A 144,179-nucleotide genomic window follows, 5' to 3' on the forward strand; every position below is an offset into this window, starting at 1 on the left:
CAGAAGTGGATGAGACAGTTTAACAGGTAAGATATCCACAATATATATGCTAAAGACAGGAATACAAGCTGTCGCCTACTGTTTTCAATACACATATTGGTGAACTCGTCAACCACTGGGAAACCAAATACACTGAACGTATAAAGAAATATAAATCGCTCACATATGGTCTCAACTCTTTTAATCGCTGTTGAGCAGATTATTCTGCATGAGACTAAGAACAATCTTCAAAGAGAGTTTGATCATTTACTTTCACTATTTTATGAATACAATGACTTTCACAAGAAAAGCCCGAGTAAGGACCAAAATGATGATTGACAATTACCCACTGGAACAGGAGCAACATTTTTATTCTTTAAGAGATGATATCACATAAAATCACAGCAAAGATATAGACGATGAAATAAATTATGATCAACATGTGGCACATTACAAAAAATACCAAGACATAAAATCTCCAAAAAAACTAAATTCAAATTCTGTGTAACAGAGGCTCTACAATTATTGCTAGACTGAAACATACACACACGAATTATCATAAAGAAAGTAAAATATAAGCCTCTGAAATACAGCTTCTAAAGATCTTTTAGTTGATGTGCAATATCAGACCATATTAGAAACGAGGACATTCTCAATGAGTTAAATGTCAAGCAGTAAATTACGACAGACAAAAACGGTTCTTCCATCCCCAACGAATGAATGTCAGAAGAATCTAAAAATTCACAACACTGTATCAACCAAGACCACATTAAATAGATTCAAATTCTATAAAACCCGTAACTAGAAGTTAATGATACAACCCTACATAAGGCTAAATTACGGCCTCTATCAAATCTATTCCGCCAGTGTTGCTGTTCAGACATCACCCAATCCTCTCGTTGCAGCGATCAGAAACCTTAGGGAGGCCTGTATGGATAGCAAGCTATTTCTCGTGTTAAGCAGATCTGTGTTCGATTCCTCATCTGACGACTTATTAAGAAAATACTGGACCAGTAGTCAGTAAACAGTTCTATAAATGAAGCTTATACACAGGGTGGAGAAAAAAATGCTATACTTGAAGGTCGGCATGCGATTCCTCGTCCAGATTCAAGACAAAAAGGTTGTCTGGCAAAATCAGGTTGGGTGCTTTTTGGAAGTACATGAATGAAAACGATGAGCTGGAAACACTGTCGCATCAGCATGTACTGAGTAACGTGTATCGCCTGGTACTACTGTACCAGCTATTGGAGCTAACTGAGTAGATGGCTAGTATTTCATGCCCACGTCCACCATGGAGCCATGGTTTCAATACTCGTCAGGTTTCTTTTTTATCTTTTTTGGCGGCTGTTCCCTAATTCTCGTCGTTAATAAGCATCATTTTGCGACATGACATTAGCCTATCACAAGACAGTGGGGTCCATTAAACTGCATCCACATGTCCACTAACTGCATAGTGCACAATCACAAATGGTCGTGTCAAGTTCATGTAGAATGGCTTCCTGGTGGAGTACACAAATTATGAATAAGTCGGTATGCTTTTGGTGCTGGCTGCATCCAATACCTCGTGTGCATACTACTTTGCAATGATGGATGCCAGTGTATTGCGTAGGGTCCAGCAAAGTATGATCCAGCCAGTGGCTAAGTGTTTGCAAATGCAAGGTGGTCGATTTGAAAGTCTTTTCTAAATTGAAGATCGCTTCTACATGTCCATATCGGCTCTTGGAATAACCCTGGATATCAAACATACAGAATGAAAGTACTGTGCTTAGCAAAATGTGAATCTATTGTAGCATACCTATTGCGTTTTTGTACCTCTCTGAATACAGATTAGCTTACTGTAACCACAATTATTTTCTGTTGGCTTAATTTTTGCCATTGCAGATATAACGTGGTTGTTTACATCTGTAAGAAGTTCATGTTATATCTCAAACCCTTAATAAAGGTAACAGTAACAGAAAGAAATACACAAGATATCGCACTGTGGAGGTGTAAATGAAGTAGGATTCGGTATTTTAAGGGAAAGCAATGTTAGGTGCGAACGTGAGTAGAGCATCAACGATTCAGCATATTTGCCCACGACATTGCCTCGTCTCACTGAGCTGATGGAGCAGCACTGGCACATTGCTGAGTCATGATACAGCGTTGCCAGAGCATCGTCTGTACATCGCATTTCTGTTAAATCTATTTGAGGCACTACCTTTTGCTACACTATGTGATCCGGACACCTGGCTAAAAATGACTTACAACTTTGTGGCGCCCTCCATCGGTAATGCTGAAATTCAATATGGTGTTGGTCCACCCTTAGCCTTGATGACAACTTCCACCCTCGCAGGCATACGTTCAATCAGGTGCTGGAAGGCTTCTTGGGGAATGGCAGCCCATTCTTCATGGAATGCTGACTGAGGAGAGGTATCGATGTCAGTCCCCTAAGGCGTTCCAAAACATCCCAGAGATGTTCTATTGGTTTCAAGTCAGGACTCTGTGCAGGCCACTAGATTACAGGGATGTTATTGTCGTGTAACCACTCCGCCACAGGCAGTGCATTATGAATAGGAGATAGATCGTGTTGAAAGATGCAGTCACAATCCCCCACTTGCTCTTCAACAGTGGGAAGCAAGAAGGTGCTTAAACTATCAACGTAGACCTGTGGTGTGATAGTGGTACCCAAAACAACCAGCGATGCGAGCCCCCTCCATGAGAAACACTACCACACCATAACAACACCAACTCCGAATTTTACTGTTGGCGCTACACACGGTAGCGAATGACGTTCACTGGGCATTTTCCATACCTACACCCTGCCATCGGATCGCCACACTGTGTACCGTGATTCGTCACTCCACACAACGTTTTTCCAATGTTCAAATGTCCAATGTTTACGCTCCTTACACCAAATGAGGCATCGTTTGGTATTTAACGTCGTGATGTGTGGCTTCACCTGACCAGATGGTCACCTTTATTACCAGGTGAATACAGGGTTATAAATACAAAATCAAATAGGGGTAATGCAGGAGTAGGTTTAATAATGAATAAAAAATAGGAGTGCGGGTTAGCTACTACAAACAGCATAGTGAACGCATTATTGTGGCCAACATAGACACAAGGCCCATGCCTACTACAGTAGTACAAGTTTATATGCCAACTAGCTCTGCAGATGATGAAGAAATAGATGAAATGTATGACGAGATAAAAGAAATTATTCAGGTAGTTAAGGGAGACGAAAATTTAATAGTCATGGGTGACTGGAATTCGAGTGTAGGAAAAGGGAGAGAAGGAAACATAGTAGGTGAATATGGATTGGGGGGAAGAAATGAAAGAGGAAGCCGCCCTGTAGAATTTTGCGCAGAGCATAACTTAATCAGAGCTAACACTTGGTTCAGGAATCATAAAAGAAGGTTGTATACCTGGAAGAATCCTGGAGATACTAAAAGGTATCAGATAGATTATATAATGGTAAGACAGAGATTTAGGAACCAGGTTTTAAATTGTAAGACATTTCCAGGGGCAGATGTGGACTCTGACCACAATATATTGGTTATGAACTGCAGATTGAAACTGAAGAAATTGCAAAAAGGAGGGAATTTAAGGAGATGGGACCTGGATAAACTGAAAGAACCAGAGGTTGTAGAGAGTTTCAGGGAGAGCATAAGAGAACAATTGACAGGAATGGGGGAAAGAAATACAGTAGAAGAAGAATGGGTAGCTCTGAGGGATGAAGTAGTGAAGGCAGCAGACGATCAAGTAGGTAAAAAGACGAGGGCTAATAGAAATCCTTGGGTAACAAGAAATATTGAATTTAATTGTTGAAAGGAGAAAATATAAAAATGCAGTAAATGAAGCAGGCAAAAAGGAATACAAACGTCTCAAAAATGAGATTGACAGGAAGTGCAAAATGGCTAAGCAGGGATGGCTAGAGGACAAATGTAAGGATGTAGAGGCTTGTCTCACTAGGGGTAAGATAGATACTGCCTACAGGAAAATTAAAGAGAGCTTTGGAGAAAAGAGAACCACTTGTATGAATATCAAGAGCTCAGATGGAAACCCAGTTCTAAGCAAAGAAGGGAAGGCAGAAAGGTGGAAGGAGTATATAGAGGGTTTATACAAGGGTGATGTACTTGAGGACAATATTATGGAAAGGGAAGAGGATGTAGATGAAGACGAAATGGGAGATAAGATACTGCGTGAAGAGTTTGATAGAGCACTGAAAGACCTGAGTCGAAACAAGGCCCCGGGAGTAGACAACATTCCATTAGAACTACTGATGGCCTTGGGAGAGCCAGTCATGACAAAACTCTACCATCTGGTGAGCAAGATGTATGAGACAGGCGAAATACCCTCAGACTTCTAGAAGAATATAATAATTCCAATCCCAAAGAAAGCGGGTGTTGACAGATGTGAAAATTACCGAACTATCAGTTTAATAAGTCATGGCTGCAAAATACTAACGCGAATTCTTTACAGACGAATGGAAAAACTGGTAGAAGCGGACCTCGGGGAAGATCAGTTTGGATTCCGTACAAATGTTGGAACACGTGAGGCAATACTAACCTTACGACTTATCTTAGAAGAAAGATTAAGAAAAGGCAAACCTACGTTTCTAGCATTTGTAGACGTAGAGAAAGCTTTTGACAATGTTAACTGGAATACTCTCTTTCAAATTCTGAAGGTGGCAGGGGTAAAATACAGGGAGCGAAAGGCTATTTACAATTTGTACAGAAACCAGGTGGCAGTTATAAGAGTCGAGGGGCATGAAAGGGAAGCAGTGGTTGGGAAAGGAGTGAGACAGGGTTGTAGCCTCTCCCCGATATTCAATCTGTATATTGAGCAAGCAGTAAAGGAAACAAAAGAAAAATTTGGAGTAGGTATTAAAATTCATGGAGAAGAAGTAAAAACTTTGAGGTTCGCCGATGACATTGTAATTCTGTCAGAGACAGCAAAGGACTTGGAAGAGCAGTTGAACGGAATGGACAGTGTCTTGAAACGAGGATATAAGATGAACATCAACAAAAGCGAAACGAGGATAATGGAATGTAGTCAAATGAAATCGGGTGATGCTGAGGAAATTAAATTAGGAAATGAGACACTTAAAGTAGTAAAGGAGTTTTGCTATTTAGGGAGTAAAATAACTGATGATGGTCAAAGTAGAGAGGATATAAAATGTAGACTGGCAATGGCAAGGAAATCGTTTCTGAAGAAGAGAAATTTGTTAACGTCGAGTATAGATTTAAGTGTCAGGAAGTCGTTTCTGAAAGTATTTGTATGGAGTGTAGCCATGTATGGAAGTGAAACATGGACGATAACTAGTTTGGACAAGAAGAGAATAGAAGCTTTCGAAATGTGGTGCTACAGAAGAATGCTGAAGATAAGGTGGGTAGATCACGTAACTAATGAGGAGGTATTGAATAGGATTGGGGAGAAGAGAAGTTTGTGGCACAACTTGACTAGAAGAAGGGATCGGTTGGTAGGACATGTTTTGAGGCATCAAGGGATCACAAATTTAGCATTGGAGGGCAGCGTGGAGGGTAAAAATCGTAGAGGGGGACCAAGAGATGAATACACTAAGCAGATTCAGAAGGATGTAGGTTGCAGTAGGTACTAGGAGATGAAGAAGCTTGCACAGGATAGAGTAGCATGGAGAGCTGCATCAAACCAGTCTCAGGACTGAAGACCACAACAACAACAACAATGTGTGGCTTATGAGCAATCGCTCGACCATGAAGTCCAAGTTTTCTCACCTCCCGCCTAACTGTCTTAGTACTTGCAGCGGATGTTGATGCAGTTTGGAAACCCTGTGTGAAGGTTTGGATAGATGTCTGCCTATTACACATTACGACCCTCTTCAACAGTCGGCGGTCTCTGTCAGTCAACAGATGAGGTCGGCCCATACGCTTTTATGCTGTACATGTTACTTCGCGTTTCCACTTCACTACCACGCCAGAAACAGTGGACCTCGGGATGTTTAGGAGTGTGGAAATTTCGCTTACATACGTATAACACAAGTGACACCTAATTGCCTGACCACTTTCGAAGTTCGGGAGTTCTGTGGAGCTCCCCATTCTGCTCTGTCACGATGTCTAATGACTAATGAAGTCGCTGATATGGAATACCTGGCAGTAGATGGCAGCACAATGCACCTAATATGAAAAACGTATGTTTTTGGGGACTCCAGATACTTTTGATCACATTGTGTACACGCATTTTTGTCTTGAAAGTGCAGTTTTTTTTCTTCACCTTGTACACACATAAAAAAAAGTTTTGCATCACCTCGGTTCCGAGACTTCCGGAACCTGTACAGAAAATTGGAATAGAGATCAACATAAACATCATTTCCACCCTTTTTATTGCTCTTGAAAACCACATATTGCATGTTGTACCACCATACTGTGAGACTTTCAGAGGTGGTGGTCCAGATTGCTGTACACACCAGTACCTCTAATACCCATTAGCACGTTCTCTTGCATTGATGCATCCCTGTATTTGTAGTGGCATACTATCCACAAGTTAATCAAGGCACTGTTGGTCCAGATTGTCCCACTCCTAAACGGCGATTCGATGTAGATCCCTCAGAATGGTTCGCGGGTCACGTCGTCCATAAACAGCCCTTTTCAATCTATTCCAGGCATGTTAGATAGGTTTCATGTCTGGAGAATATGCTGGCCTCTCTAGTAGAGTGATGACGTTGTCCTGAAGGAAATCATTCACAAGATGTGAACGATACGATCGCGAATTGTCGTCCATGAAGACGAATGCCTCGCCAATATGCTGACGATATTGTTGCCCTATCGGTCGGATAATGGTATTCACGTATCGCACAGCCGTTTCGGCGCCTTCCATGACCACCAGCGGCGTACGTCGGCCCACACAATGTCACCCGAAAACAGCAGGGAACCTCCATCTCGCTGCATTCGCTGGACAGTGTGTCTAAGGCGTTCAGCATTACCGTGTTGCCTCCAAACACGCCTCCGACGATTGTCTGGTTGAAGGCATGTGCGACACTCACCGGTGAAGAGAACATGCTGCATGGTGTCATGGTAGCAAAGATGGATCTCGCCATGGACGTCGGGAGTGAAGTTGCGCAGCATGCAGCCTCTTGCGCACAGTCTGAGTCGTAACACGACGTTCTGTGGCTGCACGAAAAGCATTATTCAACATGGTGGCGTTGCTGTCAGGTTTCCTCCGAGGCATAATCCATAGGTAGCGGTCGTCCACTGCAGTAGTAGCCCTTGGGCGGCCTGAGCGAGGTATGTCATCGACAGTTCTTGTCTCTCTGTATCTCCCCCATGTCCGAATAACATCACTTTGATTCACTCCCATACTCCTGGTCATTTCCCTTGTTGAAAGCCCTTTCTTGCACAAAGTGACAATTCGGACGCGATCGAACCGTGGTATTGACCGTCTAGGCATGGCTGAACTATAGACAAAACGAGCCGTGTACCTGCTTCATGGTGGAATGACTGGAACTGATCAGCTGTCGGACCCCCTCCGTCTAATAAGCGCTGCTCATGCTGGGTTGTGTACATCTTTTGGGGAGTTTAGTGACATCTCTAAACAGTCAAAGGCACTGTGCCTGTGATACAATTTCCACAGTCAACGTCTATCTTCGGGAGTTCTGGGAACCAGGGTGATGCAAAACTTGTTTTGATGTGTGCATTTGCAGAGTTTTGACTGTGTGTGTGTGTGTCAAACGAAAAATATGTAAATAGCGTAACGAATGAATTTGAACATGAACAACTCTACGATATGCTTTCATATAACCTTGTTACTTTCGTGTGTAATTTTTACCTAGCTGCTGATCATCTGTGCGCAAGCATCCCTAAAGTGGCATCATTGTATAGCAGGCAAATAACTGTCGCCCTCCCACTTTCCTTCTCAAATCGGCTACAATGTTCTTCCTGCCTTCTCCGCACCTCGGTCTTCACTGATGTCGAAGCCTAACTTATCACCAACGAGTTATATCGTCTTGTATAAATATCTTCTGTTTGCCTAATAAAAACCGCGGTGATGTGCTCTTTTTGAATTTGTCTGTCTTCTGGAGTGATACGAAATGCAGTCTGTGGAATATTTCATCATTTCATTCTATGCAATTTCTCACTTTTCAGATCAAATATTAAAAATACGTAGTCTATAAAATCAACTTACTTCGACTACTTTCATTCTTTTACTTAAACTCACAGTATTTATGATTATTTTAGCCCTGTATCCAGAATGAGATTTTCACTCTGCAGCGGAGTGTGCGCTGATATGAAACTTCCTGGCAGATTAAAACTGTGTGCCCGACCGAACTCGAACTCGGGAACTTTGCCTTTCGCGGGCAAGTGCTCTACCATCTGAGCTACCGAAGCACGACTCAGGCCCGGTCCTCACAGCTTTACTTCTGCCAGTATCTCGGCAGGTAGGAGACGAGATACTGGCAGAAGTAAAGCTGTGAGGACCGGGTCTGAGTCGTGCTTCGGTAGCTCAGATGGTAGAGCACTTGCCCGCGAAAGGCAAAGTTTCCGAGTTCGAGTCTCGGTCGGGCACACAGTTTTAATCTGCCAGGAAGTATCTTAGCCCTGTATGTCACAACGTTTTAACAATGCACATTTCACACGTTTATTGCCTCTTTTTTGGAACTACTATGGAAATTGCAGCTATAATAAAACCTTCAGAAGCATTAATTACATAAGTCTTTCAAAGTAAAGTAGAAAAACTGGAGTCAACAAAATAACCTTACAGAACATGATGAAGATATATCAGAAAAACAGCACGCTAATGCTTTGTTCAGTTCTTGTTCTCCATCTGATATAGTCAGTTCGTAAAAAATCGCGTTTGTTCATTCGTTGACAGCAGATTTGAAATATTAAGCAATATATTGCGTCCAGAAGAAACATATGCACCTCCAGTTCCAAAAAATTATAAAGAAAAGGGACAAAATCTTATATTTCAACATAGATGGTAGTCCAAATGGAATTAGCTAGTGCTGCTGATGATGATGCTTACTGCAAATTTAAAGTCTCACTTTCAAAAACATGTGCGTGAATGAATTTCACTGTGTACAAAGAAATACAACAAATGAAAGAAAGCAGTGTAATTATTTGACATGGACACAACTGTCATAAAACCTAAATTCTTGATGTAGATGCATTTCATCTACAAAAAGAAACCTGGGATAACTGTTGGCAACTTACTTAATAGTCATAAACTAAGAAAATGTGTAAGAAATAGAAAGAATTTAACACCCAAATTCGAAACTATTTTTTCATGTGGTAGGCAAGATCTTGCTTTAACCCTTTCAGACTCTTTGTCGAAAATGATGTTCATTAACTTTTACTGCGTCTTACTTGAAAACAGGGTATTTTTTCCCAATGGAAACTTGATATACGCGATTATGAATGATCAATCTTTTCATCATTAGGAAGTGCTGCCACCTTTTGGGAGTGACTATGAAAATATCAGGAAGTCAATGTAGTATCGTTATTAATATTTTGCATGGTAATTACTGAATGGTCATTTTACTATTTAATACAATAGAGAATATTTCTTAATTAGCTATTTCAGACCATAAAATGAAGCCAAGTGAAAGAACTATGTCTTAAAAACGGGTGCATATTTTTATATAAATTGTGCATCTAAAATCACTAAAAAATCACCTAAGTGCATTGCCACATAAATGAAAATTTTCTTTCCTCCAGAAAAAATTCAGGTCTGAAAGCATTAAGCGAAAGGAAGGGTTATGGAAAAATACATTCTGAGGAACTACCTGACCATAATAAAGGATACTTTCAGATTACGTTAAGGTATCATGTCAGTGCAGATATTGAGTTGGAATCAATTTCAGAAAGTAGTGGAAAAAGCAAAAGTACACAAACCCTGCCACACAAAATGAAATTATTGAATCATGTAATGTAATAATCATTGAGAAACCTGATGAAAAAGTAAATAAGAGCAAGTGTTTTTCTCAATTATTTCATGAGATTGAGGAATAGAACAGGTTTATTTGTGTGCTTGGTATGTGTGTCGACGAGGAATCACAACTGCTAAGGGAAGGGTTCCTACAATTTATTCTTTAAGTTGGTTTACCTGGAAAAGGTTCACATTTACACAGTTAGAAAAACTGAAAGAAATTGGAATTGATACTCGATATCTAAGAGGACAATATTATGATGGAGCTACATCAACATCATGGAAATTGCAAGGAGTGCAAGCTGCAGTCAGAGCAACACATAATACTATACTCTACATCCACGATTCACCTCACTGTTTTAATTTAGCAGTAGCTCTCTGTATCTCCCCCATGTCCGAATAACATCACTTTGATTCACTCCCATACTCCTGGTCATTTCCCTTGTTGAAAGCCCTTTCTTGCACAAAGTGACAATTCGGACGCGATCGAACCGTGGTATTGACCGTCTAGGCATGGCTGAACTATAGACAAAACGAGCCGTGTACCTGCTTCATGGTGGAATGACTGGAACTGATCAGCTGTCGGACCCCCTCCGTCTAATAAGCGCTGCTCATGCTGGGTTGTGTACATCTTTTGGGGAGTTTAGTGACATCTCTAAACAGTCAAAGGCACTGTGCCTGTGATACAATTTCCACAGTCAACGTCTATCTTCGGGAGTTCTGGGAACCAGGGTGATGCAAAACTTGTTTTGATGTGTGCATTTGCAGAGTTTTGACTGTGTGTGTGTGTGTGTCAAACGAAAAATATGTAAATAGCGTAACGAATGAATTTGAACATGAACAACTCTACGATATGCTTTCATATAACCTTGTTACTTTCGTGTGTAATTTTTACCTAGCTGCTGGTCATCTGTGCGCAAGCATCCCTAAAGTGGCATCATTGTATAGCAGGCAAATAACTGTCGCCCTCTCACTTTCCTTCTCATATCGGCTACAATGTTCTTCCTGCCTTCTCCGCACCTCGGTCTTCACTGATGTCGAAGCCTAACTTATCACCAACGAGTTATATCGTCTTGTATAAATATCTTCTGTTTGCCTAATAAAAACCGCGGTGATGTGCTCTTTTTGAATTTGTCTGTCTTCTGGAGTGATACGAAATGCAGTCTGTGGAATATTTCATCATTTCATTCTATGCAATTTCTCACTTTTCAGATCAAATATTAAAAATACGTAGTCTATAAAATCAACTTACTTCGACTACTTTCATTCTTTTACTTAAACTCACAGTATTTATGATTATTTTAGCCCTGTATCCAGAATGAGATTTTCACTCTGCAGCGGAGTGTGCGCTGATATGAAACTTCCTGGCAGATTAAAACTGTGTGCCCGACCGAACTCGAACTCGGGAACTTTGCCTTTCGCGGGCAAGTGCTCTACCATCTGAGCTACCGAAGCACGACTCAGGCCCGGTCCTCACAGCTTTACTTCTGCCAGTATCTCGGCAGGTAGGAGACGAGATACTGGCAGAAGTAAAGCTGTGAGGACCGGGTCTGAGTCGTGCTTCGGTAGCTCAGATGGTAGAGCACTTGCCCGCGAAAGGCAAAGTTTCCGAGTTCGAGTCTCGGTCGGGCACACAGTTTTAATCTGCCAGGAAGTATCTTAGCCCTGTATGTCACAACGTTTTAACAATGCACATTTCACACGTTTATTGCCTCTTTTTTGGAACTACTATGGAAATTGCAGCTATAATAAAACCTTCAGAAGCATTAATTACATAAGTCTTTCAAAGTAAAGTAGAAAAACTGGAGTCAACAAAATAACCTTACAGAACATGATGAAGATATATCAGAAAAACAGCACGCTAATGCTTTGTTCAGTTCTTGTTCTCCATCTGATATAGTCAGTTCGTAAAAAATCGCGTTTGTTCATTCGTTGACAGCAGATTTGAAATATTAAGCAATATATTGCGTCCAGAAGAAACATATGCACCTCCAGTTCCAAAAAATTATAAAGAAAAGGGACAAAATCTTATATTTCAACATAGATGGTAGTCCAAATGGAATTAGCTAGTGCTGCTGATGATGATGCTTACTGCAAATTTAAAGTCTCACTTTCAAAAACATGTGCGTGAATGAATTTCACTGTGTACAAAGAAATACAACAAATGAAAGAAAGCAGTGTAATTATTTGACATGGACACAACTGTCATAAAACCTAAATTCTTGATGTAGATGCATTTCATCTACAAAAAGAAACCTGGGATAACTGTTGGCAACTTACTTAATAGTCATAAACTAAGAAAATGTGTAAGAAATAGAAAGAATTTAACACCCAAATTCGAAACTATTTTTTCATGTGGTAGGCAAGATCTTGCTTTAACCCTTTCAGACTCTTTGTCGAAAATGATGTTCATTAACTTTTACTGCGTCTTACTTGAAAACAGGGTATTTTTTCCCAATGGAAACTTGATATACGCGATTATGAATGATCAATCTTTTCATCATTAGGAAGTGCTGCCACCTTTTGGGAGTGACTATGAAAATATCAGGAAGTCAATGTAGTATCGTTATTATTATTTTGCATGGTAATTACTGAATGGTCATTTTACTATTTAATACAATAGAGAATATTTCTTAATTAGCTATTTCAGACCATAAAATGAAGCCAAGTGAAAGAACTATGTCTTAAAAACGGGTGCATATTTTTATATAAATTGTGCATCTAAAATCACTAAAAAATCACCTAAGTGCATTGCCACATAAATGAAAATTTTCTTTCCTCCAGAAAAAATTCAGGTCTGAAAGCATTAAGAGAAAGGAAGGGTTATGGAAAAATACATTCTGAGGAACTACCTGACCATAATAAAGGATACTTTCAGATTACGTTAAGGTATCATGTCAGTGCAGATATTGAGTTGGAATCAATTTCAGAAAGTAGTGGAAAAAGCAAAAGTACACAAGCCCTGCCACACAAAATGAAATTATTGAATCATGTAATGTAATAATCATTGAGAAACCTGATGAAAAAGTAAATAAGAGCAAGTGTTTTTCTCAATTATTTCATGAGATTGAGGAATAGAACAGGTTTATTTGTGTGCTTGGTATGTGTGTCGACGAGGAATCACAACTGCTAAGGGAAGGGTTCCTACAATTTATTCTTTAAGTTGGTTTATCTGGAAAAGGTTCACATTTACACAGTTAGAAAAACTGAAAGAAATTGGAATTGATACTCGATATCTAAGAGGACAATATTATGATGGAGCTACATCAACATCATGGAAATTGCAAGGAGTGCAAGCTGCAGTCAGAGCAACACATAATACTATACTCTACATCCACGATTCACCTCACTGTTTTAATTTAGCAGTAGCTGCAGATGCTGTAGTGACAGCAGTCAGGAACTCCTTGTGGACTATTGTGATGGATCACCTATTGCAAAAACTCTGAAAATGATTTTTGCAACTTAGTGAATAGAAAGATTTCATACTGTCACAGATTTCCTGGAGCTGCTGGAGCCAATGATTGAAGCATGCCAGTTATATTGGGTTGGCCAAATCATTCTCAAACACTGCTACACAGTCAAATTCGTTAATGGGTTTTATTCTGAAGTGTGAATTTGTCACCCCTCGCTTAGTGATAGTGAAAGTGTTTGCATCTGGTCGTATATTAAGCAAACTTCTTCAAAAACCAACACTGTGTCTGAGAGAAGCAGCGAAAGTACCCAAAGACACGAGAGCTTGATGCTAAAAGAACTTTCAGAACTGTTTTTGAGGGAGTAACTGAAACTTGGCAACTCCTGGACATCTCAACCTTGGTTCCCAGAATGGTTATGATGCAAAAGAACAGACCAAACTAGTAGTTGTATGATCCTCAAGAATATTGCCATACAGCAGTCTTTATCCCATTTTCAGACTGTCTTATAATGAAGGTAAGGTTTACAGAACATGAGAAGGTGCTGTTCGTATTTTTTACACTGTTACCAGTTTCAACCTGTGATGCACTCGTAAATAGTGAATAATGTGAAGAGTTTGATGTAATTCTACACTGAAAATATGGATTGCATAGTTGAAGATGTCCTTGCTGAATTACATTTATGGAGAATAAAATCTGTGAAAGAAGATTCCACATCTTCATCTGCTGTAGAACCACCGCAATCATGCAGTAAAGACATGTAACTGAATATCACCATGCTTCTGAAGATATTGGCCAGACGTCCTGTAACTACAACCACAGCAGAGACAGCATCCAAACATACCTGTGAAATTCAACAGTCCAGGAAAGTTTTGAAGTTTATTGTCTCACATTAAGTCATATAACAGTCATTAAATCACGATTTACGTACTAATATAGACAAATTCCAAAAATAAACAATTTATGCTGTTGTATCAGTTAAGTTACGTTGATAAACGTATTTCATCCTTTCATAAATGACTAAATGGATTAACCCTCGTGTCTATTTACTGTTCAGTAACTATTACATCATTGAAAGTGATGTAAAACCCTGCCAAGAAAAAAAAAAAATAAACTGGAAATGTCATTATAGGGAAGATGCTTATTATTTGGTGGTATCTTTGTTTTACTTTTAATTATTTTAAACCCTGGTTTACTTATTTATTCATGTGTAGGAAAATACACTTGTTATGGACATCTTCAATACTTTATACAATTATTCTTGTATTTAGTAGGTAAAGCTGAGATAGTATGGAATACCAACTACTTTTGTAGTTGTATCTCCAAATTGAACCCATTTTTACACCTCAAACCCACTTTATCGTTTTGGCGATTACTCTTTGTATTCCCCTTAATAAAATAAAGAAACTTTGCAACAACAAAAAAGTTTTAAAACGAAGTTGTATTTGGAGGTTAAAATGGAATTGTAGGGAAAGATGAGATATGGTGGTAAAAATGCAGGTAATCATGTAACAGTGGAGAAAACATGTTTCATGTACACAATTCTGATACTGTTGTTAATTTAAACTCTTAGAAGAATTACTTGTCAGTGCCATAAGAAATAATTTTGTCCAATATCATATCTGTTACGTTTATTAACTTCAAAACAACATTATGAAACAAGTACTTGTTTATATAGTAGAAACGATTCGTTTTACATTCATCTATTTGCAGAAGTCACAAATGTAATTTTCGTTCTCAGCATCAGCTCAGTCAAGGTGGTCCCACATTTCATATTGCCTGACACGTCGTTTTGAACTTCTATATCATTACTCTCTCTCTCCTCCTTTTTGATATAAAGTGCTTCGTCTTTTTAATATAAGATTTGGTCAGGATTGTTGGAAAAAAAAGGTAAAGGATATTTAATATACTGTTGGCGTTGCTTATATTCTGAAAGCTCGTAAATGTGGCTTACATAAACGCTGACGATAATCAAGGATGCTAAGCAGACACAAATATTAGTAAAAGTGGGTACAGTTTTGCTTGTAATGGTTTAAATTACGTTATCTGAACTCTCAGCTAGCTCAAAGATAATCAGGAGTAGCATGAAACACTTTTTTTTAGTTAAATTAATTGTTGCGAAGAGAGATACGATATAGACGCTTATGTAGCGTAAGAATTTTCACTCACGATACATAATTTTCATTGAGAGCGAGTTGGCTTCATTTTGAGTTAAGCATTTCCTTGACAGAAACAAATTTAACTCGAAACACAAAGATACCATAAGGTAAACCTAAGCCTTGTTGCCTAGTGCAGTTAAATATATTTATGCAGTTCCACAAAAATTCTGATAAAACGAACTTGCAAATATTAAACTTGAAAATTACTATGAGTATTTAAAGAAGTCATAAAGTTAACTTGATGGTGAAGCCCAATATTTAGTATTTAATTAAATATTGCGTAATGGCTGCCTGAGCACCATTACGACAAAAGAAAGTGAGATGGACACTCTTCTACACAACCCACTTTAAATAACTATATTTCACTTAAGTATTTCCACAGGAAGGGAGAGGTTTTGAGTAAGAATGGGAGAAATTCACTTTTTACCGTATATTATAAAATGTAATAGTGTACCAAATACTTAGCACGTCAGAACAGCTAAGTGATTTAATTCTTCAACAGCAGAGACTAAAGTAGTTCTTTGAACCAAGTCTTTTTCAACCTTAATGACATAAGATGTCCATGGTTACAAAGAATGTCTTAACATTGTACAGTTACTCTCTGATACTAAACTGCATATTTTATTTACATATTTAACACAAAAACATCATACTGACGAGTTGTAGGTTTTACAGCTATCTGTCGTACTGGCTGTAGTAGAAATATACTTAGATTTGTACCTGTCTTAGACTTCACGTTTACACATTTGGTATAGGTTTAGTTTAACTTTATTGGGCTTTCCAGGAGACGTCACACTTCACAAAATAAAAACAGAGCCAAATGTATCCATACCTAAAACTCGAGCAGTGCATAACGACTTAACACTCTTTTACGTAATAAATTGCATAATTTCGACCATTATTGTAAATTTTCGATTGTTATAATATTTTTTTGAAAACTTACCTGAACAAATTTTCTCAGACTACGAAAAAAATTATTCTGCTCCATAACTCACAAGATGTCTGGAGACGAAATGGACTCGCTACAGAGCATCATGGAAATACTCTGAACTAGTTTATGCGTCTACTGCTTGTTAGTACCACTCGACAGGTGAGAAATCACGGTGTTCCATTTTGTCCCATTCTTCCATAATACCCGATGATCATCTACTAAAACACATCTAGGATAAAGGCTTTTCAGAAACGCAAATGCCCAAGTGCACTAACGATGTGTTTGTTTATTAAGATCAACCACGTTGAAAAAGACAGCATCAGAAGAAGTGGACTACCGCACAACATGCAGTTTATGGACGATAGATACTCGCGAATTCTGTCAGAGACACCAAAGGACTTAGAAGAGCAGTTGAACGGGATGAACAGTGTCTTGAAAGGAGGATATAAGATGAACATCAACAGAAGCAAAACGAGGATAATGGAATGTAGTCGAATTAAATCAGGTAATGCTGAGGGAATTAGATTAGGAAATGAGACGCTTAAAGTAGTAAAGGAGTTTTGCTATTTAGGGAGCAAAAAACTGATGGTGGTCGGAGTAGAGAGGATATAAAATGTAAACTGGCAATGGCAAGGAAAGCGTTTCTGAATTAAAGAAATTTGTTAACATCGAGTATAGATTTAAGTGTCAGGAAGTCGTTTCTGAAAGTATTTGTATGGAGTGTAGCCATGTATGGAAGTGAAACATGGATTATAACTAGTTTCGACAAGAAGAGAATAGAAGCTTTCGAAATGTGGTGCTACAGAAGAATGCTGAAGATTAGATGGGTAGATCATATAACTAATGAGGAGGTATGGAATAGGATTGGGGAGACTTTTGTGGCACAACTTGACTAGAAGAAGGGATCGGTTGGTAGGACATGTTTCGAGGCATCAAGGGATCACCAATTTAGTATTGGAGGGCAGCGTGGAGGGTAAAAATCGTAGAGGAATACCAAGAGATGAATACACTAAACAGATACAGAAGGATGTAGATTGCAGTAGGTACTGGGAGATGAAGAAGCTTGCACAGGATAGAGTAGCATGGAGAGCTGCATCAAACCAGCCTCAGGACTGAAGACCACAACAACAACAGATACTCGCGATTTACGGAGCGACTTATGTTAACATCAATATGCGTCACAATCTTTTCTACTACAGTGCTTACATTTCCATTTGTATCAGAATTTTCAGCAGATTAATCGGCGTTCCAGTTCTCAACGTTTAAGCAGTTTATGATAGTTCGGTTGCTGGTATTTTGGGATACTGGTCTGAATGAATTTCTTGTACTTCAGCAGAACTGAACCATTAACCCCAAGAGAACAAATACAACATGTATTAGGTGCGGTAACGCATGGTAACACGTCTCTGCGCTAAACAATGAGTTTTTGAAGAAGGCCAGAGCTTCAATTGTTGTTCTGTGGCTGAGTCTACACATGTGGCTGAGTCTACTACATTAAAAACGGCCCTATTCATTTTTTCACTGGGAGCAGTAGTTTCCGCGTTGCAGTGTACAGAAAAGCCACAAATTATTGAAAATAATCATGAAATGTATTCGCAAACTGCGACTATGGTACCACGACAGCTATACAATTTATTGGAAACAAATGATAATTTGCGTTGGATTTGGACTCAAACCCACATTTCCCACTTTATGCCAGAGTGGCCTTAACTACTTGGGTTTCTGTAGCAGTTAGTGTAAGAGCTGCACCTTTTTTGGATGGAATTCAGATGATAGGTATACCTGCTTAAAGGAAGTCCTTCTAACTAAGGAATGACTTTCAGAGGACATCATGTTTCCAAGTAGAGAAGGAACTAGGATATTCCATCAAAATATAGGAGATACTAGAGATAACGTTAGTAATCTGCTTAAAGTTGTTGACTGAAATTATTGGTATATCGGAGCACCAAATAAATACACTCCTGGAAATTGAAATAAGAACACCGTGAATTCATTGTCCCAGGAAGGGGAAACTTTATTGACACATTCCTGGGGTCAGATACGTCACATGATCACACTGACAGAACCACAGGCACATAGACACAGGCAACAGAGCATGCACAATGTCGGCACTAGTACAGTGTATATCCACCTTTCGCAGCAATGCAGGCGGCTATTCTCCCATGGAGACGATCGTAGAGATGCTGGATGTAGTCCTGTGGAACGGCTTGCCATGCCATTTCCACCTGGCGCCTCAGTTGGACCAGCGTTCGTGCTGGACGTGCAGACCGCGTGAGACGACGCTTCATCCAGTCCCAAACATGCTCAATGGGGGACAGATCCGGAGATCTTGCTGGCCAGGGTAGTTGACTTACACCTTCTAGAGCACGTTGGGTGGCACGGGATACATGCCGACGTGCATTGTCCTGTTGGAACAGCAAGTTCCCTTGCCGGTCTAGGAATGGTAGAACGATGGGTTCGATGACGGTTTGGATGTACCGTGCACTATTCAGTGTCCCCTGGACGATCACCAGTGGTGTACGGCCAGTGTAGGAGATCGCTCCCCACACCATGATGCCGGGTGTTGGCCCTGTGTGCCTCGGTCGTATGCAGTCCTGATTGTGGCGCTCACATGCACGGCGCCAAACACGCATACGACCATCATTGGCACCAAGGCAGAAGCGACTCTCATCGCTGAAGACGACACGTCTCCATTCGTCCCTCCATTCACGCCTGTCGCGACACCACTGGAGGCGGGCTGCACGATGTTGGGGCGTGAACGGAAGACGGCCTAACGGTGTGCGGGACCGTAGCCCAGCTTCATGGAGACGGTTGCGAATGGTCCTCGCCGATACCCCAGGAGCAACAGTGTCCCTAATTTGCTGGGAAGTGGCGGTGCGGTCCCCTACGGCACTGCGTAGGATCCTACGGTCTTGGCGTGCATCCGTGCGTCGCTGCGGTCCGGTCCCAGGTCGATGGGCACGTGCACCTTCCGCCGACCACTGGCGACAACATCGATGTACTGTGGAGACCTCACGCCCCACGTGTTGAGCAATTCGGCGGTACGTCCACCCGGCCTCCCGCATGCCCACTATACGCCCTCGCTCAAAGTCCGTCAACTGCACATACGGTTCACGTCCACGCTGTCGCGGCATGCTACCAGTGTTAAAGACTGCGATGGAGCTCCGTATGCCACGGCAAACTGGCTGACACTGACGGCGGCGGTGCACAAATGCTGCGCAGCTAGCGCCATTCGACGGCCAACACCGCGGTTCCTGGTGTGTCCGCTGTGCCGTGCGTGTGATCATTGCTTGTACAGCCCTCTCGCAGTGTCCGGAGCAAGTATGGTGGGTCTGACACACCGGTGTCAATGTGTTCTTTTTTCCATTTCCAGGAGTGTAATTTGACAATTCAGTGGCTTCCTTTACTGGGATTCAGATTAGCTGGCTGTTTTTCAAAGAGTTCCTTGCAGGGTGGCGGAGTGGCCATGTATGTAAAAAACAATACTGAACAGATATTTCAATGTTGTGCAGTGACAGTTAAATTTAATGAAACTAAACTTCTAATTTCTTCTGTTTGTAAACTATGTGATTAAAACTATCTGGACACGACTAAAACATACGTTTTTCATATTAGGTGCACTGTGCTGCCACCTACTGCCAGCTACTCCATATCAGCGAGCTCAGTAGTCGTTAAACATCGTGAGAGAGCAGCTGGTGCTCCGTAAAACACACGGACGTCGAACGTGGTCAGGTAATTGGGTGTCACTTGTTTTATACGTATGTACGCGAGATTTCCACACTCCTAAACATCCCTAGGTCCACTGTTTCAATTTAATGGTGAAGTGGAAACGTGAAAAGACAAGTACAGCACAAAAGCGTATGGGCTGACCTCGTCTGCTGACTTACAGAGCCCGCCAACAATTGAAGAGGGTCGTAATGTGTTATTGACAGACATCTACTCAGACCATCATAAAGGATCCATTGCAAGTACTATGACAGTTAGGCTGGAGGTGAGAAAACTTGGATTTCATGGTCAAAAGGCTGCTCATAAACCACACATCACTGCCGTAAATGTCAAACAACGCCTCGCTTGATGTAAGGAGCGTAAACATTGGACTATTGAATCACGGACCACGGTACACAGGCCGCCCGGAGTGGCCGAGCGGTTCTAGGCGCTACAGTCTGGAGCCGCGCGACCGCTACGGTCACAGGTTCGAATCCTGCCTCAGGCATGGATGTGTGTGATGTCCTTAGGTTAGTTAGGTTTAAGTAGTTCTAAGTTCTAGGGGACTGATGACCTCAGAAGTTAAGTCCCATAGTGCTCAGAGCCATCACGGTACACAGTTTGTTGATCCGATGGCAGGGCGTGGGTATGGCAAATGCCTGGTGAACGTCATCTGCCTGCGTGTGTAGTGACAACAACAAAATTCGGAGGTGGAGGTGTTATGGTGTGGTCGCGTTTTTCGTGGAGGGGGCTTGCACTCCGTGTTGTTCTGCGTAGCGCTATCACAGCACACGCCTACACTGATGATTTAAGCACCTTCTTGCTTCCCTCTGTTGAAGAGCAATTCGGGGATGGCGTTTGCATCTTTCAACACGATCGATCACCTGTTCATAATGCACGGCCTATGGCAGAGTGATTACACATCAATAACATCCCTGCAGTGGACTGGCCTGCACAGAGTCCTGGCCTGAATCCTATAGTACACCTTTGGGATGTTTTGAAGCGCAGACTCATTGCCATGCCTCGCTGACCGACATCGATACCTCCCCTCAGTGCAGCACTCCATGAAGAATGAGCTGCCATTCCCCAAGAAACCTTCCAGCAACTAACTGAACGTATGCTTGCGAGAGTGGAAGCTGTTATCAAGGCTAGGGGTGTGCCAACACCATATTGAATTCCAGCATTACCGATGGAGGGCGCGACGAACTTGTAAGTAATTTTCAGCCAAGTGTCTGGATACTTTTGCTCACGTAATGTAGGTCCTCTAACTCTGACTTCAGAGGATTTCTGCTTAAGCTAGAGAGGGTCCTTGATTCACTTTATAGGAAGTACCAGAAATTCGTTATATGCGGAGACTTCAGTGTTAATTTTGTATATGATTGTGCGAGAAAAAGGATGTTGGTAGATCTCCTAAATCCACATGATCTGATGCAGACTGTTTTTTCCAGCTAGGGTGCAGGGGAACAGTAGCACAGCCAAAGACAATATTTTTATTTATTCTTCATTACTAGATACGCATTTTGTTAGTAAAAGGGTGTATGGTGTTAGAGACATGATGCACAAATTTTAACACTAAAACGATTTTGTATGGAAATAAATGTCACATATAATTACAGACTATGTAGGAAAGTTAATCCAACGGCAATGGATACTTTTTTTAAATTTGTCAAGGAACATGAGTGGCAGGATGTTTATAGTGCCGATATCATAGATGACAAATATAATGCATTTATCATATTGCAAATCGATTTCGACTGATACGAGCCATCATCGGTACACCGATAACAAGATAAATATAATGCTTTCCTTAATACATTTCTCATGCTTTTTGAGAGTTGCTTTCCATTAGAATGCTCTAAACGGGGTACTAGCAGTAAAAGGCAGATTGGGTGGCTAACTAGTGGGATAAGGATATCATGTAAAAAAAGTGGGAATTATATCAAAATGTTAGAAGTAGTCACAATCAAGCTGCAGTTGCCCACTGCAGACAGTGTTCTAAGGTACTTAAAAATGTTATCAGAAAGGCAAGGAGTACGTGGTGTGGAAATAGAATAGCTAATCCACAGGAAAAAATTGAATCCATATGGTCTATTGTGAAGGAAGTGCCTTTTCAGCAGCACAAGGTCGACGATATAAAGTCAGTTTGTAGTAAAACTATGTCTGGTTACTGATACAGTGTGCTCCCTGCTGTGCTTGCCAGCAGCAAGTCGTATACTCTTAGCTCACTTATTTGTTACATAGTTTAATTCTTAATTTCTTTGCATGGTTTTGGGTACTTGCATTGTTTAATTCATAAATTTCGGGCGTATTATAGTATTTGAGAGTTGTAACATCGAGTTTTAGTACCTGAATAGTGTAAAATCACGTAGTCTCCTTCTGCCGCCGAGCAGTGTGTCAGCAGTGCGCAAGTAGCAGCATTACTGCATTTACTAGGCAATCTTGTATTTTAATAACCGTTTAAATTTGTGTCGAATTGTTTGTGATCTCTGTAGATTAGTTCAGACGTTCTTTGCACAACAGTATTTAGCATGGATACGGACTGCGACTGCTGTGTTCAGATGCGGGCTGAGCTGGCAACCCTTCGCTCCCAGCTTCAGGCAGTGTTGGCTTCGGTCACACAGCTTGAGGCTGTTGCCAATGGGCATCACTGTGGGGGTCTGGATGGGGGTTTGTCGGGGATGGCCAGCTAGTCCCACGCATCCCCCAATCGGACTACGGCTGTGGCTGCCCAGGATGCTGGCCACATTGAGGCTGACCTCTCACCCATGGTAGAGTGGGAGGTCGTCTCAAGGTGTGGCAGAGGGCGAAAGACATTCCGGAGGGCTGAGCAGAAGGTCTCTCCAGTTTGTCTGACGAATCGGTTTCAGGCTCTGTCTCCGGTTGATACTGATCTTCGGCCAGACATGGCTGCTTGTCCTGTTTCAGAGGTTGCCCCTCAGTCTGCAAGATCCGGGCGGTCGCAGAGGGTGGGCTTACTGGTAGTTGGGAGCTCCAACGTCAGGCGCGTAATGGGGCCCCTTAGGGATATGGCAGCAAGACAGGGGAAGAAAACCAAAGTGCACTCCGTGTGCATACCGCGGGGAGTCATTTCAGATGTGGAAAGAGTCCTTCCGGATGCCATGAAGGGTACAGGGTGCACCCATCTGCAGTTTGTCGCTCATGTCAGCACCAATGACGTGTGTCGCTATGGATCGGATGAAATCCTCTCTGGCTTCCGGCGGCTTTCTGATTTGGTGAAGACTGCCAGTCTCGCTAGTGGGATGATAGCAGAGCTCACCATCTGCAGCATCGTCGACAGGACTGATTGTGGACTTTTGGTACAGAGCCGAGTGGAGGGTCTGAATCAGAGGCTGAGACGATTCTGCGACCATGTGGGCTGCAGATTCCTCGACTTGCGCCATATGGTGTTGGGGTTTCGGGTTCTGCTGGATAGGTCAGGAGTCCACTACACACAGCAGGCGGCTAAAAGGGTAGCAGGGCTTGTGTGGCGTGGACTGGGCGTTTTTTTTTTTTTTTTTTTGGTTAGATGGCCTCGGGCAAGTACAGAAAGGGCAACAGCCTCAAAGGGTGCGGGGCAAAGTCAGGACATGCGGGGTCCAAGCAGCAATCGGTATTGTAATTGTAAACTGTCGAAGCTGCGTTGGTAAAGTACCGTAACTTCAAGTGCTGATAGAAAGCACCGAAACTGAAATCGTTATAGGTACGGAAAGTTGGCTGAAGCCAGAGATAAATTCTCCCGAAATTTTTACAAAGGCAGAGACGGTGTTTAGAAAGGATAGATTACATGCAACGGGTGGTGTTAGTTGTAGTTTATCCTGTAGTGAAGTAGAAGTGGATAGTTCCTGTGAATTATTATGGACGGACGTTACACTCAACAACCGAGCTAGTTTAATAATTGGCTCCTTTTGCCGACCTCCCGACTCAGCAGCATTAGTGGCAGAACAAGTGAGAGAAAATCTGGAATACATTTCACATAAATTTTCTAAGCATGTTATAGACTTAGGTGGAGATTTCAATTTACCAGATATAGACTGGGACACTCAGATGTTTAGGACGGTTGGTAGGGACAGAGCATCGAGTGACATTATACTGAGTGCACTATCCGAAAATTACCTCGAGCAATTAAACAGAGAACCGACTCGTGGTGATAACATCTTCGACCTACTGATAACAAACAGACCCGAACTTTTGACTCTGTAAGCACAGAACAGGGAATCAGTGATCATAAGGCCGTTGCAGCATCCCTGAATATGGAAGTAAATAGGAATATAAAAAAAGGAGGAAGGCTAAATGGTTCAAATGGCTCTGAGCACTATGGGACTTAATATCTGTGGTCATCAGTACCCTAGAACTTAGAACTACTTAAACCCAACTAACCTAAGGACATCACACACATCCATGCCCGAGGCAGGATTCGAACCTGCGACCGTAGCAGTGAAAATCTCATTCTGGTATCTGAAGTAAGTTATCGTTCGACACGAGAATTAGTCTACTTTGCTTATTTTCATTCGCTTATGTCGTGTGGTATTATATTTTCGGGTAACTCTCCCCATTCCAAAATGATATTTTTGGTTCAGAAACGGGCGATTCGGGCAATAAGTGATGTAAGTTCGCAAACCTCTTGTCGACCCCTGTTGACTACTCTGGGTATATATTTACTTTACTGTCATTTCTTGTTAACAATATGAGCTTATTCCCAAGAATAAGCAGCTTTCACTCAGTTAATACTCGGCAGAAATCCAACCTGCATTTGGATCGGACTTCCTTAACTCTTGTGCACAAAGGTGTGCAGTACATTGCTGCATCTATTTTCAATAAGCTACCACAAGAATTCTAAAATCTTAGCAGTAATCTACGCGCTTTCAAATCGAAACTGAAGAGTTTCCTTATGGCTCACTCTTTCTATTTTTTCTAGGAGTTCCTTGAAAAATTAAGCTAGTTCCTATGTTATATTTTGTGTTTTCTTAAACTTATGGCTTGTCTTTTTTTGAGTTGATAAACATTTTATCTGTTATTACTGTTATGTTGTAATTTCATGTACTGACACATTCCATGACCTTCGACATTTGCTCCTCAATTTGGTCCTACGGAACTAGACGTGTAAAATAAAAGAAAAAACAGATCGTCAGCAGTGTCAGTTCCTACAGACACGCATGCATATCCGAAGAAACAACTCATCGAACTTTACAGAGGCTTTCAAATACAGTCCCTGCGCTAATGTTTTAAAAATAGTGTCTTAATGGTACAAAATTAATACGTATTGTTAAATGAAGTGCGTTAAGAACAAATATTTGTACACCACGCCTAAATGCAGTAGAGCCGTATTAAGGGATAAATTATGTTCTTGGGGTGTAAAAGGGTGGAATGGGCGGTGTAGGAGGTTAGAAGCACGAGGGAAGAAGGGAAGATATGTCGCTGGGTTGTGGTCATACACTTCCCTCCTTAACAGATCTGCAATCTGAAGAGCGAGCAACTGCTTCTCCACTCTATCCATCCATCTACGTTATGAGAAACAACTACAGGATGTTCGACAAACTTACACCGACCCTACACACCACACATTAAAATCACTGGCAACGCAGTATGCGGACATGCCTGGGGAATCTTTATTTGCCATAAAGTGCGTTAACACTGCATGGAATACAGATATGAATTACTTAGAATACTAACGCTTATGGACAAAAAATACGTAAATCTGTGCATACTGTTCTACAGCATAAAAGTGGTAGCAGAAATTACAAATAAATAAGAACTGTTTTGCACTGCCAGAGGGGAATATTGATCCCTGTTGACGCCGTAGGATTGGCGCGACTTTTTTTTTTTTTTTTTTTTTTTTTGGAAAAAGCAACTTCTAGCACTGCCCGTTTTTCATTTTGCAGACAAACTACACCTGCACAGCATTTCCTGTCTTGTTCTCTTTAAGTGGGTCGACGAAATGACTTCACTGAATTGCTTCACTTTCTTCTTATGCGTTGCAGTTATTTCTATTTTATTAAATGAGTACTTATTTGAACACTTTAAAAGAGCTGCTATGTTCAAAATGTTCAATAGTTGGAGATTTTACTGCCTGCCACACTGAAGAGCCTGTCCAAAATGTAAAATTCTGTCATTATACGATTGACAACGTTGATTTCATTGTCTCCGCTATCACTGGCTGTAATACTTTTCACAGAATATGGGGTACAAAATGTATCTGAAGAGGCCTATTGTCTCCCTCTGTAACCTATGTAAGTCTCGTAGGTGTTATGGAACTTCAATTATTTAAACATAAGTCAATCAGTGCCTTACTGCAGATTACTGTTCTACACCTGAATATGATATATCCCATTCTTCAGACATCTTGACTTCTTAAGAAATAGAAACCAGTACGTTGTCCTCGATGGTGAGCGTTCATCTGAGGTGAGGTTATCATCTGGAGTGCCCCAGGGAAGTGTGGTAGGTCCGCTGTTGTTTTCTATCTACATAAATGATCTTTTGGATAGGGTGGATAGCAATGTGCGGCTGTTTGCTGATGATGCTGTGGTGAACGGGAAGGTGTCGTCGTTGAGTGACTGTAGGAGGATACAAGATGACTTGGACAGGATTTGTGATTGGTGTAAAGAATGGCAGCTAACTCTAAATATAGATAATGTAAATTAATGCAGATGAATAGGAAAAAGAATCGCGTAATGTTTGAATACTCCACTAGTAGTGCAGCACTTGACGCAGTCACGTCGATTAAATATTTGGGCGTAACATTGCAGAGCGATATGAAGTGGGACAAGCATGTAATGGCAGTTGTGGGGAAGGCGGATAGTCGTCTTCGGTTCATTGGTAGAATTTTGGGAAGATGTGGTTCATCTGTAAAGGAGACCGCTTATAAAACACTAATACGACCTATTCTTGAGTATTCCTCGCGAGTTTGGGATCCCTGTCAGGTCGGATTGAGGGAGGACATAGAAGCAATTCAGAGGCGGGCTGCTAGATTTGTTACTGGTAGGTTTGATCATCACACGAGTGTTACGGAAATGCTTCAGGAACACGGGTGGGAGTCTCTAGAGGAAAGGAGGCGTTCTTTTCGTGAATCGCTACTGAGGAAATTCAGAGAACCTGCATTTGAGGCTGACTGCAGCACAATTTTACTGCCGCCAACTTACATTTCGCGGAAAGATCACAAAGATAAGATAAGAGAGATTAGGGCTCGTACAGAGGCATATAGGCAGTCATTTTTCCCTCGTTCTGTTTGGGAGTGGAACAGGGAGAGAAGATGCTAGTTGTGGTACGAAGTACCCTCCACCACGCACTGTATGGTGGATTGCGGATTATGTATGTAGATGCAGATGTATTCACATCCATCTTGGAAGATGTGCAGTGGATGTGTGGTAAGTGGCTTCCCTCAGTGCAACCCACTCTATAAGTGCTAGCAATTTCCGAATGGAAGAATCTACACAGCCTACCAGTAGCACAATCAATAGTGAGAGAAGTTCATCCACTTTCAGGTCTGTCATTAATTTACTACCGAGAAACAAACCCACAATAGCACGGCATTACAATACGGCACCAACATTAGGCAGCAGCAAGGTGCCACATTTGGCAATTTAATCCCATCCCCCAACACAGGGAATGCTGGGTAGGTATGGCCTGCCTGTAAAATCAAAATCGAGGTGCACTAGTGATAGAGAAATTTGTCTTTCCTGAAAAAACGCTTCAGCTGCCGCATAGGATGATTAAGAAACAATTTCGCCTCCTGCAGTGTAGTACTGTGTGCGCAGTTTTACTTATTTTCTGTCCATATGCATATCTTGCATTAGTATTATTAGGAATAACTCATATCTGTATGTCATGAAGCGTTAATACACTTTCTAGAAAGCTGACAGCCCCCAGGCAGGATCGGTATTACTTTGTGAAACACCCTGTGACGTAGTTTTGTAGACGGAGTAGGAATGATCCTGCTCGCTCTTCAGTTGGTAGATCCATCAGGGAGGGAAGTGTGTGAAACTTCCTGGCAGATTAAAACTGTGTGCCGGACCGAGACTCGAACTCGGGACCTTTGCCTTTTGCTGGCATGTGCTCTACCAACTGAGCTACCCAAGCACGACTCACGCCCCGTCCTCACAGCTTTACTTCTGCCAGCACCTCGTCTCCTACCTTCCAAACTCCACAGAAGCTCTTCTGCGAACCATGCAGAAATAGCACTCCTGAAAGAAAGGATATTGCGTAGACATGGCTTAGCCACAGCCTGGGGGATGTTTCCAGAATGAGATTTTCACTCTGGAGCGGAGTTTGCGCTGATATGAAACTTTCTGGCAGATTAAAAATGTGTGCCAGACCGAGACTCGAACTCGGGACCTTTGCCTTTCACGGGCAAGTGCTCTACCAACTAAGCTACCCAAGCACGACTCATGCCCCGTCCTCACAGCTTTACTTCATCCAGTACCTCGTCTCCTACCTTTGGTAGGAGTAAAGCTGCGAGGACGGCGCGCGAGTCGTGCTTGGGCAGCTCAGTTGGTAGAGCACTTGCCCGCTAAAGCCAAAGGTCCCGTGTTCGAGTCTCGGTCCAGCACACTGTTTTAATCTGCCAGAAAGTTTCATATCAGCGCACACTCCGCTGCAGAGTGAAAATCTCATTCTGGAGTTAAGTGTGTGATCACAACCCAGCGACCTACCTTCTCTTGCGCTTATGTACTCTACGCGCTCCCCCACCATCCTCTCGCAGTTCCAGAACACAATATTCCTTAATACGGCCCAACTGCGCTAAGATGTGTTACATACATTTAATATTTGTTCTTAACCCACTTCATTGAACAGAAAGCAGCGATTTTATACCATTAAAACACTGCTTTTAATGTAAATTGGAGGAGGAGAGGGGATGTCTGCTGCTTTGGGACTTTATGTGGTATCAGCGGCGACGTGTGAAAATATGTGCGGGACTGGGATTCGAACCCGCGATCTTCTGCTTGGTAGACAGCTGCATTAACCTATGCGCCACCCGAACACAGTGTTTATCGCAATTGCGTGGACTCTCCCGGGACGCATTTATCTTCCGTCCCCCTCTGAAACTGAAATTAAATTATTATAACTGAATAATATGTAGTTACTTGAATGAAACTTTTTAGGCGTGAGAAGTTGCTTCCCCAATATTTTTTACACAACCATCTCCCACTTTTCGAGGTAGAAATTTTGTTTCTATTTTGAATGCTTAAGACTATAAAACAAAATTATTAGAAGTTACAGTTCATAGTTATACTCTGTATGACTCTTGTCGTCGAAGTTAGAACTTGAAATAATTTCTGTGTGGCTCTGCAGATTTCCTGCGATTATCGGCTCTGAAAATTCACGAAATAATCAGAGGCACAATCATACTCCATGGGAAAGCCGTCTTGCGTGCTATGACGTACTCAGTCTGTAGCATTGGAATCAGTGTTGAAGTTGTGTATCAGTTTCAATAAAGTCCAGAATTTAATCTCTTGAAATAGAGGATAAACGACCATGGTGCAAGCTTCCAGGGATGGCCAGCACGGAAATAACGATTGCTTACATCACTATAATATGAAGAATCAGTGCTCTTGATCCCTTCAAAATGGAACACTGAGACATCTGCTACCCCATCACTGTGGAAGATGAGATTAAAACGCTCCACAACGCAGCAAACTCTTCCGTTTTCCATATGTTGCGATATCTTCCACATTTTTGTCATTAAGAATCTCCTTAAATGATTCTTAAACCAAGTGTTAGCTATGATTAAATTATGCTCTGTGGAAAATTCTACGAGATGCTTTGCTCTTTCACTCCTTTTCCCCTGTCCACATTCACCTACTATTTTTGCTTCTCTTCCATTCCTACTGTCGAATCCCAGTCCCCCATGACCATTAAATTTTCATTTCCCTTTAACTATTCGAATAATTTCTTTTACCTCATCATTCATTTCTTCAATTTCTTCATCATTTGTGGTGCTAGTTGGCATTTAAATTTGTACTACTGCAGTGGGTGTGGGCTTTGTGTCTATCTTGGCTGCAATAATGCATTCACTGTGCTATTCATAGTAGCTTATCTATATTCCTATTTTTTAAATTCATTATTAAACCTACTCCTGCATAACACCTATTTGAGCTTGTATTTATAACCCTGTATTCACCTGACCTGAAGTCTTGCTCCTCCTGCAATAAACTTCACTAATTCCCACTATATCCAACTTTAACCTATCCATTTCCCTTTCAAAATTTTCTAACCTACCTGTCTGATTAAGGAATCTGACATGCCACACTCTGATCCTTAGAACGGCAGTTCAGGGTACAGATTGAATAACATTGGGGATAGGCTACAGTCCTGTCTCACTCCCTTCTCAACAACTACTTACCTTTCCTGTCCATTGGCTCTTGCAGCTGTCTTCCGGTTTCTGTACAAGCTGCTAATTGTCTTTCGATACCTGTATTTTTACTGCTGCTACCTTCAGAATTTCAGAGAATTCAAGCCAATATTGTCAAAAGCTTTCTCTAAGTCTGCAAATGCTGTAAACATAGGTTTGTCTTCCCTTAACCTATGTTCTAAGAGAAGTCGTAGGCTCAGTATTGCCTCCTGTGTTCCTGCATACATCCGCAATCCAAACTGATCTTCCCTGAGGTCTCCTTCTACCAATTTTTCCATTTTTCTGTAAGGAACTCGTGTTAGTATTTGGCAACCATGACTCATTTATCTGATAATTTGGTAATATTCACACCTGTCAGCGTTTGCTTTCTTTGGAATTGGAATTATTACATTCGTTTTGAAGTCTGGTGGTATTTCGCGCGCCTTATACATCTTGTACATCAGATGGAAGAGTCTCGAGGCTGTAAGTAGTCGTCTACTGTTGGGTACTTTTTTCGACCGTGAGTCGAATTTAATTGAACCCGGAAGAGTCTATCTGTGATATAATAACTTTGAACGAAGAGGGAAATTTAACATCTTTGCTTTGCACGAAGTAATGTTTGGAAAATATCTTTGGTTGTACTTATAACATTGCAGAATGCAGTATCATGTAGATGTGTAATATTCGATCATGGCAACGAGAAGGCGCCCGTTGCACCAAAATGCAGGGTCGAGACTTAACTTCAGGCCTCAGGAAAGTTATTCCTTCGAAGCGAGGGGAAGGAAGCCTCTACCAGAGCCGTCGTCGATATGCAACGTCCTACTGATGATGGTGCTTCATGTTTGCAGGAAGACTTTGTTTGTTGATACAAGCATTAAGGTGGCTGTGTATGGTGGTTGTTTATTTCTCCTTTCACTCATAGCAGATATATTACCTTTTCCACGCTCATACTTTTCGAGTTCTGCGAATGTGTTTAATGTTTATTTCGTGAAACTCGGTTGGGGATGGACGCTCCTCGTAGCATTTCCATTTCTCATTTTGACAAGTTACACTTATTGCTGTGGTAAGCGAGAGCTTGTCCTGAAACACTTAATGAGACTTGGTATATCCACGTGCTGTTGGTTTTTCTGGGTTAATACTTTCAGTTACATAGAATCAAATTATGGAAGGTGCAATCCAAAGAAACACAGCTCGAAATCAGTATGCCTGGGAGCTGGTGGAAGTTGGTATGGGTTTGATTTATCAGGGCATGCATTTATATTGATTTATAGCAATCTCGTGTTGATTGAAGAAGCGAGAGCTATAATCGGATGGGAAGGAATACGCGACTTGATTCGGAATGAAGAACATGCAAGAAGCAACAGTGATGCGTCTGTCAGCAATAGCCCATTAAGATTGTTGACAGAAGTTGAGTTCCTGCGTTTGAAAGAGTCATACCAAAAATTTACGCCCTATATACGTTCCTTATTTATTGGAATGACTACCTTAAGTGTCTTGTGGGATGTTATGTTAGTGAGCACAATTCTTTATTATCATATAATGATTGAAAAGTTCATCAGCGGTGCTATAGCAATTCTTATGTGGTTTGTGACCTATAGGTATTTATATACTTTAATGCGCAACTTACCTGGTGAAGGACTGTTTAAATACAGAGATTTAAATGTAAACAGAAGTGTTCCATTAAACAAAAGATCATCAACAACAAATGTGAAAAATGATATACCCCGGTTTATGGGGATGCCTTTATATGCAGCAAGAAATGTAGAGGAAGAAAGTCAACAAAATGAAGATCAGTCTTCATCTGTGAAAACTCAGCTCTGACATATGTAGGTGTCCACTCCTGAATGACCTGCTGAACAGTTAGTTACCTGCACAACTTTTCTAACTTACTTGTTAGCATCGGAGGGAGAGCTCTGGAGAAGTAAAAATTTGATGATCATTGATTATTTCAATGAAGCAGGCATTAAATTTAGGACATTTGTAAAAAACTGAAATGCACACTTGTTTCAGAGTGACTAATTTTCAATGTGATACCTCATTTTCAATGCAATTACTGCTTCACTGTTCTGTTAGAAGTCCTGTATGAAATAGATATTCAGATACGTTTATGAGGCTGCTAATTAAGATTCAAGATGACCTGTGGTAAATATTTGTTTATACAGTATTTATAAGCAATATTCATTAATAATTTTTTTTATTGGTAGAGTGTATAACCTATCAGTGGTAATTCTCAGCATAAGATGCCATACATTTCATTTAAGAAGTGGTATTTCCTTGTTAAAGTATCTGTCCTTCAAATTTTTAATATCCTTCTGTTACCTGTATGTAATGTTTCTGTTTGGTATACAACAGAAGCAACCAGTGAGTGACATGTTACTCTATATCTCTGTGTTTTGGAAGCCTTTTTCTCAGAGCTCTCTGTTTTCACTGAAGTTTTTGGAAATGTAGTCTAATAGTAATGTGTAACTGAATTTTATAATGTGACAGTCACTGAGGAGCAATCAGTTCAGTTTTGATACTGAATGGTACTCATGTACAAAACTTGTACCGTGTTAGTTTATTTACCAGGATGATCATGTGTGTTTTGTAAAATCTATGACATTTTTTCCAGAATTTTACTGTAGAAGCTGTAACCAGAAGGGAAATAACATAAATACTTCTTTTGAGATTACTATTCTTATGGTCTGTCTTTAAGGCACCTAATTTTTTATGCAGGAAACCAATTTTTGGAATGGAATGTTATTTATAATTGTTGAAATGTGAGATGGCTTTTTAAAGATGTTTCCCACTGAAAGTAAGAATTACTTTGTCATGATTGTTTTGTTTTATTTATTTGCAAGTAAGAGCGCAAATATCTCTTTTTCAGTTGTTGACTGTTTGACACAAAGAATTTGTGTTGTCATTGGTGTATTCATTTCTTACCTTAGGAGTTCTGTTGCAATGGTGTTCTTTGATAGGTGATGAAACAGCAGCAAATTGCTCCCATTTCTTTATATATTGAAATTGCACTGCCTCTCAAACAATCTGACTTTCTGGTTAAATTTTACATATGGTAAGATGAGTTCTGTGATTGTCTGGTGTAGAACACTTCAGTCTAAACAGCCTCTCACAGGCACCAGTTTCCTTCCTTTGTAGAATATTCACAGTATGTCTGTTGCAATTCTCCTTGAGTCCAAAAGGTTCATTAGATTTGTCCTGATTTTAAAGAAGACTGGCAGCATTGTTGTATTCTAATTAAAATTATTTTGTGTTCGACATTCCAGCGAGTCAAGTAGTAGTGGCCATCTGCCATCCAATAGTAGTTGAGTGCCTAGTGCTTGCTGTGTTGCCTGTAATGCAGTTTTCATATATTGCCTTGTGAAGCACGATTGGCTGCGCACAACCAACACTGCTCTCCACAACTGCAATCCGTCAGTCCCAAAATTTAAGTTTAATTGGAATATAGCCACTGACACAAATTTTGCATTATGACAGCATAATAATCTCTAACTGGAAATGGGGTCAATTCTGTGGGGACCACATATGCCAGTAGCATGAATAGACAGCAGTTTGTATTTGATGGATATGTGCCTCAGAGTTAACTTTTAATGACAAATCCTTTTTATAAAAATTTTGGTAATGTGTGCTTTTAAGATTTGTGTTATCTGATACCTACTCGTGTACAGTCCTTCAGGGAAAACGAGATAATTTTAAGCTGTCTGAACTGTATTTTCAAGTGTTCAAAGTCATATTTGCATTGACGTAAATGACCCTCGCATTTGGTATCTTTGAAATGCTGAAGTTGCCTGATATGATCTGTCCGTGTTGATCCATATCATCATCAAAATCCAATGTGTAGAATACTCAGTATAAGATGAATTGTAGTCTATCTCATAGGACCCCGTTTGTTGGCTTTTCAACTTCCACTTAAGTTTTACAATTTAACTGAGATGTAAGGGCAGTGTGAGAGAAGCCATGACACCAGAACCTACATTCCAAAAGGTAATATTGAAAGAAAAAAGGTCACTGTAGTGTTTTATTTCTGTCTGCACATATGTCATGCACCACGTCATTATGCTACAGGTCACAGTTTGCATCCAGTACTGATAGGCCTTACGTGGTATGTGGGAACTGTAGCCACACTTCATTTTTCTCATAGCTATCCTTATCGTAATCTGAATTGTGTACTTTCCATAAATGTTTTCTCTAATGATTCATAAATTCTGTGTTTGCATATGTATGTTGACAGACCTTACTTTTGAAAATTATTTTGGCTTGTTATAACTTAGAAAGAATATTAGATAGTTGGCCAAATACTTCAGCCTGAGTGTAGTTTCCCCTTTGTATGTACACTCTTCAGTTTTCGTAACATTCAAATCTGTCTTCATTGTTTTCTACATAATGTTTACTTAATGGGAGGGGGATGAATAAATTAACTCAGTTGTATGCAAAGACTTAGGTTTACTGCAAGATTGGTGTTACTATTATCTTATTGTTATGAAATACCCATTTATTCCTTTAAACGATGCAATATTGGAGTTTTTGCCATTTACATGTAATATTTTAACAGTAATTCAGATTACAGTATCAGTGGGAATTTGAAAATGTCTGAGAGTGAGAGCCAGAGAAACTTTTTGTGCTCTTATGTATTTTGTTTTTGAGGGATGTTCAAATCCTTTTCCAGCCAATATGCTGTTGAAAAATTGTATTAGGCTAAATGTCTCTCAGAATTGCAGGTGAACTTTGGCCAATGTCTTCAATTTATTTTTTTATTTATTTATTTCTATTGAACGTATTTCTGTTTATTTTACCTGTGAATCTGACTTTGGTTTTCCATTTTTAATGTATGTTTGAAAAATGCTGTGGTGGTAAGATGAAGTTAGAGAATTCAGATGAAATGTGTGTTTTTGCCAGGCAGCTGAACTAAAAGTTTTAAATTTTCTCACAGTATATTTATGAAATAAAGCAAAATTTTGTGTACTGTAGGCTCTCTATCTCAATTTGAAATTTGTTTTATTCCATTATGTGAAGGCTGTGAACATTTTATTAAGGCAGTACAAATTATTAAACTTCGTACCAGTGGTAATGTTGCCCAGATAGAAGCCCGGAAACAAATAGCAAAATGTGAAATACATAAAATGTATATCTGTGATGTGTTTTTCTTAACAAATATGTATTTTAAGGATTGTTAAAATATATACTTTTCTATATTAACTGTGTACATTACATCTATAATTTGTGTCCATTTGTTTATATTTGCCTAAACTGAATATGAACACTGCTCTTCTCCCACAGAGCACACACATCTGAACTCACACTACATTTTCAAAGCTTTGTATCCAAACAAACAGAATTGGTTTTGAGATAGAAAGAAACTATTATGTTTCCCTTTGAGACTTCAAAAAAGAATGTGTGGACTAGTGCTGCAAACATACATCTGTATGTGTGAAGAATGGGTAAATTTTCTGAATCACTGTTAACTGAAGTTTCGGACTCAGACTTGACACAAAGTAGCCAAATCAAATGAGAATAAGAAACAGTTGTGGGAAAAATCTATCGACAAATAAAGAGTGATACCTGCGTTGCTTGTTAACAATGCTGAGGGAGATTCTTCAAAGTAACTCGATAGCATTAAGTTTGTCATATGTAAATTGATGATGATTTAAAGTACCAAGATGAGAGCTTGGCAATTTGTTCCAGCTTTCTGGGATAGATTTCCTCCTTACGGAGAACGATCCTTGTGCACGTCCTGTATGACCAGTTGTTTTATTTACAAGTTGTCGCCATTGTCTGTCTTATCACACTGTAGCTGACTTTACGCAAAAACTTACCCAGCTTCATCAACAAACAGTTGTCCCAGTTCAGTGTGCACATTTTAATATCATTAGACGTAATTTCTCTTCTGATTCTGATGATCATTGTCCTAGAGTATAGCTTCATTTGGATTTATGCACACGTTTCAGTATTTAAACTGGTGATTCATTTGTATTTGAGGGTCAAGTGAATGAAGGTAGGTAGCTCATAATTGACAGTGGTACCTCTAGACATTAGTGTTTTATCATTTACTTTTTAGTACAGAATTTGAATAAACATTCTTATCTTCCACTGAGTTATGCCATGCATTCATCCTGATGTAGAATTGCAAGACATTCTTTCATTCAATGCATACACTAGCTTTATATACCTTATTCGAGGTTACGAAGTGAGGTGAGTTGTTCAGGCACTACACTTGCATCAAAGGGAGTAGTTAGATGTTCTGTAGAACATGTGAACAATTCAGTTCAAATACCTAATCAGTCTTCCAGATTTATACTTTCTTTACTTTCATGTCACTTAATGCATGTATCAAGATCGTTTCTATGAAATACAGTTTAATTTGCTGGCCACCATCTTTGACCATTTTCTCTTCATTACCATGTTGTCTTGAGATTCTCATTATATTCTGTTTCTGATAATCTTACTGTTTTTTCACAATGAGTCAGCTGAACTTGCACTAATTGTAAAACTTGCTTTGAAAGAGCAGGATACTTTGAATAAAAAAATAGTTCTTTAACTATAGCCATGTAGAACTAGAGAAATATTTACTTAAACACACAAACTGTAAGTACAAGTGAACAGACACCATTTGTCAACACACAGCACTTTCTCACAAATCAACGTCCAGCACAGCTGGTGTTTGTTGTCACACTAGTACCTCAGCATTTTGCAGGTTGTAACTTACTGTATGGCATAGCCATTTAAGGTGATTGGCAAATTGCTGTTATAGTTGCAGTACACACAAATTGAGGTTCATTTTTGTTTGAGGATAAAGGATAGCATATCTAAATATGATCTGCAACAACTACAGGTGTGACAATAGTATTGCCATGACACGAAGGCAGCTGAACCTTCAGTTGTAAGTGCAAAAAGTAATTAAAAAAAGTTACTGCTGGAACAGAATGGTGGACTCAGTTCAGTTACAGTGTGAAAGCATATTTATTGCAATTCTGACAGAAGTTGTATTGAAGCCATCAAGAACACGAGTGTACGTAGAATAAGTAAATTGGACATATTTATGTAATAAATTCACATCACTTCTTCAATACAGTAAGTAGTACAGATAAACGAAATTGTGTGTCCTGCAGATTTTGCCCTCTACTCTTAAGAAAACTGATAGTCACTTTATACAGGCAACTAGAGTTTTCTAATCTCATAAACTGACATTTGGTTGGTTTCCTCCCCCATTCCATCTTGCTAATATGTCTTCATTGGTGAAGGATCCTGGATGACTTTCCTGTCTGATAGTTTAAATCCAGTTCCCTCCAACATCTCTCTCTCTCTCTCTTCCCCCCCCCCCCCCCCCTCCTCCTCTCCGGTTCAGTAGTGATGTTTGTCTACTGAAAGAGGTGTATCTGTCAACTTTAGCATACACTGTTCATGATGAATGAATTTCTTGCCACAAAAGCCATCATGAGCTGTTAGATAACTTTTCCTTATGTAAATGACATTAAACTGTTAACAGAAATAAGTTACTGCAGAGATTGTCCTTTTGTTATTATTTGGGCAATACCTTCCTGTGGGGCTTATTTTACTTTCAAATCATTTTAAATTTCAAGTACTATGATCTTTGTTAAGTGTAGTTCTATTGAGTTTATAGTTTTTTTTTCTTTCTTCTAGTCTCTCTGGGATTTAGTGTGAAATGAATGGGTGGCTGGGTATGAGATCAAGGATGCAGTGACACCAGTGTAAACAGTTCAGAGATTTTGAACCAGCAATGTAGTGAATGTGTAACAACTGAAAATTTGCATCAAGTTAGGACTTGAACCTGATTTATTGCTTGTTCCGAGGAGTCCCCTTAACCAGTAGGCCACATTCCCCCCCCCCCCCCCCCCCCCCAACTATATTACTTCATCAGTGTTTTGCAAGGTTTCTATTGAGCCCACATTTCCTCTTTAATTTACAAGACTTTGAACGAGTTTCTCATAAACTGGTGTATTCACTGGTGACAGAAGCATATTAATGACTTGCCCCGTCATACTCGACGATCAGAGCAATAAGCAAGTTTTCCTATTTTTTAAAACATTACACACAATTTATCATTAAAATAATTTTATTGACATTGTGCAATGCTGCTGTTGCTCTTCTACACAGTCGCCTGGTTATGGTGGTGTGACAAGTTTTCCAAACCAGTGTTGTACCAAGTCAGGCTGTGTGCTCTCAACCACCTGTTCACTGTTGATGTGATTTCACCATCGGTGCTGAAGTGCGTACCTTCAAGATGATCTTTGAGTTGACTTATAAAAACCACTTTGGGCAAGATCTGGTCAATGCAGAGGAAGTAGGAACAGTTCCAAGTTGAATCTTCAGAGCTCCGACCAGGCACTGTCGTGAAGGAAGAGAACTTTGCGAGACTAAAGTCCACGACTTTTCTTTTGATTGCAGCTTGCGTATTACTCAAAACATTATAGTACCCTCTGCATTTACTGTGGTGTTGCGAGGCAGGAAGTGAATGAGCAAAACCTGCTGACAGTTCCATAGTTTTCCTTACTAAATGTGTGTCTTTGTCTTTTTTTCTTCGGGGAAAAGGGGGGGCGGTGGCGGCACTTTAACCATGTTTCTTCCACACGGTGCCCTAAGGTTTTATCCCCAGTGACAAGCTGTTTGAAGAGCAGATTTCCACCTCTGTATTTCTACAAAAAATTCTGCCCTGAACTATCCACTGCTGCTTGTGGACATCACTCAACAAACATGGCACCAATCTTGCACAGACTTTGGCATAGCGAAGATAGTCTGTCAGGATCTTGCGACAGATGAGCATTCAATTGCAGCCCTAGGAGGTTGCCTGTGGTAATGCAACCGTCTTCCTCCATAATATTGTGAATTGCAATAATGACATCACGGTGCTGTAATGGGCCTCCTTTTGCGCTGTTTGTCGCACACATTTTGTGGGCCTTTCCGTAAACTGTACATGCCAACACTGAACCATTTGAATGCTCATATTGCCTTCACCGTTAGTGCCCAATGGATATCAACAGTAGATGGTTGTTTTGCTGTGGAAAAATCAATGACAAACCACAGCTCACAATTGGACACACTGTGTAGTGGCAACTTCACACTAGCTGTCAGCATACGGGCAACATACTGCAGTATACATTGTAAGTTGGTGTAAGTGTTGTCAGCACATACCCCCAGCCCTCATCTCACTTGCACAGCTTATTCTGCAGGGAGCTTACCTATTGGACACTCCTCACATGTATCTAACAATAGTCATAGTACACGATTTTGAACAAATTACATATGTAACTTATTTTATGTACTTTCTGTCCATATTTTCCTGAGAATTTATCTTGTAAGATAAATCAGTAATGTATTTATTTTGCAAAAGCAAGCAATAAAAATGTTGACCAAAGTAGAAACTGGGCATACTGTGGAAACCTTTTTCAACATGGAAGTTTCATTTGATTCCCAATAAATATACTGTATTCAGGGCTAGTTTAAAGCACTAACAGTCACCTTGGGCACCAAGCTCAGAGGGGCACCAGAACAGCCCAAGTGCAAAATTTCTACACAGGGTGTATCATAAGTAGTGCAAAGTAAACAGGTGAGAGAAAGAGAAAGGGGGGTGGAGTTGTCAAAACCAGTGTATGTGACTAATGACAACAAAAATCAGGTGGACTACTTTGTACACAACCATAACATAAGGGGAAAAAAAAGTAATTTACTTCTCGACTTCACCTCTTCTTTGAGGATTCCGCAGGGGTTCAGCATTCTGGTGCAAAAAACAAGTTTTCTGCAGTTACAAGATAAGACGTTGAGGAATTCTACCAAATCGGAAGAAACTTAATATATCTTACTGGCTGCTCTACAAATTACTTCATAAACAACAGTATGAAAAAGATAGATTGCTACTCGCCACAGAGCAGGCACTGAGCAGCAGACAGGCGCAATGAAAAAGACTGCAAGACTGTCGCTTTTGGACAAGGCCCTCCTTCCAAAATAGAAAATGCACACATTCACACATGGCCATTGTCTCTGGTTGCTGGAGCCCAACTGTTTCCATATGTGCAGGTTGGTCAGGTACATTAAGGTAGGTGTTGGGAAAGATGTTGTGGTGCCTGTGGGAGAGTGTAAGCATGTGTTGAGCAGCCTGGGTGGCACCACCTGCGAAAGCAGCCATGCCATATATGAACTACTGCAGTGGACCACCCAGAGGCACAACATGCTCAAGTTCAGTGAGTGCTTCACAACCTGTGCCATCTCATCCTCTCAAACTACAGCTTTTCTGAACTATGTAGAAGGGAGTTATCCTTGTAAACACGTGCTTCACACCCGTATAACCATCCTGGCCCAATCTCCACTGACCAGTTGTCACCAAGCCTTCTATCCAATGATTTCCCTTCCCCTGTCCTGTCACACCCTCCCAAGCATTTCCAAGTTATTTTCATTGTGTGCTGCACCTAAATGGCTCAGGTACCTGTGCCTGTTGAGTTGGTGCTTCTGCTGTCTGGTCAGTGGTCTCTTTACACCCCAAGATGATTTGTGGGTTTATTCTGAGACTGACTGAACATAAACTTGGACTTCATTAACTTCCGACATATTCTTAGGAAAGCAGTGGTGTGTCTGCCTCCATAGCTGAGTAATCAATGGAGCTGACTAATGAGCAGAGGACCAGGGTTCAGCTCCCGGTACAGCCAGTGATTTTTCCTTGGTAAGAGGACTGGAATATGGTACACTCAGCCTCATGATACCAATTGAGGAACTACTTGACTAAGTAGTAGCAGCTCCAGATCACAAAAACTGACAAGCCATGTCCCTCCATATCGCATCGAATGACGGCACTGGCACAGGATGATGTGGCAGTCAGTCAATATTGATGGGCCCGCCAGGACCAGTGAATGGAGTTTACATTTATAGCACTGGTGTGAAATGATCCCGTAGTGCTGCAAAGGCAAACTATTGTTGTTTCAAAATTTGACTGTTGAATAGTGAGATACAATTTGTACACAGAACAATGACTTATGATTAATTCTATTTCAGCAGTTCAAAAACGGTTCAAATGGCTCTGAGCACTATGGGACTTAACTTCTGAGGTCATCAGTCCCCTAGAATTTGGAACTACTTAAACCTAACTAACCTAAGGATATCACATATATCCATGCCCGAGGCAGGATTCGAACCTGCGACCGTAGCAGTCACGCGGTTCCAGACTGTAGCGCCTAGAACCACTCGGCCACCCCAGCCGGCTTCAGCTGCAGTACTCTGATCTAATGAAACTGGTACTTTCTCAGTTTCAATGCTCACTGCTCTGCTCAAGGACTTTTGCTCTGCTTAATCATTTTCATTTGTCGAAAAGAAAAGGAAGTAACACTACTTTGCAATTTGTCTTCATGATGCATACTTCACCTGTCACAAAAAAAAGAAAAAGACTCAGCACATGTTTACTGAAACATTTTATTAACAAACATTAAGGCACTTTTACAAGAAAATTTTTTTGAGATTCACATTTGAGCAAAGGCACATTATGCAAATAGCTACACAATCACATTAATGGAATGTGTATTTTCTGTTGAATTATATTTACATGGTCTGTCACCAGCTGAAGTTTGAGATCTGGCTAAAATTGTGCCACACGTCATTCTAAGCAGCAATCCATTGAAACCAAAATACTTAATCAATATAAATAACAGAAGATGGATTACAATAACATGACAAATTTCAACATGATGCAGAAATGCACAAAAAATCTGTTTTAAACCATCTTTTAAATATTGCCAATGACAGTTATTAAAGCATTTCCATTCTTTATGAGACACTGCTCGACTTAAAATTTTATATTTATCAATCTGGATGCATCCATATGCAACTACTCAGAAGATTTACACTCATTAAATTATGATATGGCATGCTTGTTTGGCACATCAGTTCTGACAATTTGATGACTGCTCTTGAAATACATATCTATCTTATTTCAAAACTGATTACGATTGAACTTCATGTATTATAAATACTGAGAGTGACTTGCAAATTTCTTATGTTTCTGTTTCCAGCAACAAGTTAGAAGAAATCTTAAAGTCCACAATTTCATCATGGGAAGTTAATCACAATACCTTGGGGGGGGGGGGGGGGGGGGGAGGGCAAAAATTCATTGTAATTATGCAACACATACTATTTTCAAGGAAATAAATTGCAAATTCAAGGTGCAAGCTCGACACACAATGCTAAATACAGTCAAATGCAGACTAGACTTGTTAGAAACTTGCAAATTATTTAGTTTTTGTTACATTATATTAAAATCAATACAAATTTGTGCATTTCTGCCAAAATCACAGAACAGGTACTGTATTTGTTTATGAAGGAGGAATGTGCTGCTTTACATACATAGGATTGCTTGTTTCTTGTGTATTATCTTTCTATGCATTGCAGGAAACAGATCATGTTTGAATAACGAGAAAAGCACAAACTAACTGCCATCGTAATATTAATCTCTTAAGTATGTATTATCACAAGTTGATGTCACTGAATTAAATGGTCACTTGCAAGTGCTCAGTGTGTGTTCACACTTTGACTGAATAACATATTCCACTCTACAACTGCATAATGTGGCAGTATTGAAAAGACCTGTCAACGATGTGCACAAACATTTACCTCTGCATCATTACTCCCTGCAAAACATCCACATTAAATAATGATGAACACAACCTTTTCTGAAAATTGCAAGACAATGTTCTTCTTTGTACAAACTTTGAATGTAGGTGACCAAAATATCTTAAGAATGACTGTCTTGAATTTTAAAAATATTCATACAATCAAAATGGAGAAACGAAGACATCCAACATTAAAAAAGGTAAACAAAAAGTGTAGTTGGGTACTAGGTATCTTACCGCATTACCCACTTTCATTCAGCTTCAATGATGCATTAAAAGCACCTCTGGCAGACATTTCAGAACTTTTCTTCGGGTGAAATTGAATTTTTGCTTTACATGCAATAAATAACCACAGCCACATCTAATCTCACAATATGTATATACACAAACAATTCAAGATTATTCATGTGTCACTGCTCTGCATTCTCTGTGGAAGACATTAACACACAACAAGTACTCCGTAACTAGTAAGACCGACACACAAATTTAATTAAGTATCCAACTGACTTCTACAAGATTAACATTCAACTTTAACATTTCTGAGTCAGGAATGATCTGTAACATACACGTAAAGACATACAAAATATATATCCTGTCTGAAATTACTAGAAAATTTATACACTATACAGTCTTCCTGAAAAATAAGATACCACCAATGACAATTGCCACAGCAGTAACAACACCAATACCAATGAAAGTTGGTGCTTGCATTGTCAACAACATCTTCAAATGAAACAACAATGAAGGCACTGTTTTCCTAAATGATTCTCGCTTTTGGACACGTTCATAATACTTAGAAATGTGCGACTTTTTACCATTTGCCCAGAAATACTCCTCCAGGCCGAGCCTGTACAGTCGGTCCAGTAATACTGAGAGTGTGATGTCTGCCACAGTAAACTGAGCACAGCACAACCACCATTCTTCCTTACCTGTGACAAAAAAACTGCACTTATTATCTATGTACTGCAAACCACTTCTTTAGAAGACAACAAATTCCACTAATACATGATATGTTGTTCTTCATAGACACTGGCAAGTAAAAAAAATGTAGCTGTAATAACAAAGATGCAGATGATATTACAATGTTGTCTTTATCAATCAGGACTGAAAAAAAATAATTTCCTTCAGGCAGAAAAGATTCTATTTGCAAAGAAAGCATTACTCATACGCAATTCAGTTTGCCCTTTTCTTGCTTGATATCTTGCACACTGTGGGTGAAAGGCAACAGGCAGATAACATATTCATAGATTTGTGGAAAGCATTCAACCCAGTGCCCCACTGCAGACTGTTAAAGGCCTGTGCTATGTAATAGGTTCCCAGATATGTAAGTGGCTCAAAGACTTGTTAAGTAATAGAACCCAATCTGTTGTCTTGGACTGTGAGTGTTTATCGGAGACAAGGATATTGTCAGAAGTATGATAGGGAGCTCTAATGTAACTCTGGTGCAGCCTTTCATGTTTGCATGACTGTCAACCAACCGACCCCCTGCATCCTCATCCAAATGAATGAATGCTGCGAAGCTGCAGCCTGGACGAAGTGTTTACTGTACAGCTGCAGTATATGTTGCCAAGTCCAACACATTCAACTTCTCTGGATGCTTCACAGCCTATGTCATATGAGTCCTCCCTCCCAAAGCCAGCTTCTCTGAACTATATAGCTGAAAACTGTCCTTACAACATGTCCTCCACCCCCACAATCCTCCTGGTCTCATTCTCTGCTGGTGGCTATCTCCAACCATGTCCCATGCTTCACTCATTTTACACTAACGCCTGTCTCCTCCCATTACAACGCCTTACCAGATTGAGCTATAGCGGAGGAGCAGTGTAGTCAGCCAAGACAATGTAGTTAGGATGTAATATGTGTTTTTGTGTGAGGATATTATTTTGTATTAGTTGGCTCTGAAAGACACTGTCTGAAGGCTTAGTAATATTTCCAGTCTTATTTATATGCCTGTTGAGTACTCAATGCCTCAACTATACAGTGAGTTGCTACCTTTAGCTCTACCATTATTTATACTCATATCTTTCTTAGCTAACAATGATCCACGGCAAACAACTTTGAGAAGTCTACAATTATAAAATCTTACCTAGCAGGCTGTGTGTATAATTTGTGAAGATGGTGCGTATTGATTTCATACAGAAACAATGATGTTGCTAACTGATACTCTCAAAAATAAGTTTCACTTTCTTGAAGAAAATGGGGTAAGAAATTGATGAGAACACTGGATCATCCAGCACTGCCAATGAAGTGGAAATTTTGGATTTACAGATGAAACAAATTACGCATACATAAACTGTATTTTGTACACTCATTGTGTTGACTGACTGCTTACAAAGTAATAGATTAACAACAAAATAGCAAATGTATTAAACAATGAGAATAAGAAGTACAAACTAGCACCATCTTCAGATGACACCAGTAAAATTGAGGATGCATGGGGTATGGAGAGAAAAGGGGGAGGGGGAGGGAGTATTCCAACTGATCAATTCGGTATCTTCCAATTGACTGACTGGGTGTTTATAGAAAGTCTACGTTTTCAGTTGTTCATTCCAAGGTGACAGAGCAGACTTATTACTGTTGTTTTTATCCTTATGGGAACATTGTTTCCACATGCTTTTATCACATTCAAGACATGCAAAAGTTGTTTACTGACTCTCTATTAATGTTCACCAGGTCTATGATAATTCTATGCTCAAATGTCAACCAAGCACAAGGTTTATGAGTTTCTGGATTATTTTATAACTTCCTGCCATCAAAGGTCAAGTAGGACATTTATCATCCCTTTCCTGATCTTCTGTAAACTATTTGTGTTGTTCCAATTCTGGCAGGTGTTACATTGCATAGTTACCAAGCAACTCAGCAAACAAGTAAAAACATTCCAATCAGATTTTTTTCCATTTTGAAATGCATTACCAGAACTTACCTTCTGTGCTAACTATGATTTGAATGTGACTATTAACAGTTCAAGAGTTGGCTATCTGAATAAAATGGAAAGTTCAGTTCAAAGTTTTTTTTTTTTTTAATTTATTTATCACATCAAACTGGCTGGTTTTAATCTTCAGGAGATGCAGATGTCCTTCCATCCACATCCACCATGAGGCGCATGGTGGAGGGTATTCATGTATGGAGCATGGGAAGAATGATTGATTGAATGCCCCTGTGTGTGCAGTAATTATTCTAATCTTATCCTCATGACCCCTGTGTGAATGATACGTAGGGACTTGTAGTATATCCCTAGAGGAATCATCTAAAGCTGGTTCTTGAAACTTTGTTAACAGATTTTCTTGGGATTGTTTAAGTTTGTCTTCAAGAGTCTACCACTTCAGTTCCTTCAGTATCTCTCTGACATTCTTCCATGAATTAAATAAACCTGTGACCATTCATGCTCCCCTTCTCGGTATAAATTCAATATCCTCTGATGGTCATATCTGGTACAGATCCCACACACTTGGGCAGTATGCTAGGATGGATTGCATGAGTGATTTGTAAGCAATTTCTTTAGTGGACTGATTGCACTTCCCCAATATTCTACCAATAAACCAAAGTATACAACCTGCTTTACCCATGACTGAACCTATGTGATCATTCCATTTCATATCCCTGCAAAGTGTTACATTCAGGTATCTGTAGCAGTTGGCTGATTCCAACTGTGATTAACTGATGTTATATTCATAGGCTACTATGTTTTTTAATTTTGTGAAGTGCAAAATTTTACATTTCTGGACATTTAGAGCAAGTTGCCAATCTCTGTACCACACTGAAACCTTATCACGATCTGACTAAATCTGTGGCTTGGTTCTAAAAGGGCCAATGTCAATATTTGTCAAAACTGGTTTTATTGGTGTACGCCATATAGTTTCACATGCTCTTCATAATGTTAAAACAGCCAATGTCTAAGCCAGCGGGTGGGATACTGGGGTTTTAAGATGTAAGCCCCAAAAAAGTGTTTTATCAAGTTCCCAATCAGCATAAAAGGGCCAATCTTGACATTGGTCCTCCCTCTTATTTTACATTTGTTGTAAGAAGGGCCAATGTCGACATTGGCCTTTTTTGCTGACAGATGGTTTCAACAATTTATACAATGCTGTGACATTGGACTTAAATCTGGCAGGAATACACAATAATAAGAGTTGTTCCTTTAACAATTCCCCTAACCATTCGACACATTGTTAGTGAGGAGTCTACACAGTCTCGGTGGGCACAAACATCATATTCCACAGAGGTGATAAGGAAGGGCTTGAGGAACGAACTGCACCTGAAATATCACTGCTGAAGTCGTCACTTTGCCTTGAAGGTAAGTTTACTACAATAGACTGATATCAGGAGCATTTATCCCTAATTTTTCCAACACAAGACCAGAAATTGACTGGTATCTCTACTTAATGCAAATCTAAAATATTATCAACCATCTATTAAATTTATTTCACTTTTATTTTCTTGAAGGTTATCCCAGTACCAGCACAGAAGGAAATGCATGTTCGTCATTATTGGCAGATGTGATTTCAAGTTCTGATGAAGATGTATTTGAAGATTCTGATGAATATGTTCCAACTGGTGGTGAAAGTAATGATGAAAGCAATGACAAAGGGAATATAGCGAAAGACAGTTAAAAGATCTTCAAGGATTGAAGAAATTGATCTAATTCAATAGTAGCCTGGCAATGAAACAACAAAGTTCAGTAGAAGGGGGGAGGAACAAATGTGATCCACAGGATTCATCCAGGAAAAGAAAGCGAAATGAAAATTTATGCAAAAAAAAAAAAAAAAAAAAAAAAAAAAAAAAAAAAAATCAGAGGAAAGAACTGAAAACTGCAGGAAAGGAATATGTGACGTAGAAAGGAAAAGTTATACCTGCTAAAGTTCTAAAATCATTGTGAAAGTGCAGGAAAAATTGCGGAGGAAAAGTAAATGACGATGAGAGAGAGAAAATGTTAATAGAATATTACAAATTGTCCCCAGAAGCTCAAAATCAGTTCATAGCTAATCATGTGTCTGAGGAAATGAAACATGTGAAGCATTTAAGGCGCAAACCTGAAGGAACTGCAAGCAGGCGAAAATATTCCAGGAAATACTTTCTTTAGTGCTTCTTTGGAGACTAATACAGAAGTTACGTCAGAATATATTCCTTAGTACATTTTCTTTAACACAAAAGAAGGTAAGAATAATTGTGGACAAAAGATGGGGCTCTGGAGGAGGAGTGTGTTCTGAAGATGGACGTTGTAAACATTCTAATCATCCGAAAGTTCCATCTGACGACAATGATTTAATAAAGGAACAAATTAACATGGTTCCTTCTTATGAAAGCCATTATTCTCAATCTCATTCTTCTAAAAGATATTGACGGAGATCCGAAATGTGAAATAATTTGGGTGAAGGTCACTGTTAAAGCAGGCTCAGACATGGTAATTGGATGTCTCTATAGGCCCCCTGCTCAGCAGCTGTTCTGGCAGAGCAGCCGAAGGAAAATTTGGAAAATATTCCGAGTAGATTTCCCGACCATGTTATAGTTCTGGGTGGAGATTTTCATTTGCCGGATATAGACTGGGAGACTCAAACGTTTATAACGGGGGGCAGGGACAAAGAATCCAGTGAAATTTTTTTAAGTACATTATCTGAAAACTACCTTGAGCAGTTAAACAGAGAACTGACTCGTGGCGATAACATATTAGACCTTCTGGTGACAAACGGACCCAAACTATTTGAAACAGTTAACGCAGAACAGGGAATCAGCGATCATAAAGTGGTTACTGCATCGATGATTTCAGCCGTAAATAGAGATATTAAGAAAGGTAGGAAGATTTTTCTGTTTAGCAAAAGTGACAAAAGCATATTACAGAGTACCTGATGGCTCAAGACAAAAGTTTTGTCTCAAGTACAGATAGTGTTGAGGATCAGTGGACAAAGTTCAAAACCATCGTACAATATGCGTTAGATGAGTATGTGCCAAGCAAGATCGTAAGAGATAGAAAAGAGCCACCGTGGTACAACAACTGAGTTAGAAAACTGCTGCGGAAGCAAAGGGAACTTCACAGCAAACATAAACATAGCCAAAGCCTTGCAGACAAACAAAAATTAAGCGAAATGTAGTGTGAGGAGGTCTACGCGAGAGGCATTCAATGAATTCGAAAGTAAAGTTCTATGTACTAACTTGGCAGAAAATACTAAGAAATTTTGGTCTTATGTCAAAGTGGTAGGTGGATCAAAACAAAATGTCTAGATACTCTGTGACCAAAATGGTACTGAAACAGAGGATGACAGACTAAAGGCCGAAATATTAAATGTCTTTTTCCAAAGCAGTTTCACAGAGGAAGACTGCACTGTAGTTCCCTCTCTAGATTGCCGCACAGATGACAAAATGGTAGATATCAAAATAGACGACAGAGGGATAGAGAAACAATTAAAATCGCTCAAAAGAGGAAAGGCCGCTGGACCTGATGGGATACCAGTTCGATTTTACACAGAGTACGCGAAGGAACTTTCCCCTCTACTTGCAGCGGTGTACCGTAGGTCTCTAGAACAGCGTAGCGTTCCAAAGGATTGGAGAAGGGCACAGGACATCCCCGTTTTCAAGAAGGGACGTCGAACAGATGTGCAGAACTACAGACCTGTATCTCTAATGTCGATCAGTTGTAGAATTTTGGAACATGTATTATGTTCGAGTATAATGACTTTTCTGGACAATAGAAATCTACTCTGTAAGAATCAGCATGGGTTTCGAAAAAGACGATCATGTGAAACCCAGCTCGCACTATTCGTCCACGAGACTCAGAAGGCCATAGACATGGGTTCCCAGGTAGATGCCGTGTTTCTTGACTTCTGCAAGGCGTTCGATACAGTTTCCCACAGTCGTTTAATGAACAAAGTAAGAGCATATGGACTATCAGACCAACTGTGTGATTGGATTGAAGAGTTCCTAGTTAATAGAACACAGAATGTCATTCTCAATGGAGAGAAGTCTTCCAAAGTAAGAGTGATTTCATGTGTGCCACAGGGGAGTGTCATAAAACCATTGCTATTCACAATATTCATAAATGACCTTGTGGATAACATTGGAAGTTCACTGAGGCTTTTTGCAGATGATGCTGTAGTATATCGAGAGATTGTAACAATAGAAAATTGTACTGAAATGCAGGAGGACCTGCAACGAATTGACGCATGGTGCAGGGAATGGCAATTGAATCTCAATGCAGACAAGTGTAATGTGCTGCGAATAAATAGAAAGAAAGATCCTTTATCATTTAGCTACAATTTATCTGGTTAGCAACTGGAAGCGGTTAATTCCATAAATTATCTGGGAGTAGGCATTAGGAGTGATTTTAAATGGAATGATCATATAAAGTTGATCGTCAGTAAAGCACATGCCAGACTGAGATTCATTGGAAGAATCCTAAGGAAATGCAATCCGGAAACATAGGAAGTAGGTTACAGTACACTTGGTCGCCCACTGCTTGAATATTGCTCACCAGTGTGGGATCCGTACCAGATAGGGTTGATAGAAGAGATAGAGAAGATCCAGCGGAGAGCTGTGCACTTCGTTACAGGATCATTTAGTAATCGTGAAAGCCTTACGGAGATGATCGATAAACTCCAGTGGAAGACTTTGCAGGAGAGACGCTCAGTAGCTCGGTACGGGCTTTTGTTGAAGTTTCGAGAACATATGTTCACCGAGGAGTCAAGCAGTACATTGCTCCCTCCTACGTATATCTTGCAAAGAGACCATGAGGATAAAATCAGAGAGATTGTCTAAATGGTTATTTGAATATACTGGCCAATGAAATTGTTGAGGTACACCTGTACAGCGATTCGTGTACCGGACAAGACAGAAATATTTTTATTGCCTTCATGTTTCTGAGAGTAGTGGAAGAATTCATGATTCAGTGAAGACATTTTGAAATCAACCACAAGTTTCTTGAAGTTGGACATCCTCACTTGGAAGCTGACTCAGTTCACACAACCATTAAGAAGACAAAGAAAACAACAACTGTTGAAGTACAACTGCCAAGAGACTGGGCCTAATTAATACGCATGGTTCCCTGAAAGCCACCCATAACTGCAATAGAGCTGGAACAAAAGGACTTCTACAACTTTAAAGACTTATATGAGAGGTCATTATCTGCACACAAAAATTAAGACAGAAGGGAATCCTATTGTTTGGAACAAGATGAAATGGATGAAGTATCACTCAGGTATGCCAGGAATTGTCTCCTACAAACACAGTTACTCCTCAGAAGAACCATTCAAGATGATAGATCTGAACAGAAAGAAAACTCGACTCTTTTCTATGCCAAAACTTGCACCTATTTCTGATGCCATCATACCCATTTCAGAAAAGAAATTAAAGGACTTAATGGATCTCCTCCCATACAGCAATGTAAGCAGTCATCCATTCTACATGCCCTTCATCAATCACCTGAGAGCCAACACACAGTCAGATAAAGAGATGTACAATATGCACAACAAGGATCCAAACACACTTCCCTATGGTACACCCAACGTTAGGTCTACATCTGATGATGACTCTCCAGCAAAGATAACATGCTGTGTCCTTCCCACTAAAAAGTTCTCATTCCAGTCAAAAATTTCACTCGATACCCTACATGATTATATTTTTGACAATAAGTGTAGGTGTGGTACTGGGTCAAATGATTTTTGGAAATCAAGAAACACTACATCTACCTGGTTGCCTTGACCCAAAGCTTTCAATATGTCATGTGAGAAAAGTGAGAGTCGGGTATCACATGGTCAATGTTTTTTAAATCCATGCTGGTTGGCATTGAGGAGGTCATTCTGTTCACGATAACTCGTTATGTTTAAGCTCAGAATATGTTCTAAGATTCTACAACAAATTGATGTCAAGGATATTGGACAGTAGTTTTGTGGATCACTTCTATTAACCTTCTTGTCGACAGATGTGACCTACATCTTTTTCGAATAACTAGGCTCAGTTTTCTGTTTGAGGGATCTACAATAGATTACAGTTAGAAGAGGGGCTAACTGAGCTACAAATTCAGTATAAATTCTGACAGGGATCCTATCAGGGCCTCGAGCTTTGTTCAGTTCTAACAACTTCAGATGTTTCTCAACACCACTGACACTGACACTTATTTCATTCATCTTTTCACAATTGTGTCATAGTCACTGACACCAGTTTCGATGTAGACATCCTCAAAGAGGTCAGGTCTATTTATTGGCATTAGATACAATATATTTCCCTCATGAGCAGGGTTCCGACTAATATGTTCTAGGTAGTTTTCAGACAAAGCCTTTAGCAAAGTTTCATATGTTGTCTTATCGTGCCCGCCACTAACAAATCTGCAATTTTCCCAATTAACTGTTGGATGATTAAAGTCTCCACTGACGATTATATTATGACTGGGGAACTTAGGTACAAGTGAACTGAGGTTTTCTCTCAAGTTTTCAGCTACATCAGGAGAGGAGTCTGGTGAGTGATAGAAGGGCCCAATTATTTTATGCCCAGCCCATACACATTTAAATTTTCCCCGAAGATCTCACTGCTACCAATTTCAGGTTTAGCTCTGAGCACTATAGGACTTAACACCAGAGCTCATCAGTCCCCTAGACTTAGAACTACTTAAACCTAACTAACCTAAGGACACCACACACATCCATGCCTGAGGCAGGATTCGAACCTGCAACCATAGCGGTAGCATCCAGACTGAAGCGCCTAGAACCGCTCGGCCACACCAGCTGGCAATTTCAGGTTTCAACCAGCTTTCTGTACCTAGTATTATGTACTCTGGCACTTCGTTGTGAATGCTTCAGCAGCTTACCATTAGGATTTTAATACTCTCATTTGTGAGAGGCATTTCTCTCGATCTTACACTGATACTTCTGGGTTCCCTACAGCTAACGTTATCTGGATTGGATGGAGAGTCGCCCTATTTATAAAACCCTTGTGTGCACCCCCACACACTGTGAGATACTTGAGTAACAGCCCCTGATGTGTGGTGCACACCTGACCTATATAGGGGGACCCTACAGTTCTCAACCCTATGGCACAAGTCCAGGAAGTTGCAGCCTAGCTTTTCACAGAACCTTGAAAGTCTCTGGTTCAGTCCTTCCACTTGACTCAGAACCAAAGGGCCACAATCAGTTCTAGGGATAATGCTGTAAATTGAAAGGTTCGTGGAAACACCAAATGCAAGGCTTGTCTTCTCAACCTTCTCTACCAGTCGCTGGAATGACACAAAAATGACCTCTTAGTTTAGGCGACAGGCATCATTTGCTCCAATGTGCGCTGCAATCTGCAGCTGGTTGCACCATGTTCCCTCAATGGCTGCTGGAATAGCCTCTTCAACAAGCTGAATGAGGCCCCCAGGCATTCATACTGAGTGCAACTGTTGCCCTTTTCTATCCCTTGCTGCCATTTCCCTAAGAGCTACCATCATTCACCAAATGTCTGATAGACCCCCACCCTTTTGTGTTTGCTTCCTCCTGACACCAAACAAAGCAGGTTTCCCCAAAACAGGTGAAGTGAGCCCCACTAGCTCAGTTTCAGTGACAGACAGCTCCTCAAACTTGTTGGTTAGGGGGATCGGTATAAAAAACACCCTGTGTCCTGCCTGGTCGCTGTCCGCCTTGTTCAGAACACCTATATCTGATATTGACATGCCACCTACAGTCAAGTGGACAGGTAATGACAGATCCTCTACTTTCTGCGGAGGAGACAGGATCCACGGGAGAGAATAGTACTTGAGGTACCTCTGCTGTATGTACTACAGGTACACAGTTCTCAGGAGCTATTCCAACATACCTATCACAGCACTCACAGCTTATAGAACAATAGATTGCTTCATTAGGGGGGAAAGAAATTTTATGGGAATGCAAATGGGGCAGCGGCAGTAAGGAGGGGACTGCACGACACTCTACATCTACATCCATACTCCGCAAGCCACCTGACGGTGTGTGGCGGACGGTACCTCGAGTACCTCTATCGGTTCTCGCTTCTATTCCAGTCTCGTATTGTTCATGGAAAGACGGATTGTCGGTATGCCTCTGTGTTGGATCTAATCTCTCTGATTTTATCCTCATGGTCTCTTTGCGAGATACACGTAGGAGGGAGCAATATACTGCTCGACTCCTCGGTGAAGGTATGTTCTCGAAACTTCAACAAAAGTCCGTACCGAGCGTGGTTTGAAGCTCTGACCTCAGGTTATGAGGGGCCAACCATTTATGATGACAAAGAGAAGCAAAGGTGCAGGAAAAAACGTGCAGAGAGCAGGACGTCAAAGATATGTCCACAAGTAAGCAGGTGACTTGAGTTTGATGACTACAGAAGTGAAAGGGTAAAAAGTAAAGGTTGATTAAATTATAACAAAAAATAGAAAGGTGAAAAGCATAATGAAGTTAAAGAGAAAAATTAAAGAGTAGGGGTTGCACGAGGGGGAAGGATTAAATTAGTAAATAACAAAAATAAGACAGAGTTCGGACAAACACTAATATAGGAAAGGACTAGTGGACATTGGGCCAAGGAGGCTGAGGGGTGAGACAATATGTTGGAAAGACTTTGAGGAACTGTTAAGAATATGAGAAATCTCCTGGTGGTGGGAGGATAACACACCCCACATGGTATAGTAGGCATTCAGGCTCTTGAATTATACTGCAGAGCACACTAGATACTGGATATCCTCAAGTAGATTAGTTATTTTGAGAATTATTCCTGTGTTCTGCAAGTTTGAAGCTGGTCATCTCTGTATAAAAAGTACTGCAGAAAACACATCAGCTCACAAAACATGAACAGTTTCATTTGTTAGTCTGCCTTTAATGTACCAGTATTCGTTAGTTATGGGGCTAGAGTAAGCGGTAGAGTGTGAATGCTTGGGGCAGGTTTAACAGTGGGAACAGTTACAGGAACCTTGGGGTAGAGATGCTGGTTTGGGAATTTTGTATGTTTTGACAAGGATACTATGAATTTTTGATAAAGACTTCAACTTCTAGGAATGTGGCTTGGGATCTGGAGTAGACAAAGTGAATTTCAGTTGAAACACAGAGTTAAATTGATGCAGAAGTTGAGCTGGTTACGTTTTGTAGGATTTTCAATAATTGGCTGGATAAATGGTCATAATGTAAAACTTCCTGGCAGATTAAAACTTTGTGCCGGACCGAGACTCGAACTCGGGACCTTTGCCTTTTGCGGGAATGTGCTCTACCAACTGAGCTACCCAAGCATGACTCACGCCCCGTCCTGGAAACATCCCCAAGGCTGTGGCTAAGCCATGTCTCCGCAATATCCTTTCTTTCAGGAGTGCTAGTTCTGCAAGGTTCGCAGGAGAGCTTCTGTAAAGTTTGGAAGGTAGGAGACAAGGTACTGGCAGAACTAAAGCTGTGAGGACGGGGCGTGAGTCGTGCTTGGGTAGCTCAGTTGGTAGAGAACATGCCCGCGAAAGGCAAAGGTTCCGATTTCGAGTCTCGGTCCGGCACACAGTTTTAATCTGCCAGGAAGTTCCATATCAGCACACACTCCGCTGCAGAGTGGATATCTCTTTCTGGTCATAGTGTATTTCAACAACGAATTATGACAAGCTGTATAAGTAGTCAATGATAATTCTGCAATACCTAATCAACTACTTTGCGTATTTCAGTAACGTAAGTATCCTTTATTGATGGCCTATACAAGTCAAAATGTGTTTAGAAAAGAAATCTAGTAATGGGAGACTGTGTGTTTTCAAAAACAAACAAAAAACCAGGTATATAACTTACTCTGCATACATCTATGCCATTTCAGACCATCAGAAGCCAATGTACGATTATTTTGACTAAATCTTTTCTCAGAATTAGGGCTAGAAGGTGAAGTAAATAACTTATTGCTACCTCACTTATAAGTCCCGCATTCAAATGTAATATACAACCAAACAGCATGATGATATTATTAAGAACCATCGTAGCTATACTAACGTAGATTTAATACATGATAACCAATTTCATTCAATGATCATCATCAGGTACGACTACCAACAGTCTTCTTAACAAATTCTCACACAATTGCACCCATTATCATGACTGAATAAAGTCTAATTGTCTTACGTAACACTGAAAGCACACAAATGCTCTGTCGATTGCCCAACAGAAATACAGCAAACAGTTAACTTCTACCAGGTGGTCGTCAAGAGTGTTTTGTGTTTGTCATACTCCAAAATGTACCTCCAGTGTTACATAAGACTTTTTGAGTCATGTATGAGAACTCAGTAAGAAGAGTGTTGGCAGCTTCATCTGATGGTATTCACGGAACAAAACTAATTGTGACAAAATAAACATGCCTTAATACGGCTGTGGTGGTTCTTATTAATATTAACATGAAATGGCTGTTGAGCACAAGGTGATCAAAATTATTTGCAAACCACATGACATTGGCAGTGTTTGTTGCTGTGGTGCACCATTTTCAGAGGACAAAATAATGGACGACATGAAAGACAACATGGGGTCCACAAAAGACCCTCAGTATGGTGGTTCAAGTTAGTTCCATGTGTCATTTGCATAATAAATCTTAACGATTTGGAGCGAGTCATCTCACATTCACATTGCAAATTAATTTGTAAATATGGCTACATGTCGAACATTTGTATGTTTTTGTATTTATTATTATTACTATTATTTTTATTAAATATATAGATGTGAGTTGGTAGCTTCTACCCACCACTTTTTACACATTACAATAATAGAAATTCTATGAAACAGAAGAAGCTGCCACCACGAAACATTTTCAGTTTGTTGTAGAATTTTGCTTTGCTCTCTGTCAGACATTTTATATCACTGGGTAAGTTGTAAAAAATTTTCCTCTGTCAAAGACAACCTAAATGTGGAGTAATGTATGAGATTTTTCCTTTTGGTATTGTAATTATGTACACTATTGTTCCTTTCGGACTGCAATGGATTATTTAAAACAAACTTCAAGAGGGAATAAATATACTGTGAAACGGTAGTCAGAATGCCCAGCTCCTTAAATACACGACAATCATGAGCGAGCACCATGTATTATTCTTACAGTACATTTTTGAGCAATGAAGACATTCTTTCTTAAAGATGAGTTATGCCGCCAGAACATTATCCCACATGACATTATTAAATGAAAATATGTCAACTTACTGATTTGTCTCTCCCCAAGATTTGCAATGATTCTAAGTGCAAACAGTGCTGAACTAAGTTGTTTTTGGAGTTCAAAAATGTGTGTTTTCCACTTTAAATTATCGTAAATATGACCACCTAAGAAATTTGAATTTTCCACTCTATTTATTATTTCATCTCCATGTGTAGTAGGCCCACATTTGCAAAACCTAATAAGCTGTGTCTTTTTAAAATTGAGGGTGAGTGTATTCTTAGAAGACCAGTCAATTACACTTTCAAGAAAACTGTTTACCATTTCTTCTGCTGCTGCTGTACATATGCTTGGATTGATTACAACACTAGTGTCATCTGCAAAAAGAAGTACTTCCGCTTTCCGTATATTAGATGGATGATCTTTTACATATACGATGAAAAATAATGGACCTAACACAGAGCCTTGGTGAACTCCATATGTGCTTTCTCTCCAATCAGAATTACATCCTGGGACTACATTGACTGAACTGCTAAGTACAACTTTCTGCATTCCTTTCTGCATACACCATCAAGCTTGTAAAACTTCAACTTATCTACGAGAATACTGTGATTCACAGTCAGATGCCTTCAATAGGTCGCAGAAAATACCAACTGGTTCTATTTTATTATTTATTGCTTGTAAAATTCGTTGTGTGGACATATCAATAATATTCTCAGTTGGACAACTCTTCTGAAATCCAAACTGTGATTTGCTGAGGGTATTATTGTTGCTAAGGTGAGATACTAGGCTAGAATACATCATCATTTCAAAAATTTTGGAAATTATTTCAGCAGTGAAATGGATCAATAGTTATTGACATCTGTCTTATTACCTTTCTTAAAGAGGGGTTTAACAATTATATATTTCAGCCTCTCCAGAAAAATGCCACAAGTTAGTGGTGCATTACATACTTCAAATAAGATCAGATCAGATCAGATAAGCTTTCTCTAAGTAGAAATGTAGGTTTGCCTTTCCTTAACCTATCTTCTAAGATAAGTCATAGAGTCAGTTTTGCCTCACGTGTTCCAGCATGTCTATGGAAACCAAACTGATCTTCCCCGAGGTCAGCTTCTATCAGTCTTTCCATTTGTCTGTAAAGAATTAATGTTAGTATTTTGCAGGCGTGACTTATCAAACTGATAGTTCCACAATTTTGACACCTGTCAACATCTGCTTTCTTTGGGATTGGAATTATTATATTCTTCTCGAAGTCTGAGGATATTTCACCTGTCTCATACAGCTTGCTCACCAGATGATAGAGTTTTGTCATGACCCTTTTTCAACTTACGTCTTTCTGTGCTCTGTCAAACTCTTCACACAGTATCGTATCTCCGATTTCATCTACATCCTCTTCCATCTCCATAATAGTGCTCACAAGAACATCACCCTTGTATAGACCCTCTATATACTCCTTCCACCTTTCTGCCTTCCCTACTTGGCTTAGAACTGGTTTTCCATCTAAGCTCTTGCCATACAAGTGGCTCTCTTTTCTCCAAAGGTCTCTCTAAGCTTCCTATAGGCAGTATATATCTTACCCCTACTGAAATATGCCTCTATATCCTTACATTTGTCGTTTAGCCATCCCTGCTTAGCCATTTTGCACTTCCTGGTGATCTCATTTTTGAGACATTTGTATTCCTTTTTGTCTGCATTTTTATATTTTCTCCTTTCATCAATTAAATTCAGTATTTCTTCTGTTACCCAAGAATTTCTATTAGCCCTTGTGTTTTTACCTACTTCATTCTCTGCTGCCTTCACTGTTTCATCTCTCAAAGCTACCCATTCTTCTTCTACTGTATTTCTTTCCCATGTTCTTGTCAATCATTGCCTAATGCTCTCTCTGAAACTCTCCACAACCTCTGGTTCTTTCAGTTTATCCAGGTCCCATCTCCTTAAATTCCTGCCTTTTTGCAGTTTCTTCAGTTTTACTCTACAGTTGACAACCAATAGATTGTGGTCAGAGTCCACATCTGCCCCTGGAAATGTCTTACATTTTAAAACCTGTTTCCCAAATCTGCCTACCCATTATATAATCTATCTGATACCTCCCACTGTCTCCAATCCTCTTCCACGTATACGACCTTCTTTCATGATTCTTACACCAATATACTGTATCTATCTATTATATTTAAGAAATGATTGTTAAGTATATTTGCTACCTGTGACTCACCATTTATAGCCCTTGCTTTCAGTTCAATGGCAATGTCATCGTGTTCTGTGACTTCTTGTCCTGTCTCTCATTTCACTACATTCCATACAGCCTTAAACTGCTTTTGGAATTACTGATTTCTGGCATTATTTCCAAGTTCCCTGATTTTTTAAAAATATTTTTTCCTAACAAGTCTGAGTAGTTTTTGTAGTGTGCTACTACTGCAGGATCTCTACTAGTTCTTGCGAACAGGTACATTTTCCTTTTCATTTCACAAGATACCTAATCTCCCTAGTCACCCATATTTTCTTTAACACATGACCATTTGTTGTCGTTTCTGGTTAGTGTATGCAGAAAGCTGTCTTCAAATAATGCTGTGAATTTACCAGGGAACAGAGTAAATTTGATGTTAGTATTTGGTTCATTATCTATTAGGGTCTACTGCCTTTATCCACCCGTGATTTAAAGTTAATTACTGAGATCAAATTGTAGGATCCAAATAAGGTTTCCAGATTACTTTTCCCTATCAGAATCCTTTAGAAAATCTACACTGAAGTCACTGCAGTCTATTAACTGCTTGCTGTTAACTGACATATAACATGGTAATGCATCCTGGTTCCTCGTGAAGAGTTCACAATTTCCTAGTGAGGATCTACATACAGTCACAATTGAATTATAAGAACTAAGTTTCATTATTAATTCACAAGTATGCACTTCTACATGCTGATCACTACAAAATCTACTTGTCTCTACATTTCTGAACTTGTATTTTGTCTTAATATATGTAACAACTCCTCCTTTTCCCATATCAGTTTTACATGAGTAAGATGCTTGAGTGTAATCTTTTATCCCTGTGGTGGTAATGCGGTGCTCAGATGGGCACAGGATGTCTCTTTTCAGAGCTCTCTAAATTTTCCAAACAGACAAGGACCTCTTCTACCTTATTACTCAGTCCTCTAATATTTTGATGAAATAAGCTAACCTTACTTTTCCATGCATTCTTAAACATGCTGTGGGGCTCTTCTGTTATTCTGACTTCTTTCACAACAGAGTGCTTGAATCATGATTCTGACCTAAAAAAGCTTCCTCTCTGAGACTGTAGTCCGATCCACGAACGACAGCAGTTCACATACGTCAAAGCATGGGCGAGGATTGCATTGTTGACAATGCCAAGTGACAGTTGCGGTACACGCATGCACATGCTTTCCACTTGAAGAAAGTGTATATCCTGCAAATTATGTCTCTCGCTTGGTTATGCAGAATTTATCACTTACCACCACAGTCAGTGATGACAATTTGCAACAAGTGGAGTCGAAATTCACTACACAACTCACTACGATCATGTTTAATGCTGTCATTAGCTATGGCATGCACAGCAGAGCACTCAGAACACTACTGAATGTTCATTGGCTGTTGGAGAATACGTGACGTAGGTGCGCAGAACAAGCCTAAACTCAACCACTGTCATTCTTGACTAACTATATGTGGAGCTTGCTTTGCGTGATGGTGTGCCCCTCCTCCCCATATGTTATCTGCAGAAAGGTCAGCCAGTCTATCTTTCCCTTTCCTATTCATGTGTAGACCATATATCCCCATCTCTCAATTGTAGCAACAGGCACTGCACTCATGTGATATTTCATTTCACTCAGCATCAGACTGTTCAATTCTGTGTGCACACAGTTCACAACAATGTTAACCCATGGTTGGTCATGACACTATTACGTCCACATAATCATAACGTCCTAAAATAATCTGATACTCTTTGCCAAAATATCTGTACAAATTCCTCATTTCCTCTGTCACCTGGCTAAGACTAGCACTTGGCCTCACAATACTTGTGAACTGGTACCCTTTTCCTAATTTGTCCTGTACCATCTTGGTTACACCCCTCCCATGGCTGCCACCTATCAGCAAGACTCTTTTCTTCCTACTCTCTTTTGGTACTGACATACACTTAGTTTCTTTGCTACAAGTGTGCTGCACCCTAATGTGTCCTACAGATGGATGATGCTCTTCCCCTCCTGTTTCAGATAACACATTAATTTTTTTTTTTTTTTTTTTGATACTGTAAGCTAAGATGTAAATGAAGAAGTTGAAGAGCTGTTCCCCTTTCGCTCTTTGTTTGTTACCTTTACCCAGTTCCCACAATCTTTTTCGCTCTTCAAACTATCTAGTTCAAATTTTAATGTTCTAATTCAGTGTGAAGGGCACAAATCTTTGCCTTCTGTTTAGTGACTCTCTTGTTTGCAGAACCTACATTTCCATGGGAGAGCCCCATTAAGTTCCCCATTACAGTCACCCAAGTGAAATCCCAACCCACAATCAACACATACTGTTCCCTCTCTGACTGTCCTATGGCAACAGCCATGCATTGGAACACCAATTACACATTTAAACATAGAATTAAATCACTTAACACATATTACACTACATGAACTTTCGTTATTTACCAGCCGCAAAAATTAGGCCTACTGATTAGCACTTCAGGTCATGATATAATGTAAAAAGTTAATAATTTCCACTTACAACAAGAACTAAGCACTCTCTTAACTGCAATATCTGTTAACTTATTCACAACTGAACTTTAATGTTCACAAACTGTATGAAAACAAACTACTAGTGCAGAAGTTTCTAAATCAAACAACTTGGGATTTACATAACAGTTGTGGCTACTGCAAAAAAGAGTCTAAAACAGAAATTTATATTCTCTACCACAAGTATTCAGCACTCATTAATGACAAGACACAGGTGAGTTTATTTTCTTATTATTTTAAGGGGTTCCATAAACTTTGATCTGAAGAGAATGATTACCATGTGGTGAGTATTTTCTTTACAAATGAAGTGTGATTATATGAAGACAATCTCAACTGAATACGAAGTCTACAAAGTACTGTTGCTGCAACACACACAGCTGTGCTTGATAAAAATTACATATTGGACCCACCTCGCAATTTTCAATGTGGTGCGGATGTAAACATTAAGCTTAGCTACCAGTCAAATTGTTACCACAACCAGATTTTCTGCTTTCACATTCATTGGCTTCGTCAACTCTTAACCAAATTGTCAACTTCCAACCTAACCTACACCTTGAGCTGTTATACAGATCAGTCTATAATCATAACCATGATTTCAGGAGGTGAGGGGGGAGGGTAACCAACATTGCCATTGTAAGCACTGCACAAAAAGCAAACAGTTTTCTTGCAAGCATAAGCAAATATTAACATCTTTGACATATTCTGTAGGATAAAAAGTAATGTAACTTTTGTGCAATGTGATTTCCATTACCATGTAGAACAATGCACAAAAGTATGTATATTTCAGAGTGATGACATGCTGTGACAGCCACAAAGACTACTACTTTGCCTAAGTGGGTACAAAGAACTCATAATGCTAAAATATTCTACAACCTACGTGTTCTTATATCCCATAAAGAAGCAGCCTGTCAGAGAGCAGAACAAGGTGAAGTATATGTTAACAATGTGAAACACTTACTATCAGCATGCGACGCGAGTTCGTTTTCCACTTCAGACAACACCGAGTCTACTTGATCAAGGAGCTTCTGATACTCATCCTGGACAAGTAATTTCTCGTGTTTAATTTCTTGAGCCTTTGCTTTCTGCAAGAGGACATCACGAGACTCAGGATTCTTCTCTGCATGATATCTAAGAGTCATGCAGCTGTTCTTCTCTGCAGCTGAAATGTCAGTAATACAATGACAATTACTGTGGTTCTTCTCATTTGTCTTGTTTCAATTTAACTTAATGACTATCTTACATTGTAACATTCTTCTTACTGGCTGTATGAATGGTAGTTTTGGTTTCTGAGAATACTGAGGATGAAAAAATGATCCCAAGGTAATTGCCCCTGATGGTAATTGGTCTATAACTGACCTAAAATGAATAACCTTCTGACGAACTTCGGGTCCTTGATCCAATGGTATAAGTCGTCGTGTATCACCTAGAAATGAAAATGAAAGTTACGAAAACTGGTGATTTTGTCTTCGTTGTAGTTTTCTTGTAGTACAAACTTGCCGTTACTAAAGTTGTCCTCCAAATAGTCTAATATTCTTCCTGAATCAGGAATTATTTTCACGCCGTCTTGCAATACTGGTATTTCCCCTCTTGGATTTATGTGCAAAAACCATGGCTCGAACTGTTCTCCTTTGGTAATGTTGACGATGCTGGGTTTGAACGGTAATTTCTTCTCATACAGTGCCATTAAAACCTATATTCATAGTAACATTAAAAACCCGAGGCACACAAATCAGATATATTTTACGTATGATACATGGCAGGCAAACAAAGTTACAGAAACCTATCTCATTTAAACATCAACATCAAACTATTGTTATTAACGGAAAATAAGAACATACCTTTTGGGAATAAAATGAGTAATGGTGATAGTACAACAAAAGTCCATTTCCTTTTCCATTTGTTTTAGAACCACTACTTTGTTCTTCATCGATGGTCATTGCTTTCATGTTCGCGGAATTAACACCTCTCTTCAGAGTTCAGACACCTTATTGTGACGTAATACGCACATGAACTACTGTTTCTCGGTATATGTAAACAAATTTTAGCTCCCGGCATCAAAACACATCATGGGTAACAAAGTTCTCTGCTTTATCTGTCTGCAGCAGTACCAACAAATTGCTGATAGACGTGAAGTTGATCCATGGACCCTACACGGAATTATCGCGTAGGTAACCTAATCTGAATGAAAGTGTGAAGTAATGTGGAAGTCGGCAATTCGTAGCTGTAATTCCCTCCGAAACGTATACAGTCCGACTATACATTTCAACCGTACCGCAGCAATGGGCCATTCTGATGGTAAATTAAAGGGAAAAGTTGCAGTTGTCACGGCCTCGACAGACGGGTAAGAAATTTCATATCATTACGAGGAACTATCTGTTTCTTTCGGTTCACATACAGTGAGAGACGCTTGTCATGAAAAATTTCTTATAAAATTTTGTTTGTTACGAAATCCATCATTTAATTACACGATGTCATATCACTATAGCGTTAGGTACCCAACTTCTTCGTTCATTCAGCCTTTGACAATTTCTTTATCGTGTTTAGCATTGGATTTGCCATCGCCAAGCGTCTGGCAAGAGAGGGAGCCAAAGTGGTTGTAAGCAGTAGAAAGCAAAACAATGTTGAAAATGCAGTTGCGAAACTCAAAGCTGAGGGACATACAGTTACAGGTGTTACTTGCCATGTCGCGAAAGCAAGTGACAGGCAAAACTTGCTGAAAGCGGCAGATTCAAATTTTGGTGGAATTGATATAATCGTCTCAAATGCAGCTGTAAATCCAACTGTGAGCCAAGTTCTAGAGGTAAAGAAATTTTAGACATTGTGTAATATACAGGTATGGTTTATTACACATATATGCTAAAAAGTAAATAAATGAACAATGTTCTTTTTCAGTTTTTGTGTTTGTAGTAAGAGGATACCTCTAGAGCTGACACTGAAAACACTGTTGCTATAATGATTCACACATGATGTGCCAAATCTAACTGTGTGTAGTAGACCCTACCACTTTATTACCACATTACTTTTATTTCAGATTTAATTATGTATGACTGATACTTGTTATATCTGTGAGTGCTGTCTGAGATTGTCATAAAAAAAAGGAATGCTATGATACACATTTGTTTCTATATGCTCATGTTCCATTCTGATTACAGTTATCATTAAATGTAAAGCTAGTAGTAATTATAATGACAAAAGTTAAAAGCCTCTGTGATAAAATTGGGATGAATATAATGTGTATACCTGACAAGAGTGAGCTATTTTCATATTTGGTTCTTCATCCAAAATGGTACTGGGCAGATGTTACGAAGGGGGATGGGATGGTCGAAGTCAAGGCACTCACAACAGGTTTTGATCTGTTAACAACTAAGGCCAGTTACTCAGATGAACATGTTCACAAGTAGAAAGCAAACTCAAAAAAATTGCAGTGATTGAATTCAGGAATCAGAGGCTAACAATCTTGATGCTTTGAGAATAATCAAACCATGTGCAGCAACAGTGTCAGTGCCATAAATTCACAAAATACCATTAGATGACATTGGCCACTCACACCAACAAATATTTGTTTATTAACATGGAGAGAGTACCAAGACAGTCACATACAAATTATTTTTGAGACATACATTTGTGAATTACCTTTCTTCGTTTCTGTCTTACATATTGGCAGAAAGCACAAGGACATCAGCAGCTCTAGCCACAGAGGTTGTAGCTCATTTTGTATAGGTCAGTACAAGTTTGCATATCTCACTTGATTTGCGAGTCATAAGAAGGCACATGAAGATAAAACTGTCTAGCTTTGAAATGATAGCATTGAAAAATAACGCCAATTCGAACAGCTAATGCTTAGTATAATAACTCTGCTCTTTCATATATGATCATTTGTAATCCTACCTAAACTACCAGTACGTCAATTAAAATTTGTGACTATTACTGCCATATAATAATATTACTTTCATCATTTATGAGTTGCATTCTGTGATGATAATGACAATGACGATCACAACAACATTTATATATCATCTTTGAAGGTTTAAGTACAGAATCTCTAGTTTTTAAGACATTTATGTTTTAGCTAGACCTCAATACCACAATGCAAAATCATACATACAATAATTGTACTTGAGTGATTGTTATTGTTGTCTTCAGTCCTGAGACTGGTTTGATGCAGCTCTCCATGCTACTCTATCCTGTGCAAGCTTCTTCATCTTCCAGTACTTACTGCAACATACATCCTTCTGAATCTGCTTAGTGTATTCATCTCTTGGTCTCCCTCTACGATTTTTACCCTCCACGCTGCCCTCAGTGATTAAAGGAATATTATTCTGCCCTACATGAAAAAAGCAGTTGGAGGATGGTAAGATATTTCTGTTTCCCTTTGAAATTTGTGCAGTAGTTTTGTTCCAAATATCCCTGTTGTGACTCTACAACTACACCCATACTTTGCAAACAATTAAGAAGTGTATGTCAGAGGTTACTACCCATTGTATCAGTCTTCTTCTTAGCATATCGATGACATACCTTACTGGTTGTCATTGTGGTGAGAAGCTCAGCCAGACCAGTGACACAATTACCAGGGGATGATGGGTATTGTATGAGTTGTTAGAGCAGCTTCTCATTCCATTCTCATATGGAGCACGAAAGGGATGACTGAAACTTCCTGAGATATTAAATCTGTGTGACAGACTGGGGCTTGAACTTGGTAACTTTGCTTTTCGTGGGTAAGTGCTTCCTGCTACAGAATGAAAAAGTCATTCTAGGAGAATGAATGCTCTGTGCAAACTGTAATTAGTCCTAAATTGGATTTTTTATATTCCAACCACCAGGCAGTGGAAGATATGCCGACAGATCTACCCTCTATTTTAGATAACGTCCAAATGAATGTGGTTAGCATTTTAAAGTTTTGTGAATTGTCCAACATTTTCCCAAGATTTTAAGGCAATGGTTTTAATGCGTTAACCGGGTGAGTGGCTCACCCATGCATTTTGTAAGTGGTCAATCAGTGATATTTCCCTGCCTCTCTTTCTGCTCCTTTGTCGTTGTACTTGTTTTTAATCTCATGTATAGCACCTTTTACTTTTTCACTGTCGTCTTAGCACATCTGAGATAGAGTGATTGTGTGGTCAATTTGAGTGAGGTGGGAGTGAGTGCACGAGTGCCATTTTATAGATTTTCTCCTTACTGTGTGCAACAATTTTAGAGATTTTCCTCCACATTTGTTTTAACGAGTGTAAGGACACTGATAACCTCGCAATTAAGCACCTGTAAGCTCGACCACACACACACACACACACACACACACACACACACACACACCAATAATCTAAACTTTTCTTTCATATCCCTATGAGAGCAGTACATAGGTGGTTGTAGTATATTCCTGGATTAATCTCACTTAAGCTTTGTATGCAGGTTTTTACGGGATGGTTTGCATCTGTCTTAAAACACCTGCCAGTTCGGGTTTTTCAGGATCTCCATGAGACCCTTTGATGGGTGAAACTGTGACATCCCTTCCCTCCTCCTTCATTCGCCGGGAAGAGAAGTGACTCGTAACGAGTTTCTTCCCCATCGGTGTGACTTGGAATAGCACCTGTAACTCTCATAAGAACGCAACTCCTCACGTGGTTTAAAAATATTGTGTTATCTGTCCGCAACAGTCTTCTCAGTTTGTGTGAACGGGTAAACTGCAATTGTTTATTTTTATTTTTATACCCGATTAGTTCCGTGATGAATTAAAATCTTGATTTCATCATTACGGTCATTTTTCACATCATACATAGCGAGAATGTAAATTTGTGGTCATCTATTCCATTGCTATGTCCAGTTATTAACAACGGTCCAACGTAACTCCAGAGATAATGTATGTTGGAGTAAATGTTTTTTTAAATACGCCGTAATACTGGTTTAAACTAATCACTCTTCACTGTTCATTACTGATGTACTCACTTAGTGACTTAAAATGTTTAAAGAGTTAGGCAACACTTAAGATTTACCTCTTGACTCAGATTTTATTGTTCTTCCTGTAATTAATTGTTTGTCCCTACAACACACGCACAGCAATATGTCATTCAAGATTAACTTCTGTTCAGTTCAGTAATCGTGATGCTGACGACAACTTTTGACTAATCGGCATACTTGTCTTTCTTCGTGTCTTCGTTTTATTGTGTCCTACTCAAGACTACAAATTGTATTTCTGTTGTTGATCCATTGCTCTCAAGGTCTGTAACTGTTCATCAGTACAAAGGCTAAGTCCAGTACACCAATATCACTCAATTGAAGTCTTAACACTCGTCTTACTAAACCATTGTGTTGAGAATGGTAAAGATTAACTTTCCGAATGACTGAGCAATACTTCAGTCTCTACCACACAAATTATCAAACTTCCAAAACTGAAACAATCTAATAGCATTTGCGTCCAGACAACTATCAAAAAAGTACTCTAGAGCGACTCAAGAGCAACTAACTAACCGAACATTTCCATATCTGAGTTGCATTGTAGTCACATTGAATTTCTTTTTCGATGCGGCTACAACTCTCTTCCATGAAAAATGTTATCTTTGACTGAATTACTTTCTTGGATTTAACCTTCGTTCATATGATTTTGAATTTATTCTATAGATGTTTGATAAAGAATCTACGATAATCCTTTCCTTTTATCTCCCCTTTTTGTATGCTAATCTCAGTATTTGAATAATATAGGTGTTAATCAAAATATTACCAGTGTAGATTTTATTGTCAATAGTTGCCCTCACTGTCAAGATGACTCACTTCCCTACTTTAAGTTTCCACAGAATTTGTTAATTGGGGTTTCTGCCCTTGGGGAATTACAGAACAAACTCATGACCATTTGTGCTGGTCTTCATTGTATATGTTCAATCCCCTGTTAGTCCTGTGTGGTATATGTTACACACACTTTAACAGCAATCTAGGATGGGTTGCAAGAGTATTTTGTAAGCAGTCTCTTTTGTAAACTGATTACACTGCAGTAGTATTCTACCAATGAATCAACTTTTGCCACCTGCTGGGCCTATGTGATTGTTCATTTCATATACCTACAAATTGCTACAACCAGATATTTGTATGAATTGATCAGTTCCCGTGTGACTCATTTATGTTGTAGTCATAGGATGATATTTTATTTTTCATTTTGTGAAGTGCACAATTTCACATTTTTGAACACTGAAAGCAAAATTCCACTCTTTGCATCACTTTGAATTTGTATCGAAATCCAATAGAATGTTTGTGGAACTTTTTTCAGATGTTAATTCATTGTATGTAATCACATATTCTGCAAAAATGCTGGGGTTGCTGTAAATATTGTCTGCCGGGTCATTCATTTACAACTTGTACAGCGAGGGTCCCAACAGCCTTCCCTGGGTTACATTTGAAGTTACTTCAAAATCTATCAATGACTCTTCATTCAAGATAATGTACTGCTCCCTGCAAATGGGGGGGGGGGGGGGGGCGGGGGGCACGCCATCAGTCCAGTTACAAGTTTCACGTTTTCATAATAAGTGCAGATTTGGAACTGATCAAATGGTATTTGGACTCAAGAAATACTGCATCTGTCTAATGCCTTAGTCTGTGGCTTTCAGAATGTCACTGAGAAAACTGAGAGTTGACTTTCATGTAATCGATGTTTCGGAATCCATACTGGTTGGCATGGAGGTCATTCTATTTGAGATACCTCGTTCCAATAGAGCTCAGGGTATGTTACAAGATTCTGCAACAAATAGGTTTCAAGGGTACTGAATAGTAATTTTATGGATCACTCATACCACCCTCTTTATAGACTAGTGTGACCTGTGCTTTCTTCCAACAACTGGACATGGCTTTTTGTTTGAAGGATCATTGGAACGGGAGCACAGAGCAAAGTCTCACAGTTCATGATTTTCAATTTTTGAAGAGGCAGTGTTTATGGTTTATCTTGGTATCATTAGTGTATCCTTGGCTGTAATTTTGTACTCGAGGCTATAGCAACATTTAATATTTCACAAAAAAACAGTTCTCTCGAAGTAAATTTTTGTGACAGCCTGCCCAGACTCCAAGTTGGTTGCCACAAATGTTGAATTTGGTTGTCATGTGTTATTTGGATGGGCAAAACCAAATTATTTATTTAAGAAAAATTATATGAAGAATAGAAAAATCAAACAAGTGTTAGTCATAAAGCACTAAAACATAATTGAGACCATTGTAGACACCAAAATAATAATTTAAATAAATACTTAAGAAAATGACTTACATGGCAAGTCTAGTCACTTTCAAGTGCATTCCCATTATTTTCACTTTCATTAAGGATGTGTGGTCATGGGGTACATAAGTCATACACCCACATTTTGCATTCTATACAATGGAATCATTTATCCTTAGCTTTGCTGTTAGCAACTGCTCTAAGTGGCCTCTACACTGATGTGAAACCCATTTTGTCCATATTGTAAATTTTGTGAGATTGAAACTATGTTGCCTAAGAACTGTTGTCAAATTACTGAAAAAAGTGTTTGAAATTTGTTTAGCTGAAACTAGAAGCTCGTGTTGAGCTAGTAATCTTTAGTGGAGTGCCATGTTCAAAAGTCTGTGAACTTTTCATTTCCAGCAAACCCATTAACCTACCAAGATTTAGGAAATTTAATAGAATTTACCATGGACAGGTCATAATCCAGAGTTTTGATTTATTTTGGAGTTAATCTTTAGTAAACTTTGGCTGATTGAAAAACATGTTGGTTCTTTCTTGTTAGCATTGGAAAAAACTTTCTCTGTTTGGAAATAAGCAAATGGTGATTCAAGGCTGACCCATCTTTTCATTGACAATCTCATTTTGAGGAATCTTGTTAAATTTTGATAATTAATTTGATTAGCTGCTGCTTTATAAGTTGATAATCCCTCTTCTTTTACCTTTATCACTGTTGCAAGCATGGTGAATGGAAGAAACTCTCCTTAGTCTGTCCATTTTTATTGATTTATCAGTATCTTCACCTGAAACAACCGAAAAAAGTAATAAAAAGGCCTGCCTGGATTGTCACACTTGGCAGCCAACCACAATTTTTTTTAACAACCAAACCCGAACAGACAGTTCAGACAAAAAAATGAGCTGAGAAAACAGGCCTCAATGTTAATACAGAATAATGTTGTGCAACCTTTATACAGTGATGGAATGTAATCGGTATATATACTTCATTGAATACATATTGAATAATGAGAGTTAATTATATAAAAAATGAATATCTACAGTTTCAAAAACAGAAAAAAAACCAGGAAACTGTCAGCAGAAACTAGAAACTGTCCTCTTTGCTCAAAATATTGTGATCATACTGTGACTTGAGTTTAGACTGCTAGGAAGCAGCAGCAACTGAGACTGATGAAACAAACATGTGTAACAGCCTGCTCCAATCTTCCTTATTTGTGGTTAACAGAGGGGCTAACTCAGCCATAAATTCAGTATAGAATCAGATAGGGATTCCATCGTGCCCTGGAGCTTTGTTTAATTTTAGCAGTTTCAGCTGTTTCTCAATGCCTATAACACTGATATCTAGTTGGCCCAGCTTCATGGTGCTGGGAGAATTAAACAAGGACAATATTCCTGGCTTTTCCTGTGCAAAGGAACATTTAAAAATGGAGTTCAGAGTTTGCGATTTTGCTGTGGTACCTACACTTTCAGTTCCCATCTTGTTGACGAGTCATTGGACACTAATTTTGATGCCACTGACACTATTTGTATATGAGCAGAATTCCTTCAAGCTTTGTGAGAGTTCTTTTGATGATATTCTGCCGTGGTAGTCATTGAAGGCTTCACCCATTGCCCACTTGATACCAAACTAGTATCATTTAGCATCTCTTATCTCTAGATCTATGCTTTGTTCTACACCTATTATACAGGGTGATTCAAAAAGAATACCACAACTTTAGGAATTTAAAACTCTGCAACGACAAAAGGCAGAGCTAAGCACTATCTGTCGGCAAATTAAGGGAGCTATAAAGTTTCATTTAGTTGTACATTTGTTCGCTTGAGGCGCTGTTCGTCAGCGTCAGTTGATGCTAAGATGGCGACCGCTCAACAGAAAGCTTTTTGTGTTATTGAGTACGGCAGAAGTGAATCGACGACAGTTGTTCAGCGTGCATTTCGAACGAAGTATGGTGTTAACCTCCTGATAGGTGGTGTATTAAACATTGGTATAAACAGTTTACAGAGAATGGGTGTTTGTGCAAAGGGAAAAGTTCTGGACGGCCGAGAATGAGTGATGAAAATGTAGCACGCATCCAGCAAGCATTTGTTCGCAGCCCAGGAAAATCGACTCGCAGAGCTAGCAGAGAGCTGCAAATTCCACAAGCAACTGTATGGAGAGTCCTACGAAAAAGGTTAGTTATGAAACCTTATCGTATGAAATTGGTTCAAGCACTGTCTGCAGCTGATAAGATTAAAAGAATCGATTTCTGTGATTTTATCCTTGCTCAAATGGAAACAGATGAATCTTTCGTTTCAAAGATTGTGTTTAGTGATGAAGCAACTTTCCACACTAACGGGAAAGTCAACCGTCACAATGTCTGTATATGGGGCACTGAGAATCCGTTGGAAACAACTCAGTATGAACGTGACTCGCCTAAGGTGAACGTTTTCTGTGCCATTTCAGCCAATAAAGTTTTTGGTCCCTTTTTCTTCGAAGGTGCTACTGTAACTGGACTACAGTATCTGGAGATGTTAGAGAATTGGCTGTTCCCTCAGCTCGAACAAGAAGCACAACAATTCATATTTCAGCAGGATGGAGCGCCACCACATTGGCACTTATCTGTCCGTAACTACCTGAACGTCAACTACCCGAGGCGATGGATCGGCCGCCAGGCAGCCCGTGACAGAGCACTTCATCACTGGCCTCCAAGAAGCCCTGATCTTACCCCCTGCGATTTTTTCTTATGGGGGTATGTTAAGGATATGGTGTTTCGGCCACCTCTCCCAGCCACCATTGATGATTTGAAAAGAGAAATAACAGCAGCTATCCAAACTGTTACGCCTGATATGCTACAGAGAGTGTGTAACGAGTTGGAGTATCGGGTTGATATTGCTCGTGTGTCTGGAGGGGGCCATATTGAACATCTCTGAACTTGTTTTTGAGTGAAAAAAAACCTTTTTAAATACTCTTTGTAATGATGTATAACAGAAGGTTATATTATGTTTCTTTCATTAAATACACATTTTTAAAGTTGTGGTATTCTTTTTGAATCACCCTGTATAGTGGTCCCTATTTCTTTATGGTGATTGTATGACATGAAGGTTCCCCCGTATCATGAACTTCTTGTACATGTCTTTGATGTGCCTGGTAAACTACTCATTTAAAGCTGAACCACAGTTCTTCTACTTGCTCTTCTATAGAGCTCTTATAAGTAGGTGTTAATAACTTTTCACTGACTCTCTAACAATTTTTGTCCTGGACGATGGAGGAATGATTGATTTGCAGTTTTTTCTTTGTCACTTTATTGACACACTGCAGTGGGTTAAAAATTTATCCTGTGTAAATGTTTCTTAAAACACGTGTGCATGAACTTAAGTATTACTATTGTGGTAGGGAATAAGTTCATAGCATTTTTCCCTAAATTTAATAAACACAACAGATGCCCATAACAGAAAGTACATATTCTCCTTCACAATTTACAACAGGCTGCCAACAGTGGGTTAACTATAAGAAATCACATGTTTTTAGGTGAAGAACTTGTCAAGCCATGTTTGGAGTGCATTTTCATCTGTGAAGAAAGTTCTTTGAAGATTGTTCAATGGAAGGTGGAAAAGGTGAAAATCTGAGGCAGGGATGAGGCGAATAAGGTGGATGTAGGACGTCCCAACCCCAACTCCAGTCATTGTTCTTGGATTGCTTGTGCAAGACATCTGCGTTGTTAACGATAAATGTCAGCAGTGATGGTTACAAGTAATTTATGGTACTGTTCCAAAAGATGCATAACATTATCTTTTGTGGATGTGAGGTCTTTGTACAGGGAGTTAACTGCTTTATTATGGCTCAACCATTCCTTTCTTTTCCTTATTTTAGGTTAAAGACACCATTTCTCATCACCAGTAAGAATACGGAATAGGAATGGTCACTGTTGTTCGCAAGCCAGTCGATGACAAGCAAACAGAGGTGCACATATGGCCACATGCCGATTTCTGTGATTTTTGACTTAGAGCATGTGGTACCCATACACTCGATTTTTGAACCTTCCCCATTGCGCGCAAATGTTGCATGATGGTGGAATGATCACAGTTCATCACATTTGCCAGTTTTTGAGTACACTGTTGTGGATTAATGCGTTTAAACAATCTTCATCAAACCCTGAAGGTCTTCCTGAATGTGGAGAGTTACTAATGTGAAAACAATCCTCCTTAAAATGAGAATATCATTTTCTTGACTTGCTCTGTCCAATGGCATTATCCCCATATCCAGGGAAAATGTTTCTGGCTACCTCCACTGCTGTCACCCCTCTATTGAAATAAAACAGAAGAATATGTCAGAAATGCTCCAATTTCTTCACTTGGCACTTCATTTTGTAGCAACCATAGCTCCATTCATTATCCACAAATGACAGTATGTAAACTCACATGACAACAGTGAACTACAAATAAAAAATGACAATCGATAAATAAACCCATAGTAACTGGAATACCGACATGCGAAGCAAAAGTGCTATGAACATATGCACCAACATAATGTGAGATATTTTCATTAATTGTTAGTTATATCTCGGCATAATGTCCATCTCTTGTTTGTGGTCACTGAATTAGACTTTGGGGATTAAAACATACAGATGGTGGGTGATTTTAATGCCAGGATTGGAAATTGAACAGAAGGGTATGAAAAGGTTATGGGTAAATTTGGAGAGGATATGGAGGCCAACAGGAACGGGAAACAACTCTTGGATTTCTGTGCCAGTATGGGCTTAGTAATCACAAATTCATTTTTTAAACATAAGAACATTCACCGGTATACTTGGGAAGGCAGGGGAACCAGATCTGTCATTGACTATATAATAACAGATCAGGAATTCAGGAAGGCTGTGAGGGACACAGGTGTATTCAGGGGATTCTTTGATGACACTGATCATTATTTAATCTGCAGTGAAATTGGGATTGTGAGGCCGAAAGTGCAGAGGTCAGGTCCATATGTAGGAGGATAAGAGTGGAGAAGCTTCAGGATAAGGAAATCAGGCACAAGTACATAACAGCGATCTCAGAAAGGTACCAGTTAGTTGAATGTAGTCAATTACAGTCACTGGAAAAGGAATGGACAAGGTACAGGGACGCAGTACTAGAAGTGGCTAAAGAATGTCTTGAAACAGAAGTGTGTAAAAGTAGGATGAAGCAAACAGTTTGGTGGAATGACACAGTCAAGGCAGCCTGTAAAAGGAAAAAGATGGCGTATCAAAAATGGCTACATACTAGAACTCAGGTAGACAGAGAAAGGTATGTTGAAGAAAGAAACAAAGCCAAACAGATAATTGCAGCATCCAAGAAGAAATCTTGGGAAGACTTTGGAAACAGGTTGGAGACTTTGGGTCCAGCTGCTGGAAAGCCATTCTGGAGTGTAATTAGCAGTCTTCGAAAGGGAGGTAAGAAGGAAATGACAAATATTATGGACAGGTCAGGAAAACTGCTGGTGAATCCTGTTGATGCCTTGGGCAGATGGAGGTAATATTTTGAAGAGTTGCTCAATGTAGGTGAAAATACGATGAGTAATATTTCAGATTTCGATGTACAATGGGATAGGAATGATGGTGGAAATAGGATCACATTTGAGGAAGTGGAGAAAGTGGTCAATATATTGCGGTGCAATAAAGCGGCTGGGGTGGATGAAATTAAGTCGGAACTCATCAAATACAGTGGAATGTCAGGTCTTAAATGGCTACACACGGAAATTGAAATGGCTTGGGAGTTGGGACAGGTTCCATCAGACTGGACGAAAGCAGTAATCACACCAATCTTTAAACATGGAAACAGAAAAGATTGTAACAACTACAGAGATATCTCTTTAATCAGCGTCGTGGGTAAAATCTTCTCAGGTATTGTTGAAAGGAAAGTGCGAGTATTAGTTGAGGACAAATTGGATGAAAATCAGTGTGGGTTTAGGCCTCTTAGAGGTTGTCAGGACCAGATCTTTAGCTTACGGCAAATAATGGAGAAGTGTTACGACTGGAACAGGGAATTGTATCTATGCTTTATAGATCTAGAAAAGGCATATGACCGGGTTCCTAGAAGGAAGTTATTGTCTGTTCTATGAGATTATGGAATAGGAGGCAAACTTTTGCAAGCAATTAAAGATCTTTACATAGATAGTCAGGCAGCAGTTAGAGTTGACGGTAAATTGAGTTCATGGTTCAGAGTAGTTTCAGGGGTAAGACAAGGCTGCAACCTGTCTCCACTGTTGTTCATATTATTTATGGATCATGTGTTGAAAACAATAAACTGGCTGGGTGAGATTAAGATATGTGAACACAAAATAAGCAGTCTCGCATATGCAGATGATTTAGTTGTGATGGCAGATTCGATTGAAAGTTTGCAAAGTATGGTTTAAAGATTAACATCTCCAAAACGAAAGTAATGGCAGTGGGAAAGAGATATAAATGGATTGAGTGCCAAATAGGAAGAACAAAGTTAGAACAGGTGGACGATTTCAAGTACTTAGGATGCATATTCTCACAGGATGGCAACATAGTGAAAGAACTGGAAGTGAGGTGTAGCAAAGCTAATGCAGTGAGCGCTCAGCTACGATCTTCTCTCTTCTGCAAGAAGGAAGTCAGTACCAAGACTAAGTTATCTCTGCACCACTCAATCTTTCGACCGACTTTGTTGTATGGGAGTGAAAGCTGGGTGGATTCAGGTTACCTTATCAATAAGGTTGAGGTTACGGATATGAAAGTAGCTAGGATGATTGCAGGTACTAGTAGACGGGAACAATGGCAGGAGGGTGTCCATAATGAGGAAATCAAAGAAAAACTGGGAATGAACTCTATAGATGTAGCAGTCAGGGCGAACAGGCTTAGATGGTGGGGTCATGTTACACACATGGGAGAAGCAAGGTTACCCAAGAGACTCATGGGTTCAGCAGTAGAGGTTAGGAGGAGTCGGGGTAGACCAAGGAGAAGATACCTGGATTCGGTTAAGAATGACTTTGAAGTAATAGGCTTAACATCAGAAGAGGCATCAATGTTAGCACTGAATAGGGGATCATGGAGGAATTTTATAAGGGGGACTATGCTCCAGACTGAACACTGAAAGGCATAATCAGTCTTAAATGGTGGTGGTGGTGGTGGTGGTGGTGGTGGTGGTGGCGGTGGAGGAGGAGGAGGAGGAGGAGGAAATACCAACAAAATATAAAGAAAAGAGTTGACACTACTAAATAGGTATCACCTCATAGAGAAGTAATGATTGTAGTAGAGAAAGCTGTCATTTTTATAGTCATCTTTACAATCTGCAGTTATAGAAAGGGAGACAGAGTAGTTAAAGTTATCAAAACGTTATTGGAAAAACAAACAATGATTATACATGATGGTGGTTTTCCACCAAATGTACAAAGAATGACAAAAACACTGTCAGTAATAGACATAATGGCTAACCAACTAATTGTATTGAAGCAAGACAGAAAGAAATTGTACGTATCCCAGGCTTAAATACTGTAGGAACACTTTCACATTAGATACAAATGATAATTCCAAGGCAAAGATGAAATACAGAGAAGACAGATGGATAAAAGACTATGTGAGAAATTACACAGAAAGTGAACAACTTAACAGACAAATAATGACACTGTAAAAGGCTATGGCAACTTGATGAAGTGTATAAATGAAGCTGCAGAAAATAATATTCACTGACATAAGACATTCCACCAGCCCATGAGAATGTCACAGAAGTAGCGTGACAATGAATGGGCAGAAGTTGTACAGCAATGTAAAGGAGCATTATGGATACATAAAACATGACCACAAATTATGTCTTCCTCATGAAGGCACTAACAAGGATGAAAAGAGTGCTGAAGGGAAGAAAAGAGAGAAATGAGAGAATTCTGCATCTCCAACGACAAGGATAACCCACAAAATAATATTTGGGATAAATAAGGTGGTTCGAGGAAAATTTGAGTATTAACTATTAATGCCCAAATAAAGATGCAGAATTCATTGACATCTGCCTGATACAAATTGCTCTTACTGAAGCACCACAGAAAGTGAAGAAAAACCAAGATAATGATCATCTTAATCAACTGTTCTTTCTGAAGGAATTACGAAAAAAAAACAGTTTTTTTAGAAAGCACAGCCCATGGCCGAGATAGCAGTCTGAATTTTTAGCTTTTTTGTATTCATCACTTGCTGATGCTATAGCATAAGAATTATGATGATTAATCAAATTATTATTTGTATGTAATGTTTTTTTTTTCCTTCACAGCTTCTATGCATAGTAATGTGTATATGACTTTATACTATTATGGTTTTATGCACCTGTTATTTAAAAATTCTCTACCATTATTTCAGTGCCCTGAGGAAGTATGGGACAAAATATTTGAAGTTAATGTGAAAGCTGCATTTCTGCTATCAAAAGAAGCATTACCTTACTTAAGAAAGAGAGGTGGAGGATCAATAATTTATATATCATCCATTGCTGGATATCAACCTCTAGGTGTAAGTAAAAGAAGTTCAGTAACTGAATAGTGATTGTTAAGGCCTGTATATTCACAAGTTCACAGTCTCACTTCATCATGCTTTGTATTTGCTGTATAATACTCATGTTAAAGTTATGTTCAGTCTTTTGCACACAAGCCAAAACAGTTAACACCAAATAATAATTATAAGAATGCAAAAACTCAACCTTTTTTTTAAGCACTGTGTATACACTCGAACGATGAAATTGACTTCAGGTTTGAGGTTGACTTTAGCAGACACAGAATAATGACCTGTGTAAAATGTAGGAAAATTTAAATTTTACTTACTTACTGAGAATGTAACTTTAACTGGTGATGTAACTCTGTACTATAATTATTAATAAAGTGTGATCTGTAGCGTCAGCCATTAACCGGTGAGCGTACATCGCGAACCGGTGGCTCAAGGATGCAACAGTTTGAAAAAAAAATTGAAAACATAGTGCCGCGTTGGCCGCTGAACGCCTGCGAGTTTGCACGACGCAATCCGCCTGGGCCGGCAACCTCGCGGGTATGCGTGCTGCTAGAGATCCTACAGCGCACCTACAGGATAACGCTAGGAGTGGAGAAACATTTAAGACTAAAAAATTTTGATCTGTTTTAATTTTGTACGAAATTATAATACGATAAATGTGGCTTGTGCTGGGTTATGAATTGCATTTCATTTCAGTTGCTGGGAGCATACTCTGTTAGCAAAACTGCTCTTCTGGGTCTGACAAAGGCTGCTTCAGTAGATTTGGCAAAAGATAATATCAGAGTGAATTGTGTTGCACCAGGAATTGTTAAAACAAGATTTTCAAGTGCTGTAAGTATTTGTGAAAGGTCTATGTGCAAATATGATAGTTGTCATTATCTGAAAATGTATCTTCTTTTAAGTTATGTGTCTTAATAATAAAAAGATTCCTTATAAACGCATTTCTTAATAATATAAAACTTCCATGTAAGTGCAATATTATGAAAAGGATGTCTGCTACGCACCATATAAAACAGAAGTTGAGTTACAGACAGGCACAACAAGAAGACCGCTATACATTTGAGCATTGAGCTGAAAGGTCTTCCTCTAAAAGTGGAGCACGCGCACACACGCACGCACGCACGCACGCACACACACACACACACACACACACACACACACACACACACAACACAACACAACCATAGTCTTTGGCCATATACAGTTTTACCTGGTGGAAAACGATCTGTGGGTGGTAGGGGTAAGGAGGAGAGTCTGAAAGAGAGGGGGAGGGATAGCAGAGTAAACATGGGAGAAGGTGTACTGCTGCTTGTGGGAACATGTAGGGACATGGTAGAGAAACGATACAGCTGCTCGGTGCAGTTGGGAGTTTTCAGATGGGTGGGGATAAGGGGGTGGGGGGGGAGACAGAGGAGCAGATAGAGAGAGGAGAGGAGGGGAAAAAGACTGGTGGGTGCATTGTTGGAATAGTTGGAATAGAAGGCTGTGTGGGGATGGAGTGGGAGCAGGGAAGGGGATGGGGGGTGAAAGACAAAGTCTAATGAAGGTTGGAGCCAGAGGGGGTTACAGGAAAATAGGATATATTGCAGCACTACAACTTCCCTCACCCCATTTCTGCTATCCTTTCCTCATTGTGCCCCAGCATCCTCCTTACCCCCGCAACCCACTAATTGCTTTTCCATGAGGCAGAGTTGGTATATGCAGTCCAGCCCCAGTGTCCAGGAACAGTGGTTTGTGTGTGTGTGTGTGTGTTTTCTGCATTAGAAGAAGGCTTTTTTAGCTAGAACCTTAAATGTATAGCAGTATTTTTGTTGTGCCTGCCTGCAGCTCAGTGTCTCCTCTATATGGTGAACAGCAATGTATGCTTTTCATAACATTGTCGTTATTCCATCTTGGGTTTTCCAGGATGTGTAACATTCATGTTATTCTTACTCCATTCATATCATATGCACTCTCTACTTTAAATAACATTGATATGATTAGTCCCCCCCCCCCCCCCCCCCATGAACCATGGACCTTGCCGTTGGTGGGGAGGCTAGCGTGCCTCAGCGATACAGATAGCCATACCGTAGGTAAAACCACAACGGAGGGGTATCTGTTGAGAGGCCAGACAAACGTGTGGTTCCTAAAGAGGGGCAGCGCCTTTTCAGTAGTTGCAAGGGCAACAGTCTGGATGATTGACTGATCTGGCCTTGTAACAATAACCAAAACGGCCTTGCTGTGCTGGTACTGCGAACGGCTGAAAGCAAGGGGGAACTATGGCCGTAATTTTTCCCGAGGGCATGCAGCTTTACTGAATGATTAAATGATGATGGCGTCCTCTTGGGTAAAATATTCCGTAGGTAAAATAGTCCCCCATTCGGATCTCCGGGCGGGGACTACTCAAGAGGATGTCGTTATCAGGAGAAAGAAAACTGGCGTTCTACGGATCGGAGCGTGGAATGTCAGATCCCTTAATCGGGCAGGTAGGTTAGAAAATTTGAAAAGGGAAATGGATAGGTTAAAGTTAGATATAGTGGGAATTAGTGAAGTTCGGTGGCAGGAGGAACAAGACTTCTGGTCAGGTGACCACAGGGTTATAAACACAAAGTCAAATAGGGGTAATGCAGGAGTAGGTTTAATAATGAATAGGAAAATAGGAATGCGGGTAAGCTACTACAAACAGCTTAGTGAATGCATTATTGTGGCCAAGATAGATACGAAGCCCACACCTACTACAGTAGTACAAGTTTATATGCCAACTAGCTCTGCAGATGACAAAGAAATTGAAGAAATGTATGATGAAATAAAAGAAATTATTCAGATACTGAAGGGAGACGAAAATTTAATAGTCATGGGTGACTGGAATTCGAGTGTAGGAAAAGGGAGAGAAGGAAACGTAGTAGGTGAATATGGATTGGGGCTAAGAAATGAAAGAGGAAGCCGCCTGGTAGAATTTTTCGCAGAGCACAACTTAATCATAGCTAACACTTGGTTTAAGAATCATGATAGAGGGTTATATACATGGAAGAACCCTGGAGATACTAAAAGGTATCAGATAGATTATATAATGGTAAGACAGAGATTTAGGAACCAGGTTTTAAATTGTAAGACATTTCCAGGGGCAGATGTGGACTCTGACCACAATCTATAGGTTATGACCTGTAGATTAAAACTGAAGAAACTGCAAAAAGGTGGGAATTTAAGGGGATGGGACCTGGATAAACCGAAAGAACCAAAGGTTGTACAGAGTTTCAGGGAGAGCATAAGGGAACAATTGACAGGAATGGGGGAAAGAAATACAGTAGAAGAAGAATGGGTAGCTTTGAGGGATGAAGTAGTGAAGGCAGCAGAGGATCAAGTAGGTAAAAAGACAAGGGCTAGTAGAAATCCTTGGGTAACAGAAGAAATACTGAATTTAATTGATGAAAGGAGAAAATATAAAAATGCGGTAAATGAAGCAGGCAAAAAGGAATACAAACGTCTCAAAAATGAGATCGACAGGAAGTGCAAAATGGCTAAGCAGGGATGGCTAGAGGACAAATGTAAGGATGTAGAGGCTTGTCTCACTAGGGGTAAGATAGATACTGCCTACAGGAAAATTAAAGAGAGCTTTGGAGAGAAGAGAACCACTTGTATGAATATCGAGAGCTCAGATGGCAACCCAGTTCTAAGCAAAGAAGGGAAGGCAGAAAGGTGGAAGGAGTATATAGAGGGTCTATACAAGGGCGATGTACTTGAGGACAATATTATGGAAATGGAAGAGGATGTAGATGAAGATGAAATGGGAGATACGATACTGCGTGAAGAGTTTGACAGAGCACTGAAAGACCTGAGTCGAAACAAGGCCCCCGGAGTAGACAACATTCCATTGGAACTACTGACGGCCTTGGGAGAGCCAGTCCTGACAAAACTCTACCATCTGGTGAGCAAGATGTATGAGACAGGCGAAATACCCTCAGACTTCAAGAAGAATATAATAATTCCAATCCCAAAGAAAGCAGTTGTTGACAGATGTGAGAATTACCGAACTATCAGTTTAATAAGCCACAGCTGCAAAATACTAACACGAATTCTTTACAGATGAATGGAAAAAATAGTAGAAGCCGACCTCGGGGAAGATCAGTTTGGATTCCGTAGAAATACTGGAGCACGTGAGGCAATACTGACCTTACGACTTATCTTAGAAGAAAGATTAAGGAAAGGCAAACCTACGTTTCTAGCATTTGTAGACTTAGAGGAAGCTTTTGACAATGTTGACTGGAATACTCTCTTTCAAATTCTAAAGGTGGCAGGGTAAAATACAGGGAGCGACAGGCTATTTACAATTTGTACAGAAACCAGATGTCAGTTATAAGAGTCGAGGGACATGAAAGGGAAGCAGTGGTTGGGAAGGGAGTAAGACAGGGTTGTAGCCTCTCCCCGATGTTATTCAATCTGTATATTGAGCAAGCAGTAAAGGAAACAAAAGAAAAATTTGGAGTCGGTATTAAAATCCATGGAGAAGAAATAAAAACTTTGAGGTTCGCCGATGACATTGTAATTCTGTCAGAGACAGCAAAGGACTTGGAAGAGCAGTTGAACGGAATGGATGGTGTCTTGAAGGGAGGATATAAGATGAACATCAACAAAAGCAAAACGAGGCTAATGGAATTTAGTTGAATTACGTCGGGTGATGTTGAGGGTATTAGATTAGGAAATGAGACACTTAAAGTAGTAAAGGAGTTTTGCTATTTGGGGAGCAAAATAACTGATGATGGTCGAAGTAGAGAGGATATAAAATGTAGACTGGCATTGGCAAGGAAAGCGTTTCTGAAGAAGAGAAATTTCTTAACATCGAGTATAGATTTAAGTGTCAGGAATCATTTCTGAAAGTATTTGTATGGAGTGTAGCCATGTATGGAAGTGAAACATGGACGGTAAATAGTTTGGACAAGAAGAGAATAGAAGCTTTCGAAATGTGGTGCTACAGAAGAATGCTGAAGATTAGATGGGTAGATCACATAACTAATGAGGAGGTACTGAATAGGATTGGGGAGAAGAGAAGTTTGTGGCACAACTTGACCAGAAGAAGGGATCGGTTGGTAGGACATGTTTTGAGGCATCAAGGGATCACCAATTTAGTATTGGAGGGCAGCGTGGAGGGTAAAAATCGTAGGGGGAGACCAAGAGATGAATACACTAAGCAGATTCAGAAGAATGTAGGTTGCAGTAGGTACTGGGAGATGAAGAAGCTTGCACAGGATAGAGTAGCGTGGAGAGCTGCATCAAACCAGTCTCAGGACTGAAGACCACAATAACAACAACAACAACAACATGATTAGTCCGTTTCTTGTTTTTAATATTGTAGGTCTTACGCAAAGTGTTATCAATAGCTGAACAAATAAATGTCATGTTTATGTATCCAGGATGTTGGAAGTTTTAAATTATTTTATGACTCTAATGCTGTAAATATAGCCAAATAAAATCAGTTTAGGATAAACTAACAGAGAGGGGAAGTTTCAGGTAAATATAATAAGAGCCTGGGAAGTGAAAGGCATTCCTTTATAATAGCTGTTTTCAGCTACAGCCATTTATGATGCATTTCTGTACATTCCCAATACCACAATAGCCTGCAAACCGGAAATCATGCATTCTCTAGGTGTTGTGGTAGCTGTGTGGTGGGAGAAAGCTAAGTACTAAGGATTTTTATGTTATGTGCTGTACCTCTATGAAAATAATTGTATGTCAGTGAAGCAAAGTTATATCAGTTTCCAAAAGTAGTTGTTTCTTTGTTAATGTGCCATCGCTAATGTATTTTATTTGTGATATGAGGTAACAATGAAGAGGCAAAAAATAAATTCCACGAAGAAAGCAAAGGTTGCACAATATGAGAAAAAACATATGTTGTCAATTCATAAAGTGCATAACAGCAGGTGACCATGTAAAATCCAAACTTTTCAGATATACAATTGAGACCCACCAAAGACAACACATAGTGGATGAAACATGTATAAGCAGACAATAAGAAAAAGGAAAAGTTATGTTTTGCAGTATGAGATTTTTTAAGATCCATAATATGTGATTTTAACTTTTTTTCCCCCTATCTTACAGTCTGACACCCATCTTGATAATGATATGCTGCTTTCTCAACATTGGGCATACTTTTTTGTGATGCTTCAATATTAAGTAACCTTTCTAGAAGTATGTGGTGAAAATTGTAATTATTGTGTACTTATATTGTTGAATTTAAGGTTATTCTTCACTGCATACTAAATGCATCTAACAAAGCAAAATTCTTTTTGTAGCTGGATGGAGAGTGTGTGAAATTGCACTCTTTCTTGAGGGATTCATTTTTATCCTTTTTTTTAAAATTTCGTCTACAGTGTATACATTTGTTCTGAGTAGACATTTTACTTACGTTGCTTGCTGATGGTGTGAGTGAGTGAATTCTTGAAGTCCAAAAATCTGATATGTTTGAAACAAAGGCTAAGCATAATGATAATAGAGTGTTTTGGTCATGAGAAACACATACGTTACCAGCTTAATATGAAAATATAAGTATTAAAAGCTTGGAAACAAAGTAAGTCTTAAAATGCGTTATGCTTAGCACAACAAAACAGCGGTTAAAATTGACTGGTAGTGGAAAATGTGGAGCCATCATGAAAAATAAACATATTCATACAGTCATGGGCTTTCCAATAATTGTGGGGCTCGCAACTGTTTAAGAGTATGTGTGTGATTATTATGGACTGCAAGCCATTGCAGTACATCGTCCTTTACTCTCTCACTATTTATTCTCCCAGACTTACTGTCTAGGAAACATATTCTGATGACAACCTAGCTTGCTCGTAGGACATTGATTGTGGCTTATCCCGCTGTGTTCTCTTATTTTACACCACATATTTTGATTACTGTGTGGGCTGTGCAGAAAACATCACCTAATACCCATCAAGCAGCCTGTCCGGGGGGGGGGGGGGGTCAGTGTCATACAGTTGTTAACAACTTGGTGACACACCTGTTCCCATAATGCCCCAAAAGAACCTCAACATGATACAGGGATTAACTTTCCTCCGAGATCTAATGCTGCAGCGACAAACAACTATGAAACACTTGGAGAAGTGAGGGACCCACTTCAAGGTCTGACAGATAACAGGGTAAACACCGACACATTGACCTTCACTTTTGAGTGGAATTTGCTTCCAGGAAATGTCAAAATATGTGTGACTGCTGCAATGTGAAGCAGTATTTCTTACCCCCAATCCGTATTTTAAATGACAGCATTTCAGGCATTTGTCTTTCAAGTGTACATACGACCCACTTTGTAACTTTACGATCTTATCCCCCAAATCTCATTGCTTTGCTACAGTGGTGATCCTTGTGACTGTGATCACTTTCTGGTGATTATATCACTCCCTTGTCAGTGCACACTGGACCATTTGTCATTTTGGGCTCTTTGAGAAACAATTGGCAGTTGTATATCCCTGCTGTCACCTGCACTCCCTCTGTGTCAGACTGCATCAGTAAGGTAGTGGGATACATCTCTGATGCGATTATCTGTGGTGCTGGAACAGCTGTTTCTCTTTCTACAGGTCTGCTCGACCACTGGCTGGTGCCATGGTGGACCAAAAACATTACAACAGGTATTCAGGATTGTCAAATGGCCTCTATGCACAACCTCCTCCTCACTTTTAAGTGGCTTCGTGTAAGGCTTGCTGTCTAATTATACATGGTAAGAAGCAATTCTGGGAGTCCTATGTTTCCTCCAAGGAAATATATGCCTCTTCATCCCAGGTACGGGCCAAACTCCATAGTATTTTGGGCCACCAAAGATCAACAACTGTTCTGGATCTGTTTCTTCATGGTAGTATTTGAACAAATGCATCGGTTCTTGCTGAACACTCTGCAACCCACTTTGTGACAATGTCAGTGTCCTTTTGTTACCTGTCTACCTTTCAAACACAGTTGAAGAAATCTCTCTATCCTTCACCCCCGTTATGCAAAATTATATAATGAACTTCTCACTGAAATTGGACCTGCTTCAGGCTCTTGACCTGTCATACTATAGGGCCTCAGGCTCTGGTACAATTCATAATCAGATGATCCAACAACTGTGTATTGTTCAAAATCATCTACTCATGGTCTTCTACTGTATTAGGATAAAAAGTGCTTTCCATTCACAGTAGTGAAATAGTACTCGTCCCAGTCCATAAACCAGTAAAAAACCCTACGTTCATTGACAGCTTCCAACCGCTTAACCTCACCATTGTATTCTGCAAAGTGCTCGAAAGGACGGTTAGGCTGTTTTTCAAATCACAGGGGCATTTTGGTTTTAGGAAGGGACGATGTACAGTTGGCCGTTTGATTAGGTTGAAGACATCGCTCTGAGATGCTCTTTCTAAGTGCCAAGTTGCTGTCGTCTTTAATGTACATGAGGCATACTATGTTGCCTGGCACTATCAAATTTTACTTACCCTTCATGATGAGCTTTCAAGGCTCCATACTGATTTTTATTCATCAGCCTTTATCCCACCAGTTGTTTCAGGTTAGAGTTGGTACATCACTCAGCTCCCCATGGGCCCGAGACAACAGCATCATGTGCAGTGCCATGGTATGTGTCACACTCTTCCTCATTGTCATTAATGGGCTAGTGACATCCATAGGACCACTGGTCACACCCTCTCTATGTGTCAATGACTTTTGTATTAAGTATAGCTTTCACTCTGTAGCCTTGGCTTAACACCAGCTCCAAGGCACCACCTAAGGGCTTTCCCTTGGAACCATTACCATGGCTTTCAGTTCTTCCTCACAAAAACATAATTCATGCATTACTTTTGTCATACCACAGTCCATCCTGACCCAGAACTTACTTGGGTACCCAGTGGTTAGACATTGTTGAACTGTCTTGATTTTTGCAACACCTCTCTGATGAAAAGCTGCTGTGGATGCTGCCTGTTCATCATCTAATGACTAACTGTATTTGAAGGCTTACCACTCTCTGTTTCATGCAACTCTTCTTCATATTTACAAGGCACTGGTCTCATCCTGATTGTACCTAGTTAGCCAAGTTTATTGCTCAGTGAAATCTTCAGCTTTGAAATTGTTGGACTCAATCAGTCGTCATAGAGTAAGGCTGCCCTCTAGCACTTTCTGGACTAGGCCCATAGATGGTCTCCTTGTCAAAGTAGGGATCTTCCTTCTTCATTTCCAATAGTACCAACTTTTGTTCACTTACGCACTCACCAAGCAATTTCCTAATCATCCAACTTCTCAAATTATACAAGGTGCATCGAAACCCTGACACACACTATTGGGTGTCACTACCTGCTGTAGTGTGCCTCAATGCCCTCTGCCACAACCTCTGCCTAATGTCCTTAGAATGTGCATACCATGTTCCAACGTGAGGTTATTACTGCGTCTTGCACTACTCTTTCAGTTACAGTATATGAAGTCAGTTACATTCACAGTTTAAGTTTGCATCACATTAATAGTTGTATTTATTTTATTTAGGAGTCTGTCATCGACAGTCTAATTTCGTTACTGTTAAAATTGTGTTAACTCCTAGGTAGAAAAGCTAATTTAATAAATTTGAATATGAGGTCTGATCAAAAAATTCTGGAGTATTTGTAATGTAGAGCCAATGGTGTTTTGGAGCGAAACGCAGTTGGCACCCCTACACACGCCTGTGTTTAATGTGTAACTGCTGGAAGTCTCATTGTTGTATGTCTGTTAGTTATTGTCCAGTGTGGTATTGAGTAGAATGTTGTGTTGTACAGTTTGCGAATTTTGAGATGACAGAGATCTAATGTGTCTGCATTAAATTTGGCATGAAACTCAAGAAAACCTTTACAGAGACACACCAAATGATGCAGGAAGCCTGCGGTGATGAGTGCTTAAGGTGTACTTGGCATTACGAATGGTTTAAAAGGTTTAGAAATGGCTGGACGGAAGTTAAAGATGACTGTAGTTCAGGACGCCCTTCGACACTTGCATCAGGAACGTCAGTGAAATTGTGCGTGCCAATCAAAGACTGACTGACTGGAAGATTGCACAATAATGTGAAATTTCAGTTGGATCATGTCATGAAATCCTGACACAATGTCTTGAAATGTATCTTGTTGCTGCCAGTTTTGCCCCATGGCTCATGAGTCAAGACCAGAAAGGCCTTCACCTTGCAATCTGCGAAGAGCTTTTGGATCATACAAATAAATATGAGATGTTCCTTAAGAGAATCCTAACTGGTGACAAGAGGTGGGTCTATGGTTAGGATGTTGAGACCAAGGTTCAATCGCCACAATGGCCTGGGAAAGGTTCTACAAGACCAAAAAGAAGCTCATCGGATCAGGTCAAATGTCAAAGCCATGCTGATAGTTTTCTTTGACTTTGAAGGATTAGTTCTTCATGAATTTGTGCCACAGGGACAAACTATTAATTGGTGGTACTAACGGGGCATGTTTGTAATGCCTATGAGAAAATGTGAGAAGGAAATGACCTGAAATGTGGCGATACAATTCATGGCTCTTGCATCACAATAATGCACCTGCACATTCATCCTAGTTGGTGTGAGACTATTGCACAAGCCATGAAATCACTGTGCAACCTCATTCTCCATACTCTTCTGATTGGTCCCTGGGGACTTTGTAAATAAAAAAAAATTGAAAACCCCGTTGAAAGGACAAAGATTTGCAACGTTAGACAAGATAAAACAAAATTCGTAGATGGCACTTCCCGCGATCCAGGAGGAGACGTACCAAGACTGCTTCCCTAAGTGGAAACAGTGTTGGGAGCAGTGTATCAATTGTGGAGGAAAGTATTGCAAAGGGAACTATGCACAATAAGTAAAAGGTAAGCGTAGAAAATTTTTGTGGACAATGTACCGGAAGTTTTTGAACAGCCGTCATACACCTATTGCTAAAGCTTAAATAAAGGCGTGAACAAGCTGAATTTTCTTTCTTTTTTGATACTGAAAAACAGAAGCCATTTGTAACTTCTTGTATTGACATCATTTACTTTAAAGTAGTTTAGTTTATAGTTTAATTACAGAATAGGAAATAATACAAAACTAATGAATAAATACACACTTGTCACTGGCAGAGATTTTTCAAACAATATAGGGTACCACTATAGCTTTATTTTTTCAGTGTATGAAAACTGTAGTATCAGGAAGAAATTACATACTTATTTTTATACCAACAAGAACTATTTTCACAAGTTTTAATCTGTTTTGTCATGATTTGTTTGTTTAACAGTACACTGGGTTACAAATTCCATTGGAACGACAACAGAATTATTATGTTTTCAAGATAAAAGTTGGATAAATTATTTTGCTGTATTGTGGGACAAGCACAAACATGTGATATACTACAGTGCAGCCAAGGAAGGAAAATCAGCAAAATATTCATGTAATTGCAAGTTTTTGTACAGTGGTAGGGGGTGTGGGTGTTGTGGTGGGAGAGGTGGCATTTAAAGGCACTTTTATATATTCGTCCGAAATAACTCAAAGACCAAAGTTTCTAGCAAAAATGTTTCCCAGTACAGAATTAAACTACATGAAGTTTCCTACAAAAAAGGTCCTGTTCGTTTTTTACCTAGGACTAATAGTTTCTGTGTTGCAGGGGATAGAAAAATCACAGATTATTAAAAATAGTGTCTTAATTATATAAAATTAATGTTTATTATTAAATGAAGTGGTTTAAGAACAAATATCAAATCTATTACCACATATAAGTGCTGTGAGCCAAATCCCTTAAATTGTCATCTTCGGGTGAAAAGGGTGGAGGGTAGGAGTGCAGGGGAAGGTAGTCCATCTGAATGTGGTCATGCAGTTCCCGCCTTCATAGGTCTGCTGACTGGAGAGAGAACAGATGATTCCCCCCTCATTACATTCTACCACATCACAAGAAGCAACTGCAGGGTTTTCATAAACTTCCACCAACTCTCCGCATTGTGCCTTATGAATCATGGCGATGCAGTGCACAGACATTCCAGGGAGGTGTTTACTTTCCACAAAAAGGATTAACACTACATTTAATACAATTATGAATTAATATTGCAAGAAAAGCACATGCATAGAAGCTAAGTAAATCTATACACATTGCTATAGGGCAGGGCTTCCCAACCTTTTCAGCTGGTGGACCCCTTCTTCAGTTGAAAATCCATGGTGGACCACTAGTCTGTCCCAATGACCCCCCCCCCCCCTCCCCGAAGTATCAATAGTCTTTGGTTTAGAGATGAACGAAAACAACTTGAAGGTCAAAAATCAACTTATGAAACAGGTAGTGCACTGACAAAGCAAGTTTAACATTTAATGATGCCTGGGGCCGCATACGTGCCAGCAAGTGCTGTGATTGGTCGACAAAGCTCGCTCCACGCATGTGTGAAAGGTTTCAGCGCATCTACCGCCGTGAGCCAGCACACAAACGATCCCCGTATTGTTGTGAAACAGTCGATCAGAGAAGCCGCATTCACCAGCACTAAACTGTGTATGCGTTCTCACTAAGGAACCGCAAAGGCTGCTTGGGAATATGACCTGAAGTAAAAGTACACTTTTTTTTTTACATGAAAAAAAAGTCATTAATTTCATTTTCACATTTTTATTCAATAATTTTACTCATTATTTTACACGATTTGGTGAAGGGTGGCTGCAGACCTCCTAGAAAGAGCCGGCGGACCCCTTTAGGGGTCCGCGGACCACACGTTGGGAAGCCCTGCTATAGGGGAAACAGATTCCTAGTCATCCAGCCGGCATCTGTAGTGTTCTTCAGGGAAAGGCTACCTTCTCCAGCATGAGTGCTGCTTGCTTTTCAGGTTACAGATAGACTATACCTTCCCAGCATTTCCTGTCCTGTTCTCTTATGTGAGCAGACCAAATTACTTCACTGAGCTCATGTTTATACATTGGATTTAGTTTCAGTTTATTAAGTGAGTACTTATTTGAAGCTGTTGTGTGAGCTTTATGTAAAAATGTTCAGCATCTGGAGCTGTCAACTGCTTACCACACTGTGGAGCCTGTCCCAAATGTAACACTGACTGGAATACGTTTCACAGCATGAGATGAGATGGCTCAAATGCCTTAGCTCACCCGACGTCTGAAGAGGTCCAGAGGATTGAATTGTCTCCCATTGCAACATAAGAAGATCAAGTAGGAGTTATGGGCCTTCAAATATTTCAACATCAGTCAAGAAAATCATTACAGCAAATTACTGTTCATCAGACATATTTACTCAACCACAGTGAGAGCTACAAATTTTGATGTGTGGTATTTGTGCTAACAAGGAACACAATGAAACACAGCATCAACAAGAATCCAGTGAAGGTACTTTGCACATCTCAAACCCATTTAACAACTGAGGGTCTGGAGGCCTGAGGATGCTCTTATAAAAGGCACTATTCACATCAGGTGTCACTGGTGTGCTGCTGCTTGTGCATTGAAAAGCTGACAACAGCAGTTGGTGAGCAGACACCTTTGGAGTTTTAATCTTGTCATGCACTGCGCTTGACATAGTCACCCGATTTATGTCTGCTGCAGGCAGTAACCAGTGGGTTACTATACTCCTTTCTTGCAGGGGGAAAGACTATGCATTGCTGTACACAATACTGTGACTGAAGAGATGTCTGTAACATCCTTGACGGTGCCAGGAGAGGCAACCAAAAGTATGAGAAGTTCCTGATCCACCTGGACTGCTGCATACAGGCAAAATTGAGTGGATCAAGGCCACGCATGCAGATCCCAGGGCGTCTGGTGGACAGGGCCACTGGCAGGTGAGAGCTATCTGGACAACAGAGTCCATGACAAGGAGCATCGATACGGGTAGCGATGACACCAGACTGGAGAGGAGCTCTGGTGATGAAGATCTGATTCCGTCCCCGCTGACAGCAGTACCTGTTGAGCACAGTAGGAGGTGCCAGCACCGGCTGCAGGAAGAAAACTTACCATTGGTGTTGACAGAACCCTAACCACTGGGTAGGTGGGCACAATCAGGCCTGCTTGACCCCTCAGAGTGGTTAGGGCCAATGAAAAATGAGACATTGGGCCCAGAGCGTAATGGAGGAGCTCTGCACTCATTCTGGGATGTAACTGGTTTTGGTGTAGTGCCACTAGTTGAGCTTTGGTGTGAACCATGAAGACGTGGCCACCAGGGGATCACACTGGCTGCAGACTATATTTGGAATCCGGTGACAGTGCCATCCAAGTGCCCTGGCTCAGCCTGCCATGCTGGGCCTGAATGTTGACAAAACCAGCACTGTTGGTGGCACCTGCCTGGCAGCAAGAAGTTGAGCAGCATCCACAGCTAATGGTGTGTAGGAGCTCAGTGGGACTCTTGGCCCCAGTTGGCAGCATTCTGTAACAGCTTAAAAAAAATGTGAGAGCCTCCTCGGCCAGGAAATCTACATACTTGCACATTTGTGTCTCAAACATTTGAACAAGCCAGTCCACCTTGCCGTTCAATTGTGGATGTAAGTATGCATCGTGGTATGGTGAATGCCATTGTCTGCAGAGAAGTCCTTAAAAAATTGTGCCACGCACTGAGGACCATTTGTCCAAAACCAGAGCGCAAGGCAAGCCTTCTATGGAGAATTTCTTTGACAGGGCCTTGACAGTCATGTCAGCTGTCGCAGACGGACAACAAATGACATAACGAAAATTAGAAAGATCATCAGTTGCCAACAAGTAGAAAGTGTCTAAAAAAGGATCAGTGAAATCAGTGTGGACTCTTTCTCAAGAGTGTGTAGGGGCTGGCCATGGCAAAAAATCAGTGCACGGCGCTTCCTGCTGGCCTGAACACTTGTGTTTCACCTCCCGATTGATGCTCGGCCAAAGCACATGGCTGCACACCCAACAGTTTTGTGCGAGAGATCCTCCGGTGACCCTGATGTAAGTGGAGGACCTCCTGCTGCAAAGCTGCTGTAAATATAATGCGGCGAGTAAACCTGTCTCTTGGTAGGAGAATGATGCCATCCAAGAGGCAGAGGGCAGTGGCCCATTGCGTAAAAATTCCTAATGGGTCTGATGCCAGGCCTGACGGATGATCGGGCCTCCTGTGTTTTATCATGTACATGATCTCTTATGGTGGGTGATCAAATAAAATTTTGCACCATACAAGAACACGTAAAATTTTTTAAGGCATCGACAATAGCAAGAGTTTGTTTTTCCTCAGGAGAATAAGGTTTCCAAGCCAAGATAAGTGTTTTTTATACAAAGACATAAGGCTGCCCCCACTGCATACTGAGACACATACATAGCGAGAAGCAGATGCTTGCCGGGTTGAAATGTTGCAAGACATGACATGGAGCAAAGGCTATCATTAAGCCACATAAAAGCATGCTCACAGGCTGCAGACCAAACAAAAGGAGCACTTTCTGAAGCAACAGGTACAAGGGATAGATGATAGTAGGCGCTCTGGAATTAAACTTGCGATAGTACACCACTTTGCTGAGATTCTCATAGATTAGACAGATCGGGCAAACCTATAATGGCAGTGACATGCTCTATTAGTCACGTGCCCTGCTGGGAAATTTCATGATCCAGAAAAATGCAGGAAGGCTGGAAAAAGTGTGACAGTGAGATTGCATTTGAGGCACCTGGTCTGTAGATTAGTAAACAAAGAACGGAGGTTGTGTACTTGATCCAGCATGTTAGCTGAACAGTAAACAGAGAATGGAGGTTACGTAGGTGATCATCCATGGTAGCATCTGTCACAACGATATCTTGAATATAGATGATGCAATGAAGGACAATTGTCATCACTTGTTCTAAAAAAATGTAGAATTTGGCAGGCACACTAGGGACCCCAAACATTAGCCATTGATACTGATGGAGGCTGAAAGGCATGCTAGCCACAAGCAACTGTTTTTGATGCTTCATCCAACGGAATCTGAATGAGGTTTTTGGCCATGTCGATTTTTGAAAAGAATTGACCCCCAGCCAGCTTAGCTTGTTTATGATCACTAAGGCGTGGCCACTCACTTGAGGAAATTGGTCTGATCACTCCAAATGATAAGAAGCAATTCAGCTCCATCTTAAACTAGTCACATAAAGCTACTGGTCACCAGCAGGGGGGGGGGGGGGTCGAGGAGAAAGTGAGGATGGGTCGTGGGCTTGAGGATGATGTATGCTGTTGTGAAATTGTTTGCACAGCCTAGCCCTAGGGAAAACAGATCCGAAAATTCAGCATGTAAGGAATCCATTTCATGATAAGGCACTTGATGTGACACCAGATGTGCTGCATCCACAATAAGAAACCAAAATATGCAAAGGCATCTGACCCAAATTAATTTTCAGTGCTTGCATCATTAACCACCTGATATGTAACAGAATGGACAACTGATTTTTAAACTAAGTCAACTGTAAATCATGAATTAATAGAGATATTGAAGTCATAACAGAACTGAAGCTCACAGACCAGCTTCTTTATGATCAGTTGAGGAAATCAGTCTGATCACTCCCTATGATGTTAGCCATTGATGGCTTGTAGGATTAATGGCTTATCCATCCCCAGCATTTCAGTGAAAAATTGTTCTGGCCTGCAGACAACAACGAACACGTTGATGAAACAGTGTGCATGTGAGTCAGTGAAGATTAGGAATCTGCTGTTTGTTATAGCTTACCAAGTGTTGCTTGAGGTATACCAATGATGGGAACCCTAGCCTGGCTTACGTCTATGAGTTGAACAGGGACACAGTGGCCCCCATGTTGCCTTGTAGGATTAGTGGCTTATCCATCACTCTCATTTGAGTGAAAAGTTTGTTCTGGTCTGCAGACAACAATGAACATGATGGCGAAACAGCTGAGTGTCGATGTCCATAGATTCTTGCAGTGGGATAGGAGGGGGGGGGGGGGTTAAGATTGAAACAATGCTGCTATGTGACCTCTCCTTTTACATTCATGGCAAGATGCCCAGTGCTTGTGGTGGACCCTCCGCTTGTGCTATATGAAACAAGAGGGCCACAAAGGAAGTAGCATTTGTTGTTCCCATTACCGAAAAATGCCTCTAATTGGTAACCTGCGGCATGGGGACTTATAACAAAAGTGGAATATTTGAAACCTGATTCAACGTAAGGTCTTCAAACTGAAAGGCATGTTGGCACACCTTCTTATCTGGGGCTGAACAAATAATTGCATGTCTGACTGTAGGTTCTGCATAAGACTCCTGAGACTTAGCCATGTCCTGTAAGACTGAGACCGTGAAACTTGGCCACCCAAGCTGTTGCAGCTGTTAGCGACGTTGGTAGAATTCAACATATTCAGTGGCCATGTGCGTATGCTTGTATTGACAGGGGGACAGCAAGTGACACATATCATCAAAAGAAAGTTACTCTGTTTCTTGCAGAGGAACTAACTTGCACAGTAAGTGGTACATACTAAGTGGTCTCCACGATGAAGAAAGAGCCTTACAGGTCTTTGTGTCCACCACCTGGAATGCCATGGAATGTTGGTAAAACTGCTTCTTGTTGTAAGTGTTCCAATCTTCTGTGGATTCATTATTGGGAGGGGGGGGGGGGGGTACAGCAGTAGGTTAACAACCAGCAGCTGAACCTGGGTGAACATAGTCAACAATCATTCCACCACAGCTGTATGTGCATGTCATTGTTGCAGAAATGACCAGTGTAAGCCTCCGATGAGAGACAAGTGGCAGAGAAAACACAAAAGCTGAAATACGTGAAAATTTGATGTGCATTGTCACCACCTTTGTTCTAACTGGTAACACAAGGAAACCCACAGTGGTAAAAGAGGTACAATTTATTGGTTCACAGAGCAATATCAACAAGAATACTGATTCATTCCACATCATTTCAATAAAATAATTGTTCAAATGATCTATGGACCAGGTAACTAAGTAAATAACAACTAGTTAGCTAACAGTGAAAGTAGTTTACATGTCTCAAACACATTTAACAACAAAGGGCCCTGGAGCCAGTGAATGTCCTTATGAGGACACTATCCACGTTAGATGTCACTGGAGTGGTGCAGCACATGCACAGCAGACCTTGTGGCAGTGGTGGGTGACCAGGCTGCATCTGGCAGTTGCCTTGGTAGTTGTGGGTGCACCATTTGAATGTCGGCATGCACTACACTTGTAGTCATCCAACTTAGGTCTGCTGTGGGTGTTAGGTGTAGTAACCAGCAGGTTACTACAGTGGCACCACTAAAATTAAGTCTTATAGTATGAATGATCGGGAGACCCCAAAAGACAGGTTCAGCCACCTAACTGGAAAGGTTTTTCCTATCTTCGCACCCACACCTACCTTTCCTTTGTGATGTGTGAGACCTGTGTGTGATAAGTGTGTCTGTTAAGTGTAGATGACTATAATGGTGTTGTGTAGTGAAATGTCATGTTCGTATTGGAGCACCAAGGGGCTTACCGAGTTTTGATGTCACCATCCAACAGATTTATCACCATCAATAGTGTTGCATGCCCTCACTTCATGAGATACTGCAGAGAGGTTTGGAATAAAATCCAAGACATTGATACAAAGACTGTAGATCCAGGACTTTTGGCCACCACATCCTGTCCCTTCAACTGTAAAGGCGAAGGGAAAATGGCCAGCATCGTGTAGCATACCTGGACTGTCACCATCCAAGGACTGACCATGCCCAGTGGTTCTTAACTTCTGTGACTTAATGGGAACCAGTGTATCCGCCCCACCACTGCCATTGAAAGTGGATCCACTCATTGTCATTGCAGCCCACTCTACAAGTGCCAGCAGTTCCTGAGTGGAAGAGGTTTTTACAATCTGTGAATAACAGAATTAATGATGAGCAAAGTGCATGTAACGAAATTAATGGTGAGCAAAGTGCAGTAACTTTCTGGACATTCATTAATTCACCACCAAGTGACTACAACACAATTACATGTCTTTACAGTATTCTATTACAGGGTGTACACGACCCGGGACAACCGGGAGATCCGGGAGAAAACCGGGAAAAACCTGGGAATTGTTTAAAATTCCGGGAAGTTTTCATTGTTTTAGTTTTCAGTTAAATTTTTGTGATTTTGACTGTAATAACCAATACTCTAACAAAGGATGTTACTGTATCCCGCTACTGCAGAATAATACTGCAGCAACAAAACATGGAAACTGCCTCCAATGAGTGTGGCGTGACAACTGTTTAAATTAGATTCGTTTCAGCAGTTGCGACTGGGCTCTTCCGCATGCGCAGTTGAGTCGCGTATGAGTAGTACCTTCTCCCGCTTCTGGTTACAGAAGTGTGGCTGGGCGCCACTACTTAGTATTGCCCCGGTTCGGAAATTAGTAAATCTGGGGCTTTAAATGCGAACATTTTTAGGTTAGGCTTTACCGTGACTGTTACTGACATTAAATGAAACAACAAGTTCACTAATCAAAATATCCACGGGTGTGCTGCCGGTCTATAGTGTCCAACGGGCACTTCTTTAGAAAGGCAAGAGTACTTAGCAAACGACATCTACGGTGGCGCAACTTTTCAAATTTCTTCATGCTGCGATACATCTCCTCCCCGTAAAGGTGTATGATGTGATTCTTGAGTTTCTCCCGGCGTATTTGATAATCAAAATATCCACGGGTGTGCTGCCGGTCTATAGTGTCCAACGGGCCCGTTGGACACTATAGACCGGCAGCACACTCGTGGATATTTTGATTATCAAATACGCCGGGAGAAACTCAAGAATCACAAGTTCACTGTTACCAGTCACTGTTTTATTTATTTCCACGACGCGTTTCGAAGGTTTAAACCTCCATCATCGGGTGGATTTACATTAGTAAGTATTACATTTGTGTGTGTGTTGTGTTACGATTTTTGGAGGAACTTGTGGCATGGCCTTCAGTGATCACAGGTTCCTTTTGCTGTCGTAACACATCACATGTATACTGCCACATTTGTAAACTCATATTTGTTTGATGATGGAGGTTTAAACCTTCGAAACGCGTTGTGGAAATAAATAAAACAGTGACTGGTAACAGTGAACTTGTTGTTTCATTTAAAATCTGGGGCTGATGCACAGAGCAGTCTGATTTGTGGTGGGGAGGTGATTTTGTTGTTTTGTCTTTGTTTATTGCTCTCACGTTAAATGATAACAAAACGGATTTTTGTGGCCGGGAGCTATCAACTGAATTAAAATATGTTCGCGTTATTACGGAAGACTAAAATATGTTATTAGTTTTAGATTTTATTTCCACCTTTCTGACAGTCAAACATTAATCGCCTTACAGAACAATGAAGTTATTTTTGCCGGTTTGCTAAAGAGATTTGGCTTTTATTAATCTTTTCTGTTGAGGCAGACAATTTATTTGAAACTAAGTTTTTAATTTCACACTATTGGGTAGTTTCAACTGTTCACTGCATTTCAAGTGCACGTATGGCATTATGCCATAATAAAGAACCAAAATGAGATGATGCAGTACTGGTACTCCAAGAAAATTTACATACAAATGTGCATTTTAAGCCGACTTATGTGTTTTAGTATGGTTCATGAAATTCCGACACTCTTGAAGTATCCTCTGGTGTCTTGTTTCTTTTATGACATAATGTAAGATCTTTTAATGTTTTACACGTACGAACATATGGGCTTCCTGCGTCATCGTAGGTGCGCAAGCGCGGTGACGCTTGTTATCTGGCGCTCTCTTGAAACTGCAGAAATGAACCTATTTCTAACAGGTCGCGGGAAAATATTACGCATGGTGGTTTGAAAAGCGTTACATTCAAAGCAGATTTCCTTTTACTTAAGATGAGCTATGTGCAAAAATGTACGATGAATTTCTTAAATCACAAAGCGTTTGACTCTCATTTAAAAATCAACTCTTTGAGGACGACCATTTAGAAGAATTTAGAGCCCAGAAGATCAGACATTTACGTCGTTATTAAAAATTTTACTGGCACATTTGTGTGATGTATCTTAAAGTGTAACAAGCGCAAAAAAGATCGACATCATATGTAGAAGCTTAGCTTCTCTTCCAGCTTATTAATCTTCGAGACCAATGTTATATGTGAATGCTATGTATATTAATTTAAATCATTAACTTTTCTTATTTGTGTGTTCGCGCTACTTAAGAGTGATCTTGCTATTTGCTGGCTACATCAAGTGTCCTATGCTGTCATCAGCTGGTGAGAACATGTGACATTAGCTATGACGGGCTTACAAAAGCGCATCGCAATTGTTTTGGTTGGCAGGAGAGCCAACACCAGGTTACTAGAAGGAGGCCGAAAGGCACGCGTTTTAGCTCACGCAGGCTGGCGTGAGGTCTGGAACAGGACAAGGAAATTAGAATTTAGAAAAACGGACGTAGCTGGTGGGATACTTAACTGTAATCCGTTAATGAAGTACATGACGGTACATGAATCAATATCAATAGTAACTGATAATGGCGCCTTGCTAGGTCGTAGCAAATGACGTAGCTGAAGGCTATGCTAAACTATCGTCTCGGCAAATGAGAGCGTATTTTGTCAGTGAACCATCGCTAGCAAAGTCGGTTGTACAACTGGGGCGAGTGCTAGGAAGTCTCTCTAGACCTGCCGTGTGGCGGCGCTCGGACTGCAATCACTGATAGTGGCGACACGCGGGTCCGTCATATACTACCGGACCACGGCCGATTTAAAGGCTACCACCTAGCAAGTGTGGTGCCTGGCGGTGACACCACAGGAATCTCGATTTCAATGCTTTGGAAAGTGACATGCAGTGTTTGGTGAATTCGAATTTATACCTTCGTAATACAAAAAAATGTAGCGTACATGTTGCTGCACATCAAAGGTCTTTCAAAACGTGTTTCTCCCCCCTGAGTTTCGTTTTCTAAAGTGCTAGGAAATTCTACTCCGGTATGTAAAACCATAAACATTCAAAGGATTGATGAGTTTTACAGTGCCGATTAAGATTATACTGTCACTTAACATGGAAAAAGTGTATCCTCACCTGGGAGAAAGTGTATTTTTAACCGGGAAATCCGGGAATTTTTTTTCCTTGTCCACGTATACACCCTGTATTAACAATAGACAGCAACAAGCTTGTACATTACCAGTCCAATCCCTATCCCACCAACACTACAAAGTTTACTGGAACATCACACCTATAAATTAACAATGTAGGAAAAGATAGATTGCTACTCACCGTAAAGAAGACATGTTAAGTTGTAGGTTGGCACGATTAAAAGACACTCACATATAGCTTTTGGCCACAGCCTTTGTCAGGTAAAACACACACACACACACACACACACACACACACACACACACACACACCATATGTACACATGACCACCAACTTCGGCATCTCGGGGCCAGAATGCATGCTGGGGCAGTATAGTCTGTGTCCAACCTGAGAAGCGAGCTGCATTTTTGGTGGGGAAGGTAGCTTTTCCCGAAATAACACTCTTCAGTCTACAGACCTACGATGCAGGAAGCTGCATGCCAACACATGCTTCTACCCCCCCCCCCCCCCCCCCAAACCCCCAGAACACAATTTATCCCTTAATATGACTCTATTGCACTTATACGTGGTACACAGATGTCATGCTTTTTCTTATAAACTTCATTTAACAATTGACATTTGATACCATTAAGACACTACTATTAATAATCTGCGATTTTTCCATCCCTTGCAGCACAGAAATTATTAGTCCTAGAGAAAAACTGAATAGGACTTTTTTTGTATGAAATTTAACAAAGTTTAATTTTGCACTGGGAAACATTTTCACTAGAATCCACAGTTTTCGAGTTATTCAAGAAAAAACATAGAAAAGTGACTTTTAACCCCCCCTCAGCTACATACACACATGCACACACACCAGTGCTCACACTGCACAAGTTGGGATTTCTTAGTATGTTTTTCATGAGAATTTTCCCTACCACTGTACAAAAATTGGCGACTACACGAATTTTCACGCCTACTTCACATTTTTTGGTCCTCATTCACTGGGCTACTAACAATGAGAGAAACTTAAGCTTTGTTCTAAACTCATTGTTGATGATGCTCTTCTGATGAGAGGGAAGAAATGCATGTTGTCTACTTATTCCAGTGGAATCCTACAGCATAATAAGTTGTTGATAAGGAAATCCATGCCTATAAACTTTTTTGCATTTGTATGTTCTGTGACATTTGGAAACAGTGCACAGCAAATGTCATCCCATACCATTATTTTCTTCTTCTTATCTTTGATTTCTTTAATCGTTATGTCTCAACAACAAAAGACTTTCCCAAACTTCCATATTGTATCAGTTTTTTGTGTATTTATCTTTAACATTATACATAATTTGAAATTACTTGTAGGTATGAATATTCTGCTCCAAACAACTGCAAGTAGAGCAGTAACTGCTGTCACCTGATATTTGCTACATAAATGCCACACTTTCAGTTGAAACTGCATATTATGAGCTTTCACATTGCCTGTATAACTGGAGGTGTCGCTTTGCAATTTCTGTTTCACTAAGGGCATTACAGATGAAAAAAAAGTAACTTTTCATGACTTTAAACTTTGTTCTTGGTAGGAACTGCTTAATTTAGTCCACGCACCATAGCATTCTATCCACTCACCACACAACTACCATTATGTTGACATTATACTCAAGTGAACTGAATCTTAGTGTTTTCTTCAAACCTAGAAGTAGATGCAGTGGTACTTAAACATTCATATATAGCAAGACAGTTAAATGTTTAAAAATGTACACTGATGTGTCACTGCTGAGTAAAGACTTGTGTCCAATATAAGTAAACTTTTTGCAAGTCACTTGCAGAAGCTACTTCTGAAATTTGTTTGACATGAAAAATACCACCAGCAAGTCGACCTCTGCAAGTTGATGAAACTTACAGAAGTAGGTTAAGTTAGAGGAAACAGTTTCTTGCATCTTGCTGTAAGTATCTGTTGAACTTGCCAGTTACTGGAAGTTTTTAACTTGCAGAAATTTATGTGTTCATTTCGAATATGAAAATATCAGTGTTGGGAAGGATAATGGCGCAAAGACAGATGATCCAAAACAAATGTACCCTTGGAAACCTCTAAACATATATAATTGGCCACCACAGCCAACAAGTACGAAATTAATTTACAGATTACTTTGTTTCGCCAGAAGGAGAAGTAGAATAGCAGCTCCGATAGCTAAAATTTAAAGACTTTGTTTTATATTACCTTAAACATAAATAAATTACATTTGTAATAAAATTAATAAATAATGTTTGAGAAAAGAGTAATTAAAAGGCCATCTCTTGGTTGTACAGCTTGCCACATTTTTGTAGCCAGCTTTCAAATATTTAATTGTAAAGTAGACAAGAGATGCCCGAAACTAGCGTATGACATTCTCAGAAAGTTGATAATCTGAGCAGTCATCTGATCTTATTTCATTTGACAGTGTTTCTTGATAAATTAAATATGTATGCCTCTGTATAAATTTCTTTACCCAAATATTTATTTTCTTCCTTAATTATGTTTTGCATAATGATTTTTCTTCAATAATAATAATAATAATAATAATAATAAACAATGGGGGCAGCTGCTTTGTTTTTGACCTCAACACTGTAGACTTCTACTTGCCAAGCTCGCAATGCAACTCTACTGGAAACACTGTAACACCTGTAACTAACTTGCCGAAGCAACTTGCAGAAGTAAACTTGAGTAAATTTTTGTTATAATGTAAACACATCACCAGCTGCTTGCGGACGTTAATTGCAGAAGTTTCTTGCTAGTGTACACACATCTTCACATACCTTGATGACACTTGCTGCAGCATACAGCAGAAGGTGATTGAAAGAAACATGCAGTGAGATGAACAGAAATGACACTTTTATTAAAAAATGATAATTACATAGAACTCACCACGATTCATGGAGGTCCTCTGGACTTTACAAAAGATGGGACATAACTTGTAATACGGTGTATGATCACCACAGACTACAATGTATGCCCTGCAACATGTTCCCATGCTGGTCACAAGGTTGACGAGTTCTTGTGGTAGGGTATTCCATTCCTCCACCAGTGTGGTTGACAACTGCTAGATGGTCATTGCTACATGTGGATGTGCTTTCGCCAAATAAAAGTACATTCAGCATTGTCAAACATGAGCAGTTTCGTGGCCCAGGTGTTACGGTGTGAGAAGGCATAATGTTTCCAGAATAAGATTTTCACTCTACAGCGAAGTATGCACTGATATGAAACTTCCTGGCCGATTAAAACTGTGTGCTGGACTGAGACTCGAACTCGGGACCTTTGCCTTTCGTGGGCAAGTGCTCTACCGACTGAGCTACCCAAGCATGACTCATGACCCGGTCTCACAGCTTTATTTCCACCAGTACCTCGTCACCTACCTTCCAAACTTCACAGAAGCTCTTCTGTAGAGCACTTGCCCACGAAAGGCAAAGGTCCCGATTTCAAGTCTCGGTCTGGCACACAGTTGTAATCTGCCAGAAAGTTTAAGGCATTATGTTGCATGAGAATACTGACCCCCATGGTACGTTGATTGATCAACTTTATTGTGACACTGTACTCTTTCCCTATGTGCATCTTTGCAGGAGTGCATTTGACCCTAACTTAATTTTTATGGATGACAATGCATGACCATATCAAACAGCATAGATGGAGGATCTCTTAGAAGTAGAGGGTGTTTAGCGAATGGACTGGACTGCCTGGCCCCCGTCCCTCAACTTAAATCCCATGTCACTTGTGTGGGATGTGTTGGGGAGATGTATTGCAGCATGTCCAAATATGACAATAACCATCAATAAGTTCTCAGACATGCTGTTGGAGGAATGGAATGCCCCATCACAAGAACTTTACCAACCTTATGGTAAACATGGAAGCACATTACAGAGCATGCACTGCAGTATGCAGTGATCAAGCACCCACCATCATGGACCACCGTGACTTCAGCGTAATTATTGTCTTTCAATGTAAATGTCATTTCTGTTCATCTTTTGTGTACTGCTTTCAGTTACCTTTTGTACTATACTGTAGCAATTCTTTTTATGTATGGTCCAAGTTTCCTCAAGGTATGTTACTTGGCAGTGAAACATCATTCAAAAGTTACTTTTGACCTTAAATTTTGCACACAAGTGTACTAGTGTATTTTAAATGTATGTTTTATATGTTATTGGTTGTATTTACTTTCATTGCTTTGTATCATATTCTAGAATTTATGTAATGTAACAAGAACGATGACTTTGACAATTGTTTTGTGAATTTGTTGCAGCTTTATGAAAGTGAAGAAACCAATGAAATTACACTTTCACAGATCCCAATGAGGAGGTATGTTTGACAATACTACAATTTTGGAATCTAGATATATTAATATATAATGCCTGACAAGAAAGATGTACCCAGTAGGGTAGGAGGAAATGGAATGATACTTCATGGGTGGAGAGAATTTGAGTTATTCCAGCAATTACAAAATCAAGTCAAATTTACAAACAATTTTGCAGTATGAGCTCACTTTATCAATGTGACGTTGCACCCTCTCTGGCCTGAACACATGGATTGATTTGGGTGGGTAGGGTGTCGTGAAACTGCAGTATGTTTTTGTGAGAAAAGCTGGCCCACAACTGGTTGTAACTGTCTCTTGATACCCTTGATATTTGCACTGGGGCAGAGTTGACATTTGAGCTGGTCCCCTGTATGTGCTATTGGAGACAGATCTGGAGATGTTGATGGTCATAGGGAGTTGGTTTAGCTTTCTGTTTGCCAGCTGGTAGAATGTCAACTAGACAACACATAAGGGACAAAAAATTGATCATTCAGCTGATATGAAGATGAAAGAATTGTATTCAATAGAATGAATCCTTCCATAGGTGATAGCTATTGTTATTAATTATTCAGAGACTAGATTTGGTTCCCAGTAATGAAAGCATGGGAAATCGTATTGTTCAATGAGGGATATGTCATTAGTTTAGGAGCAGCTTGAGAAAATAAGTGTCAAAATTTATACTAAAGCTGCCAATGTGGCAACCGATGTTAGGGCCGAACCAAACTGGGAACCATTCTTAATTTGGTTATTTTTGTTGAATGCAACACTTTTAGAGTGTGTTTAGGACCACCAATAGGGAATTGTAGACCTTGAAATTTCATGAATGTTTTGCAACTTCATGAATGTCTGAGAAAGTAAACAATGCAACAAACTTGACAACAACTTATTCTTCATTTTACATACAAAAAAATTAGAACTACAGATGTACTAATTTAATATTTATCTTTTTCCTTTTTTAAAATTATAGAAACAAAGTTTTTGTCAAGCACAAAATAAATAATAGAACAGTGCTAAGGAAAAATAACACAGAACTTTATTAAATGTAAATTATTCAGTTTGCTTCTTAACATCACCTAACCTGGCATCTGTTTTGACTCATCCCTATTCCTATTTTTAAATGTGCAAGTTTGTCATACAAAATTATTTATAAAACAGTTGAGTGCAATCAGTGGATAATGGAGTCATTTAAAACATCCAAATTGCTGCATTATTGAGACAGCAGTCATAACAAGAAATGGGAATTGTTATTTGCAAGGGCACTACACAGTGAACTGTATAAATTATTGCATTCACTGGAAAAAATCATTAAGCCATATTCACCTTTGTAACACTGTTTTGAAAAATAAATTACAAAACAGATTTTGATCTTTTGTTTCAGACTTGCACATCCTGATGAGATATCTGGAATTGTATCATTTCTGTGTTCTGAGGATGCCTCTTACATAACAGGAGAAACTATAATTGCTTCTGGTGGAATGCCATCAAGATTATAACATACAATGTGAAAGACTACTTTACAACTGTATGATATTATTGAGGGTGAATGGTACATTAAAATCTCCATTTTTTGAGGATATAAAGGAGTTTGTGTCGGTCAGGGTTAATGTTTATAAAAATGTCTCAGTGCAATATTTTTTTTAAATTGTGAGTGTATGTAAAGCAGTGATTATTTTGTAAATTTTAGAAACTGGGTGTATGGAATTGGATATATGTATTGGTAATGTATATATGTAACCATGACAGTATAGTGAAACATTGAATTAAATTAACAAATCTTGCCATTATAATTGTATTAAAGACTAATTTTCAACTGAAACATTTATGGCAGTACTATCCTTAACTTGAAAACTGGTGGAAATTTGACACACATATGAGATCTGAATGTAATGAATTACCTATGAGGTCCTGTAATTTTGTTTGGTATGTACATACATCTGTATTTCTTCTTGATATCAAAAAGTTTTAGTCTTTTTCTGCTCTTCCAGGGATCTACCTTATGTAAAAGAAAAATGGACTTAAAATAGTGGAAAATCCATGATGTAATATAAAAAAGATAGATTGGTACTCACCACACAGAGGAGATGTAGAATAAATTTCTTTGATTTCCGATGATCACAAAACTTTTTGGTCCTCAGACTATTGGTTTCAGTCAGCAGTGACCATCTTCAGATTTGCAGCAAAACGTGAGAAAAGAAATACAACTAGTGGACAGTTTATATCTCAAAATAATAAAATATGCCATAATGAAATGTGTTATTTTCATAGACTGGAAACGTGCTTAAAGTATGATAAGGTAACATGTTCTAATATGAATAAATCATAGTGACATCATCATGAAATAAATACAGAATCATGTGAGCTTCTTCACACATATTTAAAATGTGGAGTGAACTAGGCCACAGTGCCAGCAGAGTTATCCTGTTAACAGTGCTACTGTTGAAATTAACTGAGGTACAGTAACCACAAAATACATTTGTGTTATAGGCATGTTAGATGTCACTATTATAAGCTTATTCATATTTTTTAATTTTATAATTGTGCAAAATGCAATAAAATAAAAATACAATAGGTTAAATCTGAAGTGGGCTCATGAGGTTCCTACCATGATAAAATGTAAAACATTAAAACATGAATAAATTAAATTTTGTAAAATGTTATAATGGAAAAGTGACACTATGATTCTGAGATACTTTTGCAGTGATTTTAGGTAAAAAATATAATACAGACAAAAACAAGCTAACCGAATAACAGGATTGATAAAATAACTGTGGAAAGAAGCCACATAAATAAACAAAAGTAAGTCACCAGCTCCCTCTGTTGGTGTAGTCATCAGAATGCAGCATATGCGAGTAGTAGTCAGAGGCCCTCCTATAACCACGATATGCAGACGAACAAAAGGATAATAATTCACTCTCTGGCTTGTTAACTTGTCAGCCAACTTTGCATTGTTGACCACTGGCAACCATCCTTTTAAATAGCGGGCCACACATTTTTCTGTGTCATCAGTTTAATAGTGGCTTTTGCTCTGGGATGGGAGAAATTGTGAACTGTGTGAAAAATTGCTGTTTTTAGTGTTTTGGGCATGAATGGTCTAGGTGGGGGTCCAGACATGTCGCACCAAACCAGGTCCATGCCTAGCAACCACATTTGTTTGAACTAAAGAGCTGTTGAAGTGTCTCCCCAATATCGCCTGTAAGTTGATTGTAATTTATAAGTAAAGAAATTGCACTGACTTTTTTTGATGGGCAGGGGCGGGGGCGGGGGCAGGGGGGGGGGATAAAATAAAAAAAAAATAACTAAAAATTGGCCACTACATTTTCTGTCCCTCTTAATTGTCTTATGTTTGTTGTGAATTGGCCAATAAACTGTAGATGGTAGAACTGCTGGGGTGAAGGGAAAGTGATTGGCTTATGAACTGTGTAGACTGTAAATGGTATAGCTTCAAGATAAGGGTGAAAGTTTCTTACAACTTCATAAATCAGCAGTAGCCCTTGATCATGTGCACACCAATTAGTCTGGGCCTCTGTCAGCTTCTGTCTTTTGTCTTTAGTCTTCTGTTTGGTTTGATGTGGTCCACCACAAATTACTCTCCTGCACTAACCTCTTCATGCCAGAGTAGCACTAGCACCTTATATCCTCAATTATTTGCTGGATGTATTGAAGTCTCTGCCTTTCCCTACGTTTTTACCCTCCACCTCCTTTTACCTTCTGAAAGTCTCCCTCTAGTACCATGGAGGTTATTCCCTGATGCCTCACAACCTGTGCAATCATACTGCCCCTTCTTCTTGTCAGTGTTTTCCCTATGCTTCTTCCTTTGCAAATTCTGCAGAGAACCTGTCCATCTGATATTTAACATTCTACTGATCCACTACCATGCAATGCTGTGCTCCAACTACACATTCTCAGAAACTTCATTCTCAAATTATTATTGAATGTTTGAGAACAGTAGACGTTTTGATGTTAAGCTTCTCACAATTCTCGTATCTGCTACATATTATCAACTTTGCCTTTTGCAGTTTACTCTCAATCCATATTTTGTACTCACTAGATTGTTCCTTCCATCCAACAGATCCTGTAATTCTTCTTCACATTATCTGAGGATAGCAATGTCATCAGCGTATCTTACTTTTGAAATCCTTTCATCCTGAATTTTAATCCCACTCTTGTACCTTTCATTTATTTCCATCATTGCTTCTTTGGTGTATAAATTGAACAGTAGGGGTGAAAGACTGCATCTCTGTCTTACACCATTTTCAATCTGAGCACTTCATTGTTTGTCCTCCAATCTTATTGTTCCCTCTTGGTTCTTGTACATAGCCCATCTTGATTTTTCTTCAACCTTGCTTTTATTATGAAGCACCATGTGAGAACTGCCTCTCTGGTGCCTTTACCTTTCTTAAAGCCAAACTGACTGTCATCTAACAAATCCTCAATTTTCTCTCCCATTCTTCTCTAAATTATTGTTGTCAGCAGCTTGGATATGTGAGCTGTTAACTTGATTGTGTGATAGTTTTCACTCTTTTCTGCCCTTGCTATTTTTGGAATTGTGTAGATGATACTTTTCCAAAAGTCTGATGGTACATCGCCAGTCTCATAGGTTCTGCACACCAACCTGAACCGTTGTTTGGTTGCTACTTTCAGCAATGAATTTAGATCTTCCAATGGAATGTTATCTTATCTATCCTTTTTGCCTCATTTGAACTCAAGTCATCCAGAGCTCTAATACTTGATTCCCAATGTCATCCCCACCATCTCCAATTTCTTCTTCAAATACATCATCAGAGAAGTCCTCCCCCTAATAGAGGTCTTGAGTCTACTTTTTCCACCTAACTGTGTTTAACTGTGGAATTCCTTAGGAACTCTTAATGTTACCAGCCTTTCTGTTAATTTCACCAAAACTTGTTTTGAGCTTTCTATATGCTGAGTCAGTCTCCTGAGGATCATTTCCTTTTTGATTACTTCACACTTTCCCACAGCCATTTTGCCTTGGCTGAACAGTTTGCTATTTATTTCATTCCTAAGGGATTCACATTGCTTTATTTCTGTTTTTTCCTTAGCATTTTTTGTATTTCCTTCTTTTGTTGATTAAATTATGTGTTTCATCTGTTACCCAAGGTTTCCTCAGATTTACTTTCCTTGTACCCATGTCTGTCTATCCAACATCTGTGATTGGCCTCTTTAGAACTGTCCAATCATCTTCAACTGAGCTGTCTACTCTATTGTTCTGTATCGCATTATCCACATCCACAGTGAATTTTGACTATGTCTTGTCATTCCTCAATACTTCAGTATCCCACTTCCTTCCACACTGATTGTTTCAGACAATTCTATTGAACTTCAGTGTACTCTTCATCATTACTAAATTGTATCTGAATCTGTACCTGCCCCTGGGTATGCCTTATGACCCAATATCTGATTTTGGAATCTTTGTGTGACAATGATGTAATCCAGTTGGAACCTTCCCGTATCACCCTGTCTTTTGGAAGTATATCTCCTTTTCTTGTTATTCATGAACAGAATATTCCCTATTACCACATGAAATTTATTGCAGAACTCAATTAGTCTTTCACCTTTCTCATTCCTACTGCCAAACCAATATTCTCCAGTAACTCTTTCTCCCATTCTTTCCCCTTCAACTGCCTTGCAGCTCTCCATGACTATTAAGTTTTCATTTCCCTTTACATTCTGAATTAAGTGTTCTATACTCTTATATAATCTTTGTAGTCTTTTACATGCTGCTGTGACACTGACATGTACAACTTAATTATTATTGTCATTGTTGCTCAATGAAATGTTCACAGTGGCTCACTCTCTGCCCTACTTTCCTATTCATAACAAGTCCTACTCCCATCGTATCATTTTCTGCTGATGATGATTTTATCATATATTTGTCTGGTCGTAAATTCTTATCTTAATTCCATTTCACTTCACCAACCCCCACTACATCTATATTGAGCTTTTGCTATTTCTACTATGTTCAGAGTTCTGACGTTCTGTACTCTAAATCATAGAATGTTATGCCCATCTTTGGTTATTCAATCTTTTTCTCATGGTCACCTCCACCTTGGCATTCACTTCTCAGAGATCCAAGTAGGGGCTAATCTGGAATCTCTTGCCAATGGAAAGATCATTATGACACTTTTTCAATTACAGGCTGCATGTCCTGTGGATACAAGTTGTGTGTCTGTAATGCAGTGGTTTCCATTGCCTTCTGCATCCTCACACCATTGCTAATTCTTTTGCCTTTTAGGGGCAGTTTCCAACTCTAGTGGTAAGAGAGTGCCCTGAAGCTCTGTCAGTTCCTCTTTGACAAAGCTTGTGATGAAGCAAGCTGGGATAATTTTACTTTCCCTCTTGTTTTGCCATCTGCCTCCTTAAATTTCATTTTTTCACTTTTAACTAATTAGCATTAACATATATGAGTATAATCTGGATTTTCAGAAAAGAGAGAGGTTGGCTCTCAGTTTTAAAGAAAATAACATCAGATCTGATTTGTGCTCAGTTTTATGTATGTAATTGATTTTCCAATTTATTTTGACTGTTCCTCGTTAGTATCTGCCATTATAGGGTGAAATCGGTAATTGTTTCATAACTTAAATTCTATTGTTGACTTTTAAACAAATGTAAATTCTGCACTAAATGTAAACATTTGGAGGAACAACTAATAGTATTCTTAAAGGATCTATTTGGCTCTGTTCAAAAACATGTTAGCAAAGTTTCCGAAGTAATTAACAGTTTTGTCAAAAATATTGTTTGCATAATGAAATTTGTTAATTTTATGATTTAAACAAATAATTTGGCCTAACTCTTGCAGTAGAAGAAACTATTATTAAGAACCACTTTTTCAATGTATACAGTTAATCGATTGAGAAGTTTTAATTGTAATTTCTGTAAATTTAACTTCAAACGATGTGTAGTTTCAGTACCTATTATTGTGAGGATATATAAGGGCCCAATTTTTGGTCACAAGATAGTCAGTCCACAGCCGAGTTTCAGATGAGAAACCTGTGTTGGATAGAACAACAACAATGCTTCGCCTTAACTGTGAAATAAGTGTTACACAATTAGTCCATGTGTGAAGACAATGACAGTGTCTGCTCCATACATACCTGATTATTCTGAAAGAACTCTACATTGTGTGGTTATGTTTTTACTGCTCATGGATATTCAACAGGAAACTATTGTAGCAGTTTGTGGATGTTCACCTGAAAACTATTAAAGAGGCTTATCAAAAGTTAAACAATAGTGCACTGGCCACATTAAATGTGTATACGGGGTGTCGTGAAAAGTGGAAGTAAAAGACTGTGAAACACAAATGTGCATCTATCGGCTACATCATTTACAGTAGACAGTACTGCACTACTACCCCCCCCCCCCCCTATTTTTTCAGCCAGTAAGTCGACACCGAGAACAACAAACAAAGAAATAAAGCATGTGACGTCGTCACAAACTGTTACCAGAATGAGAGTGACTTCTCAGCTGGAAGTCTTCAGTATCCATTGCTGATGACTTTTATTCAAAATTCAAGCAGTGGATGGGTTCGAACCTGGAACTGAGGATATTTTGATTGATAGTCAGAAACACTACCCCTAAATCAACTATTTGCGACTTACTCATGGAGAGCTGCCCCAAAAGCCTGTTGCGTGGGATTTACTATTGTTTGTAATGATGCATTATGGACTGGGTGGGGGCAAGAGGATTGTTTTCACAAACTAAGCCTTACCTTTTCAAAGCCATGTTGCATTGTAGTCATCATGACAGTCGTTATCTGCCAGTGCTTCTGTCAGCGGCACCTACATCTCTGCTGCTCCGGGTAGGTACCATCAGTAAGAGTTGACCATTCCTAGGAATCTTCTTAATTGCTGAGAATCTGTCAGCCAAGGAATATTGATAATGAGCTCTACCTTTTCTTTAAGGAGAGAAATACAGGCAGGTGAGACTGTATGATTGAGAACTGTTAGCTGTTTCTGATGCAGAACATGTTTTGCCTCATTTATCACCATACCATATTTATGTATCCTGTTGGACACTGCCTTAAGGTGTTTCTCGTGTAATTCAGTTGTTGCTGAAAATATGAATACATCGCCAAGGTGGGCGAAGCAGACGTCCAAGCCCCTTAGTACTTTGTCTGCAAACTCTGCCATGTCTGAGCTGTGTTTCTTAAACCAAATGGCATGCATAGATATTTGAAGAGATCAAAAGGCATTATCATATCAGTTTTGGGAATATCTTCTTCTGTGATCGAACCTGGTTACAGGCTGTGTTGCAGTCCATCTTGCTGAAGAAATGGTTGGGTGCTAGGCTCCATAGCTCTCGAGAGACCAGTTGCCTATGTGTCACCTTAAGGTGAAGCACTGTGATATACAATACTTTCTGTAATTGGCCGTCAACCTCTTGTCTAGCTTCTGGACTAATCAAACTAGGGTGAGATGATAGCATTGTTAGCACTTCTGCATGTAGTACTTGTTACCACTTCATTGTCCATCTTAATTCATGCCATACTTAGCTTTATTTCCAGTCCCTGGTGGTGTATGAAGTGTGCATCTAATATTGGTTCACTAAGATCTGCCAGTATGAACCTCCACTTGAACATTTTACTCAAGCCAATGTCCACTTTTTCTTCACACTCACCATAAGTTTGAGGGCTGCCATAAGGCTGAGAGTTGTGTTATGGCACAAAGTCAAGTGCTGGCACACCAGTCAGGACCGATAGAGCAGAGAGGGCTGTGAGAAGACGTCAGCCAATTGCACGCTGACCGACCCCTCTCCAAGATGACAACGCGACAGTAGTGGCCCCTATGCAAAGAGGACGTAAGTGCCATGCCCAACTGCTTGAGGCCCAGTTCTACAGCAGCTTCAAGACTAGCAACTTGGACAGAAGCATCAACTGTAACCACTCGCTTGTAGTGTCTATGTAACACGGGCTTAGGGAATTGTTATACTGAAGAGATTTCATATTTTTTCTGTTGCTCTTTGCCTGTGAGACAGCTGTGTAACACAGATTTAAGTATTGTATTTTTTCATTTTATAATAAAACTCATTAATACAATTTGTTTGAATGTTGTCTAGCAATCCGAGAAAGCAGGTTTCCTAGACACCACACATTTGATGACTAGGCAGGATTTAACAACATGCACAGTCTCTGTGGACTTACTTTACTCAATGGCAGCACACTTACACCTCAACCCGAATCAATAAAGTAGCAACAGTGTGCCTCCCTGTCTTTCCCATACAAATGATTGATAATGTGAGAAGGCGTGCTTTCTTCACTGTTTGTGTGGATGCAGTCAATTTGTCACGAATAATTGGGACCAATCTTGAGTGCTGGGTCTTGGCTACTTCTGATTAAATCACCAACTGTGTCTGCGAAAGCAGTGGCAACTCTGTCATATACATTTTGGTGCTCTCGTAGAATTGTGAGATCTACTGCAGGCCACTGAGACCGTTCAAGAATGTGCAGCATTATGTGCATCTCGTGGCCTGATCGCCAAAACACCAAAACACTTGTGATACCAACAAATCTGGTGATTTTGTCCTCCTCGTACAATGTGGCTATCTGATTCTGCTGACCAGATGCATACCCCTCTTCTTTACCTTTTCTTGTGCACATCCCCTTATTTATTGCCAGTGCCAACAACTGTTTCTGAATTGCATCCATTTGGTATTTCATACTTCGGAGCTACTCATTGATGTCCCTCTGTTGCTCGTGCCAAGTAGCTGCGGCCTCCCCAGTGTTGAAGTTGCTAACTACCTCTCACTGCCGATTTATTTTCCTGGCCTATTATAGAGTACATTTTGTCTCCTTTAGCAAGCACAGAATTAATCTCAGTCTCCCCACACATCAACACCATCATTTTCACTGAAAGCAAAAGTTGTGTCAGCCATACTTGCTGTGGTGTTTCATCTAACATTGCTTCCTCTTCCACAATGCTCCTCAGATGTCACCAGAATTCATATGGCATTCTGTCACCGATCTGCCCAAATGAAGCACTGGTTGCATTCACCGTTCCTATGATTTACATATCTGTTTGGCCATAGTGTCCTTCAATTGGAGGAACCATTGTTATGAGGGTGGTTTCAAAGTAAAGTCCCACAGTTTTGAGGACCTAGGCACCTAAGCTGTTAAGTCTCACAGATAACTCAGTATAATTGCTAGTAATACTGTTTTGCATAAATGCCGAATCTAGCATTATGAACCTTATTTCAGGCTTCTCCAGCAGGAACTTGGGTATTTGTGTGTGTGTGTGTTTTTTTTTTTTTCTCTGAAGTGGAAACCATGTTAGACTCAAAGTGAGCAAACTGTCTGTCATATTCAACATATGTTGGTATAAACTCATGTTGTCTCATGTCGAAATTCGATATTGCAGATCCCTTGTCTGCTTTTGTAGGTCTCTTTTAGGTGTACAAGCTGTCCTTAAGTCAGTGTTTCACTCTCTGCGTAGCTTGAGGCTTCTGCTTTTTCTTGTAATTTTTGGACCACTAATATGTAGGTAGCTTCCTTAATTTCAGCCATAAATACACAGAGACATGCATAAACTCCAGTTAACAAGATTTATTCACTTGATTAATCAGAATGCAGCTGAACAACCAACAGCAAATAGAGAACTGTCAAACTGGAAATAAGAGTAAATGTAACAAGACAAACCCAGCCAGTCATTAAAAGAATAATATATGCATTCCTGATCACTGTCCAAAATCAGCACTTCCCACAATATCAATGGAATTTTGCTGTGTAGCAATATATGTCTAGAGCAAACTTAATGTGTGGAATAATTTTTTATGCCGCCTTTAAAGTAGTCTAATTGTATGTGATAAACAAGAGTACCATACCAATGTGGGTCTTTCACTACCCTCCCCCCCCCTCCCTCCAGCAAGAAGCAACAGAACAATATAGTTTAGGGTAATAGAATGAAAGAACAGTGATGACGTGATATCTTTAATAGTCATTCGTTCTGGTTTTGTATGACTTTGAGAGCAGATGCTCATGTGTATATTGGCTAGACATAAGTGCAATAAAATCATTATTTACTGTTTATAACAGCTAGCACTTCATTCAGTACAAGCCCTATAATGGATTATGTACAGTTGTGACCCCTTAAGTGCAGCAATTTGTTCTTCCCATTTGGAGTTGTACACCACTCAAGTGCCACCGCAACAATGGTGACCATTCCTGACCACCCATTTTTTCAGCAACTTATGTAAAAACATGCACTGACTATTGCTTTGCTGGACATTCTTGTGCCTGGCGATCACAATCAAATGGAACTAAAACACAATAGTGGCATCACAATGCAAGGTACAGACTATGCCAATAATGGTCGTTGTGTGTGAGAACTATACATGCTCAGAAAACCTCACCGAACAACCGCTAGTACACTGGAGTGAGTGCTGTGGGCCATCGGAGTTTTACTTCGACAACATATCATGATCTGTACAACTATTGCGTAAGTGTATCTCCGTGTCAGTGTCATTGCAGATGGACCTGTTCATGCCACAAGCCTGGCTAAATCCCGTGTTGCATACGCCGGGCTCCCTTCCGTGCTGTGAATGTGTCAATGAGTCATTAACCATCGTGGCTAGACAGAATTTACACATATAGAATGGGTGCAGTTTCTGTGCTCATTGTTCCATCTGGGTCATACTGTTAAACCTCCTGATTTTCAATCAGGTCACCCATAGGCTTGGTTTCAGACAGTTGAACTCACAATGTAGTGTTATGCTATTGAAGACAATGTGCAGAAATTTGTAATCTTGCTGTGTAACCTCTCCAGTCATGCTCACATCATCATTAACATTCTACAGACACCATCTGACTACTGGAAAATTTCAAACAGCAAAGATTGCACTGCTACAACACTTAACGAAGACACCAGAACAACAATCTGACAAGTCTTATTTGATGAGAAAATCGATACCAACATGCCCTCACAATTATGGCGTCAATTATGAGAATCTGTCTTGTGGGACAGTATGTTGGACAACACTTTGTGGGCAATTTGGAGGCTTAAACTTCCACCGCTCAGTCAGTCACCATTACTTGTGTGAGAAAATGACAATGCAGAGAAGAGGTCATTTTTGGCTGGTAGGGTACGCAGAATACCACAGTATAGCCAGAGTGCTACATTCATTTCGCACAATGTTTCAACACTTGTTGCTCCCAGATAAGAGGGGGCTACTGCAGCACCACACGGACCTGCTGTCAGGACAGCCACAAACACTTCCAAGGACACAGGAAGCAGAACACTGAACTTCAGTCTAAATCAGCTGCTCCCTAAGATGACTGCAGCACTTCACATGACATGGCTTCAACACAACCCCAATTGTGCATATACCACACACACTTTGGAAATAATGCATGCAGTTGCTCACAACCTTGTTATTACCAGACTGAGGAGGCAGCTTGCACTAGGCACATCAGGCTCCACTCCAGCTACAAGTTGCCTACTTGGTTGAATTAGTACATGCCATGTGACAAGTGACACTACTGAAAAGTGTGAACATTTGACCAAATGCAGTGTGAATGATGAGACAGTGCATCATTATGATGCTGGGTTCCTCTGTTCATTATAAGACTTGACGCAAGCAAAGAAAATTGTGCACAAATTACCCAGTGCAGAGATTGTGACACCATCAAATAGTACATGGGCTTTGGCCATATGTTTGGTTCTTAAAAAGGACAGATCTCATGGAATGTGTGTGGACTATTGTTCACTAAATGCACAAATGGTTTCAGACAGGCACCCTATTCTGAACATTCTGAATTTTCAGTGCGTTGGCAGGAGCGTGTGTCTTCAGTATAATCAGTTGTAAGAAGGTTTACCAGAGAACGTGCCTAAGATACTTATTATTTCACACCCTATGGACTCAAAACTGCCGCACAAATATGGCTGTGTTTTATTGATAGAATTTTAAGACATTTTGCTTTTTGTTATTCATACTTTGATGACGTTTTGCTTTTTCGTCAAATCCAGCAGATCACGAGGTACACCTGCTTTCTATGTTAGATACCCTGGATCACCACAGCATGGAAATCAGTATGGACAAATGCCAGCTACACCAGGACAAAATCACATTCCTAGGGCACACAGTCATTGCATCAGGGATTTGCCCAACATCAGAGATAACAGCAATGTTTCAATCTCTTCTCCAGCCACAAACGTACAAAGAATTGAGTCGGTTCTTGGAAACCATCAGCTTCTATAGGCAACACTTGTTGCAGGCAGCTATCAAAGTACCACTGGTGGGAGAAACTAACATGGTAAGAAACTGCTGATGTGGGCTTCGGAAATGCTTAAGCCCTTCAATAACATCAAACTGTCCCTCTGACAAGCTGTGACTTTAGTGCACCCTGTAACTGATGCCCCATTATCTATTACCACTGATGTGAGTGAGTCAGTCATAGGCATGGTGTTGCAATAGCTAGCAGATAGGGTCCAACAATCATTATGGTTTTCTTTTCAGAAACTGGAAGAGTCACAGCAGAAATGGTCCGTATTTAACAGAGAGCTGTTAGCAGTGAATGAGGCAGTACATAATTTCAAATCGGAAGTGGGAGGTAGGCCCCTCATTATTTTCACAGATCACTAACAGAGACCATACAGAATCCTGGGAAAGGCTGCCCACCACATGATTTTCTCAATTTTGACTATGCAAGTCAATTTACAATAGATGTGCACCATATTTAAGGGGCCAACTACAAAGTGGCAGACTTTTTCTTGAAAATCAACTCTCTTTTAGTGTGTATTGATTACAATGAACTTGCCTCAGCACAGGAGATGGATGCTCAAATCAAAGACCTTCTGCAGGTCTCCTTGACAAACCTGAAGTCTGAGCACCGTCTCCTTTCCAGTTCACTCAAAGAAGTTTGGTGCAACATATCAACAGGAAAAGTCTGGCTATTCTTTCTGCCTCAAATGAGAAGACTTGTATTTGATAATCCTCACAGTTTGTCTCATCTGGGTATCCCCCACCCCACAAAAATAAACAAACAGACTGTTTTGTTTCGATAGACATTAAACATTAGTGTAAGTGCTGAACTTGCATGTAGACTGCATGCCAACACTGCAAACTGGATAGCATGCTAGCCTGGAGATTAGCCATTACAATGTTCTAGCAGGTAGATTGCAGCATGTATATTTGGAATCAGTAGGACCCCTTCCAGATTCTGGCAGTTACAATTACATTCTGTCAACTGTTGACCGAGTCACACGAAGGTTTAAGATAATGCCAGTACTGGACATCACAGCTGATACAAAAGCTATGGCCTTTGTGCAGTTACAGATCACACGATCGGTTGCCCTGCAACAGTAATGATGGACTAAGGCAAGCAACTTTGGGCAGCACTATTCAAGGAATTGTGCATCCTCTGTGAAATTAAGCACTTTCGCACCACCGCTTGCTAACCACAGAGCAATGGTTTGGTGGAGCAGTGGCACCGCACACTGAAAGCATCACTGATTTGTCATGGCAGACAGAGGTCAGAGGCCCTTCCATAGGTACTTCTTGGTGTCCACAGTGCCTTTAAGAAAGATCTGCAAGCTTCACTGGCAGAGATCCTATATGTTGAAAAATTGACACTTCCATTGGTCTTTATTGACCCTTGGCTTTACCTAGTACAACTGAACTCCAGAAATGGCCCAACAAGTCACACAGCACATCTGTTGCACTGAAAGGCTGCCTCCACAGTGTCATGGAATACTGAAAGATTTTGTACACAAGGACATATTGATGTGCAAGTATGTAATGTTACGAGACAACACTATAAGAGGGTCACTTCAACCACGTACATTCGATATACTTCTCCGCAACAAATGCGCTACAGCTTCAATAAACAAAATCAAACCTGCAGGAGTGTTGCATTTAGAGCTCGACTGTTTCAACAATATCCTGCCTTGCAGCACTGCTGATCCACAGCTGTACCTGTGCTCCGGCCCGACACAACATATGGAGACAACCGAGGCAGCCACCCAACACTCTTCCAGGCCAGACTCCCTGTCTACATTCCCACTGTCACATATCGGCTGGCCACTCTGCCTTACTTCCACAATTCCAAGATTTCTTCACAGATGAGGCAGTGTTTTTCGCATTTTTCACATAATTTTTTTTAGCATTGCTTACAGTATACACAGTGTTTTTATTTTCTTATAATGACAGTGTTAACTGTAACAAAATTGTGAAAAGTAAAGTTGCCACTCTCCATATAGCAGAGGTGCTGAGTTGCAGATAGGCACAACTAAAAGACTCAGTGTATGATGGGAGCGGCGACTGGGTGGGGGTAAAATGGAGGCTGGGGTGAGGAGGGAGAGGGATAGTAGCGTAGGGGTAATGGACAGTGAAGTGCTGCAGGTTAGACGGTGGGCAGGGGAGAGGTGGGGAAGGGGGAGTAGCGGAAAAGGAGAGAAGTAGAAAGACTGGGTGCGATGGTGGAATGAGGGCTGTGTAGTGCTGGAATGGGAACAGGGAAGGGGCTGGATGGGTGAGGACAGTAACTAACAAAGGCTGGGACCAGGAGGGTTATGGGAACGTAGGATGTATTGCAGGGAAAGTTCCCACCTGCGCAATTCAGAAAAGCTGGTGTTGGTGGGAAGGATCCATATGGCACAGGCTGTGAAGCAGTCATTGAAATGAAGGATGTCATGTTTGGTAGCATGCTCACAAGAGGGTGGTCCACCTGTTTCTTGGGCACAGTTTGTCAGTGGCCATTCATGAGGACAAGAAACTTGTTGATTGTCATGCCCACATAGAATGCAGCACAGTGGTTGCAGCTTAGCTTGTAGATCACATGTCTGGTTTCACAGGTAGTCCTCCCTTTGATGGGATAGGTGATGTTTGTGACTGGACTGGAGTAGGTGGTGGTGGGTGGATGTATGGGACACGTCTTGCATCTAGGTCTATTACAAGGGTATAAGCTATGAGGTAAGAGGTTGGGAGCAGGGTCGTATATGGATGGAGGAGTATATTGTGTAGATTCGGTGGACAGCGAAATACCACTGTGGGAGGGGTGGGGAGGATAGTGGGCAAGACATTTCTCATTTCAGGGCACAATGAGAGGTAGTTGAAACCCTGGCAGAGAATGTAATTCAGTTGCTCCAGTCCTGGGTGGTACTACGGTATGAAGAAATGCTCCTCTGTGGCCAGACAATGGGACTTCGGGAGGTGGTGGGAGACTGGAAAGATAAGGCACAGGAGATTTGTTTTTGTAGAATGTTGGGAGGATAATTATGGTCTATAAAGGCTTCAGTGAGACTCTTGGTATATTTCAAGAGGGCCTGCTCATCACTGCATATGTGATGACCACGGGTGGCTAGGCTGTATGTAAGGGTCTTCTTGGTATGGGACGGGTGGCAGCTAACGAAATGGAGGTATAGCTGGTGGTTAGCAGGTTTGATATGAATGGAGGTACTGATGTAGCCATCTTTGAGGTGGAGATCAACGTCTAGGAAGGTGGCTTGTTGGATTGAGTAGGACCAGGTGAAGCAAATGGGGGAGAAGTTGTTGAGGTTCTGGAGGAATGTGGATAGGGTGTCCTCATCCAGATCGCAAAAGATTTTATCTGCGAATTTGAACCCAGTGAGGGGATTAGAATTCTGGATGTTCAGAAAAGATTCCTCGAGATGGTCCCATGTGTGTGTGCATAGCCATACCCCGGATTTGTTTGTAGGTAATGCCTTTGAAGGAGAAGTAATTGTGGGTTTTCCAGTGGATTGTCCGTTGTTAATTGTAACATATTGGTTTCTGGTTAACTTCAATCCTTAAAATTTTGACCACTAGCTGTAATGTTCAGTTTAATGTTACTCATCATACAATATTTATTTCATGCAGATTAGCATAAGCACCTGTGATGAGTCTAAGACATTAATGTTCTTTCCTACCAAATGTGATGGTCCTGTTCTTCAGTTAATCTTCCTTTTTTCACATGTAACTTAAATTATTTGCTTTACAGTCCAACCGTTTCTCATGTGTGCTGCCACATATGCAGTTAGTACTTGTGAGAACTACGTACATATTCTACAGCATTCTATACAGGGCATCCCATTTATCTTAACTAGCCTAAATAACTGTTTGTCCAGATGCAAATTACAAAATGTTTCAAACAAATTTTCTTTAGCTGTCAGGGGGACATCAATCAGCATGATTGCCTTCACTGTAGCTTTGTTTTTTACAAAGATATGAACAGTGGTATGACTTTTTTAAATGGTACCCTGTATTTTTTATTTGGTAATTCATTTCCTCTTCTAAAGACCCGTTCAAAAATGTATCACCATTATTAATTACATAACACAACATTGGCTTCAAGCCCAGGATCACAAACTCATTAACTTGCTGGAGTTGTCAAAAAACAAATGAAAACCAAGTAAAAACATAACACAAAATTGACTTTGACTCTCCAGGAGTAGAACATTCAAAGGTGCTCAAGTCGTAAGCCTGGACACTGATACACTGGTACACTCACTGAATTAAAGAATTATTTACTGCTTCCAGTGTTGCCCGCTGAAGAGAATTACAAGCAAGCACAATACATTCCTGCATGTCCTCTGGAGTTGTTGGAGTGTCGTGAAAGACAACGTCTTTAATGCATCCCCAAAGAAAAAAGTCCAGAGGATTTAAATCAAGAAACCTAGCAGGCCAAGTAACTGTTCCTCCTCGACTAATCCATCTGGCAGGATACCTTCGGTTCAGGACATGATGTGCACACAAGCTAGAATTCATCTGAGGAAGTTGGCATACGCTGTGCTGCTTAGACTACCATTGATGAAATAAGGGCCAGTAATTGTAGTATCAAGCATCCCACACCAAACGCTAACTCTCCACTGATGCTGATGTTCCACCTATGCCATCGTGGGTTGTTGCTGGACCAATAATGCATGTTCCTTGTATTTACCTGTCCTTTGTTTGAGAAGGAACATTCATTGGTAAATAGAACATTGGAGAAGAAGTTTGGGTTGGTGAAGATTTGCTGCTGTGCCCACTGACAGATCTGTACATGATTCTGGAAATCATCCCCATGCAATTCTTTATGTAGATGTACATGGTAAGGATGGAACCGGTGACGTGTAAGAATATGATGTACACTGGTTTTAGGAATGCCAATCTCATGTTCAAGCTGTTGTGTGCTCACATGTGGATTCATAGCAACGGAAGTGAGAACAGTAACTTATGCAGTTTCTTCTGTGTGAGTGCTTTGATGATTGCTTTGTCGTGGGTTGAAACTTCCCGTTTCCTGAAGCATCACAACAAGATGAGAAAATATACACCGGGAAGGTGGGTTCTTGTCAGGAAATTGCTCTCTGTACAGTTCCGCTGCCTGCGTAGCATTTTGCCTACTTTCAACAACAACAACAACAACAATAAAAGAAATGTTATATCAATGCAGTTTGTAGGAAGGACAGCCTTTACTTTATGCCTACTCTACACAACAGTATTTAAAAGGACTAAACTACTGTACTAAATGTACCCATACATAAGAAAACAGTATTGCAATTACTGTTCTGCTAACTTACATTCCCCATAGATGAGTAGCATTTCTACATTCTCTTCGTTGGTGTACATTCTACTCATGCAACTCTTCAACTGATGATGGTTGAAGGAATGATGTGTGTGCATTCTACTTATGTTTACATTTGTCCTCTGTCAGTGTCGGCACGTGGATGTGTTCCATTACCCCGAGTACCTGCACTAAGCACTGGGAGTGTCAACGTCAGTGTTGTATTATGTAATTAATAACTTTGTGTTTCAGTGAATGGTACACTGTGATACATTTTTGAATAGGTTTTTAGGAAAGGAAATGAATTACGAGATAAAAATTCAGGGTGCCATTTAAAAAAGTCATACCACTCATCATATCTTTATAAAAAACAAAGCTACAACGAAGGCAATCACGCTGATAGATGTCCCCCTGATGGCTAAAGAACATTTACTTGAAAAATTTGTAATTTGCATCTGGACAAACAATTATTTAGGTTGGTCAAGATAAATGGGACACCCTGTATATTTTTTTTTTTTTAATTCTGTTTCAATATGTATGAACTGTACTACTTATATGCGTTATGGACATTTTCACCTTTTCAGTTATCATTTTGCTATGTGTTTTCTAGTTTAGTATATGTATTTTTTGCAAGGTACCTCATTTCCTAATGCTATTTGCATACCTATCATTGGTGACACCTTTCCCAATGCTCTGCTCTGCAGGAAGGGGGGGGGGGGGGTGTCTCTGTGGGGACTACCAACCAGCAAGAGGCAACGGAACAATTAAAAGTATCAATATAGACAATTTAGGATAGTAAAAGAAAAGAAGAGTGATGAATGTGATATCTTTAAGTCACTCATTCCGGTTTTTTATGACTTTGAGAGCGGATGCTCACTTTTACGAGGGCTGTTCATAAAGTAAGGTGACTTTTCAAACTGCGTGGGCAACGTACATTGGTAGAGCACTTGCTTGCAATAGGTAAAGGTCCCGAGTTCGAGTCTCAGTGTGGCACACAGTTTTAACCTGCCAGGAATTTTCATATCAGCGCACACTCCACTGCAGAGTGAAAATTTCATTCTGGAAACATCTCCTAGGCTGTGGCTAAGCCAAGTCTCCACAATATCCTTTCTTCCAGGAGGGCTAGTTCTGCAAGCTATGCAGGAGAGCTTCTGCGAAGTTTGGAAGGTAGGAGACGAGGTACTGGCAGAGTTAACACTGTGAGGACGGGGCGTGAGTCGTGCTTGGGTAGCTCAGTTGGTAGAGCACTTGCCCGCGAACAGGCAAAGGTCCTGAGTACGAGTCTCGGTCCGGCACACAGTTTTAATCTGCCAGGAAGTTTCATATTAGCGCACACTCTGCTGCAGAGTGAAAATTTCATTCTGGAAACGTACATTCAATTATTGATCTTTCTTTTGCTATGTTGGTACACATGTCCTGAACATATGTTCACAGTTTCAAGTGTACAGCATACTTCATTTATTTTTGACAGATAGAAAGGTTAGATGTGTTTTACTGTGCTCGGCGATTTCTGATTATTATAAGAAATGGAGCAAAGAATTTGCATAAAATTTTGTGTGACATTGGCATATGGTGATTCTGCTGTAAGTAAAAAAAAAAATGTTTACAAGTGATACAAGCTCTTCCAAGACGGCTGAGAAGATGCCAATTATGAACCTCGCTCATAACGCCCCAGCACATCAACAACAGATGATAACATTGAAGCTGTGAAGAAAATTGGTTTGGAAAATCATCAAATTACCATAAGAGAATTTACTGAGGATGTTGCCATATCGGTCAGCTCATGTCATGCGATTTTTTTGGATGCTTTTGGCTTGAGACGTGTATCAGTGAAGTTCATACAATTTGTTCAGTATGAGCACTGGAGACATAGACAAGAAGCTAAATACATAAAACAATGTGATTAACAGTTACTTGTAGCAGTTCCAGTGGAAGTTGAGCAGCTTCCTGTATACTGCCCTTCAGATCAGGTAGAGACCTAATGTGTCCCTGGTAAATGTGTTCTTTTAGATATCCCCAGAACCAAAAGTCATATGGATTCGTATCAGGTTATCTTGCATCTGGAAAACCTCTAGATAAGACATTAGTGGAAGGTTGCATTAGGCAGATTTTTCACTGGGTGAGCAACATAAGGAGTTGCCCTATCTTGCATGAAAACAGTGGTTTCCACACAGTTGTGCTACTCCAAAGCAGATATCACTTGCTGTACAAGGAGGCCTCAATAACATGCGTTGCCCTATCTTGAAAACAGTGGTTTCCACACAGTTGTGCTACTCCAAAGCAGATATCACTTGCTGTACAAGGAGGCCTCAATAACATGCAGACATCACAGTTCACCTGACAGGTCCTCTGGGTATATCCTCTTCAAAGAAGAATGGACTGAGAATAAATGTGGTTGTGAATCCACATCACACAGTCTAATATTGCAAGTGGAATGGCTCGTCATACACAACACGCAGTTTAACAGTACCCCAAGCTTGGCAGTTCTGTGTGTTCACTGTACCCTGTAGTGTAAAATTCCCCTTTTCACTCCATAGAATATTGCCAGGTCACATGTCATCCACTTAGATCTGTGCCAGAAACCACAATGTTGCAGCAGATTGTGAGGCTTCAATTGCTGCAGCATCTGGACATTGTACTGCTACCAGTGTAAAATAGACTGCAAATCTTGCCATACTGTTGGCCACGGATGAACAATTCTTGTTGCACTGCACAAGCTCTAGCTGGACTTGGGGCATGTGCTGCATGATCAGTTACACCGACAGCAAACTCATTGATAACTTCCACTGGAGCACGATGTGATCCTCTTCCAGATGCCACACCAAGCTCACCTGTGTTCTCAAACTTCATTACCACCTTCTATAAAACATTTAATAACATCAGGCCTCACCTCAGACCTTTCAATTGGTGATAATCTTTCAATGCGGCAATGTAATTGCTTCATTCACATAAGACAGTTTCACTAACAGCATATGCTCTCTCTTCTTGATAGCCATGATGTTCAATATCATTATGACTTGTCAAATGACAGCATGGATGTCACACTGTCATACAAATAGCATACAGTGCCAGAGTGCCACCTGGCACAATTATAACTGATGTTTTTTCCAGTGTAAATCGAATCCTCATTAATGCATTAGCACATCTACCAAGTTTTGTTGCAATACAGTAATTGCAGTCCACACTGGACCTTCGTGAGTAGCTGCACATGGTATTTTCAGCAGCATTGTGAATGCATTACTGTAGCCAAGATAGATAAGAAGCCCACAGTCACCACAGTAGTACAAACTGATATGTCAGCTAGCTCCACAGATGATAAAGACATTGAAAGAATGCATGATAAGATAAAGGAAATGATTTAGATAGTTAAGGATGATGAAAAACTTAATTCTATGGACAATTGGAGTTTGATAGTAAGAAATGGGAGAGAAGGATAAATAGTAGGAGAATATGAATTGGGGAAACAAATGAAAATGGATACCATCTGGTAGACTTTCGCACAGAGCATAATTTAATCAGTGGTAACACCTGGCTTAAGAATCTGAGAGGAGGTTGTAAATGTGGAATACACTGGGAGGCTTCAGATTGGTTATCATAAAGAGTGGGATTTTCAAAACAGAATTTAAACTGCAAAACATTTCCAGGGGCAGATGTGGACTCCAAACATAATTTATTGGTTATGAACTGCAGTTTAAAACTTAAGAAATTATAAAAAGGTAGGGAATTAAAGGAGATGGGGCATGGATACATTGAAGGAACTAAGAGGTTGCAGGCAGTTTCAGAGGGAGCATTAAGTAGCAATTGTTGAAATGGTGGAATGGAGTACAATAGAGGCCAAAATAGGGGGGTTTGAGAAATGAAACAGTAAGGGCATCAGATGATGACATAAGCAGAAAGATAATGCCTAATAGAAATCCCTGGATAAGACAGGAGATATTGAATTTAATTGATGAAAGGAGGAAAAATAAAAATGCACCAAATCAAGCAGATGAAAGGTAAGAAAGACTCCTAGAAAATGAGTTTGAGAGGAAATGAAAATGGCTAAGCAGTAACGGCTCAAGGGTGTAGAAATCTGTATAACTACAGAAAAGATAAATGCCACCTTTAGGAAAATTGAAGAGACCTTTGGAGTTAAGAAAAGGAGCTGTATGAATATCAAGAGCTCAGATGGCAAGCCAGTACTAAGCAAAGATGGGAAAGCTGAAAGGAATATATAGTGCATCTGTGTAAGATAAACAAAAAACTTGAGGAGAAGATTATAAAAAGAGAAGGGGAAGCAGGTGAAAATGAAATGGAAGATGCTACACTACGAGATGAATTTGACAGAGAGATTGGAAACAAGGATCCTGGAGTAGATGACATTCCCTCAGAATTACTGAGATCCCTGGAAGAGCCAGCCATGACAAAATTATTCCGCCTGATGTGGAGATACAATGACTGACAAAAAACTGAAGCACCAAGAAGACATAGTCAGATGTCAATGTAACTTCGTACAAGTGCACACCATCGATGGGTATGTAAATGATTAGAGCTGCAATTCTCTATGACAGATAGAACAGTCATCGAGTGTTTGGTGTTGTTATCAGGCATCAAAGGGTATATAAAGGCCATTAACAGTGTCATGTGTTGAATTGTTCACAAATGGTACGTGTCTGTATGAACTCCCCCTGTGATGTTGAGGTACTCTTGTAGACAACAACATCCACAGATCTACCCTGATAGAACATGTGTGGGACCATTCCAGTACCAGTCTACAGGATATCAATGACTGTTACAATAGTTGTGTGCCATTTTGCCTCACGAGAGGATGCAACAGTTTTGACATGCTTTCCAAATGAGTTAGCCTGCATCCAGATCAGAGAGTATGCAATGCCATACTGATAAGTGGACTCATTCTGCCAAGTTCTTTGTAAATTTGACTTGATTTTGTAATTGCTCAAATAACTTCACATACCCTCTTGCCCCATGAAGTTTCATTTCATTCCCTCCTCCCCTTCCTGACGATTCACTTTTCTTCTCAGGCAGTGTATATGTTACAGTGTATATGTTACATCAGGAAGCATGTGATAACTGCAATTAAAAAAAAATGTGAATATTACTGAACTATCAGTTTGATTAGTCATGGTTATAAAATATTGGTGTGAATTATTTATAAAAGAATGGAAAACTGGTGGAAGCTGATTGTGAGGAAGATCGGTCTTGATTTTGGAGAAATGTAGGAAGACGCAAGGCAATGCTGACCGTAAAACTTATCCTAGAACATTGGTTGAAGAAGGGCAAAACTACATTTTCCACATCTATAGATTTAGAGAAAGCTTCTGACAATGGTGATTGGAATACATTATCTGAAATTCCAAAGATAGAAGGGGTGAAATAATGGACTGAATGGTTATCAACAACTACAGAAACCAAACTGCTTCTACAAGAGTTACTGAAATGAATCGCAAGTAATAGTTAAGAAGGGAATGAGACAGGTTTGTAGCTTATCCTCAATTATGTTCAATATGTACCTTGAGACAGTGTTAAAGGAAGCTAAGAAGAAATTTGGTAAGGAATTGAAGTTAAGAAAGAAGAAATAAATCTATGAAGTTTGCTGATGACATTGTTATTCAGTCAGAGACAGGAAAGGACTTAGAAGAGCAGTTGAACATCTTGAACAGTTTCCTGAAAGAAGGATCTAAGATGAACATCAACAAAGGCAAAACAAGGGTAACGGAATGTAGTCAAATTAGTTTAAGAGATGCTAAGATTATTGGATTAGGAAATGAGGCACAGAAAGTAGTAGATGAGCTTTTTGATCAGGAACATAATTGACACTGGACAAAGTAGAGACAATATAAAATCCAGACCGGCAACAGCAAGAAAAGTGTTTCTGAAGAAGAGAAATTTGTGAACGTCAAACATAAATTTGATATGAAGTTGTGGCGCTAATGAGGTCGACACCAGCATCGATATGCATTCGTCTTAGGACTCTGTGCATTGTCTTTGGACTCTGAGCATTGTATTTGGGCTGTTCCGCCATGTTCAGTTCTTTGTGAGCGTTGCATGTGTTTAGGTGAATAAATGAACTACTGCTAAATGGGTGTTGTTTGGTGTAACCAACCCGAACTTCTCTCTCACTTGTGACCCCGAGTTGTAACGTCTTCCGTTTTCACTGTTTTACTGTATCCGCGACCTCTGCACCGATTATTTTCACGTGTATTACATCGACACAGCTTTCGAACAATGACTTCGGCCCAGCACCGGATTTTGTGATCGACATGCATCATGTTGCGGGCGATGTACACCCGTGAGGACTGCAATACAATGCCTCTCACTCGATGATTCTGCCGATTTCGAGCTTGCAACAATAAGTGAGGTTAGGAGTGCGCAGGATTCTGGCTATCAAACGCTGTGCAGCGTGGGACCAATGCCGATTTCTGCAAATGCTTCGTTGGACAACCTACTACCGCCAGGACAATGATTTGCCATGCCGCAATCCCTGCAGTACCACGCGGATACCTGCCACGTGGCCGGAACTGCTTCGTTCACAGGTCTACCTCCTCCAACCATGCCTGCGCCTGACTCGGTTCAGCATCAGCACATGCCTTCCTACTTCGATACCTCGGCCTGCAACAGGAACAATAACTTGTTATCTGTTCCTGACCTCCACCTCCGTCCCACTCCTATGCCTCAGTGTTTTGTGCCACGACATTCACCTTATCTGCACACCGTTTTGAGTGGAGTGACTACGAACAGTGAACATTCACACATTCCGTCCCACATTCGACATCATTTCCCACAATGTGCTTCTGGACAGCCTGCACCTCCGCAGCCTCCCTCCAACACAGGTGGCCCCGGCTCTGATCGTACGTTGAGCTTTCCACGGACTAACATGTGTTCTCAAACTTGGAACTTTTTCTCACCTGTCGCCCCCACGCCGGCTCCAGCCAAGCTTCTGCTACCGTTCTCAGCATATCTCAGTGCCTCATCCGCTTTGGTCTTCTGTGACGCGTCAATCCGAACACACTCGCAATGTGTTGAGCTTCCGCAACCGCAACCGACACATTACATGTCTCACCCGCGTCGGCCTTCCGCGTCACGAAGGATCGTGCTCAACCACATTGTGTCACCTTCACGCTGCCACCCAAACAGCTGTCATTGCCACATCCCCTGGAGGCACACTCTCCTGGAATACTACAGCAAGAACAGCTCAATTCAGGCAGTGCCCCGACGAACACAACTCAACCTGTTCTCCTGAACATTCTACAACAATTACCGACACTGTCGCCATTTAATCCCGACAGAGCAACAGCCTGGTTCAAAATTGTGGACAAAGTGTTCGACCATTACAAACTCGATGAATCAACCAGGTTTCTGTGCCTCATCACTCATCTGCACGACCAGGAGGACTTGATTGCTGACCTGGTCGACGCCCCGGACTTATCTACCCAGTACACTCTAAGCAAAAAGACAGTTCTATGTCAGCTTGCATGCTCAACTGAGGCAGCAATACGGCAAGCGCTCCACGTCGAGCAACTAGGCAACAACGAACCTTCCCAGCTCTGGAGATGGCTACATGCCCTGGTCAACGCCGATGTATTCTCTGACACAGTTCTCCTCACCATGTGGTCAGATAAACTATCTTCTCACATCCGCTTTGCTCTGGCTCAAAGGTTGGTTGGTTTGTGGGATTAAAGGGACCAAACTGCTACGGTCATCGATCCCTTTTTCCAAATACTAAAAACACCCACAGAGAATAAAAACGATTAACAGAAAAGAGCACAGACGACACAGAACAAGATGAACTTAGACAAAGACCAGACAAGACGAACTAAAATCACACAGAGTGTGACGGTGGTTGGCCGACCATAGAAACAAAAAAGGGAAAGCCAACCACCGAGAAACACATTAAAAACTCAGACTAAAATCGTAGGCCAAAGGCCAGAATCAACACAAAAGGACATAACAAACACTGAGATTAAACGATAAAAACCCCCTGCCCGAATAAAACGCAAAACTAAGTCCACCATGGCAGAGTCATCTGTTAAAAGGGCAGAGAGCGTGTCAGGCAGCGCAAACGTCTGCCTGAGCACAGATAAAAGTGGACAGTCCAACAAAATGGGGACCACTGTCAATGCCGATCCGCAGCGACAGAGGGGGTTCCTCATGGAGTGGCCGTGGGTCATCTGTGTGTGCCCAATACGCAGTCGGCAGAGGACGACAGACTCCTTGCGAGAGACTCGCAAGGAGGAGTGCCACACAGTCGTCGTCTCCTTGACGGCACGGAGTTTGTTAGGGGTGGCCAGACCGTGCCATTCAGCGTTCCAAAGCGAGATAACTTTGCGGCGTAAGACTGCCAGCCAGAGCGAGAGCACCAGCAGCAGCGAGTACTGTTTGTATAAAGCGTTTATTTTGCATTTTGTTTACGACCTTCCACTAAGGAAGGGATTCTATTTGTGTTTATCTGCTCTGCATAGAAACTAACAGTTCTTGATCGTTAGGAGAGAAATTTATTTTGTACTTATTTGCTGCGCTTAGCTTTTAAATAGTTTTTCTGGGAAAACCTAGCGTAGTTTTCGCGTCTCGTATTTCAGTGAGTGTTTCTTGATTATCAGAGTAGCTCATCAGAAGATTATCTTGGGAATTTGTCACCGTATAGAGTAGGGTAAACATAGTCATGTGTAGGGACTGTGGTTGTTGTGAGCGGACGCAAGGAGAATTGGCCACTCTTCGGGGGCAGGTGGAGGCTTTGTCTGTTAGGCTCATCGAGCTCGAGGCGCAGGCGTCGGCTCGTAGTGGCGTTGGGGCAACTGTGGTGAGACCTATGCCTACTTCGGTGGCCCTGGAATCACATGGAACCCCTGATGTCGCTGCGTCTTCCGGCAGTGAGCATCTTACCGGTCAGCCATCACTCCAGGGTGAATGGCGGACAGTGGTGGGCTCGTGCGTGCCTGGCCGAAAGGCGAAGGTGGGATCTGGCCGCGTGGCAGCTGCCGTACCCCTTTCCAACAGGTACGGGGTGCTTCCTAGTGGTGATGACATCGTTTCCGAGCCACCACAGGATGCCTCGCCTGTTGGGCCAGTGGCTGATTCTCCGGCAAGGTCCCGACAGTCACAGAGGGCGGGCCTATTAGTTATAGGGAGCTCCAACGTTAGGCGGGTTATGGAGCCCCTCAGGAAAATAGTGGGTAGGTCGGGGAAGAATGCCAGTGTGCACTCGGTGTGCTTGCCGGGGGGTCTCGTCCGTAATGTGGAGGAGGCCCTTCCGGCAGCTATTGAACGCACTGGGTGTGACTGGCTGCAGATAGTAGCACATGTCGGAACGAATGACGCCTGCCGCTTGGGTTCTGAGGCCATCCTTGGTTCCTTCCGGCGGCTGGCTGATTTGGTGAAGACAACCAGCATCGCACGCGGAGTGCAAGCTGAGCTTAATATCTGCAGCATAGTGCCCAGAGTCGATCGCGGTCCTCTGGTTTGGAGCCGTGTGGAGGGTCTAAACCAGAGGCTCAGACGACTCTGCGACTATAATGGTTGCAAATTCATCGACCTCCGTTATTGGGTGGAGAAATGTAGGGCCCCCCTAGACAGGTCAGGCGTGCACTACACACCGGAAGCAGCTACTAGGGTAGCAGAGTATGTGTGGCGTGCACACGGGGGTTTTTTAGGTTAGAGGGACCCCCCCTTGGGCGAAACGATAAAATACCTGACGGCTTACCAGAGAGAACATCAGCATCGTTGATAAAGAACGTCCGTCCTCAGATACCAAAAACAGGAAAAGTTAACGTAATATTGGTAAACTGCAGGAGTATCCAGGGCAAGGTTCCTGAATTAGTATCGCTTATTGAAGGAAATAGTGCGCATATAGTATTAGGAACGGAAAGTTGGTTAAAACCGGAAGTGAACAGTAACGAAATCCTAGACACAGAATGGAATATATACCGCAAGGATAGGATAAACGCCAATGGTGGAGGAGTATTTATAGCAGTAAAGAATTCAATAATATCCAGTGAAGTTATTAGCGAATGCGAATGTGAAATAATCTGGGTTAAGTTAAGTATCAAAGGTGGGTCAGATATGATAGTCGGATGCTTCTATAGACCACCTGCATCAGCAACCGTAGTAGTTGAGCGCCTCAGAGAGAACCTGCAGAACGTCGTGAAGAAGTTTCGTGATCATACTATTGTAATAGGGGGAGACTTCAATCTACCAGGTATAGAATGGGATAGTCACACAATCCGAACTGGAGCCAGGGACAGAGACTCTTGTGACATTATCCTGACTGCCTTGTCCGAGAATTACTTCGAGCAGATAGTTAGAGAACCAACTCGAGAAGCTAACGTTTTAGACCTCATAGCAACAAATAGACCGGAACTTTTCGACTCCGTGAATGTAGAAGAGGGTATCAGTGATCATAAGTCAGTGGTTGCATCAATGACTACAAGTGTAATAAGAAATGCCAAGAAAGGAAGGAAAATATATTTGCTTAACAAGAGTGATAGGGCACAAATCGCAGAATATCTGAGTGACCACCATCAAACGTTCATTTCTGAGGAAGAGGATGTGGAACAAAAATGGAAAAAATTCAGAAACATCGTCCAGTACGCCTTAGATAAGTTCGTACCGACTAAGGTCCAAAGTGAGGGGAAAGATCCACCGTGGTATAACAATCATGTACGAAAGGTACTACGGAAACAAAGAAAGCTTCATCATAGGTTTTAGAGTAGTCGAATCATAGCTGATAAGGAAAAGCTGAACGAAGCGAAAAAGAGCGTAAAGAGAGCAATGAGAGAAGCATTCAACGAATTCGAACATAAAACATTGGCAAACAATCTAAACAAGAACCCTAAAAAGTTTTGGTCATATGTAAAATCGGTAAGCGGATCTAAATCCCCTATTCAGTCACTCGTTGACCACGATGGCACCGAAACAGAGGACGACCGAAGAAGGCAGAAATACTGAATTCAGTGTTCCGAAACTGTTTCACTGCGGAAAATCGTAACACGGTCCCTGACTTCAGCCGTCGCACGGACGCCAAAATGGAAAATATTGAAATAAACGATATCGGAATTGAAAAACAACTGCTATCACTTAGTAGCGGAAAAGCATCCGGACCAGACGAGATACCCGTAAGATTCTACAGTGATTATGCTAAAGAACTTGCCCCCTTTCTATCAGCAATTTATCGTAGATCTCTGGAAGAACGTAAAGTACCTAGCGACTGGAAGAAAGCGCAGGTCGTTCCCATTTTCAAGAAGGGTCATAAATCAGATGCGAATAATTATAGGCCTATTTCGCTTACGTCAATCTGTTGTAGAATAATGGAACATGTTTTATGTTCTCGTATTATGACGTTCTTAGATAATACAAATCTCCTTCATCATAACCAACATGGATTCCGCAAACAGAGATCATGCGAAACTCAGCTCGCCCTATTTGTCCAAGAAATTCACAGTGCCGTAGACACTGGCGAGCAGATTGATGCCTTATTCCTGGACTTCAGGAAGGCATTTGATACGGTTCCGCACTTACGTTTAGTGAAAAAAATACGAGCTTACGGAATATCGGACCAGGTTTGTGATTGGATTCAGGATTTCCTAGAAGAAAGAACACAACATGTCATTCTTAACGGTTCAAAATCTGCAGATGTAGAGGTAATTTCGGGAGTACCGCAAGGAAGCGTGATAGGACCTTTATTGTTTACAATATACATAAATGACTTAGATGACAACATCGGTAGCTCCGTGAGGCTATTTGCAGATGACACGGTTGTCTACAAGAAAGTAGCAACATCAGAAGACCCGTACGTACTCCAGGAAGACCTGCAGAGGATTAATGAATGGTGCGACAGCTGGCAGCTTTCCCTAAACGTAGATAAATGTAATATAATGCGCATACATAGGGGCAGAAATCCATTCCAGTACGATTATGCCATAGGTGGTAAATCATTGGAAGCGGTAACGACCGTAAAATACTTAGGAGTTACTATCCGGAGCGATCTGAAGTGGAATGACCACATAAAACAAATAGTGGGAAAAGCAGGCGCCAGGTTGAGATTCATAGGAAGAATTCTAAGAAAATGTGACTCATCGACGAAAGAAGTAGCTTAGAAAACGCTTGTTCGTCCGATTCTTGAGTATTGCTCATCAGTATGGGACCCTTACCAGGTTGGATTAATAGAAGAGATAGACATGATCCAGCGAAAAGCAGCGCGATTCGTCATGGGGACATTTAGTCAGCGCGAGAGCGTTACGGAGATGCTGAACAAGCTCCAGTGGCGGACACTTCAAGAAAGGCGTTACGCAATACGGAGAGGTTTATTATCGAAATTACGAGAGAGCACATTCCGGGAAGAGATGGGCAACATATTACTACCGCCCACATATATCTCGCGTAATGATCACAACGAAAAGATCCGAGAAATTAGAGCAAATACGGAGACTTACAAGCAGTCGTTCTTCCCACGCACAATTCGTGAATGGAACAGGGAAGGGGGGATCAGATAGTGGTACAATAAGTACCCTCCGCCACACACCGTAAGGTGGCTCGTGGAGTATAGATGTAGATGTAGAAATCAGTCTCCAGAAGGCCAAGGTCTAGAGTGGGTTCACTGGTGGCCTGTTTGGCCAGGCGGTCAACACGTTCATTGCCCGGGATACCGACATGACCGGGGGTCCACACAAAGACCATAGAGCGGCTGCAACGGGCAAGAGTATTCAGGGACTCATGGATAGCCATCACCAGACGAGAATGAGGGAAACACTGGTCGAGAGCTCGTAAACCACTCAGGGAATCGCTACAAATAACGAAGGACTCACCTGAGCAGGAGCGGATATACTCTACGGCACGAAAGATGGCGACTAGCTCAGCAGTGTAAACGCTGCAGCAATCCGGCAAGGAACGTTGTTCGGAATGGTCCCCTAGAGTGAGCGCATAACTGACACGACCAGCAACCATCGAACCGTCAGTGTAAACAACGCCAGAGCCCTGATACGTGGCCAGGAGGGAATAAAAGCGGCGGCGGAAGGCCTCTGGAGGGACTGAGTCCTTCGGGCCCTGTGCCAAGTTGAGCCAAAGGCAAGGGCGAGGAACACACCATGGGGTATATGCAATGTGGCCCGGAAAGGAGGTGGAACAGTGAAAACCCTAAGCCCGGAGAGAAGCTCTTTGACGTGGACCACGATCGTACAAGCTGACCGGGGCCGACGTTCTGGCAGATGGACGACCGATTGCGGGAACAGGAGACGATAGTTTGGATGCCCGGGCAAGCTAAAAACATGGGCAGCATAAGCGGCCAGTAAATGTTGGCGCCTCAATCGCAGTGAAGGGACACCAGCCTCCACAAGTACGCTGTCCACAGGGCTGGTCCGGAAGGCACCAGTGGCCAGTCATATCCCGCTGTGTAGTATTGGGTCCAGCACCCGCAACGCAGATGGGGATGCTGAGCCATAAGCCAGGCTCCCATAATCCAGACGGGACTGGATTAACGCCTGGTAGAGCCGTAACAGGGTAGATCGGTCGGCGCCCCAGCTGGTGTGGCTCAAGCATCTCAGAGCATTTAGATGCCTCCACCACGCCTGTTTAAGCTGCCGAATATGAGGCAGCCAAGTCAACCGAGCATCAAAAACTACCCCCAAAAACCTGTGGGTCTCCACCACAGCAAGGAGTTCGTCGCCAAGATAAAGCCGCGGCTCAGGAATGGTCTGTTCAGCGCCGGCAGAAATGCATAACGCGGGTCTTGGCAGCCGAAAACTGAAAACCACGCGCTACAGCTCAAGACTGGGCCTTGCGGATAGCGCCCTGTAGCTGACGTTCAACAGCTGCAATGCCAGTAGAGTTGTAGTAAAGGCAGAAGCCGTCAGCATACAGGGAAGCGGAGACAGAATTTCCCACCGCTGCAGCGAGCGCGTTTATTGCGATTAAAAACAGGCAGACACTGAGGACAGATCCCTGTGGTACCCCGTTCTCCTGGACTCGGGAGGAACTATGAGAGGCCGCGACTTGCACGCGGAAGGTACGATACGACAGAAAATTTCGGATAAAGATCGGCAGAGGGCCCCGAAGACCCCATCCATGAAGCGTAGAAAGTATGTAATGACGCCATGTCGTATCGTACGCCTTCCGCATGTCGAAAAAGACAGCGACCAGGTGCTGACGGTGGGCAAAGGCAGTACGGATGGCCGACTCCAGACTCACCAGATTGTCGGTGGCGGAGCGGCCTTTACGGAACCCACCCTGAGACAGAGCCAGAAGGCCCCGAGACTCCAGTACCCAATTCAAGCGCCGGCTCACCATCCGTTCGACAAGCTTGCAAAGAACGTTGGTGAGGATAATGGGGCGGTAGCTGTCCACCTCCAAAGGGCTCTTGCCCGGTTTCAAAACGGGGATGACAATGCTTTCCCGCCATTGCGACGGAAACTCACCCTCGACCCAGAGACGGTTGTAAAGGTCAAGGAAGCGTCGCTTGCAGTCCACTGAAAGGTGTTTCAGCATCTGACAGTGAATGCGATCTGGCCCAGGAGCGGTATCAGGGCAAGCGGCAAGGGCGCTGTGAAATTCCCACTCACTGAATGGAGCATTATAGGATTCAGAATGGTGGGTGCGAAAAGAAAGGCTCCGACGTTCCATCCGCTCTTTAATGGAGCGGAAGGCCAGTGGGTAATTGGAAGAAGCAGAACTAAGAGCAAAATGCGCTGCCAAGCTGTTGGCAATTTCGTCGGAGTCTGTACAAACAGTTCCATTCAGTGAGAGCGCAGGGACGCTGACAGGGGTCTGATAGCCACAGAGGCGTCGGATCTTGGCCCAGACCTGCGATGGCGAGACATGGAGGCCAATGGTGGACACATACCGCTCCCAGCACTCCTGCTTGCTTTGGCGGATAAGGCGGCGGGCCCGCACACGCAGCCGTTTGAAGGTGATGAGGTGTTCAATGCAGGGATGTCGCTTGTGACGCTGTAGCGACCGCTTGCGATCTTTAATCGCTTCAGCGATCTCAGGCGACCACCAAGGCACAGTCCGCCGCCGAGGGGACCCAGAAGAACGCGGAATGGCAGATTCGGCGGCAGTAACGATGCCGGTAGTGACCGATTGAACCACCGCATCAATGTCATCACTAGAGAGAAGCTCAATAGCGGCAGTGGAGGAAAACAAGTCCCAGTCAGCCTTATTCATAGCCCACCTGCAAGGCCACCCAAAAGACTGACGCTGTGGCAGTGACAGAAAGATCGGAAAGTGGTCACTACCACACAGGTCGTCATGCACTCGCCACTGGACAGACGAGAAGAGGCTAGGGCTGCAGATCGAAAGGTCGATGGCAGAGTACGTGCCATGCGCCACGCTGAAGTGAGTGAAGGAACCATCATTTAAAAGCGAAAGATCGAGCTGTGCCAATAAATGCTCAATGGTGGCGCCTCGACCTGTCGCCACCGACCCACCCCACAGAGGGTTATGGGCGTTGAAGTCGCCCAGTAACAAGAAGGGTGGCGGCAATTGGGCTATCAGCGCAGCCAGGACATGCTGCACGACATCACCATCCGGTGGAAGGTAAAGACTGCAGACGGTAACAGCCTGTGGCGTCCACACCCGAACAGCGACAGCCTCTAAATGTGTTTGTAGAGGGACAGACTCGCTGTGAAGAGAGTTAAGGACGTATATGCAGACGCCACCAGACACCCTTTCATAAGCTGCCCGGTTCTTATAATAACCCCGATAGCCATGGAGGGCGCGGGGGTTCACATTGCTGGAAACCAAGTTTCCTGAATAGCAATGCAGAAGAAAGGGTGAAGGCTGATAAGTTGTCGGAGCTCAGCTAGATGGTGGAAGAAACCACTGCAGTTCTGGAGGATGATATTGTCCATGGCTGAAAAAGGCGTGACGGGACTGGGAAGGCAGATTACGCCGCTGGGTCACCTGCTACCTCCGATGGAGCACCCGTGCAAGTGCTATCCATGGTGTCTGAGGGACGGGCGAGATCGAGGTCCTCAGCGGACGCAAGAATCTCCACCTCATCCTCAGACGTAGAGCTTGTAGGGAGCGATGGAGTAGGTTCCACCACAGGTGCCTTGGTCTTACGGGTCTTCAGTGTCGTTTTCTCTCGCTGTTCCTTTGGTTGTCGTTGTTGAGAGGGCTTATTGGAGTCAGTCTCCGGGACCGAAGATGATCGCGAAGCTCGACGACCAGCGACCTGTGGCTTCTTCAGCCACTGGTTGGTGTCTGCTGTGCCGTTGGTAGGAACCTGGGAAGGGAGTGACCCAAGGGATCCCTTCCGAGTGAGAGAAGCCGAAGAAGACTTACGCTTCTCCGTCTTGGAAGTGGGGACTGGTGTCCCAGGTGGTTTAGTGGGTGCTGCTCCCGAGGTAGATGGTGTGGGAGCAACAGCGAGAGAAGGGGCTACCATCATCAAGGGGGCAGGTGAGGTCCTCTGACTCTGAGAGCTAACTGTTTGTGGTGCAGCTAAAGGAGCTGGAGCAGGAGTGACAGTTGAGGCATAAGATGCCATCATGCATCGGGATGTAGCCGTTCAAATTTCCGCTTAGCCTCAGTGTAAGTCAGTCCAGGGTCTTATATTCCATGATTTTGCGTTCTTTCTGTAAGATCCTGCAGTCTGGCGAGCAAGGTGAATGAGGCTTTCCATTTGACGCAGATGGGAGGCGGAGCGCATGGAGTATCAGGATGAGATGGGTGTCCGCAATCTCGACATGTGAGGCTGGAAGTGCAGCGGGAAGACATATGGCCGAACTTCCAGCACTTAAAGCACTGCATCGGGGGAGGGATATAGGGCTTGACGTCACAATGGTAGACCATCACCTTGACCTTCTCCGGTAATGTATCACCCTCAAAGGCCAAGATGAAGGCACCGGTAGCAACCTGATTGCCCCCTGGATCCCGATGAACGCACTGGACAAAATGAACACCTCTATGCTCTAAGTTGGCGCGCAGCTCGTCATCAGACTGCAAAAGTAGGTCCCTATGGAAAATAACACCCTGGACCATATTTAAACTCTTATGTGGTGTGATGGTAACGTTAACATCCTCCAACTTGTCACAAGCAAGTAACCTGCGTGACTGGGCGGAGGATGCTGTTTTTATCAAAACTGACCCAGAGCGCATTTTGGACAAGCCCTCTCCACCTCCCCAAACATGTCCTCTAAATGCTCCACAAAGAACTGAGGTTTCACGGATACAAAGGATTCCCCATCAGCTCTGGTACAGACGAGATACCTGGGCGAATACGTGTCACTGTCATTCATTGCCTTTCGTTCCTCCCATGGTGTGGCCAGGGATGGGAACGATTTGGGGTCATAAACGTTACCTTTAAAATGAGCCCTCGAACGCTTAGAGACTGCTGGTGGCTGGCCACCAGCAAGAGATGATGTGCCACGCTTCATTGCGTGTCATCCACCCTGATGCCACCTACTCCGACCAAGGGCCCTCCCCATGGGCGCCACCCAGCCACAGCAAGGGCCACCTGGCAGGATGGCCATTGCCAGGAGTCCTGATGCCCCAGGGAGATGGGCATCTACTCCTTGGCATACATGGGGAGTAAACGGCGCAGGCATCAGTAGAGCGATCCCTGTGTTGTCAGGGGGCTACAACCAACAGGGTACATGGCGGCCCCACCACAATGGACTGGCTACTGTGCTGGATCTTAGGTGCAAGAATGTATGAGGTCGTCGTCGCAGCGAAAAGCAACACTGCACAGTGCAGCGTGGTAATCGCACCCAGGGACGTATCCTCGCCCAAGAGATGGAAAACGAGCTGGACACCATTGCAACGACGGGAAAGCCGGCTAAAGGTCTCAATGCACGACAGATACAGTGCACCATGTAAGGCGCCCTTCCCCAATTGGCTCGCTCTTCGGAACAATTTAGAAAGATGGAGGTCAATCCTGAGAGGGGACCATCACATAAGGCCGAAACATTTGAGACTCCTTTTAGTCGCCTCTTACGACAGGCAGGAATACCGCGGGCCTATTATAACTCCCGAACCCGCAGGGGGGGGGGGGGGGTGGCTCAAAGGTCTCCTGAACCTGTCGAGCAAAGAATGACAATCGCTGATAAGCTACACGATGCATCACTGCTCTTTTTCGCCAGCCACTGCCTACCTGACAAGTCTCAGGTTCAGGCTCATCGCCCTGTGGCCAGACGCAGCTGGGGCAGTACTGTGCCAACCATTCCGCTCACTCCGGGAAGCAGTAAACAAGCAACTGGGACGTCACTGGCTCTGCCCACAGTCACGTTCCATCCTGCAACCAAGCCTGCTGCGGCCACTGAACCTCGGCCACTGCCACTGGCAACGAACTTTCCGCAGGAAATACAACCGCACTACCCGTACTGTTACTTCCACACACGGTTTGGTGAGGCGGCATGGAACTGCAGACCACCCCGCTACTTCCAAAACGCCAATAACAGGCAGGTCCGGGTGCTACCTCCTGCACACGGCATGACAGGCACCCCCCCCCCCCCGCCCTCGTCATACTTCACTGCAAACCGTGAATTCAACTAAACTACAATGCTTGGCTCAACATCCCACGTCGTCTCACTCTCCGCAAACTGCAAACTTGAGTGGACTTTTTTAGTGTGCGAAATTGACAAACCTTTACTAGGCATTGACTTCTTGTGAGACCACAAACTATCACAGGACCTAGTGCGAAACACTGTGTTTCATCATCCGTCCAAGACTCACTTCCCCTGTTCTCCGTCGAGAAATGCCCCCCCCCCCCCCCCGTGACACATCGGTCCAAGCTCATCTCATCCGTACATGCTCGTCTCTGTCGACGACGTTACAAGAAACCATGCACAAGTGCCTTGTCGAGCTTGAACACGTTGCTCGCCTACGCAAGGAAAACTTTGAGCTTTCCCCCCGGCTCCACGAAACACAGCTCCAGCTCTCCGATGCAGCAAAGGAATTACAGACACTACAACAAAGACAAAGCAAGGTCAGTAAGTGCGCCGAATCTGCTTGCAATCCCAGCAATCGAGTGTCCATGTGTTTACCTCCCACTATCCCTCGCAACTGTGCTATCAAGACTACCATAACGTGCACTAACAGTTCCGCAGGGCCACACCCTCCTAACATGGCAGCGTTTGACACTCGGCCGGACACAAGTACGCATGCGTGACGAGCGTGACGTGTTCCCGAACTGACGGCTCCTCTACCCCACTCTTTACGGACAGCAACTCAAACTATGCAACTTCGGCTCCTGCGCGCCACTGTGTTACCGCCACTGACAACATAAACAGTGCACTCACGCCAAGCGTTTCGCCCGCGACCATGCTGCCACAGGCCGAACCCTCATACAATGGACTCACTAATGGCTCACGAGCTCTACCGAGCTCACCTGACCACAGTGACACTGCTTTGGGCTGGCAGCCATCTTGTCACGTTGACTCCTGGGGCACTTCGCCACCTCGGCTCCCGTCGGATCCACCGAGTGGCTCCGAACACTACGACCACACCTCACCTGCCCCATGCGCCACACATTGTAAACAAACCGTCTCCCATGCCGCCGGCAACATTTCCGTCGTCACCAATGGCATGGTTCACAAGCTTTGCCTCATGCCAGGTCCCCCGATCTCCAGTAAACCATGTCGACTTTGTCCCGAGTGCCTCTCCGACATTAAAAATCAGATTTCTGAACTACTAAGCTCCAGCGTCATTGAACCCTCTGCCAGTAGCTGGTCTACACCCATACATATGACACCCACGAAAGACGGGTCCTGGCACATGTGCGGAAACTACCATCGACTAAACGCATGAACATTTATGGACACCTACCCCATACCCAACATTGCCGACTTTACCAGTTCCCTCGCAGGTTCGATCAAGTTCTCTGTCATTGATTGCAAACGGGCCTACCACCAGATCCCCATGGTACCTGAAGACATTGAGAAGACAGCAATCACCACCCCGATCGGGTTATTTCAGTTTCGATTGATGCCCTTCGGTCTGAAAAACGCAACCCAGACCTGGCAACACTTCATCAACGAAGTGCTATTCGAACTAAAATTCTGCTTTGCATATCTTGATGACATTCTTGTGTTCAGCTCCTCCGTTGAGGACAACGTTCGACAAGTGCCAACTGTTATGAACACTCTCGTGGCAGCAGGCATCGAGACCAACCTGGACAAATTGCAGCTACATCAACCCGCTGTCACTTTTCTTGGTTTTCGGGTCTCTGCCAACGGCATTTCACCGCCCCCTGAGAAAGTACAAACAATACTAAACCTACCCAGACCTTCATCATTCAAAGAGATCTGGCACTTTCTGGGGACGGTTAATTATTATCGCTGACATCTACCTCGAGCTGCGGAGATTCAGGCTCCACTGACGGATGCCTTGGCAGGCACCAACACTTCTGAGTCTTGGCCCGTTCCATGGACCTCTGTTATGACTGACTCTTTCAGTGCCCTCAAAAATCTTCTTACCAAGGCCTGCACCATCGTGCATCCTCATCCCAATGCACAGCTTTTCATCACCACAGATGCAAGCGATACTGCCATCGGAGCAGTCCTCAGCCAGACAATTGACGGCCAAACTTCGCCTCTGTAGTTCTTTTCACGCAAGCTCACCAGTGCACAATGGAAATATTCCACATTTGACAGGGAGTTGCATTTTAAGACTGACGTTGAGGGACGTCCTTTCTATGTTTTAACGGACACAAACCCCTGGCTGTGGCCATTACAAACCCGCCAGCTGACCCGCCTCCTTGCCGCTTCAGATACGTGGACTTCATATCTCAATTCACCACCGATGTCAGACACATAAAGGGTGCTGACAATATAGTTGCCGATTTCAGGGTGCTGACAATATAGTTGCCGATTTCCTTTCACGAGTCGATGCCGTCCATTCGCTATTAAGACTTCTCTGAACTGCCTAACCTCCAACCCGCCGATGAGGAAATGCAAAACCTGATTTCAGACTCTACTTCTTCGCTACACTTCATCCACACCACCTTCCCTGGCATTTCTGGTGAGATCTGGTGCGATGACACTATGGGCACGTTACGCCCCCTCATCCAAACCATGCTCCGTCGAGCTGTCTTCAACGCATTACATATTTTAGCCAACCCCGGTGTTCGTGCGTCCGCCCGCCTCGTAGCACAGCACTTTGTGTGGAGAAATGTCAACTAGGACTGCCAGCAATGGGCACGTTCCTGCGT

At 41.1% G+C, this 144,179-nt stretch overlaps 3 protein-coding genes across 3 annotated transcripts; 2 read left to right on the forward strand and 1 right to left on the reverse strand.

The window, feature by feature from the left end:
* Positions 1-31,019: 31,019 nt before the first annotated feature.
* Positions 31,020-35,598, forward strand: LOC126229612 (acyl-coenzyme A diphosphatase FITM2-like). Its single transcript, XM_049942354.1, has one exon. The coding sequence runs from the start codon at positions 31,081-31,083 to the stop codon at positions 32,209-32,211; it is 1,131 nt and encodes a 376-aa protein (XP_049798311.1). The 5' UTR covers positions 31,020-31,080; the 3' UTR covers positions 32,212-35,598.
* A 6,870-nt stretch (positions 35,599-42,468) lies between these two features.
* LOC126229607 (ganglioside-induced differentiation-associated protein 1-like) lies at positions 42,469-63,859 on the reverse strand. Its single transcript, XM_049942348.1, has 5 exons — positions 63,608-63,859; positions 63,267-63,459; positions 63,010-63,192; positions 62,728-62,928; positions 42,469-43,921 (listed from the first exon to the last, which is right to left on the reverse strand). Exons 1-5 carry the CDS (start codon positions 63,713-63,715, stop codon positions 43,614-43,616), a joined length of 993 nt encoding a protein of 330 aa, XP_049798305.1. The 5' UTR covers positions 63,716-63,859; the 3' UTR covers positions 42,469-43,613.
* On the forward strand, positions 63,828-107,134 carry LOC126229608 (dehydrogenase/reductase SDR family member 4-like). The gene is made up of 6 exons (XM_049942349.1): positions 63,828-64,110; positions 64,314-64,569; positions 78,264-78,410; positions 79,098-79,232; positions 104,506-104,561; positions 105,935-107,134. Exons 1-6 carry the CDS (start codon positions 63,968-63,970, stop codon positions 106,047-106,049), a joined length of 852 nt encoding a protein of 283 aa, XP_049798306.1. The 5' UTR covers positions 63,828-63,967; the 3' UTR covers positions 106,050-107,134.
* The last annotated feature ends 37,045 nt before the right edge of the window (positions 107,135-144,179 follow it).

The sequence above is a fragment of the Schistocerca nitens genome, unplaced genomic scaffold (assembly GCF_023898315.1).
Source record: "Schistocerca nitens isolate TAMUIC-IGC-003100 unplaced genomic scaffold, iqSchNite1.1 HiC_scaffold_376, whole genome shotgun sequence".
Lineage (NCBI taxonomy): Eukaryota > Metazoa > Arthropoda > Insecta > Orthoptera > Acrididae > Schistocerca > Schistocerca nitens.

Coding starts and splice junctions, on each gene's coding strand:
- LOC126229608 (XM_049942349.1), top strand. CDS start 63,968: ATGTGGAAGTCGGCAATTCGTAGCTGTAATTCCCTCCGAAACGTATAC. Junction 64,111..64,313: donor GTCACGGCCTCGACAGACGG/GTAAGAAATTTC, acceptor TATCGTGTTTAG/CATTGGATTTGCCATCGCCA. Junction 78,411..79,097: donor CTGGATATCAACCTCTAGGT/GTAAGTAAAAGA, acceptor ATTTCATTTCAG/TTGCTGGGAGCATACTCTGT.
- LOC126229607 (XM_049942348.1), bottom strand. CDS start 63,715: ATGAAAGCAATGACCATCGATGAAGAACAAAGTAGTGGTTCTAAAACA. Junction 63,460..63,607: donor ACTCATTTTATTCCCAAAAG/GTATGTTCTTAT, acceptor CTATGAATATAG/GTTTTAATGGCACTGTATGA. Junction 43,922..62,727: donor ACTCGCGTCGCATGCTGATA/GTAAGTGTTTCA, acceptor TTTTTGTCACAG/GTAAGGAAGAATGGTGGTTG.
- LOC126229612 (XM_049942354.1), top strand. CDS start 31,081: ATGGCAACGAGAAGGCGCCCGTTGCACCAAAATGCAGGGTCGAGACTT.